This window comes from Clytia hemisphaerica, unplaced genomic scaffold (assembly GCF_902728285.1).
Source record: "Clytia hemisphaerica strain Z4C2 unplaced genomic scaffold, Clytia hemisphaerica genome assembly, whole genome shotgun sequence".
Taxonomy (NCBI): domain Eukaryota; kingdom Metazoa; phylum Cnidaria; class Hydrozoa; order Leptothecata; family Clytiidae; genus Clytia; species Clytia hemisphaerica.
In genome coordinates this window covers 1,962,784-2,106,962 of record NW_027104297.1, presented here as the reverse complement: position 1 = coordinate 2,106,962, position 144,179 = coordinate 1,962,784, and the positions used below count along the sequence as shown (strand labels likewise).

General features: G+C 35.8%; 8 protein-coding genes and 3 long non-coding RNA genes across 13 annotated transcripts in view; 6 read left to right on the top strand and 5 right to left on the bottom strand.

Moving 5' to 3' along the window:
• Window positions 1-31,186, bottom strand: part of LOC136817395 (uncharacterized) — a 33,884-nt gene extending 2,698 nt beyond the window's left edge. Inside the window, exons 1-3 of one of the 2 annotated variants that reach the window (XR_010848078.1) lie at window positions 30,918-31,186; window positions 29,908-30,013; window positions 1,987-2,056 (exon numbers count right to left, since the gene is read on the bottom strand). This is a non-coding gene — a long non-coding RNA (uncharacterized lncRNA). Of the gene's footprint in view, window positions 1-1,233; window positions 2,057-29,907; window positions 30,014-30,917 lie in introns of those variants that run through there. The other variant, XR_010848077.1, reaches the window with a different exon arrangement.
• LOC136817394 (uncharacterized) lies at window positions 20,683-26,850 on the top strand. The gene is made up of 2 exons (XR_010848076.1): window positions 20,683-21,498; window positions 25,553-26,850. It is a non-coding gene; the product is annotated as an uncharacterized lncRNA (long non-coding RNA).
• A 634-nt stretch (window positions 31,187-31,820) lies between the features above and the next one.
• On the bottom strand, window positions 31,821-44,867 carry LOC136817391 (syntaxin-18-like). Its single transcript, XM_067073736.1, has 11 exons — window positions 44,682-44,867; window positions 44,428-44,495; window positions 43,387-43,499; window positions 37,182-37,259; window positions 36,893-36,959; window positions 36,489-36,586; window positions 36,249-36,367; window positions 35,647-35,705; window positions 35,301-35,370; window positions 33,397-33,477; window positions 31,821-32,467 (listed from the first exon to the last, which is right to left on the bottom strand). The coding sequence occupies exons 1-11, from the start codon at window positions 44,820-44,822 to the stop codon at window positions 32,372-32,374; spliced, it is 990 nt and encodes a 329-aa protein (XP_066929837.1). The 5' UTR covers window positions 44,823-44,867; the 3' UTR covers window positions 31,821-32,371.
• Window positions 44,868-61,226: 16,359 nt separating this feature from the next.
• LOC136817388 (uncharacterized protein KIAA2013 homolog) lies at window positions 61,227-65,284 on the top strand. The gene is made up of 4 exons (XM_067073731.1): window positions 61,227-61,576; window positions 61,797-61,990; window positions 62,355-62,879; window positions 63,223-65,284. The coding sequence occupies exons 1-4, from the start codon at window positions 61,504-61,506 to the stop codon at window positions 64,054-64,056; spliced, it is 1,626 nt and encodes a 541-aa protein (XP_066929832.1). The 5' UTR covers window positions 61,227-61,503; the 3' UTR covers window positions 64,057-65,284.
• A 271-nt stretch (window positions 65,285-65,555) lies between these two features.
• On the bottom strand, window positions 65,556-70,340 carry LOC136817393 (uncharacterized). Its single transcript, XM_067073739.1, has 4 exons — window positions 70,137-70,340; window positions 68,897-69,289; window positions 67,993-68,295; window positions 65,556-65,893 (listed from the first exon to the last, which is right to left on the bottom strand). The coding sequence occupies exons 1-4, from the start codon at window positions 70,228-70,230 to the stop codon at window positions 65,775-65,777; spliced, it is 909 nt and encodes a 302-aa protein (XP_066929840.1). The 5' UTR covers window positions 70,231-70,340; the 3' UTR covers window positions 65,556-65,774.
• Window positions 68,342-88,866, top strand: LOC136817389 (uncharacterized). Of its 2 annotated transcripts, XM_067073732.1 has the most exons (4): window positions 68,342-68,418; window positions 69,353-69,446; window positions 87,447-88,375; window positions 88,632-88,866. In XM_067073732.1, exons 1-4 carry the CDS (start codon window positions 68,381-68,383, stop codon window positions 88,855-88,857), a joined length of 1,287 nt encoding a protein of 428 aa, XP_066929833.1. In that variant the 5' UTR covers window positions 68,342-68,380; the 3' UTR covers window positions 88,858-88,866. The 2 variants fall into 2 exon arrangements, with proteins under 2 accessions (XP_066929833.1, XP_066929834.1); XM_067073733.1 differs by lacking the exons at window positions 68,342-68,418; window positions 69,353-69,446 and adding an exon at window positions 79,563-79,687.
• Window positions 76,199-78,660, top strand: LOC136817218 (uncharacterized). The gene is made up of 3 exons (XM_067073557.1): window positions 76,199-76,525; window positions 76,785-77,704; window positions 77,927-78,660. The coding sequence occupies exons 1-3, from the start codon at window positions 76,508-76,510 to the stop codon at window positions 78,150-78,152; spliced, it is 1,164 nt and encodes a 387-aa protein (XP_066929658.1). The 5' UTR covers window positions 76,199-76,507; the 3' UTR covers window positions 78,153-78,660.
• Window positions 88,867-92,968: 4,102 nt separating the features above from the next.
• On the top strand, window positions 92,969-96,149 carry LOC136817384 (uncharacterized). The gene is made up of 3 exons (XM_067073724.1): window positions 92,969-93,067; window positions 94,560-95,452; window positions 95,706-96,149. The coding sequence occupies exons 1-3, from the start codon at window positions 93,050-93,052 to the stop codon at window positions 95,929-95,931; spliced, it is 1,137 nt and encodes a 378-aa protein (XP_066929825.1). The 5' UTR covers window positions 92,969-93,049; the 3' UTR covers window positions 95,932-96,149.
• Window positions 96,150-97,794: 1,645 nt separating this feature from the next.
• Window positions 97,795-101,107, top strand: LOC136817383 (uncharacterized). Its single transcript, XM_067073723.1, has 3 exons — window positions 97,795-98,534; window positions 99,709-100,631; window positions 100,868-101,107. Exons 1-3 carry the CDS (start codon window positions 98,517-98,519, stop codon window positions 101,091-101,093), a joined length of 1,167 nt encoding a protein of 388 aa, XP_066929824.1. The 5' UTR covers window positions 97,795-98,516; the 3' UTR covers window positions 101,094-101,107.
• A 2,445-nt stretch (window positions 101,108-103,552) lies between these two features.
• On the bottom strand, window positions 103,553-112,885 carry LOC136817377 (uncharacterized). The gene is made up of 4 exons (XR_010848075.1): window positions 112,726-112,885; window positions 112,389-112,439; window positions 111,770-111,917; window positions 103,553-104,386 (listed from the first exon to the last, which is right to left on the bottom strand). It is a non-coding gene; the product is annotated as an uncharacterized lncRNA (long non-coding RNA).
• Window positions 112,886-114,633: 1,748 nt separating this feature from the next.
• LOC136817376 (cilia- and flagella-associated protein 46-like) lies at window positions 114,634-141,357 on the bottom strand. The gene is made up of 38 exons (XM_067073717.1): window positions 141,173-141,357; window positions 140,586-140,717; window positions 138,362-138,426; window positions 137,917-138,081; window positions 137,463-137,586; window positions 137,073-137,167; window positions 136,625-136,771; window positions 135,072-135,171; window positions 134,622-134,720; window positions 133,888-133,965; window positions 133,563-133,675; window positions 133,290-133,386; window positions 132,840-132,971; window positions 132,261-132,505; window positions 131,630-131,903; window positions 130,725-131,262; window positions 129,925-130,241; window positions 129,506-129,681; window positions 128,808-128,945; window positions 128,381-128,549; window positions 127,742-128,074; window positions 126,845-127,241; window positions 126,214-126,398; window positions 125,315-125,618; window positions 124,903-125,083; window positions 123,485-124,535; window positions 120,983-121,216; window positions 120,539-120,793; window positions 120,243-120,401; window positions 119,728-119,890; window positions 119,223-119,392; window positions 118,646-118,925; window positions 117,830-117,948; window positions 117,132-117,201; window positions 116,827-116,859; window positions 116,321-116,618; window positions 115,450-115,586; window positions 114,634-115,210 (listed from the first exon to the last, which is right to left on the bottom strand). Exons 1-38 carry the CDS (start codon window positions 141,338-141,340, stop codon window positions 114,852-114,854), a joined length of 8,100 nt encoding a protein of 2,699 aa, XP_066929818.1. The 5' UTR covers window positions 141,341-141,357; the 3' UTR covers window positions 114,634-114,851.
• Between the last annotated feature and the right edge of the window lie 2,822 nt (window positions 141,358-144,179).

Sequence of the window (144,179 nt, the reverse complement as noted above, 5' to 3'; positions counted from 1 at the left end):
TATCCGATACACCCTACTATGATTTTGAAATTTTTCAAAATTCAAGCAAAAGAGTTGCGATTTAAGGCTATGTATGTTGAGAGGGGATCCGTATGCTGCCACGTGTTGTGTGTTAAAATTGAATGGCAAAAATTGAATCGATTTTAATTACCCTTAAATCCAATAAAAAAGGTCTCACATTTCTTCGGAAACTCGCTGATCGCAAATCGCTAACAAATCTGCTAGATTGTCAGGAGCCTCGAGCCTTGTATTATTTTAACGTCCTCTCAAACAAATACTTGAGATAATGAATAACATTATATCATTCAAATCGCTCATCTAATACCTAACAAACTCTTCAAATGACCTAAAATGAACGTCATATGGACGAAGAAAAGCTGGAACCGTTAATTTCTATTTCAAGATATTTCTAGAGTACTTAAACAACGGATATTATATTAAACTATTGTTAAGGGTCAATCCTTGAACTTTTATTCCGAACCATGCCAAAACTCCTTGAGATCAACGATGATACGTCGAATATTATTGGCTGAGACCGTGAGAGAAATTCCATTGCCCTTTGATTGGGTGGTTAAATGCTTTCTTTATAAGGACCAGTGAATTTTTCTTATTTTTTTTTCAAAATTTTCAGGCTATGTCATTTTAAAGTTGTTTCTAGTTAGGTTAGTTAGGTTCCTTTTAATAAAAGGTTTGAGAAGGCTTACAACCAGTGACAATGAAAATTTTATCAATTACAAGAAACAGGGTTAAACTCCGTGAACCTTCATCGATAAGGTTGAAACAAAACGACAAAATATCAGTTTTTGAAGGAATCAAGAAAGTCATGACACAGCCATTAATATAAATATCTTCTAATGGAATTTTGTTTCTTTTGTTTCTTTTACCAGTATTCGGGGAAATCAACGGGACATTTGTTAGCAAATAAGTTAGGCTCCTGTCCCGGATGTTTGCGAGAAGGCGAGTCACTGCGACTTCAAATAATATGTTTTGAATACCAGACTACTGCCAAGAATGTTGGAAATCTGTAAATTTCAAATAATTTAGAAACCGTTCGTTCATGATTATTGTAACAGTGGAGTCACTATAACTCTAACAAGAACAAGAATGTGTTGGGGTTGAGAAAGTTTAGAGATAAGGAGTAAGCTTTTCAAGACATTGCTATCTGAAGGGACTAGAAGAGGTTCGACTTAAAGAGACTTCACTGTATAAAAGAAATTCCACTTAATTTACGCAAAAAAATTGACATCATAATAAAAATTCAGGTTTTGATAAAATCGAATTCTTTTGTATCTTTTAGAAGTGATTGACAATAAGGTTTGGATCGAGTTCGTCACACTGTGCTTGTAAAATTTCTATAACAATTCATGGTAACGGAATGCTAAAAAAGTGGATCTTCTTTCAAGAAGTTGTCGACAAAACATCAACACATTGTCAACACATGCAAGTTAATGACATGAATGTTTGAAAGATCTGACCGTTATCTTTCGCGTCCAACCTCTAACTTGTTGAACTATAAGGTAATAGATATTCTTTTTCTCAAGGTTGAATAAGTCAGCAACGAAAGTATTTTGAACACGTGATAACATTGATGACGTCATCATTCTTATTAATTTAGTGCAATTTGCAAAATTTCAATGATTATTTCATTTACCCGTAGATATAGCAACATTTTCAATAACACTACCACCCCTGTCTCACAGACCCGGTGTGATTCCTTCCCAAGACAGTAGGGATAAAGATTTCTATCGAAATCCCGATGGGGATAGAGACTCCTGTTCTCAGGTCAAAAAATCCAGTGGGAATGGATTAGGAGAGTAAATTTTTCTATAGAATTTTGAATAGGAACGAAAACAAAGTCAATTTTCCAGGGGGCTGAAATAGTAGGGTATTGTTCCAATCGGGGCGAAATTTAACCAAATATTATAGTGAGCCGGGGAGTCCCAAAAGGTCTGTGACACAGGGGTGTAAGAACATATCCTTTTTTACCTCGCTTCCTTCAGGTTTTCTATCTACTTCTTCAGCATAATTTGTCATCATCTTTTGAAAAGGGCATCAACTGAAATGTTAAGAAAAAGCGGTTTAAGTGAAAATGAAAGCCAGTGAAAGTAATTCGAAAATCTGTAAAACAGATAAACCGCCGGTCAGTCTTCTCGTGTTAAATGATTAATAAATGGACATATATTCAATTTTGAAATCGTTGTAAAGGCTGAAATTATACATAAAGAGTCATCGATTAGTTAGGACTCGATTACCAAGAGTGAATATTGGTCGGTACCAATAACTTAACTGTGGTTTGCAAAAAGACATTGACAAAAGTACAAAATTTACAAATTATACATGAAGGAAAAATAGATTAAAAATTCAGTTTCACTTTCGAATTCGACATATCTTGACCATGACTGAGACTTTTGACCGTATGAAATCTAGTTTCCATTCCTGTTTTAAGACGAGTTAGAAATTACATTTTTGAAAAAATCTCAATCTCCAAAAATAGTTTGGTCAAAACCTAATATTGTTAAACTGAAGTATGATTTTCCTGAATAGTTGTTATAATAGACGATATCAGCTTTCCGAATTCTCCCCGAATGATTACCCATGATGCATTGCGCAAAAAAATTCACGGACGATATTGACTTTCCGTGATTTTTTTGCGCAATGCATCATGGTTAATCATTCGGGGAGAATTCGGAAAGCCGATATCGTCTATTGAGAGAAATTGCAAGAATATTTGGAGCCCCTCCATAAACTGACGAAGTACTTTTGGATCAATGATGAGAAAACAGATTCTGAATGCGAAATACAGAATTGATGTCATCCACTCATCATTTCATAATTGGAAAGAACCCAATAAAGAAATCACTGCACACAACTTAATAATTTACTCATAACCCTTTTTTAGCTCTTTAGGATTTTCATAAGGAATATTAAAGAAAATTCTATTAAACACACAAAACCAATACCTAGTCTGAATCGCAGACCTCTACAAAACCACAGGTAGTATAGGTCTGCTTAATGATCTACCAACCGCTTTCCGGTTCGCAAAGGAAATCTTGGCGAGTAATTTGATTGACATTGATGTGCGCGCAAAAACGATCGTTTCGAACGTTTTCAATGGAATGTTTACATTTGAAATTCGAATCCCAGACCAGAAAAACAAAACAGAAAAAAGATAAAAAAAACAATCTGATGCGCGCATTCTGTACAGTCTGTAGATTTATTTTTGACTTTTGCTTTTATAAGATATCTGGTCTGTAAATTTATCAAAACTTTTCAATCAGCTCTTCGGTCGAAGCTCAAAAAAATACAAATATGAACACAAAAGTGAAAGAAAACAACCAGAAACACTCCAATCTCTTCAAAGAATTGAAGCTAAGTACCTGAAAAGATACAAAGGCCACACAGTATTAAAAGTGAAATGCCAAAGCTGAAGAAAACTTCTTTGTTTGTTTTAACATTTAAAGGCCCTTGTTGAAGGAACAACAACACTCCCTTTTGTAGAATCATAAAGAAGTAATGTCAGAATATTCAATATGACTCCCAAAATGTACTGTATATACATAACTAGAATACCTTGAAATAATCTGCAACATATCTGTAGAACTGACAAAACAATTATCTGGAGCCAAAGTGATCAACGAATCCAGTGTGGTAAAAAAATTATACACTCATGCAAGTCCAAATTAAAGCATCAAAATGTAGTTTTATGAAGAAAAATTTTGTTGGTGCACACAGAAGATACATCAGGGCTTAAGTTCAATAAATCTAATTTCTCATCTTTTACAAAATCTCCACATTAAACAAGAAAGGAGGAAGAAAAACAAGCAAACTTCCTTCCGCCTACTTTTTTTTCAAAATCCAAATATATTTTCCAATCTATGATTTGGTGCCTCACAGAAAATTTAAACATTACGTAATGTTATATTTGTAGACACTCGCCAGCCAAAAATGTCTTTAGCCGTATATCGGCTAAAGGCGGCAAATCTCTGGACAAAGGAAATATAGCTTATTAAGCATCCTCTATAAGGAGCACGAATCCGTTAGTGGATGCCAGCAGCCTAACCAATACCGGGCCACACTTTACCATACAATACCATGGGGGAAATGATTTGAATTTAACTTAGTGGTGAAAAATTTTGTTCAAGATTTACAGTCCCCATCCCGCTCAAACTGAGCTAGCGCGGGCAAATCATTTAGTCACTCTACCCCTGACTTTTTTCCACCAATAAGGATTCTATATTTTCCCATATTGCTATTGGCGTTTTTTTTGTGATAGTGCTCTAGCGTAATAAGGACCAGTAGTCTTGACTTAAGAAAAGTGTGGACAAAAGTGTCTAAAATTAGGATCCAAAAAGGTAAGGCAAACTACAGCAATGGAATGGTAAGCCCTAGTAATAACGGTATCAACTAGAAATAAAGTGGAAGTGTCGTATTGAGAAAATCCACATGGTCCTTAACATACGCTCGAAACAGAAAATGACCTCCGCAATGTTCTCTGGATCAGCATATATTCAAAAAAAGAGAAATGACTTCACAAAAGAGTGAGGTAATTTTTACAACTCCGCTACTGGTTTGATTGTAAGTAATTAGTGACGTCATGCAGTAACGTAGGAAGCTTTACAGTATAATGATTGACATTAATTTAGTAATTTGTGGCTCATCTTGCTGTCATAATAACGAACAATTTGGCGTTCTATTGGCGGTTTTAGCGTTTCCCGTACAAATAAAAGGACAGCAAAATGATTCCTGTTCAAAGTGCTTTTTTGTGTTCTTTTTGTATGCTGTTTTAGAAGAACGGAGATGTTTTTTTTTCACGAGTATCTTTCTTTTTCACAGTGAAGAAGCTCATCGTTGAAATTAGAAAGAAGAATTCAATATATTTGAGAATGTACCAGTTTTTTTTTTAGTTTTTCGTCGGTATTTGTTTGAGATACATCTGTAACATTTGGATCATAAAGATCAGTATTCAGGTTCAGGATGGGAGTTCTCAATAACTTGCATGTTGTTTCGCTTGATGTTCCTTCCATCGTCGATAGTCTTCATTTTGTACAGTAAATGACTTTAGGTAATATCGCATAATATCCCATGTTATCATTTAACATAACTAACGCGCTTTTTTTTAAACATCAAAAGTTTTTGAAGCCTTTCGATGTTCTTAACTTTTGAGCTTTAAGCCTGAAAATGTTTGCAAAATGTTCTTAATTTCACCATTTTGTTAGTATTTTTGAGCAATTTCTTATAAGAAATTTGGTGTTTTAGAGTCCATAGAGCCTTAAAATGGTTTGTTCTTTCAAAAAAATTAGTTGTCTTCACTATCTGACTATGTACAGTAAGCGACTTAAGGCAACATCACAACGCCGGATTTTTATTTTGATAAGGGTTTGTTTAATAGATAAAGAAGAGTCAAACAAACCTGTCCTGCAGTGCAAGATTGGAGAGATTTAAAGAGGTTTAGAATAAGAGTATTAATTTTCAAGAGAGATTGATATTGAATTGAGAGGATAGATGAGATGCAAAAGCAAAAAATTGGAAAGTTTAAGGTTACTAAACTTTGAAAGTTTGTTTCACTAAATAAACAGAAAGGAAAACTGTAACTCCGCCCCTTCGTTGCTTTTGCACTTGCAGCCAGCCACAAGAAGGGTCTTTCAGAATTACAAATGTTAAAATTGGTGTATTAGTTTTAACAAATACCCCTAATAAATTGTCTCAGTTTTGAAATCATTTAAGCTTCTTACTGAATAGCGTAAATCGGTCTATTGGACATAACTTTCACAATTTAAGCTACGTATAGATACGCTAACAGAGCTTTCTATGTTGCTTTCCTGACATCGTTTTAGGTATGAGGATATAACATTCAAATATGAAAAATTCCTTGCCATAACAACACCTTAGTGATACAAACTTCAGGCACATTATAAAAAGAAACATATTCTGTATGAGGAAATACCACTAAATCCTACATTCTGATTGCAAATCTGTCAAAAAGAGTTGAGAAATGGCTTTTTGTGACAAGGAAGACAGACATCTTCATGTCTAAGCTGAGACCTTGAAAACATTGTCTGATCTGAGGGGGCAGACTTGCTATGTCTTGGCATGACCAACCTTAAAGTTACACAGTCCCGATATCTTGTTCTGCTAATTTTCACGAGCCCAGAACCGAATCAACTTATTATTTATATGACATGGCATTTGTTAGTTTTCTTATAAAAAAAACGATTGGTTCAGTGGCAAATTTTTCAAACTTTTCAACTTCCCTTAGACTGAAAAGACTTCATATTTTTGATGAGAAGCTCTTAATGAGTGAAAGGAGAGAAAAGGAAAGATCTTGGTTAGCATTCAAATAGTAAATTTTAATCAACTATTTGTCATGGTACAGTAAACATAACTGCATAACTATTGATCATTTCAATGGTTTACTTGGTTTATAAATGACAAAGTTATAACTGGGGAGTATAGAATCTTCATACTTTTACAGAGTTGCTGATGACTATGGACATTTGACTATGGTATGGTATTTTTAGATTTTATTTGAGAGAATAATTTTTCATAAGTTAGTCTCTGGAGTTATGTAGAGATTGAGTGGACGTGACCTATTGAAAAATAAATATTGAAAAGTGAATTTGTATTAGATAAGTATTATAATGTCCAAAGGTTGCCATTTGTTTGGTTATCACTAAACATGGTTGAATCAATATCGAAAAACCTCCATAAAAAGTAAAAGCGTGTTGACTCATTTTGAATTTTATTTATTTTCGTTTTGTTCAAGTATGAGTAAAACATATTGACGTTTGAGCGATTGAATATATGGAAAACAGGATATTTTTCGTGCGAAATTTTGAGAATAACAGAAAGTTACAAAAGAAGGATGACCTGACCAGAAATATGAAGGGACGTCATTTTTGAAATATGCAAAAACAATATTTTGTAGAGGAAGATGAAAAGCCACTGCATCATCAAAAACAAGTTCTGACAGGACAAGATGACGATGACCTCAAATATAACGTTTCAAAGATATTAAGAATTTAAAGCTTACTTTAAAGCTTACACCTTTTCAACCGTAGCCGCCAATTGCCGCACGGGCATTTTTTTGTCCGCTTTATCCCCCTAAAACCACGTCAGTCCTTTTTTCACCCCTTTTGACAATAGAAAAATGTGGCAAAAAAGGATTGGATCGAGTTTAGGGGGGGGGGGTAATCAAATAATAAAGTGGCACGCGCCTGACCGCGCGACTACGGTCGAAAAGGTATATAGGCGGCCTGCTTCCATAGCGTAACGCTACGAACGGAAAAAAAAGTATTCTAAGTGCTATAGCGGGGTGTCCTTTAGTTGAGCACTTCGCTGTCATTACAGTTGGTCAGAACAAGCAAGGATGAAAATGTTTAGATATAAAAACAGGTGTTTGACTGTGACGATAATTTGGCTTAAAGTATTTAAAAAACATGTTTGTTTGATGTGAATTTCAGCAAAGGTATGAACAAGGCATATCACATGGTCAAAGAAGGAAAATATCTTGGCAATGGAAACCTTTTCTCTGAGGTTCTGAATGAGTATAAATAGGAAGAAGACGATTTGGAATTAATACAAAGAATTCAATGTATCGTTGTTTTGTTACTATTGCATATTATGGTTGTTTTATTGATTGAACTATTGGTAAAATTTCTGACTGTAGCCCAGTATGAAACAGTAAAGGAGCCGTTGTGAATGATATCCATAGTTAGCTTGTGACCAGCTTTTGTTAAAGACTTTAAGCATAGCAAGCAGGAAGATTTCCAACCTTATAAGATGATTCATGTAATAAATACAAGACTCTCAGACACATGTGGCCAATAAATGAAAACTCTTTTGATTGATTTAGAATAATGTCTGTCTGAGTTTCTTGGATTTAGTTATTTGATATCAAGATTAAGAAGGTGACATCACTGTTAGCAGAAGACCAAGGCACATTAAAACTGAGTAGTTTGCTCAAATCCAATTAAATCAATGGGGTTTAGGTTGATGACAAATAGAGCGAAAAGAAAAGATAAGATACACCATCAGTAATAACAGGTTGGATTTGGAGAGCACCGAATTTCGCAACAAAACCAAATCTAATTCTCAATAATTTCAAAGTGAAGAAGACGACTTAAAGTCGAAAATTTCGCCTAAAGTTTAAACTGCATGGGAAAAAACAAGAAGTAGAGATGAAAGCTAATCTGAAGTCTACTTTACATCGAGCCTTGATGAAACAATTTGATATGAACAACGAGGCTCAAAATCGCTAAAAAGATAAGATCAATTTACGAACAATGGTTGTTTAATTCTTAAGAACTAATAACTGAAGGGCATATCACCATCTATAAAGAGTTATTAATTTGATTCTTATAGAAAAAAAACCTTATCAGGGAAAACTTCGTCGGGGAAAAGTGACGAAGTTTTGGCCAAGTGACGAATATTTTTCCCCGACGAGAATTTAGCCCGGCCTTAACGCCTTTACCAACTACCAGCAAGTGACGAATAATTATTGATTTGATTCTTACAAAGTATATGCTTATAAGAAAAATCAATATGCTCATATTGCATGCCATCTCTTGTTTACTTTGTAAGAACTAATTACCGAAAGGTATATCACCGTTTATCAAGAGTTATTGATTTGATTCTTATCAAGTATATGCTTATAAGAAAAATAAATATGCTTATATTGTGCGCCATCCCTTGTTTACTTTGTAAGAACTAATTACCGAAGGGTATATCACCATCTATCAAGAGTTGTTGATTTGATTCTTATAAAGTATATACTTATAAGAAAAATAAATATGATCATAGTGTGCGCCATCCCTTATTTACTTTGTAAGAACTAATTACCGAAAGGTATATCACAGTCTATCAAGAGTTGTTGATTTGATTCTTATAAAGTATATGCTTATAAGAAAGATAAATATGATCATATTGTGCGCCATCCCTTATTTACTTTGTAAGAACTAATTACCGAAAGGTATATCACAGTCTATCAAGAGCTATTGATTTGATTCTTATAAAGTGTATGCTTATAAGAAAAATAAATATGCTCATATTGTGTGCCATCCCTTGTTTACTTTGTAAGAACTAATTACCGAAAGGTATATCACAGTCTATCAAGAGTTGTTGATTTGATTCTTATAAAGTACATGCTTATAAGAAAAATAAATATGATCATATTGTGCGCCATCCCTTATTTACTTTGTAAGAACTAATTACCGAAAGGTATATCACAGTCTATCAAGAGTTATTGATTTGATTCTTATAAAGTGTATGCTTATAAGAAAAATAAATATGCTCATATTGTGTGCCATCCCTTGTTTACTTTGTAAGAACTAATTACCGAAAGGTATATCACAGTCTATCAAGAGTTATTGATTTGATTCTTATAAAGTGTATGCTTATAAGAAAAATAAATAGCTCATATTGTGTGCCATCCCTTGTTTACTTTGTAAGAACTAATTACCGAAAGGTATATTATCGTTTATCAAGAGTTATTGATTTGATTCTTATAAAGTGTATGCTTATAAGAAAATAAAGAAAAAATCCAAACTTTGAAGCTTAAGGACACAAAGATATATGACGTAATCCAAAGAAAACCCGCGAAAATCGTCCGTGGTTATACGAGCGTATAATTTGTAAATTAAATTTAGTGAGTTCGTCCACCGTATCGAGTACTTTCGTTTTCTAATTTTTTTTCCGACGACACCGCCGCGAAAGATGATTGTAATACTTTCGCTATAGACCAGCGGCCGAGGCAGTGGATTGTGTCACTTCGTAGGGAACCCCTTAGATCAGGGCAAACTTTTGATATTATTCTCCTAATAGGGTGTAGAATTGACAAAAAAAATTTGCCCTTCGAATCTCCTGCAGTTTTCGAGTGAATCGATTTTTAGTTAATCGATAGAACTTATCAAGGGTCCCCCCTTTACTAACGGTTTTTTCGAAGTCTGAAAATCAAATATCTGAGACTACCAACGGATTCAGCGTGAAAAGTAGATAAAGAAAATGGGGTTATTCGTTAAGTTTCGACCACCTGGTGCCGAGAAATGGCATTTTTAAGGCGAAAAATCGAAGTTTTTGGCGTTTTCCGATGACGTCAGCATTTTCCTAGGAGCATTTTCAGAAAAAATCATTCCCATAGCTGGAAAGCCCTGAATTAGTAGTATCCAAAAATGGTATGGTTTGTCAACTTTCAATGTATAGATCTCGAAATAATTCATTTTTAAGGTGGATAAATATGCTGAAAAACTGCTGACTCAGCAAAAAATATCGATAATTTTCAATATTTAAACCAAAATATCTCGAGATTTAGACATCGAAAGTTAACAAACCATACAATTTTTGGATACTACTAATTCAGGGCTATCCAGTTGTGAGAAGGATTTTTTCTGAAAATGCTCCTAGGAAAATGCTGACGTCATCGGAAAACGCCAAAAACTTCGATTTTTCGCCTTAAAAATGCCATTTCTCGGCACCAGGTGGTCGAAACTTAACGAATAACCCCATTTTCTTTATCTACTTTTCACGCTGAATCCGTTGGTAGTCTCAGATATTTGATTTTCAGACTTCGAAAAAACCGTTAGTAAAGGGGGGACCCTTGATAAGTTCTATCGATTAACTAAAAATCGATTCACTCGAAAACTGCAGGAGATTCGAAGGGCAAATTTTTTTTGTCAATTCTACACCCTATTAGGAGCATAATATCAAAAATTTGCCCTGATCTAAGGGGTGCCCTACGAAAACCATTTTTAAGGCCTTTTTTGAATCTCGGACGCTGGTCTACTAGGCGAAATTAATAAATATGACATGATGCCCAAAATTTCTGAAAACTTGTGATTTTCTAGTGGGCGGAAAAAAGTCTTTGAAAGTCAATTTCATGAATCTTTCATTTATTAACAAATAGCTGCAAAATAATCGGTAGCTTTCGTGCGTGTTTCTTTGTATCATTTTTTTGCAGTACGCGCTGAGATTTCGCATGGATGAAATTAGGAGTAAATTTGATTGATCATTACAAAAGTCAGTAGTAGTATTAGTTGTCAGTATAGAAAATAAGAACAAAAGAGATACTATTTTTAGGTCTTACAGTTGACTTTCACAGTGTGTAAAGGTGAAAAGGGGTGGACATATAATAGGGGTATGAGGGTTAAATATAGCTTGCACGAAAATTTCCGTTACAACTTATGGCTGTGAAGTCTGTTATGAAAGCAGGAAGGGGCTAGGGTATCAAAGAAAAGTGATATGGCTATGTTAAGAGGGTTCCGCCCACCAGGTGTTTTTATAAGACTAGAATAATTTCATTCGTTAAATAAATTTAGTGGGTATCTATTTTTTTAAATAGATTCCAATGGAAAGAGAAGAGACCATTTTAAGTTCTGAATTGATACAATGTGTAATTTTGTTCGGAATTGCATAATCTTTCAAATAAAATTAAATATTTCCGTCTTCCTGTTTGTGCCAGACACGCTGTACTGTAGTTCTTATCTCAAAAAATGGAAATGGGCTCTTCCAAAAAATTTCCATACAGGGGGTGGACGAACCTTTTCAAGTCAAAACTAATTTCTAGAAAATATGTGGAAAATTTGCAAAAAAGACCCTGGAAAAATTATTTTCATGTCTTAAAGTAAGGTTGGACAAACTAATATCAGTCGTTTACCCCCTGGAAGTTTAACAATAGCTTTTTATCCCCTAGAAAAAAATACTTCTCTAGACCTCCTGGAAATTCTTCTCGGATTACCCCCTGGAAAAGTTTGTCCACCCGCCTGTCTGGTAATCAAATGGAATAGCCCGATGTAAAACACAAGTAGTAGTAGTGGATCTTAGAATACCTAAATGTTTTTTAAATAGGATGTGTAATATGCCTTGCCTTGCTTTGATTTCTGTTGACACGAGTGTTAAGATCTCTATAGTAACGACGTTGACGTTGCAGGACTTTGATCAAATGGTTGCGGTGTACAGGACTTTTTGAATTAATATCTACATGACGTATCAAGTCGATATGTTTTGTTGTGTTGACTGTTAAGGCATATAGAGCGACACTCCGAGAAACTCTCTAATTAAATTGATGAACGAAAAAAGGAACCTTTAGAGCTCTTTAGGTTGTTTCTGCAAATCAATTTTGATTTACATGTACCATTTATATAGTGACGTATGACGCCTAGTAGGCCTATAGTCCTTACCATTTCTTTGCTATGGGAATAAAGAAAAAACAAGAAAATCGTTTGAAAAGTGGCTTTAAACCGAAAGCTTTGCCTGATGTGCGTGTTAGTGTAAAGGGGAGGAGTATAAAACATAGGAAATGCCTTTTAAGGTTAAAGATTGTATCTCTTCGCAGGTTCTTGACAAAACCGATTTTTACAAATATCAGTGTGGTGATTATACTTCAGTGGTGTAGCAGTAAAAGATAAGACGTCGAAGGAATATTAAAACGTGATATCTCGTTTAATGGTGAAATGTTTTATAAGCGCTTATAATAGGCGTGGTTATTGGACCATCTTAAGGTGTGGCTTGGTGTCGGACATATGTAAAAAGCACTTCACATTTCTGACATTTATGTTCGTTGAAACATGAGTAATAATGGGAGGATTTCAATTTCCAGAGCCATACCGAGATATGCCTGTAGATTTTATCAAGTCATTTGAATGGTTTTGTTTTCATCTTTCAAAGCTTTTACGAAAGAGCGGGATGGGGGCAAACGACCAGCAGCACGTTTCAAAGTACGTCAGGCAGATAGATAAAATGTAGAAATCGGTCTAATCTTGTACCCTACTAGTAGGTTTACTAAGGGAAAACAATATTTTTAGGAAAGGAATGCCTTTGAATGTTGGGATGACGTGACGCTTATCTCGAGACAGTCATAGAGACAGAGAGACACGAGCGAGACATATAAAAAACATAGTTGGGTTACATCAAGTATTTTTATGAAAGAATTTTCCATTATTGGGGTAGAAGGAAAAAATGGGTTTTGATAAAATAAACAGAATTCCTCCCCCATTCGCGAGTGACAAGTACCACGCCTCCTAGCTTAAGGGGAGGAGATAAGAAGCTTTAATAGAGCTTGATACATTTTAAGCGTCTTTTCTGAAATGTTATGATAAAGTGTCTTGAATAGTCTTATAAAGTTACACAATAAAAATGACAAATTTCACTTCCATCTTTCGCTTCTCAATGGCATCCTTAACCCTTTTGACTTAAGGCAGTAAAAAATGACATTTCTGTCAATGATTGACGTCACGAACACTCAGTATCGAATAGTAAAGTAGTTAGACCTCCTAAAAACTGGTCTTTCTAGACCTGTCGACTTAAAAGTGCCATAGTATTCGGTGCCAAGGGCTGCCATGCTGTCATTCAGCTAAAGTCATCAAGTTGGAATTTAGAATAAGTCTGAATAAACCTTCTCTCCCAAGCAAGATCTGATACAAAGTGTTTTTAGGTGAAGAAAGCTCAAATGCGAAAAAAGATACCTCTTTTCTGCGCATGAAAAAGCGATGTTTACAAAAGTCTTTGGTAAAAGGAGAAGAGAGACAGGAAAGAAGGAAAACCAAATAAAACGTCAATTTGACGTATGAAAAAGTGTGAAAGTGTTTAGCTATGTTTAAAATGTGCCTTGACTCGTGATCAAATGCAAAACATATACACAAACAAGGAAATAACTTTTCGCTTCCTTTATACTGAGAACCCAACAATTTTAGTGACGCTGTTGTTTGAAGCATCGACGTAGAAAATACATGAAGATCAAACAAAACATCACTTCAATGTTGTATTTTGCTTGGATTAGGGTAACCCTAAGTGTGATACAATAGTAGAATGCTAAATAGTTAAATTAGCAAATCAACAATATCACGTACACTGAGGGTCTCGGTTTAGGTTCATATTTAAGGAATTTTAGGCCCTGGGTTCATTAGTAACCTTCCGTGTTACGTCATGACTCTTTTAAATGATCAAAACAGGGCGATGAAAACAGTTATCTTGATTTCAAATCTTTGTTAGATTTTTTCATCACAAAATCGGGAACATTCAACAAGCTTAAGAAAAATATTTATTTATTTATGTCAATCTATGACGTCACAAAATACGGAAGAAGGGTTCTGAGCTAAGAAAAAAGGGGTTGATGTTGTGTGCATGCGGATATTCCAATATGGAACCAAGTTAAAAGACAAAATTAGAAGTTTTTATCAGAAGTGCCTCGTTTTGAAAGTAATCAATGTCTTTCCTCAGTGAAAATTTAAAGGGAAGACCAAGAGTTTATCAAAGTTGAACCATATCTAGTGTGATTGTAGCTATTGGATGCAGGAAAGAATAAACTTTGTTAGATCCTTTAATAATTATAAAACAACATCTTTTCTTTGTTGATTGGCCGTGATAGTGGAAAATGGTGGATATTGAGCTTCTTCTCAATATATATATCCGTCATAATAAGTTCTGAAGGACAGGGAAGTAAAAAAGGCTTCTATGTTGTTTCACACCATTAGCAACAAACGCGAATGTTGACCTAACTGAATCTTAATATACACCTTTCAATTCATGATGAATGAGATTGAGCACAAGTTTATCAGGTCAAATGACGTAAGATGTGCGAGGTCATTGCAATGGCATATGCTTGCAGATATAGAAATTTGCCAATTCGACCTTACTCTTCGTGGATTTAGGGTTGATAGTTTGAAAACATAGTTGTTTGTAGTCAATCGTATACCTTTCTGAGGCCAATATAAATGATTAGGTGTAACCAGGCATATAATATTTTGAAATACAAACAGGAAAGATTGGTTTGATAATAGTTTAGATCATATACAAGGTACTCTCTCTCTCTCTTCCGGAAAACATCTTGAAATTCTTTGATGAATCTGTCAGCAAAAATGACCCATAATATTCCCACACTAGCCCATTGGCACTTTCAACTTGAAACAAAATAATTGAACCTATAGAAAAGCTTTCATTATGCGATACTTAAGCTGTGCTGACGAAATTTCAACACACAAAAACAATCTGTCTAGAGAAATTTTCAATAACTGTTATGAAAACAAATATCCGGCTTCGTCCAAATTTTCTCAAAGATAATGCCAATTTTTTTTATTTGGTACTTTATCAATATGCTGTATGATGATGCGAGTTTATGAAATTGTTTATTACAATGATGAAAATAAAAAAACTGAAGAGCGAAAAACGTTTCAAAAAGAAGACTATGTGTGACATAGTTCTGTTTTATTTTCTGTTTTGTGTCAAATAGTTAACAATAAATTCAATAGGTTATTCTATTTTTATTAATTGTTACTTAAATATCCGATGAAGAATATAAAACAAAAAGTGTTATGTTAAATCTTCTTTTTTCAACCTTGCAATATCTTTTGTGGGAAATTTTCATAATTAGAGGAGTATTCTTAAGCTTTAAACTTAAAACTTGTGGGGGAGTCTGAGAAAATTGTGTTTTATGGGAAGTTAGCAAAGAAACTACACGCAGTGGTCCCTCCCACATTAGTAGCGAGAGAATTGAGATGACCTCAAAACATAGAATGCAAGCAGGGCTAAATCAATGGCTGTATATAATCAGTTCAATTTGTAAACTAAACATCTAAGGAAGTTTTTAATGCAATTTGTTGTTTTGCTAATTAAAACAGGAACTAGTCGTATAATAATTTATCACTCTGCTCAGTTTAGATTTGTATTATTGCATTCATTGATTTGTTTGTGATTGATGCTGCAGAGTGCTCAATGAAATCAGAGCCAATTTAAATTTTAAATTATTATTGTTAATTATTTGTTAATTATTATTATTATTGCATTCATTCAAAATACGCCCTGGTATATTTATGTCACGAATGATGCTGAATTGCATCAACTAAGCGGTTTCTATTGCAGCTAAATTTACTGATGGGATATCGAAATAAAGCTTATTGATTTACGGTCGAGATAGGGCAGGAATTGAGGGCTGGATGTTTATTTAAGGTCGTTTACTAGCTTTCTTATCTTTACATTTTTTCTTTTAAATAGCATTGTGGAAAAGTGTTAAGAGGGAAAATGGGTTCAAGTTTCAAGGAGAGAAAGAATAGCAAAATGGAAGGAAAAGGAAGAGTAGGAACGTGTGCCGTACGAGACCGAACTCTCTTCAACTGATCGCTCGCACTCAATCCAGTTGATTGTTCCTTCCTATCTCATTCTCTTCAAATGTCGAGAAGTAAACAAAAAATCTCAGCATAAAATAACATCCCGACTTTTTGAAAAAATCATTTATAAAGTGCACTCGAAGAGCTTGGAGTTTGATAAAAACAAGGAGGGACTGAACCTTAATGTTTGAGCCGCACTCAGATCTTTGAATTTCGTTGAAGAAATGTGGATGTTGTATGCGCACGCATTTTAGTATACGCATGTACTTTTTCTTTCTGGGTTATTAAATTCCGTCATGTCAGTGTGGTTTTTCTGGAATCTCTATTTGGAAAAAATTTCATTGACGACTACAATAATTGAATTTCATTGAGAAAAAGGTGAATTTGTTGATGAAGGAGTAAACGAGCTAGCTCAATGAAAGAAGAAAAATTCTAAGACGGCCAAAGTCGACCGCATATTATTGAGAGCTTAAGATTGACGATGGTGTAGAGAAAAATAATCAAGAAAATATTTCGATTTTCATTCATTTATGCCAGAATGTTGTTTTGATTTGTAGATTTTTCTTTACTCGTCATTGATATAAATAAGTATCATTATAATTTGGGATGATGAAAAGAATGAAAAGAATTTTTAACACACTTAAGATGTCTGCCTAATTAACGTATATAAAGAATGCCGCAAATGATATAAAAAGAGGCGTGACAGTGTGATAATTCGCTACTATATAAAAGGAGAACCGAAATCAAGGAGATGTGAGTATAGAGTCCCAAGGGGTTCACACCCAGAATTGACTGTTCATATAAGGGTGAATGAAATGAGAGCTTGACGCATTTTGTGGCTTGGTTGACTCAAGCTGGTGTGGGTGACCAACAAAGAGATGACTGATTGTCATACGTAAAATAAGGAAAAGCTGATTAGTACCTTTTTGGGATCTGTGAAACAAAAAGGGGCAAAAAGGCGGAAGAAATGCATCTTTGGTGACTCAAGCGTAGGTATCGGTATTTCTGCTTACGTTTGCAATTGTATGACATTCTGAACAAAGAGCGGTATTTGGTTTCAAAAAGTTTTGAAATATTCTTTTACTTTCGATAGACCTCACGTGATGCTGAAGGGGTTGATTTTTCTACATTTGTACTTAGTACTTTTTGAGTCATTATGTACCGTTGTTATGTTATTGGTTTAGTTATAGCAGATAGTGTATGTCGTGTTCATTTAGCATTATTGACACTTCACAAAACTTTGTGAAATTCACCAATAGACAGATAACGGACTAGTGGAATTTCTTACCAAATTCTAATAAAAATCTTACGTCCAAAAGGTTCGAGGGTCAATTTGAGTTGACTTTATACAGATTTAAGGGTGAGAGTGGAGATAATTTACATCAAAGCTTGATACTGTACAGTGATTTTATCAATAAGTCATACGCGAGTGAATTTCGGCTTGAAGCTTGTCACTAAGCGAGGGAACATCCAAGAAAAAAAATATATACAAAAGGGAAAGGAGAAATCAGGAATCCGCACACACCAAGACAAAAACAAGAAAAATTTTCTTTTCTTTGACAACTTCCCTCCCTTTTGTTGATAGCTGTCATAAAATGGATGGACAGTGGAAAACAACACATCTAAAAATGTCAGTCGAATATTCTGTGTGATGGATCTACAATTATCTCCACTGTGAATTCTGAGATTCTCTTCGTCGTCAAACTTTGAGCCGCAAAGGTGGTCTTTATGACTTGGGGGTTAGGACCTTCTTCTTATTCGCAGAGCCTCATTTCTTGACAGCACTACAAAGAGAATTTCCTATAGACGACACAGGTTTGATCCTACATTATTCCTGACAGGTTGTCCTAGATGGAATAGGAGAATTGTCGTTTAAGGAGTAATGAATATTGTATTATACACAATTTGATCAGAAGTTAAAGCTTGCGTAGGAATCTGTTCTTTCCTTTTTCCTCTTGAAGACATATCAAAACGGATGACGGTAAGCAACCGTAAGCCATCACGCCCTCGTAAGAGTTTATAGATTTAAATTGTTTGTGTTTTGCTTTTAAGATTTCAGCTTTTGCTCTTGCCTGTTAATCAAAAATGCTCTTAAAGTGTTAGTTTTCGTTGAGAAAAACGTATATGACAGCATACTGACAAATATCTTTGAACGTTGATCTGACAACAAGGAAGGTATTTCAAAGGTTTAGAAAGGCTAAGTAATGACAAGTTGCTCCTCTAAGCTCATCTTCTTTGAATATATTAAAATACCGTAAAACGTACACTGAGAACATGCCATTTCGTCAGATGAGAAATTTTAAGTAATGGTGTAGAGTCGTTTGGAAGTGCATTGATGCAACAACGTGTCAAAATGCCAAGAAAGCATCTTAATGAAGCAACCGTTTCCTTCCATCTAGCCGACACACGTGCAATTCTTAGGTAACAAGCCATTTGTCATTGCTTAGATATTTCTAATTATGGTACAGATAAATTTGGGCTTAAATCTATGGTTTTGGGGTTTGGTGTTTGATTCAGTCAGTTAAGAAGAATACCTCATCAATCACTAAAGTGCAATACATTTAATAGGAGTGCAGGAGTGTCTCTGTTTGTGGTTGGCGTAAGTAAATCGAAGAATATTGGAAATTAAAGGGAAGAAAGCTTGAGTATGATGAGTAGGGTGGGTACATTGGCATTCCAATAATTACTTGATCTGATGGTATTTCTTTTGTTTCATCTGTCTAATTGTATAATTGGCTTTTAATGAAGAAATTGCTCGTTTTTTGATTTAGCATATCAATAAAGACAAACAATAGCAATTGCCTTTAGTGTCATACTTTGATACGAATGTAGATTATAATTTAAATAACATTTTAATGGTCATTCTGTATATATTTTTCGTGTAAACAATATTTCGACCTGCTTGGTGCAGGTCTTCGTCAGGTCTAAACAATACAAACGGTTGAAGGCGCTACCTTGACTTTTTTTGACGTCAAAAAAGTCAATGTAGTGTCTTCTCCCTAATGTGCGAGAGCATTGGCTTCCAAAACCTAGATGTCACATACTGACCATCGTCTAAATTAAGACCATGGTCACTATGTGGCGCCGTCTGACGGAATTGGATTTCCAATGCCTCTCGCACTTTTCTATCAAATTTGTTCTCTTCAGTCTTTAAAAGCCTAGCTTCGTTCCAATTAAGTCCTTGGGTACAGTCTTTAGCATGGTTAGTTATACCCGAAATGTCCCATTTTTCATCTTCAACGTTCTTTTTGTGTTGGCTGACACGTGTGGATATCTTTAACCCGGTCTCGCCAACATATCTTTTACCACATTCGCATTCTATCATATACACACCAGGGTGACTGTTAGGTGGTAGTCGGCTTTTGAAAAAAACCGGGTTAAAGATATCCACACGTGTCAGCCAACACAAAAAGAACGTTGAAGATGAAAAATGGGACATTTCGGGTATAACTAACCATGCTAAAGACTGTACCCAAGGACTTAATTGGAACGAAGCTAGGCTTTTAAAGACTGAAGAGAACAAATTTGATAGAAAAGTGCGAGAGGCATTGGAAATCCAATTCCGTCAGACGGCGCCACATAGTGACCATGGTCTTAATTTAGACGATGGTCAGTATGTGACATCTAGGTTTTGGAAGCCAATGCTCTCGCACATTAGGGAGAAGACACTACATTGACTTTTTTGACGTCAAAAAAAGTCAAGGTAGCGCCTTCAACCGTTTGTATTGTTTAGACCTGACGAAGACCTGCACCAAGCAGGTCGAAATATTGTTTACACGAAAAAATATATACAGAATGACCATTAAAATGTTATTTAAAAAACAATAGCAATCGATTATATAATGAGTGTGGTGTTTGGTGGAAACCATCAGCCTATAAATTGCGACGAAGAAAAAACTCTGTCTTCATTCCATGTCTAGTGGTCTTTCATTAAAGATCAATTAAAGTTTGGTTAAAATTGTGTCAGTATAGTATAGTTTGTACTGATATTATATTGATTAAATGGGCGTTATCCTTGGTAAACTGCATGTTGGCTTTAAACAAAGATCCTCAACCTATAGTATCATAGCTTGGATAAGAAGCATTTTATAAGAATCCATTTTTTGCTGACTTTTTTTTCTTTTGAATTGCTGTATTGTGCTTATAACAAGCATGTAAAAGTTGAGGAATATCAGTTAGTCAAGTAATATAATTCAAGCTATTGTTGTGCTTGTTCGTATTACAAATTTTGTCATAATAGCAAAACATAGCATTAATTATTTTTAAAACAATATATTTCAAAAAACAAAACTTAAGCTGCATTTTCTTTTAATCTGCTCTCCAGTGAACCTCGTTTTATTTTGTTGTTTTACTGTTTTAAATTAGAAATTTTGATTGTATACACACAAAAACGCTTGAATGGCGTGACGTCATATCTCTTCAGGGTGAGTGTACTTTGAGATTGCGATATAAAAATGGCGTGCTTAGCAAGCATCTTTTCATTTTATCCACAAGTACCGTAGAGTGAGGTGCTCGCTGAGAAAGATTATATAGAGTCATAAAATGGTAATAGAGTAATACGGGTTATGAGTATTATATGGATGGAAGGTTATATTAATGTATAGTTGATAAAATCGTTCGTTTAAAACGGCGATAGATGTTTTGACTGGTAATATGCTTATTGAATTATTGTTCTGAGAGTTTAAAGAACTTTTGGAAAGTGGGAGGAGTAATTCCTTTCGTTATGTTTACAAGGTATTGATGTTATATAGTGTGAAGTAGTATGTATGTATCAATACGACTTTCAGTCTATATTGGGGTAGCTTGGAAGAGCGCGCGAGTGAGCGTGTGAGTGTGTGAGACACGCTATATTGGTTTACTGTGGCTTACGAAAGTTTATTAAAGACCGCCTTTACAATGAGATGGAGAGGAAGGAATATAAAACGACATCAATCAGGAAAAGGTCCTCTCATTTCACTACTTGAGAGTTGAAGTACTGACTGAATGAACTATCATTGTCTTGTACGCATGCGCTGTTTACAAGACAATAATGTGACATAAACAGACAACCACTTCATTCGACGTGCTTTGGGTGAAAGGGCACTTTTTTGAAAGGTTGTGAGTGTAGTATCATGAGGCTAAATGTTTTTATTTTTCTTCCATAGTGAACAAACAAAAAACACGAATAAAAATATTACATCAAAAAGAGGCTACAAAATGAATTTCAGCGCAGTCATCACACTTTTTACCGTGTGTGTTCTTCAACAAATTGGAAACCTGAAATCGATGCCGACCGAAATGGAACCCGAATCAACCGATGTAGCTACTCATGTTCGCCCGATTCAATTATATTCAAAGCAAGGTCAATATGTAGCGATATCTGAAGACGGACAAGTTTACGCAACCCGGAACCGATCAAATGAAGATGGTAAGTTTCCCCGATTTTGATCCGTTTTTTTTTATCATAAGATACGAATACATTAATCCTAAGATTTCCCCGATCATCATATCTTAAAACTGATGAATTTACGAACTTTGATGACATAAAAATTTTGGGTGAGTTTCTCGGATCGAAAATTTTGATGATACTGTATAAAAACGATAAAATAAAGTCGAAAAGTTTATCAATGAATACGCAGAGAAAAAGATAAAGATTGATAAATATCACTTAAGACGTTTCAATTACGAATTTCTTTGTAACAATCTAAAGCACAGCGTAATGAGTATAGAATGGTAAGAATCTCTATAAGGGAAAATCTTAAATATGAATGAATTACCAAAAAAAGAAAATTTAAAAAAGAGTTGCCATGTCGAAAAGGAAATACATAGTTAATATATTAAAAGATGTCATTCTTGATGGAGACGTGCTTTATATAATTTCGTGTGTATGGCAGCAACATTAAAGTAAAAAATGTTACATTTTCTTGAACAAATTACATTCAAGTAATAAAGCAAGCATTACATATCACAACATTATTGTACATATGTTGGTTTAATGAATTTCAATCATGTTGTCATTATTGAAAAATGCTCTTTTTTGACATTTTGTAAAGTAAAGTAAAAAACCGCACACGCAAAATACTGAATAGTTATTGCGTAAAAAGCACATTAATGGAACACCAACAAAATTATTAAAACAGGTGCATGAGAATTTATGGTTAATTTGAAATGAGGAAAACCTATCCAAAAATTGACCTTTTCAGCCTTCTATCAGAAAGAGTGAATATTCGAGAATCATCTTTTTCCACCGATAATTTCTGTAGCTTTTCAAATGAAGGCTCGATGGCGAGTCGATTGTTACTAAGTGTTTAGACCTGGTAATATATTAAGGGACACCAGCGGAAGAAAACAGGAAGCTGAAGAGGAGAGCGAATAAATAAATAACTTTTTATGGTATTTGCATTTCAGCTTAGCATTGATTGTAAATCAACCATATAAAGACAAAAGGGTGATATAAAAACCCAGCGTTTGTGCATTTCCACAAACAATTTTAATGACAAGAAAGCAAAAGCGATTTAGAACCCTAAAAAACAAAAGACTTAGAGTTATAAAAAAATCAGTCGCATCAATGCTATAGAGAAAAAGGGGTCAGTTTGTTTTTGAACTCAACAGGAAGCTTGGAGTACATTTTTGAAATTTATTCAACATAAGCCTTTTTGATTGAAAAGTCATACGACCGGAAACTCACCCAAAGATCTTATTTATTATTATTAACATCTCTTTTATCACCAAGAAAATCAATGGTATATAAATATCTAAAACTAAGTATAAAGCTCTTTCCTTTTATGTACATTTAAAAATTTTCTGTTTTCGGAACAAAATATATACTATGTTTACTGAAAAATGAAGACTGTAAGGCCGCCCAAACGGTAAGGAGATAAAGAGAGTAAGATAACAGTCTAGCATGGGAATCATCAAAGTGTCAAAATAAGAGGCCGGCTGAGATCATCAGCGAGGGAATCGCCAAGCAACTCGAAAAAAAAAAAAGCCAGAACAAGAAATTACGGGGAATCAGAGTCTGCAAAATGTATGAACGATGGAATCAAAACAACAACAGAAAATCTAGACTGGGCTGCCCGTTCTAAAAAGATATCATTTCAAGAGAAAAGGTGGAAGAGAGAATATTGTATGTTGTAGATATAAGAGCAAGGCAGTGAGAAAATCTACGACCACACAATATTTTCTTCCAGCTTAGCTCTGAATGAAAGTCTATTTTCAAAAATATGCCAATTTTTTATATAATAAATGCATTCCTCAACTTCATCAGAAATTTCAATAACTTCAGTTTTAAAAGTATAACTTTTATTCAACAGCAATGTGTAAATGTTCAAATTTTCTCGATTTATAATTCTGTTAGTAGAGTGTACGTAGCTGAAGTCTATGTTCATATTCGTAGTTAGTAGATGAAAGATGTATGGAGCAACTGATTTGTTGTGAATGATTTGGCTGAGTAGCCTAAGTCTTCTGCTATCTATGAGGGTGGTAATGTCAGCTAGGTTGTATAGTTTGTTCAGTAAGTTCCTTGATCGTTTAGATACACCGAAAAGTGACTTAAGACACATTCTTGCTTGGGTATTAAGATGTTCAGCTTCTGATTTTGTAAGAGTCACAAGTTCTAGACCGTATAGAAGTTTGGGTACAACAATGCTATTGAAAAGTGTAACAATCTGATTGGGATGACACAGTCGAATTCCAGCTGTGATAAGTGAAGTTGCAACGGACCACATGCTAGCTATTCGGTCAGTCTTATGTCGGTCGAGAGAGATAATGTTATTTTTCAGTTGCCAGTGAAATCCAAGGTGTTTCAGTTCATTTTGTCTATAAATAATGGTGTCATTGATACGTATATAAGGATTTTGTAGGTAGTTTCCAGAAACAGTGAATTGAGTTTTGCTTTGGTTATATTTAAGACAGTTGCTGATGCCATGGTTGATACATTGGTCGATCATTGTTTGGAGATGTGAAAGGGTTGGACTCAATAGGATAATGTCATCTGCGTAAGCTATGATGGCGGTATGAAGATTGTTCGGAAGGTATGTGCCAATTTCGAGAGACCTGATGTGTTGAAGCAGATCTTCTGTATAAATGTTATAAAGAAATGGAGAAAGAATGCCACCTTGACGAACACCCTGGGTTAGTGTGAAGGGCTTTGGTGATTGATGAGAAGCGTAATGGACCACTGCTGTCCCATTCAGATATAACTTGACAAGCAGGGCAACAATTTCATTTGGAATGTTCTTTTTTGCCAGTTTCGAGAAGAGGGTATTCCAGTTACAGCAGTCAAATGCTTTCTCAGCGTCTAAGCTGCAAATGTAAACTGGACTACCCCTACTGTTGTAATGTTTAATGGTGTCTGAGATGAGAAGTTCTGCGTGGAGGGTTGACGAACCCGGAACAAAACCAAATTGTGAGAGTGCATGGTCTCCAATTTCAGGACATTTCACCAGTACAACAAGTTCTAATAATTTAGTAAGTATCGGGATTAGACTGATACCACGGTAATTGTTTGCATCGTTCATGGATTTCTTATATGATTTTACCAAAGGTATGAGAATTGATGTTGATAGATGATGAGGTAGCTTTGGTGATATAAATAGCTTGTTGACAAGTCCTGTGAGATAGGTGATGAAAGTGGTATTCTTGGCACAAAGGAAATGCTCTGCATTGATTTGGAATGGGTCCCTGGATTTGCCAAATTTGAGTTTATCGAGCGCTTTGGTTAGTTCTGATTCAGACACGTTGAAATTGTTTGAAAATTTACTTTCAATTTGTGCTAGTAGTTCTCTGAGTTTCATATTGCTTTCATCATTGTCTATATGAGCAATACGAGGCGTATTGAGGAGGTTATCAAAGTGGTTGTGAAATTCGTTTGTAATGTCAGTTTTCTTTGTTTTCCCATTTATAGTGAACAGTTTTTGATCTTTATTTTTCAAGAGTCGAAGATTTTTCCAGTATGATTGTGGTTTTATATTCTTGAGTTTATCTGTGTTGATATAATGTTCTACTGTGGCATTGTTTTTTGCTCTCCTGACGTGATAGCGAAATATCTTCCGTGCAAATCTATACCGATGAAATGATGTACTAGATTGGTGCTTCGGGAAACCTTCATCTCTCCAGTAGTTAAACATGTGACGAAGATTGTTATGGGCCTTGCGGATTTCATCGTTCCACCAAGGTTTGGACTGAAAAGTGTATGTAGACTGTCTGAAATCAATACAAGCTTCACTTGCACAGGTGCGAAGAGCGGAATGAAGTTCGTCGATTGCATTATTTGAATTGAATTATGTCATCATCAAAAAGCATATTAAAACCTTTATAAACCACTGCAATATACGTTCTCAATTAATAACTGCCCATTTTAAAAGGCATCGTGTAATACTACTTGCAAAAATAAATGCGCACAACTCTGTCCGAAAACACTGACGTCAGCATAATATCATAAATTTAGATTAGTAACCAACTTTTATCCTTCTCTTTTACAGCTATTCTGGAAATGCACTCATACAGTGTGAAAGAGAAAAGTATCAGGCGTAGAGGAAAAGGACGAAGTTGGTGGTTGAGTATTAACAAGAACGGTCATATTAGAACCCGCCGTAAGAATAAATCCGACACCCGATTTCTTGAACACGACGACGGATTATGGCTTTGGTACCAAAACAAAAGACATCAATTTGTCTTAGCTTTCCGTAAGAATCTTCAACCAAAACATAAAATGGACGTGGCAGTCGCTGTTAAAAACACGAAGAACAAATCCACAAGGTTCCTGATCTTTAAAGTGCCACAAAATATGCAGACTTTTCAACCAGGCCCTTATGCTGGTCGAAAGAGGTGAATAAAAGTCATGGGTGGAGGCAACACAGTGTCAGAGACGTAGCTGAAGGTGTATAAGTATGGCATCAATCGTAGATGGAAATAGCGTATGACCATCAGACTGAGCTCATCAAAGGGGATTTACAATTCCGTATGTAAGCCAATCAGATCACTTGGTGAATAGTCATAACGTCGTCCCTAAAGCCACGCGACTGGAGGTAACCATCAAATCAAGAACACATTATCCAAAGGAAAAAATGCCATTTCAGTCAAGGGCGATTGGCCATTTTGATTTATTAGATTCGTGTATCAACAAAACATTGGGAACATTCTAAAAATACGAACTTTTGTTTTATGTATTCATTAGAGAGTAATTATTTACCAGAAAAAAACTAAAAAGTGAAAGCCCTTATTAAGATTATTATTTTTTTCAATCGAAAGAAAGTTGTAAAATATTTTTTATTACAAGAAAATTATAATGTATTTAGTTGTGGTGTCCCATAGAAGATTTAATTATTACCCTACACAATATAATTAAAATAATATATAGATTTTCTTGTGTTAATAAATCATTAATTTTTGTAAAAGTGTAAATAGGACAGCCCCGTTAATTTTAAGTTTTTTGGGTTCCTTCAATGCAGAAATAAATGAATGTCGAATAAAACACTTTCAACTTGTCCAATCCAAAGAAAATTCATTTGATATTTTTTATATAAAAACTTATTTGCTTTAAATTATTTTATTATCTAATACATCCCCTTATAAATATTATTGTGAAAAGAATATCGCCCTTGTAATTATATTTTTTGTATTTTAGTTTTATCATATTTTATTAATTAGTACTACAAGCGAGTATTGTAGATGCTAAGCCCCAAATCCCTAAAAGAGTATAATTATTGCATAACTTTATTAAAAGAACTATGAAATTATTACTAGTGAACATAAAAGAAATATAAGTTATGAAAATTAATTGAACTTTGTTGCTTTTTTATGACCAGAAAACATATATTAGATCCCACATGCAAAATTTAAGATAAGATTTATTTAATTTATAAAAATTTACATAAATCCTTTCAAAGTGACTCGTTGGCAATTATTTTGAACAAAAAATTCAAATCAAAATCACCCCAGATATCAACAGGGGTTTGCATCGTTAAGCCACGCAAAATAAGGTTGAGAAGTTCTTTTAAAGAAAGATTTTCATTTAGAGACTGAAGCTGACAATTTAGTTGTGTTGAGTATTGAAACTGACGATCGAAGGTCGAATGAAGTTTTACACATTTAGTAGAAAAACTGTTTAAGATGACAGAATCAAGATCTGTTCTTTTTCTTCTTAAAAACATATTAGGGAGAGGATATTTGGAACGGATGAGGGGGTCTATCAACATCAAAGACACAAAAACCGACATCTAAACTATTTTAGATGAACCCTCTGTGTGTGAGTGGTGTGTGTGCGTGGTGGAGTAAGAGTGTGTGAGTAAATCAAACGTAGAGATTCTCATTGAGAAATCTCGACCATTACATATCCGCCGCATTGTTTTGAGGAGTAAGTAATCACACACAATGAAAGGGTAATAAACCTTTCAAGAAAAATACTGTGGTAAAGTATTGGCAAATGTTGTAAAGAGTATGTACGTGACGAGTAAGGGGAAAAGAGGCAAAAAAGAGATTTTCTCACAACTTGTTTCAGCCCAAAAGAAAATTATCTTGAAAGAATTCAAAAAAGGCAAAAGTAAGTTTTTCTACCTGTCTTTTTCAGTCACAAGGTCAGGGCACACCAAAGATATCGTACTAAGTAAACAAATCGTACTAATGCTTAGCAATCAAAGGAAGGATCGAGGGTAAGTGGAGCAATCCAGGGTGAAGGAGTGGCGCCCTCCCCTACCTTCGAGTAGATAGCTATCGGGTCGCCTCCGACTGCACTCACAGACTTACTTTTCAGCTATAGGAGAAAATTACTTTACAAGATTTTTGACGAAAGTTCAAGTTTTGAATACTAGACGACAAAATGCAAAAGGAAGTACGATATGGCCAAGGAAACCGAAAGTAGCAATACCGAAAAAATCATCGCAACACTATGCAACTCTAGTCTAAAGTAAATGTTAAAAACGGCGCAACCTCAAAATAAGTATTCAAGGAAAAGTAGGACCTAGCACTCTCGATTGATTACCGCCACTATTGATTAGTGCTACCATCTGGGTACCTCTTTCATAAAAACTTCAATCAAGATTTTTTGTTCGCCGGAATCGAGGTTGAAAGTTGCAAAAACAAAGAAAGCGGAAGGTTCAATCCGTTATTCTATAGGCGGCGCAAATCCTAAAGCTTCACTATTTCTTGATTGAGTTGAGAAAGGTTGAAGATTCCTCTCTAACCCTTCAGGCTTTTAAATAAAATGGTTAGTCCTCAATACATTGCAGAATTCACAGCGAATATTCACGACTGTGAAAGAAAACTTCAAGCTGTAAATAGACAAGGCTTAAACTGCTGACAAAGTGTCATGAACTGCAAGGAATAATGTGCAACGTATTTCAATCATGAATTGAATGAACCTTAAAGCAGCTTTGAGCTACCTAAATTTAAATGACCTTTGATTGTAAATTTTCTTAAAAAAGGAAAAAAATACTTCAAAAATTGATGAAGGGATCTGTTCTTTTCTGGATGAATAACGCGAATGAACGCGTAAATAGATTTACAGCGACTTCGATTGATTGTAATCACTCAAAAACAGATACTTGTCAATAGATTAAATTACGACATAACAGCCCATCAGATTCCTTTGACTGGCATGTGAGATCCCACTTTGAAAGAAATGTCACTTGAGATTCAAAATCCAGAAAGGGGATGAGGGGACTGCGGTGCAAAAAATCAACCAGTTTGATGGACCAGATCTTTTCCTTCTATGGTCAACACTATATTTTAAGTCCGATTAAAGACAGTTATAGTAAACAGTTTGAGATTTAAAACCGTTAATCACACAAAAGTTGAGATTTACACTGAAAAAAAACTAAAAGCAACAGAGAGTCAGGTAGATGTAACCGTTATCTGACTTATCTGGCAGTTGAAGAAAAACATCGAGTTACATGCAGTAAATTTGCCAATAATCCGCAGTATAAAGTAAACAAAGATTTACTCTATATCAGAGATATAATTCTTTCTACGATCCTCCAAAAGCAGATTTCAAATTTCAATAGATAGAAAATGCTAGATTGATGCTTTTGAAAAGAAATTTAAGATCATGACGACATAGTGATAACCGTCGTTTGGTGCAAACCAAACCCTGCTCAGCTGTTTTCAGAAGAAACTTTGTTAAGACAAATCAAATCAATAAATTGAATGAATGCGAAAAGCAGGGACACTGGATGAAATGAATAAATGCAAAAAGCAGAGAGTTTGACGAATTTACATCGAAATTGGTACACCCAACGGCAAAGGCTACAACGCGCTATAAATCATTTGAACCGAGAATTAGAAAATGCCAGAATAATAGAAAGTTGACATTTGCGAATTTGTGCATTTTTCCTTTCCCTTTGATGAGACTGCATTCCACACAAACAGGTCAATCGATAAAAATGCCGGAAATTAGGCTTGACTCTCAGTGCTTGACCTTTTTTACGTCACAAAGATTAAGTTTTCGCCAAAATAGTAATCCGAATAAATAAAATGTTCGATGTGAGCCAAGTTTATGTTGTACTTTTAAGGTTTCAGAGCTAAAGTTTGGGTAGAGGTCTTTCCTGTTTTCATGTTCAATCTATTTACTATATGGTAATATAAACTTACCAAAATTGCAGTTAAGTTTAAAATGCAGTGAAGAATATTCTAGGAACTCTAGACTTCAGGCGATCATTAAAATTGACAGAGGGTAATAGTCAATATCTTTAAAACTCATTTTTAATGAATCAAAATGAATATGGGGGGAAAGAACTCCAAATATGGACTGATGTGATACTGTAGTCGATATCGTGTCAAATCTTAATTTGTTAATTTTGAAGACCAAAATCCAAATAAGAATCTGAGGAAAGTAAAATACCTTTAACTTGGCGGATCTTCTTTTGAGCATTAGTATTTTAATAGAGAGTTAGTAGGCGTTCTTCACACGGGGTTTTGAGACCATAAGGTAATCCAAATTTCAAATTCTGTAGAAAAAAGAAAGTAAAAATTGATTATATTAAGAAAAGCGATCAATAAATAAAACACAAACAAAGGCAAACAAATTATGGAAGGAAAATTCTATGTTGTGCAATATTAGGATTATTGGGAGTATGTGATCAACTGTTGTTTTAAATTTCATTGATTTTTTGCAAACAAACTGTCAAACGAAGGAAAAATGTATTGATTTTGTTTGACTATGGGACAGGTTTCAGTTGGTTAAAATATTTTGCATGTAGACGCAACATTTGAATCTGTGCCTGATGTCTAAGAATCTGAAGTCGATGAAAATGCGAAATTGTCGAAACGCAGTATACGCCGATTAGCGAAAAGTTTAAGATCATTTTACTTTCCTTCCTTCCTTGTCCGGAACTCCGGAACACCTAACAACTTTTGGAGCCATTCCCATTTTACATAGTAATTAAATTGCCATAAAATGTTACATAGACAGCTTCTTGTCTAATTGACCAAATTTTAAGTTTATTATAACTCGTTCAAAGGCAAAAGGAAGTAAAGCCAAGAAAACTTTCATCAAAGAAGGCCTTTTGTGCCTATGCATTTCAAATTCGAGTTTTCAATTTTCATTCAAAGGAGCTTAGAAAAATAACCCTGATAAAGTTTCATCGGGATAATAGTAACAAATTTCAAAAGAAAATGAACTGAATAAAGTTTTGAGTCAAGCAAACAAAATTGGGAAAATCATGGGAGAGCTAAAAAGTTATTGATCATCAGTGCGAACTTCCTATCTTGACGCCATGTCTGTTGGCAAAGTTTCTAAAAGGCGGCTCATTAAACAGTATCCAGCCGTTTGTATTTCATTTCTTTAAATCTATACAAAGTAGCAAGAAAAAAAATTCACCAGATACTTTTTCTATTACCAAAGTTACTCACTATAACTACCCCTTTTTGCTAAGGAATTTGAAGAATTCTGCACGACAGGGTCCATCTATTTGGATGGTTAGTTTTCCACAAGTGCTGGATTAAAGCCAAGATTAACCTGAAAATAGAAGCAAAAACATAGCTGGGTGTTTTTTCTTTAGCTTCAGATAAAGGAGACCGCTTAAAGTGCCATTTCAAGAGTTGATATGTATGGGGTACCAAAAATATTATTCTGACTTATGACTGGTAATTGACCACTTCTTTCTTTTTTGTCAAATGAGTAATTTAATTGACAACGAGATTTCAAATAAATATGATATTAAAAATTGAAAGTAGGTGGTTATGAAAACATAAGAATATTAAAGATCGAAAGTATATCGGAATATTACAGTAGTTTACTTTATACTTACAGTAGATATTCTTAACCTTTAACATACGTAAAACTAGCTAGGAAACCAGTGACGCCTCTAAAGTAGCATCTTAAATTCTGTGGAAAATCAAAATAAGTCTGATCACTATTATGGATAATCTGTATAGTTAAATACTTCATCTAAATAAACCTAGTACCAAAAAAAAGGATTAAAGTGTGCGAGTTTACTAGACGTCAGTTGCGAGCTCATCGATGCAATGAATTCAAATACTTAAGGTAATTCGGGCCAAAGTAAAGTAGTACCATTCTAGATTCTTGCAGCTCTTTGCAAAATGGAGAGAACTTCTTCAAGGCGGCGATAAAAGAAGTTTTATGGAAATGTTTGTTTTAATGGTTGTCCGATTTTCGAAATTCAAGAAATTTCTAAATAATGAAAAGGGAACGGAATGAAATAGGCTATTAAAGATTATTGCCATAAATAAGTTAATTATTCTTATAGATTGTTATTTAAAAAAAATTACAAATTCAAATTTCAAAAACTAAATAATCTTTATCTAGTAATGTATCTAAAAAACTAAACGAGCAAACTCGCAGAGGAGGCTTTTCAGTGAAACTTTATCTACATTTTTTTCAGAAATTCAATGAATGGACGATAGTAAAAAAACATGCTTATTAATGCAAAAATATCTAATACACAGCCTCTCGTACAAGGAATTTTAGGCATATAACGATGCGATGAGATGGTACTTGAATTGTGTTTTGCTTAAGGTAATGGTGACAAATGATCCTCTCATAAGGATTAAAAAAGGGAGAAAAAAATGATAGATCGAACATTGTGAAATCTTTAATGATGAATGAGGGCTTATGGAATTTTTACGAAGTACACCACGGGAAAATAGTATGTTAAGTTTTGCATGACGAAATTTTGTTCTCAAGATAAATAGGGTCCACCAACAAACACCTCTCCCGACAACTGTCAAGACAACAGTCTCATTATACTCAGCCAAAGGCTTTTTTATAGGTGCAATTTTTTCTCCTTTTACACACAATTCTGTATTTATGGTTGAGAAATAACCTGCTTAAATTGAAGAGCTTCTCAAGGGTTATACCAATCCAAGAACAGTAGTGAAAAGGTACACATTACCAGAAAGAATAACACCCAGACACGAAAAGTTGCACTATTTTTGATTGCCTGTAAAGAAAAGTTAAAGAATTATTGTAGTAAGAATTCAAGAGTCAAGGAACAATTTTTTTGATCAGTTTCAATTAGCCTGCATACTACATCATTTGCTTTGTACAAATAATATCTTATTTTGATGTAGGTTAGCCATTTTTGATCAGTGTAAAACTTAAGGGAATTGGAATCGAGGAAAATACATTCGAATGACGTTAAAATCTTTCTTAAACTGTAAATTAAACCGTCGAAAATTTGTGACGTCAGTCGAACCTAGTCAGTTATAAAGATAACTTATCTTTTCATCTTCTTTTGGACAAGAGTTGGTAAGGTGTAAGGAATGTGATTGGAAGTGAAGCAAAGAAAATAGGAAAATGGTGAGCAGAATCGGATGATAGGTCAAGACACAATAATGGTAAAACTAATCACTTCCAAACTCATCCGCAAAAATTTTGAATTGGGAAACCGCAATCCCACTCAAAAAAAGTTGAAGTTTCGTTTTTTAGAAATATGAGTATTTTGTTTTGAACTTGCATTTATCCCTCTCGTATTTTACCAAATATACACAAAGGTGTCGATTCCCATGGTTTTGAAGAGGTATTTAATGAGGTAATTTCAAGTAGTGGGTTTCGAAGAATGCTTTATATTTAGAATCCAAAAACCATTTATTGGAAACTAAATGTTCAAAGCTGAGACAATTATGCATAAGAATAAGAATATGATCTCTCGCAGAGCCAAAGTTACCACTTTTATATTATATCGAGAAAAGTATAGGGTATTTTCATTAAACTTGATTATGTGAGACGACTGTCACCCCTGCTGGTAAAATTATAAAGTTTTCTTCCAAAAATGATTTTTTCGAATTGGGGAACATTTGAATAATCAGTAAAACTATAAAAAGCATTGTATCGAATTATTATAATTATAATAAAGGATTTGTGTCATACCTCTCGTATTTGTTCATTACCATCGTTGACATTTTCCGTGGTAGATATGGCTGTATTGTGGATGGTGTCGATCTGCTCAGACTGTAGAAATTGATAGGAGGTCATTATGATCTTTTTGGTGATAAAGGTAATGAAAATCAAGATACTATTAGTAACACGGTTGCTCAGCAAGCCTCACCACCAATAGCAATACGGTTTTTACTGACCCTGCATATCTCGTATCCCACCTCGAGACGACCGTGCAACAGATTTATCCCGTTGAAGTCCATTTGCATGTTTTTTTAAGTACGAGAATTTTAAAGACTATCCAAGTAGACACTTATATTAAGGAGAAAACTTTAATAGTGGGATCTGTGAAAGTGACATTTTATAGAATCCCGATTGAAAGTCTTTCTCAATCCATATATACTCAAGAAAATTAAAAATTAAAATGATTTTCTGATGCGGGATGATGATGAAAATTGCCCCCCCCATCCTGTTCTCTCGGCCTTTTGGATGACATTTCTAATTTATATAGACTGATATTTTCTGCTTATTTCGACAATTTCTTTTTCGATTTCATATTGAATGCAAGAGGAAGAGGGAGAATGCTGATAATTTTTCCTTTCAACAAAAATAACCTGAAATAGTGTTTACTTCGTGAATTCTAAACGGTGATAGCGAAATTGCAAATTGAAAATTAGTCAAAAGGTTCGAACGCTTAGCAGCTAAGTAGTGTGAATTAATAAAGTTTTTTTGCAGACGTGAATGTTCTACAAAGGCTTTAGCTCTCTACTGAAAGCTTGGTATGGTAATATCTCCCATTCACAGACGTCAATCCTACCAGCTGACCGGAAAACCAAAAGGTCATAAAGCTTATATCCGGACACTTGAAAAGAATGAAAATAAACGCAATGAATGTTAGTTTTACTATCCATCAAACATATGTCGCATGAAAGAGAAATTTACGAGGAGGGAAATAATGTCCCACCGCATTTTCCCCCCACTTTTCTGTTTTGAAGCTCTCACTGAAAGTGGACAGTGTGAAAGAAAAAAAGCCACAATAAATCAAGACCAGTGCCAAATGTTGATGTACACGGATGCCAATCAAAATAAGTCACTTATAAACAAGACAGTGCTCTACATTTTGAAATTTACCCAAAATTTTCCTCTTTATTTCTTTGCGGCTGAATCCGAGACAAAAAACTTAATACAAAATAAAAAGAAATTAGGAAAGTTTTTACGGCGATGCAAAAGAGAACTTGAATCTTGTGACTTTACAAGAAATTCACGTTTTTTTCAACCCACGTTTAACGTGATACAATGCTCTATTTAAAGAACTGATTTTAACGTGACTCAAAAGTAAAATTCGATTTTTAAAAATGATATTGTTGTTTTTATCTATGTTTTGGCAAGTGCTCCACCAGAAGACCGAATTTAGAACAAACTACGTACTAAGAGTAACTTCCGAACGCCTTTATTTTGGTTTGCTTTAAAAAGCATTCTGTTTTTGTTCATTTTTTGTGGGCTTAAAAATGAGACTGTTCCAAGATACATTTTGCATCGACTATTCACACAGGATATAGTTTAGGAAAAAACAAACTCTTTTTTAAATCACCAAGTCAGCTTGTTACACCCTGTTAGTCTTGTAACAAATAAGGATTACGTAATAGAATTAGGACTGAATTTCAAACATTGTTGATTAAAGTGTACACAATGTGGTAAAAAATTTTTATCGAGACTTCCGAAATATTACATCAAACCGATGTTCTTTCGATTTCTTTATATTCAAGGCATATGATCGAAAATGGGCGAACTCAAAACACAGTAAGTACGATCAGTATGAGTAAATAACCAGATCAAAGAGCGATCAAAGGCAGTAGGAAAGCCTGTGTCAAGAAAGATTCTCAATATGAGACAGCTACCTGAGATAACACCTTCTCATGAAAAATTGCTTGTAGTTGCCCAATCTCCATCACTCTACCTTCAATATCTCTGTGAAAACAAAATTAAAATTGTGTTACACTACAACAAAACGAAGAACACTTTCTCGACAACAGTATTAAAAGAATGAGTTTTGACCTAGGTAGAATAAAAAGGTGTTTGAAAATCAGGCTTAAGAAAAACATGCACAGATCTATAATGCTCCTGGACGTTCAAAGAACCCATACCTAGGAATCAATCTGAATTTTGTGATTTCTTCTGTGAGTAAAACTGAATTCAATATCCTACTTTACAGTAATTACATAAATTTCGTTTTTTTCAAATTACCTTATCTCTTTAACCAAACTGTTCATCTGATTGTACAGAGCGTCATTCTCCTCCTCAAACTTAAAAAGAATTTTACCTTAATTACAAGCGAAGCCTGAGTTGGCAAATCAAGTTCTGTAGGTTTTTTCCAATCAATACAGTCAATACGCTACGCAAGTACAATGGGCATAACTTTGGGCTAGGAACTACACCTGTTGCTAAAAGACAATTTGGGGTTTTCACTAGTAGTTTTGTTTTGTGACTGGAAAAGGATGCTGAATTCAAATGCTACTAAGGACAAAAGGCTAAATTTCGTGAAAATGCAGCAAACTAATTCAAACAAAATACCAAATAGCATTTTTTGGTGTTTAAAATCCTTTGAAATTTTATAGAAATTTTAATGAAAATGATTACAATCGTGGAATTCCTAGCAAACAAGTTTTTCCTGGAAAGATTTCTGCAGAAATTCAAATCTCTTTATAGCCGAAAATCTTTTCTACATTGATTAGAATTGCTGACTTAAAGCTATAATAGTTTTCTCCAAATGACTTTAGAGAATGTCATTTTTTAACGACGTTATGAATTTCTTTTTCAATATCACTCAAGATTAGAATCTATCTTACGATTTGTGTTTCTTCAGCAGTGAAATGAAATTCTTCCCTGTTGCTCGTTTTCTTTTCCTCTATCAGCAGCAAGTCTGTTTCCCCTCCATCCTCTTTCTTGGGGGGAGAGGTCAAACTTTCTGAAAAATATAATAATGTGAGTAGACTCTTTTAACAGAATTATGTTGGAAAATTGTAAAGCATCTCAAAATTACAATTATGAAAACATGGTAGAAAAGAGCTTCTTCTGGCATAGTAAACCTTTATTTGTAGAATTTCCAGGTTTTTGTGTTGTTTTTTCTGGAGATTCTTCTGTTTTATTGGCAGCCTTCCTCCTATTATGTGGTTTGAGTTTTGACCTAGAAAAAAAAAGAATAAAAGGTGTTTGAAAATCAGGCTTAAGAAAAACATGCACAGATCTATAATGCTCCTGGACATCCAAATAACCAATACCTAGGAAAACATCTGACATTTGTGATTGCTTCTATGAATAAATGTTAACATATTAACAGTTGGTACACAATTTAGTGAAACTGAACCAAACTTAATTATTACAAAAGACTCTCTAAGATTTGTAAAAGAATTTACTATATCCAGTCCCTTGGAGTTTAATAAAAAAGATTTCATTTGACCTGTACACATGTTATTTCTAGTCAATCACTTACAGCCTTTTTACGTCAATAGCTTGCTTTACACGATAAGCCTTCAGTTGACTGTAAAATTTGCTGATTCCTGAGAAAAGTACAATTACAACAATTGCAATTACATTTATAATACAAATTCAATCCATTTAGATTAAGCAAGAAAAGTGCAGGATTAAAACGAAAATGCTCCATAACAATCAAAAATAATTTCAAAAAAGTCTGAAGATAGAAACCACCAATATTTGAAACTATTGAAAAACTATTGGTGAATGGAAAGGTTATGAAAAGTTTAGTGCTTTGGTTTACATACCAACATGGTAAGATTCGATGAGTTCCAAGACAGCGAGACGGTGATCGATCTCATCTTTACTCAAGCTTGATTGATTTACTGCAAAAAGAACAAAATAGAACTATTATATCAATTAGGAAGTCGTCTTTTGGTGTCATTAACCTTTGAGCTTAAAAACACACGCTCTCGAATTCTATAATCTACTATTCGATGCACTCCATTATTCAATGACATTGAAAGTCAACATCAACAAGAAACTCTCATTAACGGGGTTCTACTATTCGACTAAGGGAGCGTCTTTTATTCAATATGAAAATCCAAATCCCCTTGAAAATCGAATTGGAGAGCACTAACTGTAAAAGCAAGAAAGTACGAGAGGTATAATTATCTACTAAAAGATGCCACCATTGCCACCACAACTTGTTTTCAAAAAAACAACTATGCTACCTGGATTCATCCCCGCTCGAAAATGAAGCATCAGATCGACCACTTTATTACCAAGAAAGAGAACTTCAAACATGTAATGGATGCAGGTGTTACCTTACCACTTATCGATTCAGACCACACTGCGATTAAGTGTATATTACGTTTCATTGTTCGACTAAAGAAGAAATCTTCACCGAGAGAACGTTTAGTTAAGGCCGGCGCAAATGAAGCCAACATTTGATCCAACATTTGAAATTTTCAATGTTGGATCAAATGTTGGCTTCATTTGCGCGCATTGAAAAAACCCAACTTTTTAAGAAATTTTGAGAATTCTAATGTTGGATGATGTTGGGTGAAGTTTGCTCGCGATCAAACTTTTCTTGCAACATTTTTGACAAAATGTTGCCGATAACTAATGTTGGGTCCATTTGCGCGAGTTTTGACCCAACATTTGATTAAAACCTCCGTGATGAGTGCAAAACAACGACGGAGGGATTTATTCGAACGTTCGAATGTTCGAAATCGAACGTTTATGACAGTTTTCGAACGTTCGAATTTGCGAGAATATTTTGGGTGTGTCATCAAAAATGTTTCAAATCATTTCAAAACAAAAAGAGAGAGTTTACAAGAAAAAGCAGCGATGAGTTTGACTGGAGAGCAACCTGCTGAAATAAATGATGCTGATGGACCTAAGAGAGAGAGTCTGGAGAAAAAGAAGAAGAAAGCTCTCAAGGAGAAAGAGTGGAGTGATGAAGAAGTAACACTGTTAATAGAGGCGTTTGAAGCCAACCCTTGTTTGTGGGATATGGAGCATGCAACATACAGTAAACGAGATGTAAAAGAACTGGCTTGGTCCAATATCTCAATGACTTTAAAGACACCCGTCTCGTCAATCAAGTCTAAAATGAACACTCTGAGAGCCCAGCTCTCTCGAGAAATAACGAAAGAGAGAGCAAGTTCAAGTGGGCAGTCGGCCGATGAATTGTATTACAGTACATGGATTCACTACGACAAAATGAAATTTCTAGTCCCCATGTTGAAAGTTTCCAAGAGTAGGGATACCATGAAGAGGAAGGCAGCTGATTGTGAATCATCAGACGTGGAATCTGATTCGTGTCCACCAACGAAGAAACAAAGTATTGCCGAAAAAAAACTTGAACTTTTGACTAAATGTACGGATGCTTTGGCATCAAAGTCTCGACCTTCAGAAACCTCGTTAACTCCTAAGGTTTCGAATTTTGCACTTTATGTAGATGAACGATTGAATCAAATGAATAGTAGATTGAGAAAATTGACCGAAAAACGAATTAATGACGCAATATTTGATGCAGAAATGACTGAATATCAACCCCCCGAACAAGCTTTTCCAAGATCATTTCCTGTTCCACCTACTTCTTTGTTCCCGCCCACTTCATTTATGGAATTTCTACAGGGATCATCAGGTCAAGTAGTTCCAAATAATAATCAATGAACAAAAATCTCATGAACGTTATCGTTTAATTTATATTTGAAAACGTAAATATGTTTGTTTTTTATAAGAAAGTACTTGATGATTTTACTTTACATTAACAATATTTCCATTGCCATTCTACAGCTCCTTCATTGATAAAATAGTCCATGAATTTCTCTCTAACTGATTTTGCCGTAATCGAAGAATTATGGCCAGTACGAGGGACTTCTAAGGGATAAAGCGAATCTGCAGGCTCTTCAAGTGAACGCCATTCCCCTTCTGAAATTTCTCCATTATCCAAACAACCATCGACTAAACTGGGTGGACGGTATGCATTAGAAGATTTAGAGCTTTTCATCAACATGTTATGAAGTACAAGTGTAGCAAGAATTATATCTTCGACATAATCGGGTTCAAAATTTATGACAGTGAAGAAAACTCTCCATCGGCTTGCTAAGATGCCAAAAAGATTTTCTGAGATTCGACGGCCTCTACTGTGTCTGTAATTGTAAATTCGTTTTTCTTCGTTCAACCCTTGCTGGGGAAAAGGCTTCATCACAAATGGCCTTAGTGCAAATGCATCGTCTCCCAAAAAAACGTGCGGGACACTTTCCCCTGAAGAGCCTAATTTTTCTCCATTAGGAAGATCGACTGTTCCATCTTGAATCCCTTTCATTAGCGAAGTCCGATTCCAAATACCCGAATCATTTGCTCTCCCCGGGGTTCCTACATCTGCATAAAGACATTCGTAATTGGGACCAGCAACAGCCAAAAGAATAATAGAATGGGTATGCTTATAATTATAATACCGCGATCCTTTATTTTTTGGTTTTATAATTCGAATGTGTTTCCCGTCCACGGCGCCTAGAGCATGGGGATAGTTCCATCTTTCTTCAAAACATTTTGCAATCTTGGACCATTGGTCTTTGTTTTCAGGAGGCATCAGGAACTCGGGCTCTAATCGTTCTACGATAGCATTACAGCAGCCCTTGATGATATATGAAACGGCAGTTGCACAGATTCTGAATTGAAAGCTCAGAGACTCTAAGCTTTCTCCCCGGGGGGGGCACTCAAGGTAAATGACCTACCAGACGTTCGGCCCTTAAGGGTAGGTTTTTCATAGTTCAGCTAGTGCACTGTAAGGGTAGGAAATTACAAAACTGCACTGAACTGCACTGTAAGGGTAGGAAATTGTGATAAAAGGCCAATTTTTTGGTAAAATTGGCACAAAATTGGTCAGTTTTGGAGGAAAAATTCCACATTTTCTTGGACAATTGAAAAAATTTTCGCCCTTACGGGCGAAAAATTTGGAAAAACTGCACTGTAAGGGTATGATTTTTCATGGAAATTCACTGCACTGTAAGGGTCCGATTTTAGAAGCCAAATTTTGGGCCGAACGTATGGTCGTTTTCAGATCGAGTGCCCCCCCCGGGGCTTTCTCCAGTGGCCAAATATCGTAGGGTCAAAGAAAGTCGTTCATCAGCGTTGATAGGTCTTGTTCCACCAGATCTTTCTGTGGGTGAAATAAGATCCGAGATCTTACTGAGAACGAACTGAAAGTCACGTACGTCCATCCTAAACATATCTCTGAACCCTCTATGATCCTCCAAAATGAGCTCTTGAACAATGTTAGTAAAATAGCCCTTTTCCTTGCGCCGTTTCAACCATTGTCTTGTTTTCCCTCTTCTTGGCTTCTCATCATCAGAGTCAACCAGCTCACTCAAGAGCACAACTGCCGTGAAGTCTTTCACCGTTGCCGCCATTATGGCAAAGAAAATCAAAATGAAAATGTTGGACGTTCACCTCAAATGACTTTTCATGCAACATTCCAAAGTTTGTGACGTCATTCGTTCTTGCAACATTCAAACCAACATTTAACAAAAAATGTTGGTTTGAATGTTGGCTTCATTTGCGCCGGCCTTTAAACTCGATTATACCAGACTCAAAATCGTCTCCGAAAGAAATCGTTTTTGTGCCAAGGTTAAAAACTTATATGATGAGAACACTTCTATTGATAATTCCTACAGCAAGGCTGCTGACGCAATCATGAAAGTATCGCATGAAATGCTACCCAGAGCCAAAAAACCCTCCCCTGGCTGGTTTCAAGCCGCACAAAATAAACTTTTACCTCTTATCGAACAAAGAAATAAGGCTTTGATGAGAAAAATCAACCGACCTCTTCGTTCAACTACTCAAAGATTACACACTGCACGCAAAAGCCTCAAAAACGCAGTCTCAAAAGCAAAGAATGAATGGATCGTATCTCACTGCAACGAATTGAATAACGTCAATAAAGGAGGTACGAAACGTTTTTGGGACACTGTAAATAAACTAAAATCTGGTTTGACTAAAGTTAAAACTAGTAATGAACGAGCTATGAAAAAACCAAATGGACAGTTATGTACAACGCCTGAAGAAAATGCCACTGTTTTCCAAAGTCATTTTCAACAACTTTATGAGCGGCAACCTGATTTTGACGCCTCAGTATTGAGTTCACTTGTTTCTAAAAAAACTGTTGAAAATCTTGATTATCACCCAGATGGTGATGAGATACGAAAAGCTGTCCGTAACCTAAAGGAACGTGCTCCTGGTGATTCTGGTATCACTCCTCAAGTGTGGAAAGCACTGGTCGAAAATGAATCTACTTTTAAAATATTACAAACAATAGTCATTGACTTTTGGGACTCTGAAAAGCCCCCATCTGAATGGGATACTGGTCTCCTGAAAATCCTTTCAAAAAAAGGAGACCTCAGCCTACCAGGCAATTACCGTGGCATCACGCTTCTTGAGTCAGCCTATAAAATCATTGCGATCATACTTCATAACAGGCTCAGCCCGATTGTCGAGTCACTCGATCATGAACCCCAATGTGGATTCCGTCCAGGCCGAGGGTGTTTCGATGGCATCTTTACAGTTAAGATGGCCATGAAGAAAAGAAGGGAACACGGCTTGGAAACCTGGATCCTCTTTCTCGATCTTGTCAAGGCCTTCGACCGAGTGCCACGCGAGCTACTCTGGGAAGTTTTGGACATCTTTGGTGTACCTGCAAAGTTAATTCGGCTTTTGAAAGCTCTCCATACCAATGTTGAAGTAAAGTTTGTCGTTAACGATATTACCAAAAGAATCGATAGTATCATCGGTGTTAAGCAGGGTGACATATTGGGGCCACTTCTTTTTATCTTCTACCTCGCTGCTGTTATGATAACGTGGCGAACCACTCACCCAAGGGAAGTTTCCATCTTTTGTACCAAAATGGATGACACTCTAACTGGTCGAAACCCTTCAACTAAAAATTGTGAACAGTTTGCTTTACCTGATTCAGAGTACGCCGATGACACTGGAGTCCTATTCACCTCCAGAGAATCTGTCGAAATATATTTACCGTTATTGATTCGACACTTCTTGAAATTTGGTCTTGAAGTACACGTTGGTACTCAGGAAAAGAGTTCAAAATCAGAAATCTTATTTGTCGCTGCTCCTAATCGTGTTTACGCCGACCCAGCATCGTTCGATAATTCTGACTTAACCGATGTTAGAATTAGTGATGAAACATTCATACCAATTGTTAAAAGTTTTTGTTATTTGGGTTCCATGCTCACTACCGATTGTAGAGATATGTTAGATGTTGAATCGAGAATCAAGGTTGCTAGTAGTGCATTTGGTGCATTGAAAAATTGTATATTTACCTCAACAAGTATTTCGTTTGGTGTCAAAAAGTCAGTCTATGAATCTCTTATACTGGCAATCTTATTGTATGGAGCTGAGCATTGGTGTTTGACCGAAGCTACTTTTCGAAAGTTACGTGGATTTCATGCGAGATGTGTTCGTACCATGTGTCGTTTGAATTTGAAACATACGAGAATCCATAGGATATCCACTACAGATCTCTTAAATCGAACTGGATTACTCGCTATTGACATTTATGTCATACGCCGGCAACTTCGTTGGCTAGGGCATGTTGCTCGAATGTCTTCTGACCGTCTTCCTCGTAAAATGTTAACGTGTTGGGTTAATGAAAAGCGCCCTCGCGGAGCGCCTGATTTTACCTATGGTCGTGGTATTTACAAAAGTTTAAAGAAAGTCGATGTTTTGAAATGTGAATGGTATGGGAAAGCTCTTGATCGTGTTGAATGGAGAAAAATTATTTATAATTTTAAATAGGCTATATTATTTTGCACTTAATGTTTTCGTTTTTACTATACTTTTTTATTTGTCATAGCGCTGTGAACCCTAAGTTAAGTTAGGGCCTATTCCCTGTGCTAAGGGAAGGTTCACCTCCTCCTCCTCCTAAAAGGTTGAAAGAATTATAGTTTCACTCAGTGAATCATATCACCATTGGTGGAAAGATACCTGAGGGTTTGAGTTTGTGTATCGCTGTTGAACAAGATTTGATGAAATTCTGTGCATCTTCATCAATCTGATCACGTTCTTCGTCTTGCATTGAACTGCTGAATGAAAGGTGGCTGAAAAACAGGAAAATAAATGTTTAATCGTGTTGTTTAGTCCTTATTTTACTTGAAGAACAGAAAGTTGTTTACTATGTTTCTTAAGGAGAACAAAATTTCAGTTGAGTTTTTCAATCCAAAATCAATCCAAAATAGCAATATGTTTTCTAGCAAAATTTAACTTTTTCTTGTTTACAAGCAAAAAATAACTAATATCAATCTAAAGTAACAATAAAGTGGTCCCAGCTCAAAGTACTTAGAAAAATCCCTGCCGCAAATCTTAAGAGTAAATTCTAAATCCTCAAAACTAACATTGCATTTTAGATAAAATTCCTGATCCAATAAGGATATATTTTTTTATATATTTTTTGAAGCCCAAGTTTTCGTTCTCTAAACATTAGATATTTTGAGGTCATTTAAAAATTTGAAGCTACTGCAGTAACAAGAAAATAGAATTTGTGGCAAAAAACTTGGAGGACATCTTTTTTTGAAAATCATAAAAAAAACAGCAATATTTCCGCTTATTTGGTTTTTGGTGAGGGATTCACTATTTATAGTCAAGGGTACCAAATACCCCCCAAAAATTGCAATTGATTACATGGAAAAGAAATTTACAATTTAGTATATGATTGCCACTGCCTGCCACTGCAACAATTTCTTCTCAAAAAACTAATTCTCACATTTTCCCTCACTGCTCGAACACATTCATTTTAGATAATTTCTTTTCAAATCAGCTATCTGTAGTTTTTTGATTAGCATTATATTCTTACAGCCAAGGCTACCATTTTATTCGAAAAAAAAGATTGTTTTAGTCAGTTCGTTTAGTAAGATTAATTAATCAAGAATTAATTTATGATAAAATAATTTGTTGTGTAAACTTTGTGTTAGAGCTACAAATTTTCGGTTGTTATTTCGAACTTAATTGTGTGCTATGCTTCTGCCTTACCTGAACTCATCTAGATAATCAGACTGACAATCAACCAAGAATGTTTTAAATTTTGTTATTCCGCCAACCTGAAATACGGCAGAGAATAGATCATTATTTAATATATAATTACACTTATTCATTACATAGTCTCAACTTTTCATAACCCAGTTTCATTAGTTTGCCTATGATGTGGGCTGGTTGGAATAGAAAGAGACAACAGGAAAACTTAATAAAGGTTGCGGCCTACAAATTATCAACTATTAAAACAGTACCACTTCAATGGCCTTTGAGTTGAATGAGACTTCGTCAGACTTTTTCTTTTTACTTCTTGGTAGTATATCACTTGTGGTGTCAACTTTATTCCTTGTTTTAGCTGCTTTCACACAAGCTTTGAACACTTTTGTTATCTCCATGTATATCTTAAAAGTTTTAGATATCTAAAAAAATAGTTAAATCAAAGTTATAATATGGATTCTTTTTAGTCAACAAAATTATTTTTTGAATCTGAAAGAACAGAATGAACTTTGGTAAGGGTTGTTCCTGGTTGATCTCCAAGATAAGAGAGCCAGAAGAGATTGGCAAAAGTCAACATCATACCCAACAAAGAAGTGTCGCCAACAACACTAATTTTGAAATGTATCAACCAATCTATGAACAGGAATAAGAGAATTCAATGGATATAACACAGCTTGCACACATCAGTGTGCAACCCTGTCATTTTTGATTTTTTAACTAGAAGGCAAATAAACAAATTAAACATCCTGCAGAGTGTGTAGGTTTAAGCCAAGTAACGCCCGTGATTCCCTCAGTTTATAAATTTCTTTGGGATTTTACAAGTTGTTTTGAAAGAAAGAGGTATTTATTTTTAATCAAGAAAGTGAATGTGAACCTTGTTTTGTCGTTCATACTTAAGTACAATGTCCTTGTAAAAATGGTTCAAAAATTAATTTGAATAGTACAAAAATGATGTATAAATTGATAAATAGCCACTGAGAGATTCATTAACTTTACTCCCCCAATTTTTTTCAAAGAGTGACATTGATGGAAATTGTGAAAAAAAAACTCTGGTTTACCCACCCCATCCTTGCTGAAAAAATGAAAATTGAACAATTTAAGCCCATAGCGAATCCAAGCTCAGACCCCAAATATGTAAAATCCTTGAAAAAGAATCCTCTAACCAGGGCATATCAATCGAACTGTTCGACTACCAAGTTTAAGTTTAAGTTTAAGTTCTCTTTCGCTTTTTGTAGTACTATTTACAGTGAATAAAAACCTGAGAGTGAAAAGAGCTCATAAATGGGAGCTTTCTACGCCACTCATCAGTATAAAATCCTTTAAAAATATTACAGGAAAGCCAAACTAATCGAACTTGATCAAACTTAATATAATAGAACGATTGGTGCTCGATTACCAAACCAAATCGAACAGTAATCAAACCAAGAAATTTCGATGACTATTTGATTGATGTTCAATCCCGATTCAATTATAGTTTGGCAAGTTCGATCATAGGTTCGATAGGTTCGATTGCTTTGTGTATATATTGAGGCAACTTAAAAAGGGGAAGGAAAGATGTGAGAGTTTCCCAAAGAAATATTATTTATCAGATGTGATCCCTGTCTCATGCGAGTGGTATTTTAACTCTCCCGTCTCCCTGTATCCCAACAAAGGAAATACATATTACACCCCTGTCTCACGCAAGTGGTATTGTAGCCCTCCTGCGTCCCTGCCTCACAACATAGGGAATACACATTACATCTATCTCTGTCTCGTGTCTGAGTGGGATTTTTTACTTTCAGTCTTTGTCAATGACAGGAAATAGATGCAGATATTACATTCCTAGACTAAGAGTCCATTTGCCACTTTTAAACAGAAAGATACCGGGTGCGCCACAAAAAAGTTTCTCTCTTTGAAACTAATTTTCTCGAAATCTAAAAATTTTAAAAGAACCGTTCCTATTTCATTGGCAAGAAGAAAGATAGACTTAAATTTTGATGGGTCATTTATTAAATTTGATTCATTAGATCAAAAGTTATGCTCAATTGAATAGAAAAGTTACTTTCAGAAAGTGCTGAAAAACGTTAAAAATCGACCTAAAAAGACGAAGCCTGAATTTGTTGTCATCTCTGGAATAGCAGAGGAGGACATCAAGAAGGAGGTATTCGGTATTCCTGACCTTGACGAAAAATTTCTAAACGACACAGTAGCCACAATTGAGAATAAGGAGATGGAAACTCAAGCCATCTCTACACCGCACACTCATCTTCAAGCCAGTTGCTCAAAATGACCTCTAAGGACATGCAAAATAAACTGTAAAAAAAAACGAACTGTAAATCATGCAATGCATGGAAATGGTACAGAGCAAGGTGTTAAAGGAGTTTCAGCTATGTAGCAATGTTGGAAGAAAAACGTTCCACCAAAATTCAAGGACACAACAGGTGCCTTCTTCAATTCCATCTCAACCATTGACATGTTAACAAACAATAAATCCTTGCCAAAACCATTGACAATCCATCAAAATTTCACTATGTCTTTGATGGCAGCTATAGTTAGATGGTCGCTGAATCAAAACCACAACCCAGTATCAAATTCAAGATTCGTACTGATAAGTCAGACTATATGATAACTTGAACATTTCGTACAGGCATGTTAAATCAACCAGTGTCGCTGCAATTACTGACACTGGTGCAGACCTTCTCCACTTTCGCTTTTATTGCAGATTTCAATGGAACGTTTGTACCTGTCAGTTACATCAATATGCCAAAAACATTTTGTTCAACCACCTTCACTTCAAGATAGGCCACCATAGAATGAACTTACTTTTATAGAATGAACCATATTCATGTGGCTTTCAACCTTGCACTCCATTGCAGAGGCTAATCAATTTTAATGACTTTTTTGACTAATGACCAAGTTAACATTTTTTAATTTTTTTATATTTGAGTATTAAAAAAGCAAACGTGGGTTTGGTTTGGGAACGCGAAACACGAACGCCAACTACCCATGTCTAAACTTTTCAATGTATCTCCAGAGTAACAGGTCCAAGTTCCTGAATAGTTTTACTATGTTCTGTGAAAAAATCATAACCATCAGCCAAATACTTGTTCATCTATTTAAGATTGAAGACAAAGAATTGCGCGCACCTTGAGCACACCTTAAAATCAACCAGAATTTACAACCTTTTGTCCAAAGCAAAAGAAGTGCTTTTCTTGCTGCCATCTTGTTTTAGAATGAGAATTCCAGAGAATTCCATTCGGTTCCAGTGCAAAAGGTCTTTTTTTCATCCAATCAGATTGCGCGATTTCACTTTCACTTTCTCTAGTCCAATAAGACTGCGGGGATTGAGTCATGTGACATCTCTATTAAAAAACCCGCGCCGATTAAAATATAAATACAGGGGGTCACACTACTGGCTACAGGAATTGAAAGCAAGCAATTACGGCCAATATTTTTGGTTTTTCTGAAGGACAAAAGGTATATAATATAGGAAGCTTTACTGAAGGAGGGATAAGGCTGGGACTATCTATTTAAAAGATGTGGACAAAAAAAGGCACTTTTTTGGGTGATAATTAAGATTTTACTTAGAAACTTTAATTCTCTTACCCCCGTCTCGGGCCTCCCTGATATGAGCAAGAGAACCATGTTGGCCACCCCGCCCTACTGAAAATTTCAGATCAAAACAAACAAGGAATTAATTCCTGTAACTCAAAGAAAATTGGAAAAAGCTGGTTTTTGACTGTTTCTGATCCTAAAGTGCTATTTTTTGGTAAAAGCTATGCAATTTATGTTTGGATTTCTAGAAAGCTTACCCATTCATTGTCAATAATATATTTTTTATTTGACAGTAATCTCTTCATGGAATAAAAAGATATAGTCAAATCTTGTAGGGTCAATTTCCAAAAAAATTTTGCCAAAATCGATTTTCGCATTTCGCCATTTTACCCTACACGCAAACGGTCGCAAACGCCACATAGGCATGCATTCAAATATATAATAACAGGTTTAAAATTTTTCTCTGGGCTAGTTAGTAAAATATCTCAAATAGGCTCTTTGATGGAGTGCAAGACTGAAAGCCACATGGATATGGTTCATCCTATGAAAGGAAGTTCATTCTATGGTGGCCTATATCTTGAAGTGAAGGTGGTGGTTGAACAAAATGTTTTTGACATATTGATGGAACTGCCAGTGTAGACCTAACTCTTCACACAAAAATTACGGGAAACGCATGTTTGGACTTTGTACCCTATGCTGCACACAAGCACTTAAACTTTACCACGCCGAAGCCGTAAATTTACGTTTTAAGCTATAGCCGAAGCCGTAAATATACGTTTTTCGTGCGGTTTTAAGAAAAGCCGCCCTACCGCCTTAAAGACGCCTTTAAATCCTGGGAAATGTCTTATATGACGGAGAGAAAATGTAAACAAACTATTTTCAATAGTTTGAAACCACCTACTTTCGATTTTAACTGTCAAAACAAACTGGAAAATCAGGCAAAATATTCTTTTGGAAATTATGAGCTCATTGACTGCTGTAACTAACTTTTTATGTTTATTTAGTGGAAAATGGTTTGTTTTATTGGTTGGAAATGTTATGTATTGCTTGTATGTAGTTTAGTCAGTGTTTGAGGTAAGTTTCTGCCTCCTTATTCTTTAGTATGACGGTACATTAAGGGTGAGGACTGGAGGCTTGTCGGCCGTCATCGACCGTCACCGAAACCCAAGTTAAGGCTTCTGATAAGGCTGCAAAGAGTTTCAAAGTGTATATACTATGTTATTTCTATTGCTTTCATGCTGGTTGATGATAGGAAAGTCATTTTTAGCTGTTTTTAGTGATATTTCGCATAAAAATTACCTCAAGGGGCCTCTGCCTTACGTGCCTCTGATTTACATGGAAATTTTCTCGAAAACCAAGGTTTTCTAAAAATGAATTCTGCCTTTTCTAGTAAAGGTATGATTGTGATTTTTTGGCTAGCAGTTGTAGTTATAATGGTGGAAACAATGAGCCAGAAAATTATGGTATCGCAAATGTTCTCCCCACTTTTTTTTTAACCGGAACTTAAAATTTTGAAAAATATGACAAATTGCGTTTTGACACTACTGTGTCACCATTGATAAAGGAAAATCCTTTATTTTAACATTTTTGGAAAGCAGAATAGTTGGGCTTTCCAGAATGGGCTCATTTTTTTTGAATCAGTTTAGTAGATCAAAAGTTATGACGGAAAGTGTAAAACTGTCATTTTTCCCAAAAAGACAAGGCGTGCACGGGGTAAAGTTCCCAAAGAGAAGGCGTGGTAAAGGTTAAGCCCAAGTCCCGCAAAGGCGGGACAAAAATCAGATTTTGAAGTTTGCAAAAAAACGCCACATAGAAGATCTTTCAAATTCAGTATGTGAATAGAGCAGTAAAAAATACAACTTTTCTATTTTTCCTTTTTTTTGCAAAAGTTCTAGGAATGAAAATAAAGGGATAATGATAATTGAATACTATCCATTGATGACCCGCGGCACTATCGTAAAGCTAGAATCACTTTGCGTACTCTTCGCTTGAGAAGTTGATTGACAGATTGAAGTTTTTCACCCGCGCAGGAGTTCGCGGAGCGTTCTCAGCTCAATCCTCGGACCACGCTAAAAATGGTAGACTGAGCTGTGATAGATCATTTCGATGGAAGTTGTTGGAATGTTGTTTACAAGGCTCTTGACAGAAAATCGTTTGTTTTATTGTCAATGATGACAGTGCGGTTATTAATTTTGTTAGATCTGACAAATTGATGTTTGTAAGTGCACTTTATAGTTTTGATTCCCATTGAAGAATATTCTGGTTTTCATGTTATTAGATGCTGTTTTAGAGCTTTAGGTCTACACTGACTGCCTGTTGATAGACGTGATAGACCCATGTGACGTGCCTGCGAGACCGAATTGAAATGATACAAAGGAAATCTGATGATGCACAACATCATTCACAGAGCAGTTGCAATTCCTGAGTCCATATTTTCAAACAGGGTTAGAGTACCCTGCCCAGTTGGCGACCGAAATTTTTTGATTCAAATTTTTCACTTACTTTTTACTTTTTTGAAAATCCTTCTGACCAACGGTTAGACAACTTTTAACATGCTCAGTCAGGCACATCCTGGAAAATGAACGGGGTGAGCATTTGCATGGGGTATTCGTCACCCAGTGTAAGTGAGATAGGACGTCTCAGGCTAAAAGCGTAAAAATGAATAAAAATGAACTTCAAACTGAAAAAGGGAAAAAAGGTAGAAAACTGGGAACTTTATTTTTTCGTTAAAAGTTTCTTCAATCTTCGAAGACAAAATTGACCCATGGAAAAAAAATTTCATCTATGCAGTTCTTTGAAATGAAGCAAAATATTTCCAACCCGGTTCAATTAAACTGGGTATTCGGCTCTATTACGTCACTTTCGTTTTCAACCTCGTTCATTTGCCAATGGTCACAAGTGAAAAATACCCCGTTCATTTGCCAGGATGTGCCTGACTGATGCTCTTTGTGTTTGTTTTGATCTTTTATTTGAGGCGATCTTCTTAGAATAAAAAACTTTCGAAGCGAGCGGTACTAGTGCCCAGTTCCCGACCGACGTACCAGTCTGCGACCGATCGCAAGAAAGAAAAAATCAGTGCTCTACTTACAGGTAAGGTCATATGAATTGATCAGGATGATAAAAAAACTCATAAGCTTTCCCGTATTACATTTATTTACACTCGTTCTTTTGTTTTAAAATAGCTCACTTACATTTCCCTTCGGCATGTTTTTTCAGAATTTTTCTTCAAGTCGCCACTTTTTTTTAAAGTTTGTTTTTGTTTTGTTTTGAAAGTGGCGGTCTATGGAGAGTCTTCATTTGATAAAAACGCGGGAATTTTTTATGTCTGTTTTTTTCTCTTCGCGTCTGGAATGTTTTGATATCGCAATGTAGAGTATTCTTTTTCATTTTTTGAGTTTGGTCGGTCGCAGACTGGACGTCAAATTTCAAAGCTGATTGCATCAACTTTTTTATCAATATTTCAAACGAAGGAAACTGTATCGAGCTGATTTTTACAGAAATGCTTTCTATAAACGTATTCATCGTTTTGGACAAGTATTTTTTGGAGTGGGAGTTGAAGCGTTTTTTCTTACGAAGCTTTTTTGTCCACAGGTAGCCATTTTTTATTTTTTTCGAGAAAGATCCGGGTTTTTCATGTGCTTCCGTGCAAAGTTGGATCTTTCGGATTCTACTCGTTCTTTTCTAGAACTTTTTTTACACAGTACGGGAAATAGGTCAAGGCAGATTACTACCAAAAGAAATTCTCCAGAGGTTTGTTTTTGCATGACTTTTCTGGGTTCAAAGACGTTCGGTCGCCAACTAGACCGGTCGCCAACTGGGCAGGGGACTCATGGTTTCAGCCCCCCCTTAAAATAAGGGGGGACTTAAATTTTTGAAAAAAGCTTTAAGGGGTCAAATTTTTGGAAAATCTGAAGTAAGGGGGGGCTAGGGCTTAAGGGCACCAAAGAAACAAATAAATATTATCTGAGGGGGGAGTAATTTTTGACAGTTGAGAAGAATTTCCTATTCTTATTTCAGACTCAATTCTTTTCTCAAGAATCTGTATTTCAGCCAAATGCATTAAAATTTGATTTTTTTTCAAATTCGAATGTTTCTAAAATCTAATCGAATATCTTGTAAAATCGAATGTTTTCTAAAATTGAATGTTTTCTAAAATTGAAACATTTAAAATTTAAGGGGGGACATTAAAATATTGGAGTAAAAATTAAGGGGGAGTACCTTTTAAGGGGCAGCTTTAATAAATTTTGGAAGATAAGGGGGGGAAAATGGATAAGGGGTAAATTTCTGTTTTAAGGGGGGACTGAAATCATGGATGAAACCATGGGACTCTATTATGTTTAAGGGGCGACGTCCATATTCAATCTTGCCACACGTAACGGGAAAAGACCGTTAGTTTTCAAACATACCTACCCACCACCTTAACGGTCTTCATGATTTGACCAAAATTTTACCGAAGCTTTCATTCCCGCTAAAATCAAAACAAACGGCCCGCTACAAAGGTCGCCATTTTCAGAGGTTTACAACGGCCAAATTCCATCACAATTTTTAAACGGCCTTTGTTTTTAAAACTCCCAAAGCAAGAATGTTATACTCTGAAACCACCCCTAAATTGCTCAGGGAAAGGATTTTGGATAGATGGCTAAAGGAAAAAGCGAAGAAGTGAGCGCTACGATAAGCGATTTGTGATTTTTTCCTTGGAATTTTTAGTGGAGTTTCATTTTGGTCATCAATGCCACAGCTAACTCTCAACATTCCGATATACCTACCCACTAACGGTCTTTTCCCGTTACGCGTGGCGACTTTGAATATGGACGTGCGTCGCCCCTAATTGTGTATTCGATTCAAACAAATGAAGTGCTTGCCTACAAAAGCTCATTTGCTCCATCAACAGCTAAACTCTGAAATGATCTCCCTGGTGGATTTACGACGATTAAAGACATTCATCTTTCAAAAAAAATGACATACTCATCAACTTTGCCAAATCCACAAGTTCAATGTCAAAAGATCATAAATCTTCATGGCAAATTTGTACATCGCTAGGCCGCCATTATGATTTCCGTTTTGTGATGCTTCGTCAGCAGTTTTCTGTTGGCGTTTGACATTTACGCCCTGTTTGCCGTCTAAGGCGCCATAAATTACCGTATTGCCAAATCGGATTAAAAAGGTTTCATAGAGGACAAAACGGATTAACGAATTTCATTAAAAATTTCAAATTATTTTGTGATTTTGGTGGCATTTTTTGATCTAAACTTTCTTTATTAATCCACTGTACAGTAACAAGAGAAATTTCTCTTATTGATAAAAAGTTGAGGTTTGGCTAGTTTAGCTTTCTTTTTTTTCTTCAAAATCTGCTGAATTGGGCAGTTCCAGAAAAAAGCCATTTTACTGCACTGAATGTGAATGATGAATTTCAAGGATTTTTTCGATGGCCATGGCAGAATTTTGGTTTTTGTTCTCTGTTGTTCTTTTTCAGACAGTTTGACGCAATTCAGGGAAAAAAATTGGTGGAATAGTGGAATTGGGCAGCTACCCCCTAAACTATGGCGCGCCAAAGCGGAAATAAATACTATCTCTTTAAAACAATACTATCTTCGTTTAAAACATACTATCTTTTTAAAAAAATACTATTTTCGATTAAAACATACTATTTTCGTTGAAAAAATACTATTTTTCGTTGAAAAAATTACTATTTCGTTTGAAAAAATACTATTCTCTTAAAATACTATCTCGTTTAAAACATAATATCTTTTGTATGATACCTTTTTTTAAACAATACTATCTATTTAAAACGATACTATATTTTTTAAAACTACTATCTTTTCGACACACAGTCTGGAAACGGTTGGCAGTCTTGCCTCGCTCATTTTAAAAGTTTGCCATGATGACCCCGCGCATGTGGGACGGCGGAACATGCTTGCTGGATGGTCCAATAAGATCAGCAATTTTTCCATTTGAACCCTATTGTTTTTATGCAAGGACTTGGTCTTCGTTGATACTTTCAATGGTCTGCCACGTGTAGCCATTACTGTCATCAGGTCAGATCTTGTAGGGAGCCGGACGCCATCTTGTTATGTTGGTCCCGGGGGGGGGGTACTACCTTGTCGACCAACGGGGTGTTTCCGCGACGTTCGAAAAATGGACCCTACGGGGACTCGAAATTTGCGAAAAAGTGACCCTGAATGGGACTGAAATTCCAAAATTTTCTCAAATTTTCTACTTTTTCCAACGCCCATTACACGCCCCTCAAAATGAAAATTACACAAATTTGAATAATCGAGGCAACCTATTCGAAAAAAAAGAGTATTTTTTAAAAGATAGTATTTTTTAACGAAGATAGTATGTTACAACAAAGAATTGTTTAAAGATAGTATGCCGATAGTACCCAATCGTATTTTTTTTCCGCTCTCTGTTTTGAATGTTTTTTAAGCTATGTTTTCATCTGTTTAACGAAGCTAGGTTTTTTAAAACGTTGCGAACGTATTGTTTCACCAGTATGTTTTCGTCTATGTTTTTCGCTCGCTGTTTAAACACAGATCGTCTGTTTAAACGAAGCTCGTAATGTTTTCAAAAAGATAGTATGTTTTAAACGAAGATAGTCGTTTGTAAAAAAGTTTTTTCCGCTTTGCGCGCCCTCCCCCCCCTGCCCTTGCGCGCAGTGCTCCTGAAAATAACTTTTTGTCCGGCGGGGATGTCCGAAATTTCGCTTGTCGACCCATCCCTCGAACCCTCGAACTTGATCGGACAATCGAACCCAATCGAATATTTACATTTTTTTCTCGGTTGATTGGTTTCGATTCACTTCGATCAAGTTCGATTGATTCAATTACGACATTCAATTGAGTTTGATTGGTTTCGATTGAGTTGATTGGTTTCGATTGAGTTCGATTGGTTTCGATTGAGTTCGATTGGTTTCGATTGAATCGGATTGCCTTCGATTAAGTTTCCTTTTTGTGCTTGAGGATTAAAGTCCGAACAAGAACGCTGTGATCGTCTCCTTTCTTCCCTTATCGGCTCCCTTTACGTCAGCTCTTATTGGCGTTATTTTTTTGTCCCTGGCGTAATAAGGGCCAGCAATAAAGGGGCCGGCGTAAAAAGGGCGGACGAGGTAAATAGTCTTCTATTCCTTCTACGCGAAAGCCTAGATGTAAGTCTGTCTAAGCCAATCGGAAACGATTGATCGAATCAATTGAGCCCGATCAAACTCAATTGAAGTAATCGATCGGACAATCGAACCCAATCAAAATTTTACATTTTTTCCGACTTTGATTGATTTCGATTGTCCGTACGATCACTTCGATTGGGTTCGATCAATTCGATCAATCATTTCGATTGAGTTCGCTTGAGTTCGATTGATTCGATTGACAATCAAATTCGATTGTGTTCGATTGACATCCCCTGGTTTTATTAGCAGAATACCCAGCACATTGGTACTGTACTGTACACTGTATAATACCTCTAGTAATACCAAGGGAAATAAATCTTTTGGGTGTCTACCGCAAAAATTAATTCTGCGAAATGTAATTTTTACTAAAAAAGAGCCCCTAGAGGATTATGAAAGAATTTTGGCAAAATACGGGTGTTAAACGTGAACGTAAAATGCTCCATTAGTCAGGGGATGTCAATCGAAGCGATCGAAGCAATCGAAATCAATCAAAGTCAATCAAAGTGATTGGTCGAATCAATCGAAGCCAATCGAAGTGATTGTCGAATCGATCGAAGTCGATCAAACCTTTAAAAAAATGTAAATCTTCAATCGATTTCGATTGACTCAGATCGCGCATGTGGAGACCAACCTAATAGTCGCGCGGCTGAGGTCGAAAAAAGTGGCTAGAAAATGATTTTCGTGATACACCTCTCAGATTCCACTTTTTTCGATGGAAACTCTCGAATTAGTATATGGAGATTCCAAAATAAAAAAGTTTCCACAATATTATCGTGCAAGTAACGAGTAAATGGTGATTTTTTGCGTTTCCAGGCAAAATTGCAAGGCCTGGAAATTTATGATTTTTGGGTGGTCTTCAAATTAAAAAAAGACCTATATCACACGATAGAGCTCTTCAAACTGAGCAAAAAAGTGTATTACACCAAAGTCCCAACTTCTCTAGATCAAAAGTTATGGGCCTATTTGTGGTCAAAAAGGTGTTTAATTTTGCATAAATTAATGCAGATTGTGGGGAAATTCCCTATTTTCCGTCAGTTTTTCACCACAAATAGGCCAATAAATTTTGATCTAGGGAAGTTGGGACTTTGGTGTAATACACTTTTTTGCTCAGTTTGAAGAGCTCTATCATGTAATATAGGTTTTTTTTTAATTTGAAGACCCCCCAAAAATCATGAATTTCCAGGCCTTGTAATTTTGCCTGGAAACGCAAAAAATCGCCATTTACTTGTTACTTGCACGATAATATTGTGGAAACTTTTTTGATTTGTAATCTACACATACTAATTCGCGAGTTTCCGTTGTTTTTTTTGGAATCTAAAAGATGTATCACGAAATGAAAGGTTTTTCGACCTCAGCCGCGCGGTTAGTGTAAAACGCAGGTCACAGGTCACAGGTCGCAGGTCGCAGGTCACAGGTCAACAAAGTACAGACCGGAAAAAAAAGAGATCATAACATATACATAACATAACATAACATCAATACATAGCGCATTAAATTACAAAAAAGTAATACATGCTATTTAGATATTATAAATTACAAAAAAGTAATACATGCTATTTAGATATTATAAAATGACAATTGAATAGAATAACAACCTATTTTGACATAGTGACACTTACTTACAAAAATAATGACAAAATCATAAAATATGATGCCTAACAAGACAAAAGCACGAAAAATATTTATAATACAAAATGTGATGTAGATAGTGTGAATGGATATAAAACGGCACCAATCAGAAGCTTGTGAGGTCCCTAAAAGAGTGGTTTTAAAAGGATGAAACTAATTAATTATTCAATTGTTATTTTAATGACTTAATGACAATTTTTGACAAAAATATTGACAGAATTACAAAATATCATGTCTTACAAGAAAAAAGCACCAAAAATATTTAGCATGCCGAATGTGATGATAACAATATGGCTGGATATAAAATTACACCAATCAGAAGCTCGTGAGTTCTCTGAGAAGGTAGTTTTAGAGCGATTTGTTTTATTATATGTAACCATCATATAACATTACAATATGTAATATACCTGTTATACGTATAAGATGGTTTCAAATATTTTCTGGTCTGCGTTATACACGGCGCAAACTGCGAAAGATCGATAAAAGCACATGGTTAAATTTTGATGTTTGAAATGGTTTTATATGGATGAAATTGCTTGAGAATTATGTTTTGATAACTCTTTGTGTTTTCCAAACATTTTCCTCTGCAATGACATTGATTAGAGTTAACCTGTCATCACTGACCTGTGACCTGTGACCTGCGACCTGTGACCTGTGACCTGCGTTTTACACTAACCGTCAGCCGCGCGACTATAAGGCACAAAGGAGACACAAGGTGGGTGAAATTATTTGCCGCAAGCAAGTTACGACAGGTTACGACGGTTATCGCAGTCAATCAAAGTCGATCATAAGGGAGCAAAAAAATGTAAATCTTCGATCGACTTCGATTGATTCGACAATCACTTCGATTGACTTCGATTGACTTCAAACTTTTCGATTGACATTCCCTGGATTAGTACATCCTCGCACTGCAAAAATTTAAGTTACAGTACGTGAAAATTACATCTCTTACATAACAATCAGCGTATAGCCACCCCATTTATGGTGGAGTTTTTAATTACATCCAACATACATAACATTGTGCGTGCTAGCTAGCTAGCAAAAGGTCTATTTAGTATTATGGCCTATTATGGCTGTGTCTTCAATTTAGCAAGTCTAGCATCAAGTCTTCCCAACAGTTTAGACTTAAACTTCTAAATCAAGATTACAGGATTTTGAGTACGGGTCGGTTTCACTTTCGTTTTCAGTGGTTTCATTTTCGATTTCAAGCCAACATCTTAGTCTCACCCATAGTTATAGGGGTTTGCACAAAAAAACAAAATACAAAAATTTTTCCAAATCTTCCATTTCGATTGAGCTGAGATCAAAACTAACTTGTGTTTGCGTCATTTTTGGCTCCAAAATATGGGTCGTTGGTCGGTCGGCAATAAAAATGTCGGAAAAATACACTCTGGCCATAGGCTTGTTCAGGTGGCAAGAATCATCTAGAGCGCGGTCTGCAGTATGTTTATTGTTACATGTGAAGCGGCATAATCAGTTATACGTAGCGCTCTAAAACGCAAAAGATCTTTGAAAAATTGTGAGTAGAAATTGTTTTAAACGCTTGATGATTAAAAACTAACTAGCGCTAAATCTGCAAATGTTCTTTGGAAAATATCACCTAAAAATTTGACAGATTCCCCGACTTTCCGACTAAAAACACTCAGATTTTTCAGATCAAAAGTGAGTCGGTCAAACAACGCGAACACAAGTTATTTGTGATCACGGCCTTAATGCACTGAAATTAATGAAACTTTTCTATGTTTCACTTTTTTGTAAGTCTGGCATTTTTAAGCCGAAACCCGTAAGGCTGCCGTGCGTATTTACGGCACTTTGTTGACAATCTAACTCTTGCATCAAATTCCCGTTTTCTTCAGTATAGTAAATTGAAGATGAGAAAAAACTTAAGCCTTAGGATGACGGATTGAAACAAATATATGAAGGGTGGGATTTTACAGCCGTACGTCGTGCAAGGCACTGAGAGGCCATGGGTGCCAAAAAGAAGGGCCAGTTGAAATACTTTTTTCAAAAAATTGGAAAAGCGAGGAAATTTTTTTCAAATATCAAAAATGCGTGAGAAATCAAACTTTTGAAGAGTTGCAAGAGTCTCACGTCCAGTGTGTGAGAGTTGGCACCTCTGGACTAACCTAGTTTTTAATCCTGATAAGGAGTTTAAGTCTAGACTGCATGATAGTACAAGGACTGTCAGGCTGTCAGGCAGCTCTGATGGGTATATCAACACACAGACATGTAGACTCATCCTTGCCTCTCAACACACCTTCCATCTGGCATGATGCATAAAAATATTACAAAATATCTTCCAAAATCTCCTCATAAAAGGCTTACCGTAATTTTTTCCCTCTTCTAATTTCCACACCCTTCTTTAGGGATAGGAATAATAGGAAGGTCAGAATTGCTGATGGAAACTATTTTTCTTTCCTCTTGGTGATCAAGTGGAAAAAAAACTTTTTTTTCTATTAGTGATCCGACCTTACTAATATTCCTATCCCTAAAAAAGGATGTCAAAATTAGAAGAGGGATGTTGACATTGACCAACTTACAGTAGTTAGCTTTTTTAAGATATGTATGGCAAATACTTTTTTATTTATTGGTTTACGGATCGGCTAAACGTTATTTTTGCCAAAAAAATAAAAAATAGAGATTTCAAAAACTTTTATTTACTTTTTCCTCTCCAAAGAAAAAAAAACCTTAAACAGGAAAACAGAAGAGAAAAAGAGAGAAAGAAACAATGCTTCTGCCAATAAAGATACTTTGATCCTTTCCTTAATGTCAGGGAACTTCCCCATGGAATTTCCCTATCCCCAAAAAACAACTTCAAGAGTAAATTTTTTCTGCACAATGCTAAGAAGAAGATTGTTGAAGAGCGACTTTTTAAAAAATCGATACTTTTTCGAAATTTCATAAAATTTTATTTAATTATCTCCTCCTATTTCCGATTAAAAAAAAATTAAATTAAAAAAATTTCATTTTTATTTTTTTCCATCCTCCTGTCCAAAACTTTTCCTCATAATGTCCGTAAACCAGAAAATGAAAAAGTAATTGCCTCATAAGTTTTAAAATAAAATATATAAACCTGATTAAAATAACAGCCGGAAATGAAATATATCCAATCTTCATCTTTAATTAGGATTTGAAGACACTCCTGTTAACAAAACAAAACAAAAATGGTAGTGTCATCTCTTAAAGAACTGGACCAGAGTCTGGTGTGGTGCTGTTTTCCAGTGTCAAAAAGTGTTCTCCAAAATATACCAAACATAACATCTTATAGGTGTCCTGCACCACTACAAATTTTTTTATTAACAACCAGGTTACTAAAAGCTGGAGCCCTGAAATTAGCCAAGTTTTTTCACTATCTTGTAAGGTAAGAACTTTTTTAGATAATCTAAGCATGGCAAACAATAGCCCACAATAGCCCACAATATTACCTTGTTTTATATCTGCGCTGTGATGAAACCTACTGTGCTCCTTGCAACATAACTTTATGAGGGCTTCCTGATTGTGTTGGAACTTCTGTATGGATGGTTTACACAGATTTTTCAATTTTAAACAAGATAATTTCACGGTGAAATTGCTTCTTTTTGTGGAATATCTTAAAATTTGAAGCTTCAACTTTCAACTTTCACTGGCCATCGTACGCCTTCGCCAAAAATTCAGTCACTTTTCAACTTCCTAAGAGTTTTCCCAAACAAACAGAACAAATTGAGTGAATTATTCCCATTTAGGTTAGTGGTGGAGACTAGGAGACAATCTAAAGTTTGAACCAAAACTTTAATAAAAATGGCTCTTGAACTTTGTTAGACTTAGAGAGGAGACTCTGTCTTCTTATTTAAATTTGAGGTATCTTTAAGGGTCAGAGCTGTGAGTCAATTTTCAGACTCAACATCAAAATAGCTCATTTTATTGCTGAACTCACTTGCTGAATACAAAACTTTGGCACAAAGAAGTGTTTTGATTGGCAAATGTGTCCCTGCAAGCGATTTAGAGCACATTCAAGATCGGCTCGGATCGGCCAAGTAATTCTACGGCCCAAATTGGCCTAGATCGGCTAGGTCCGGTTCGGATCGACCAAGTCTTGTCTGGATCAGCTTATAACGGCCAGGTCCGGTTTTGTCAAGTTACAAACTTGATAAAACAAAAACAATGATGTAAGGCCGATATGGACCGGTCCAGAATGCTAAGATTGGCCAATATCGGCCAAATTCGGCCAGGAACGGTCCAGACCGGTCCATATCAACCAAAAGTTTGGCTTTTTAAGGGTCGGCACATTTTCAATGTGCTCCAAATTGCTTGCAGGGACACAAATTCTTATCAACGTTTTTTTTGGTGGTAAATTTGAAACTTTTAAATTACCAGTTCTGACCTATTCATTTCGTCATTTATCAGCATATTATGAATAAGAAATCATAGCATGGATCTCCAGGCTATGAACTAATTTGATTTCAAATTTTCTATAATCACTGGTGATTTTTCTTTTCAGTGTTAAAAAGTAACCAACAAACAAGAAAATTATGCAATAAGATGCAACCCAATGCTAATGTAAAAAGAGGTCTTGCATCTTTCAATACCTCATTGAAAACTGTGAAAAGCAGGAAAACTGTCATTGTTTTCATTCTTGTTGGTTGCTTCTTCCTGTACTTGGCTTCTTCTTATTTACTTCCTGCACACAAACATTTTCATCAAAGCCAGACCAAAGACTCTTCACAAGACAAAAAGAATCTTGTTTGGAGAACTATCTTGTGCAATGGACACAACTGATGGGCCTCAGTGATGCAATCATCAAGAAGATCCCAGCCTCGTCTACTGAAAATCGATTCTTCCCTTTTTCAGGTGATATGCTATGAATTGACCAAAATATTCGCTTGTTTAAAAACTCTCAGTGAAGTTATCAAATCGAACAATGATTGTATTTGTTATGGAAATCTAAAAAAATGCAAACTGAATTTCACTTTTTCCTGAGAAAATTACTCTACTTTAATAGAATAGATTTAAAAACTTGAACTCTTTAAGGAAACTGTCGTGTCGTAAAGTTATAGATTTTTTCTTTCAGGCAATGGAAAATTAGGCTTTGGCCTAGATAAAGACAAGAAGCAATTCTATTTGAAGACTGACACACACGGCTACATTCAGTCATTTGCACCCACTCTTGACCTCAAGATACAAGAGTCTCACATTGTGGAAGAAAAGGCTGTGATTATGAATTTGAAAGCTGGACTTGTTATTCTGGCTACAGTGTTTGATGTTGTAAGTAATCTTTGCATTTTCAAACACTCTTAATTTTCAGTCACTCTAAATTAGAGCAAGAGACACTCATATTCGTTAAAATTAATTTGACTGTTCATTAATGTCGAACATTTAGCTTTTGTCAAGTTTGACAATTTTAATTCTGTTAAAATCCCTGGAAAATTAGGACAGAGAAAACTAATTTTAAACATGATTTTATCTCTGCAAATATCTGCAGATTGTCTAATATAGGAAACGAAAAGTTTAAAGTTTCTACACACTATTTCATGAAAACACAGTTTTTTGAAACTGTCGGTAACTATTTGGCCAGAGACCCTAAAAAATTTATGCTCGAACAGCACTAATTCAAATTTCCATCCTCTAGGAGCAAAGCTGTGTCCTTGTCGAGGAAACATTTTTCGCACATCGCCTACACAGTGGTCTATTTCAACATGTCATCAAAGTGAAAAATTCTGGACCCTTCTCCATCGATCTTGAATTATCCACAGCAGACGTCAAGAAACTGAAAAAAATTGAAAAAATTCACACAGCACATCACACTAACGGTCACCTAGCAACCATCAGTGGTGAAATCAAAACAAAGCGAAACAAAGAGAACAAAGAGGGCTTGGTCAAGTTTACATCTGTTCTCTCCAGCGTTGATAACAGGGTCTTGAAAGTACCACAGAAAGGTGAAAAAAGTATGAAACTCTTGTCTTATACTGATTTCATCTTTCTGGAACAAGAGCCGCAAGAAGTTGTGCCACCCACCAACAAGACTAGGACTGGAAGAGACGTCAAAGATACAGACATCATCGCTTTGACTGAGAAATCCAACACCATGCTCAAATCTCTCTCTAAAGATCACGTTCAGGATCAACATGTCAAAGCATGGAGTGAAATTTGGACGGTAAGACGGTACTTTCATTTTTAATTTTCGAATTCTCCAAAGCTACAAAGCTACTCTAATTCATGGTTGAAATGAATGATGGGTAATCTGGTAGGATTGTGCTCTAATAACGGCTTTTTGTTGGTTTAAACGTAAAAATTTTAGACCAACTAAAGTTGTCATCAGGGCCTGGTGGTACTGATTACCCATGATTTCTTTCGAATGAACAGAAGCCTTTTTGTGCTTTAACTCCATCAAACTCCTCTTATACAAATCCTTAAAAAGATATTCTAGATACAATGGACTATTGTGCAGTCATACTCCAACATCCATTTAAAAATGTATTTCTTATTTTGTTTTATAGACTGGTATTTCAATTTCATCAGATTCTGACCCAAATTCGCCATCACCATTACACGTCAACTTGACTCAATACTACTTATATACCACACACAGTGGTAACTCAACCAAAAAATCAACCAAATCCGTCAATTGTTACACAGGGCCACCAACTTTACACTATCCAAAACATTGGGTGGTACCGACTAGTTTGAGCTCTTTAAGTTCATTGATGCAACTATGGGAGGATTTCTTCACACGAAATAATTGCCCTATATCTTCTCTCACTGCTTTTTCATTACCTCAATTAATGGTATTGACTATCGTAGGCCTACATTATCACAACAAGCAACTACAAATGGCTCTCAACCCTTTGAACTTGCGTACCAATATTTCATTACGACATGTATCCTTAGACTATTTCCATTCACAAGATCAATTTGATCTGAAAGTTTTAGTGACCAATATCAAAACAGAACCATATCAAATTTATGTTATGAATAATGGTAAACATTCGCCGAAGATTTTCGGTTGTGGTAGTGCGTGTGAGCACGTTGTAGAGTTGGGCAGCTCCAGACTAAAATTCGTGATTCACCCAACAGATCCGGTGACTCCTCTTTTTTACATCTCCAGCAACCGGACTCTTTTGGAGAAGATCCACCATTCAGACTTTATGCGAAAAGCAATACATTCTGCGAAGGAGATCAAAGCGACTGCTCACCATCATCAGCTTTCGCCTAAATTCTGGATCTCCGTTGTGGTGCTCATCGTTAGTTTTCATGTTATTGTTTTGAAAATGATATACAATGAGTGTCGGAAGGGCCGGGGAACGGTGCCACGCCGAGGTCCTTATAGTTAGAAGAGTGTCTCTTTTTATACGAGGTTTTTATACAAGTGAAATTTAAAATAACCAACATATATATTGGTGCATATATTTTTTGATGATTAATTATTGCTGTTGTTATTATCCTTGGAGCTCAGGTGAGTGTTATCGCATTTATTCATTAATTATCACAAGAATTTATTTATATAATTGACTGGAGCTGAATTTTAAGGTCTTACTTTACTAAACAAAATAATGATTTTACAATTTTTACCCTTATTAATATTTGCATGCGATATTTTTTTTACAAAGTGTTGGTTTAAATAAAATTATTTCGAATAAAGGAAGCAAACTAAGGCCATTCAACTAAGGCCATTCAACTGGGTATTCCAGAAAATTTACCCACCCTGTCGAGGAGGTCATATTTATGGCCCTGGGGATACCTTTAATTAAACCTGGATAACCCAAGGGTTTAAGTGGAATCTCTTGAAATGGGCAGACATTTTGAAAATTGGATAAGACTCCAACGGGTTCTACCTCAAAAATTGTCAAAAATCCAGGTTGTGTATTGAAATTCAATTCAAAGCAGTTTGGCGTCCTCAACTTTAAAGCTATCTATTTGCAGAGGGTAAATCCTTGGAACTGATTGTGTGCTGCATTGTGGGGCATCTTTAAATGACAAGTTGAATAAGTTCAAAATTGAAAAAACCTTTAACTGTGGGTTTTTGCTATAAAATTGGAATGGAAGTAGGGGAGTTGATACTAAAATCTAGGACATCAGGATGTTTAGTGACGTGGTGGTATACCCAAAAAACTTAAAAATCCTTTTAGTACAATTTGAACAATGGGTACTAAAATACCAAAAAGGTGGTATCCAGAATAAAATTTGAATTTTTTTTAGTAAATTGGTACTAAAATTAGTAATTTTCATGATTTTATTAATCTTTTTCACAAATTTTCGTGATGTTTTAGTACTTACGAGATTTTAGTACCACCCCCCACTGATTGAGGAGGGGGAAACCAGGGATACGTTTGATAACTAAGATGTTTTCACAGTTCGTTCGAGAGATAGTATTATGCGTTTTTTATTTTTCTAAAATATGATAAATTATGATAATGTGATTATAGCATGTATAATTGTTCTTTAGGGAGTTTTTTTTTCGAATTAGTCATTTTTACGTGAGGAAGGAAGGTATATATTACATGAGGATCATTTTTAAAGTGATCAAATTGAAGAAAATATTTTATATAATACTCTTACAAACCTAAAATACTTGGTTATTTCTACATCATTTTATGTACAAAACTATTTACAGTATTAAATATCTGAACTTAAATAATTTGAGCTACAGTAGGTCCCGTAGAAGGAGGAAAACTCAGTCGGGTAAATCTTTTCGTCCGGGGAGACTTTTGTCGGGGGAAGACTTCGTCACTTTTTGCCGACTATTTTCTACGATGCCACACACGTACACGTCACTTAGAACAAAAGGGATTAATGAATTAGAAGAAATTAATGAATTAGAAGAAATGGTTTTTTTCTTGGATTCTGTGCAAATCCAATCATTATCTATAAGACTTTCTTAGTAAAAGCATGGTAGAGAATGGTTGATAGTTTAGAATATCACTAAAATCCCCTTCGATGGCTCATTTTTTATTATCTATATAAAAAATTATCGATGTACCTTGAAATTCAATGTTTGATTTTTTAAACTTCATTTTCCCTGATATAAAGGGAAATACTGAGTGTTTTATTCTCATACATCATGAGGGACGTCGTAATTTCGTCTACGATATTTGAAGTATACAAGCACACTGATGGCCACGATCAACAACAAAATTAATCCCACTACGATAAAAATCCAAACTTTCGTTCCTGAAATTAATCAATTTAAAAAATCAAGTTAAAGCTCAATGGTCTTTTTCTCAGTACTGGAGGTAGATACACATGTAGCCTCAGACAACTCTGTACTGATAGCGCTACCGCTACATATTTTTAACAAGATAAACCGTCTATAGTTTGAAATTCATAATCTAAATTATTTTTCTATTGTCTTTATATTTCAGAAAAATAAAATAAAAATGTATCGACCTTGGCAGTGTAATGACGTAATGTGAAATGTTGATGTTACAGTTGATCGATCGAGGTACTTTATCACTTATTAACTCTTATTAATAAAAATACCCTTCATGAGACTTTGAACCATGATTGTATGGTATTGAATTTTCCAGTTTTTTAAGAGATATGAGGTACACCTTTTTTTTATAAAAACCAATAAATTTTGGTTCAGACTGTACTGTTCTTAACATCCTGGCATAAATGTGCCATTCCATTTTATACCCATACAGGGGGGTGGACGAACATTTCCAGGGGGTAATCGGAGAAGAATTTACAGGGGGTATTTTTCATTTTCCAGTAGGTCAAAGGTTATTCTAAAAATTTCCAGGGGGTGATAGACTAATTTTTGTTCATCCACCCTTACTTTTAGGGAATGAAAATAATCTTTCCAAGGCTTCTTTTGCAAATTTTGCCATTTTCCAGGGGGTATTACCACATTTAAAGAAATATTTTTTTGCCTTAAAAAGGTATGTATGGAAATTTAATGGAACAGTTCTTACGATGTTCTTAATACGCTTAGTTGTATTACTTAAAAACTTAAAATGGGTTTAAAATCTGTTAAAATCAGTACTTTCTAAGTAATTTTTCTGAAATCTTAGGCTTAGGATTGTTCTTAATTTGTTCTTAGGTTTTGGCCAATTTTCAGCCTTGTTTTCTTATATAATTACTCTTATAAAATAAGTGTTTATCACGGGACTTATTGTTGGACCTACCCCGGTGGAGGTCCTATAAATTAACCTGTGTTTGTTCGTCCGTTCGTCCGTTCGTCTGTTCGTCCGTCCGTTCGTCTGTTACCAACTTTTCTCAGGATTGAATCATAGGAATCTTTTGATTTTTGGTACAAAGGTGCAAAATGGTGTTGGCCAAAATGTGACGGAGCCCGATTTTCGAAAAAAAAAATCTTTGGGCTAATTTGGGCCAGAAAACGGCTAAAAAACGGGTTTTTTAGACACTGTGAAAAATTGGGTCATTAATTTTTTCTGATTTTTTGTATGAAAGTAGGGTACCATGATAGGTAAAAGATGGCTAAGCAGATTTTTGCAAAAAAAATTTGTTGGCTCAAAAAACGCATGTTTATCTATAAGAATCACTATTAATAAGCATACATCAATGTTCTTAGTCGAATTACTCAATTTTTTTACGAGATAGATGTTTTTTTTTATCATGAGGGCTTACTTTTAGAGAGTATGTGTGTTTAGACATGAAATTTTGGTTGCTTGGCGTGTTTTTATAGAAAAACTGGCCGAATTCGGTATTTTTTTATAAGCACATTATCAATTACTTAGGTATTAGCTTTTCTTGAGATTAGCTCTTTCATTCTTTATGATTTTTTGCACAAAGATGCATAACTTTAAACCCTTAAATGTGACGGAGCTCGATTTTCGAAAAAAAATGTTTTTGGGCAAATTTGGGCCAAAAAACGGCTAAAAAAAGGGTTTTTTGAAACATTGGATCATTGTTTTTTTCTGATTTTTTACATGAAAGTAAATAAAAGATGGCTCGAGCAGATTTTTGTAAAAAAAGAATTTTTCAGCTAAAAAAACGCATCTTTATTTATAAGAATCACTATTAATAAGCATACACCAATGTTCTTAGTCAAATTACTCAATTTTTTAATGAGAAAGATGTTTTTTTTTGCTCACAAAGTCTTGAATATGAAAGATTATTTCAAGAGCATGAACTTTTGGTTTCTAGACGTTTTTTTTATAAGAAACAAACGACTAATTTTAATAGATCGTCACTATTTCTGTTCTGAATGATTGTTTAACGGTCATGCTCACGTAGATATCAATTATATTTGTTAAATGCATAACCAGGTAGATCCATAAAAGTATCACTTGTTTTATTTTATTTACCTTCAGTCGACTTTTGTTCGTCCCTTGAAGCTTCTGGACCAGCGCATCGATAGTACGCTTGTTTCACCTTTTGGCTATCCAAACAATCACATCTATAATTCGGTCCTATCCCGGGGGTCGGTACACATTCTGTTGTTGCTTCATCGCAGTAATTTTGTCCAGCCTCACAGTAGTCTAGACATTGTTGACCCCCTGATTGTTTTGTGAATCCATCTCTGCATTGACATTCGAAATTGATTTGTGAAGCAGCGCAATAAGAAGTCGTCTTGTTGCATGGGTTGGCTTGACTTGCGCAGACGTCCTCTGTTGTAATAAAGAGTGGAACCTTATTTTCATTTTTCTTTTTCAGTTATTCAGATATAAAAACGACTGTTTGATTTTACCATGGATGAATCTCCTTTCCTCGAGAAACCAAATTCTTAATTGGTGAGTTTCGAATTCAACTCAATAGCATCTTTTTGAAAGTTTGAAAAGAAAGATCTTTCACTGTACTTTAATCATAGGGCTCCGTCCTTAAAGTGTATCTATCAGCACATTTAAGATGTTCTTCTTGCTCGGGGATAGGGGGGGGGGTACTAGGGTTGCGAGCTGAAGGGTACGTGCCGACGGACTTTCGACCCTCGTACCCTTAGCGGGACTAAAAAAGCGGAACAATTGGAAAATTTTGCGATTTTTACGACCCTTATTGGGACTAATTTGACCAAATTTTGATCTTTTAAGGAGTAAAAAGTTGGAATTTTCCTATTTTTCCGACCCTTAGTGGGACTGAAATTTAATTTTCTAGTTTTTCCAACCCTTACAGGCACCCTTAAGGGCGGCACATGCCCGTACCCTCCACTTGCCTAAGTCCCCCCCCCCTCTGGGTCTTTTTGAAAGCTACAAAATAAATTTAGAATACTCTTACCAAAGATATGGATTATGCCAGTATCTAAAGTTGTTCTTGGTGATTTCACGAATGAACATCTCAATTCATATTCTCTTGGAACTTGATGTCTCCTCAAAATGATCGCATTTTCAGGTGCTTTCGGCGTGACAGTCAAAACGTTCGTGAAAATAAACTCTTCCTCTGTTTCCTCAAAAGTTGTTCCACAGTCTAAAAATGAGGTCTGTGCAGTCACGTGTGTTTCATTTCGACCAATAGGACACGTAGAATTTTGTAACGTAATGACGTCATCAGGTGCTATTGCGATGTTGATCTGAAGGATGGTTAATAGTTTGTTGTCTTCGCAATATAAGTGCATCCCATTCTCAACCTCTATTTGACGGACGTTTCGCATTGCTTTGCGATGTATTTCAGCTAAATGCAAATAATATTTGAATTTGATACATGATATAAACTTTCAACATTTTTATATTAAAGCTTTCAAACATCCGTGGATAAAAGCTCGCAGCGACCAAAGACGAAATGTGATTCGGAAGAACTAAACTTCGTGGACCTCAATGGAGTCAATATCGTAAGTTTTCAATGATTTTTTCCTTTATGTAGGAACTGAAACTTATCCCTTTTACTTATGCATCCATCAAGCTCCCTTCAGAGTTATCTTCAGGTATTGTAAAATCAGCAAAAATTTAATTCTCTTAATCATAAATGCTGCATTTTCGAATCATGCCAGTTTAAAATCTGTGTGCTAGAAATCGCTAAAAGCTTGAACAAAGTTCTTTGTAATTTTTACTACTACCTTATCAGCTCTTTTTACACCGGCCCTCATTAGCATTATTTTTGGGCTTGTGGCGTAATAAGGGCCGGCGTTAAAAGGACCGGCGTAGAAAGGGCCAAGATTTTGCAATTTTAACTTAAAAGCGGCGTTAAATTTTTATCATTAGTTCTCATTTAAAGAATTTTAGGTTTGATTCGAAGACGAAAATTATCCATTGTTTTACTCCATATTTAAAACTTCAGTGAAATATTTAATATATTCAAAAATCAGTGATTTTCGATTGAATTTTCAACAGTTTACTACTGAAAATGACATTTTAATGTGAATTTTAGTCATTATTTACTAATTTGAAGCATAAGTAGCCATTTTTACAAATTTTGGCGTTATCAACGGCCCTAATTGGCGTAAGCCTAAAATTAGGCTGTTGCGTAATAAGGGCCGGCGTTAAATTAGTGCCGGCATAAAAAGGGCCAAGAAGGTACTTACCATCTGCTTTGACGACACCGACAAAATAATAAAACAATGCAACACCAAGTACACCCAATAATTTCTTGCTACATCTCTTCATCTTTCTGCTCATCAAAAACTCGCAATTTTCATTTCTTCTTGACCGTTCTCCTTTTCTTGTATAAGGGATAAACACCTCAGCATGTTCCTTCGTGCGTCAATTGACCTCTATGTAATGAATAACCTTCTATTTTACATGAAAACATAAAGAATACATCATTTCAAAAAATCAATACACGTAAAATTTTCAATCACAATTTTCAGACTTTGGCGGATACAAACAAGATATATTTCAGTAAAAATTAATATTTCCATTCAGAAAATACTATTGTACTATGTACCGGACAATCTGGAAACAAAATTTTTTCGAGAATATGAATGAAATTGTTAGAAGCTAGAAGTCGATAAACAGAATCCTCTAACGATCTTTTCACAATTAAATTTGAAATCCCTTGCCATATTCTAGCTATACACTGCTTTTTAAAATAATTTCTTCAGATGAACCTCTTTCTAACTGAATACAAAACTAATAACGCGAGGCGTGGTTCAAATATCACCAGATTGCAGCCTATACTTTATAAGAATCAAAATTCTGAAAATACTTTTGTTTTTATACCAAAGAATTCTTTTTCTCTTTATTTTTCTAACTAATAGTTTAATAACATTATACCCCGTTATCTCGCTGCAGGGCTCGTTTTCGTAGACTTAGAAATTACTGAAACTTTTTTGCTTCTCTTCTCCTGGCTAACTCATCCTGCTAGTTACCTCGACTGTTTCAACCAGCGGAGATCTAAATGAACATTTTCTTCTCTAAGCTTCTTGCAGACACTGAGAACCCGGAACTAGAAGGACACATACAGCCTAGCTAAATTTTTCAAATATTTTAACCAAACCACTTCCTTTTAATAGAGCAGTCTTTTTTCCTTAAAAAGAACTACTCGTATAGTGGACATTTCGGCCTCAAATTTCATAGGCTTTACTACAAATTAAGTGACCTATTCTACGATGAATGAACTCTGTTTCAAAAGCGCTTAAGATAAGACCTTTGTTATTCCTCAACCATTTAACTTGGATAATGTTGTTTGACAAGGCGGATTTATAAACGGTCTTTAAATGAAGCTTACGTTTCAAACTGAGAGCACTTGGTGAGATTTGTTCAATAAAAATGTCATTGAAGCCAGCAAGATCGCTTCTCATTATTTTTAACGGAATAAAAACAGTTACGCAAGACACATTTTCTTTTTAAGAACAGTCCATTTTTAAGAACAATTGCTCTATTATCCAATTGACAAAATTTAACAAAGAATACCAGAAAGATAGAATAGCAAAGGCAGAGAAAAAAAGATTTTCCCGAAATTAACAAAACCCGTCTAACATAAAATATGTTACAACGCTCACAGTCTCGAACAATACATTGCAATGGAACTTCGAAAATTTCCTATTTCATAGCCATACAAGTTTAGCGTAAGATCGAATTTCGCAACGACCATAGATCTCTTTTAATTAATTACCTCGTGTCCCTGTTTCTGACATTCAAACCTCAATAAAACTGTCAATGAAAATGTCATGGGTTTTCCATATTTCAAAACCCTCGATTTCTCTGTCACAAGCACACAAGCGTATTTAAACCCAATGGCTTGATTGTAACATATTTGATTTTTATAAGAGCTTTTTCTAAACTGTAAACTAAAGAGCTTCCCTCTCACTACCCCGTCGATAAGCACCCTACTTTCAAAACTTCATTAAAGAAGGACTCCCGGAGGTGTTAATAGGATTAAGGTGATATGTTTGCCCCTTCTTTTTCTCGTTTCCCCATTTCTATCCCTCAAGAAACATAAATTTTTATTATACATAGAACGAATAGCCATTGAGATATATAGAAGTGCCTGAAATACAATTAATGATAATAAAAATGAAACAAGACGACTTAAAGTCGAAAATTTCGCCTAGAATTTGAACTGCATGGGAAAAACAAGAAGTAGAGATCTACTTTACATATTGAGCCTTGATGAAACAATTCCACAAGAACAACGAGGCTTAAAATCACTAAAAAATAATACCAATTTAAAAACAAATTGTTGTTTAATTTTTAAGAACTCTTATAGAGTATATGCTTATAAAAAGTAAATATGCTCACATTGCACGCCATCCCTTGTTTACTTTGTAAGAACTAATTACCGAAAGGTATATCACCGTCTATCAAGAGTTACTGATTTGATTCTTATAAAGTATATGCTTATAAGAAAAATAAATATGCTCATAGTGTGCACCGTCCTTTGTTTACTTTGTAAGAACTAATTACCGAAAGGTATGTCGCCGTCTATCGAGAGCTATTGATTTAATTCTTATGAAGTATATGCTTATAAGAAAAATAAATATGTTCATATTATGCGTCATCCCTTGTTTACTTTGTAAGAACTAATTACCGAAAGGTATCACCGTCTATCGAGAGTTTTTGATTTGATTCTTATAAGCAAATGCTTATAAGAAAAATGAATATACTCATATTGAGCGCGGTCCCTTGTTTACTTTGTAAGAACTAATTACCGAAAGGTATGTCACCGTCTATCGAGAGCTATTGATTTGATTCTTATAAAGTATATGCTTATAAGAAAAAAAATATGCTCATAATGTGCACCGTCCTTTGTTTACTTTGTAAGAACTAATTATCGAAAGGTATATCACCATCTATCAAGAGTTATTGATTTGATTCTTACAAAGTAAATGCTTATAAGAAAAATAAACATGCTCATATTGTGCACCGTCCTTTGTTTACTTTGTAAGAACTAATTACCGAAAGGTATGTCACCGTCTATCAAGAGCTATTGATTTGATTCTTATAAAGTAAATGCTTATAAGAAAAATAAATATGCTCATAATGTGCACCGTCCTTTGTTTACTTTGTAAGAACTAATTACCGAAAGGTATATCACCATCTATCAAGAGTTATTGATTTGATTCTTACAAAGTATATGCTTATAAGAAAAATAAACATGCTCATATTGTGCACCGTCCTTTGTTTACTTTGTAAGAACTAATTACCAAAAGGTATGTCACCGTCTATCAAGAGCTATTGATTTGATTCTTATAAAGTAAATGCTTATAAGAAAAATAAATATGCTCATAATGTGCACCGTCCTTTGTTTACTTTGTAAGAACTAATTACCGAAAGGTATATCACCATCTATCAAGAGTTATTGATTTGATTCTTACAAAGTAAATGCTTATAAGAAAAATAAACATGCTCATATTGTGCACCGTCCTTTGTTTACTTTGTAAGAACTAATTACCGAAAGGTATGTCACCGTCTATCAAGAGCTATTGATTTGATTCTTATAAAGTAAATGCTTATAAGAAAAATAAACATGCTCATATTGTGCACCGTCCTTTGTTTATTTTGTAAGAACTAATTACCGAAAGGTATGTCACCGTCTATCAAGAGCTATTGATTTGATTCTTATATAGTATATGCTTATAAGAAAAATAAATATGCTCATAATGTGCACCGTCCTTTGTTTACTTTGTAAGAACTAATTACCGAAAGGTATATCACCGTTTTTCAAGAGTTATTGATTTGATTCTTATACAGTATATGCTTATAAGAAAAATAAATATGCTCATAATGTGCACCGTCCTTTGTTTACTTTGTAAGAACTAATTACCGAAAGGTATATCACCGTTTTTCAAGAGTTATTGATTTGATTCTTATACAGTATATGCTTATAAGAAAAATAAATATGCTCATATTGAGCGCTGTCCCTTGTTTACTTTGTAAGAACTAATTACCGAAAGGTATGTCACCGTCTATCGAGAGCTATTGATTTGATTCTTATAAAGTATATGCTTATAAGAAAATAAAGAAAAAACAAAAACTGTGAAGCTAAAGACACAAAGATATATGACGTAATCCAAAGAAAACCTACGAAAATCGTCCGTGGTTATGCGAGTGTGTAATTTGTAAATTAATTTTAGTGAGTTCGTCCACCGTATCAAGTACTTTCGTTTTCTAATTTTTTTTCCGACCCGCGACGACCCACGAAAGCTGATTGTAATACTTTCGCTAGGCGAAATTAAAAATAAACTCACTTTTCGGTCCATAAATGTCTCCTGATTGATATACTGAATCAATTTTCTGGGAAATTAATAAATGAAAGTAAGTAATGTAATAAATGAAAGATTTGTAAAACACGGTCAGATTTTTTCAACCAGTGAAATGTATTCAGGGTTTATTTTTATCAGGTTTCCCAAGATTTAAAAAAATTTCAGGTTTCAAAAATTCAAATTCAAAAATGGTAAGAGCAGAAATAAAAACAACTTTAGAGTCCTTCAGATTTTCATCTCATAAGTCTCAGGAATCGTAAAGGGACGCAATAAAAAGAACGAACATTGGTTTGTTCTTCTTTTTGATCAATTGCATAAAAACTTAAAGACCAACTCCAAGCTATCATTTCCATGAAGTAAAAAAAAGACACAAATCGACCTTAAATTATACCGGGAATTAAAAAAGAATACATCCAGTCTTACGGTCGGATGCCATTGGAAAAAAATTGAATTTTCGAACCTGAATTTGTTGAACAACCTGAACTATGTTGGCAAATTCCTTGGTTCTATCATGGAGAAAACCGAGACAGAGGTCTTATAAAGACTTTGAGAGCTTCAAAGAGGAAAAGGAGCAGAATGAGGGAGGCTTCATTAATGAATCACATGCAATAATCAAATATAATTGGGGAGCAAGCATTTTTGAACTGAAAAAATCTTCCCTTAGTTCAGTATCAGAAGTGTATCATCCAGGCCTGTATCAACCGGGAATGGGGCAGCAGGGGCTGTTGCCCCCCCCCCAATAATTTTTCAAATTTTTTTTTCATTGTTGTTTTTTTGTTTTGAAAAGATAATCGAAGTGTCTCTGAGACCACCGAATTGCACCTGGATCTCGATCAAATTACTAGATCGGTTGTCTTCTTTAGAGATTCTATACAAAATTGTTACAGTATATTTAAAACTAGCCATAACTGCCGTTAAAAGTGCCACCGCAACAGAACGAACACATAGTGTTGAATTTGCTTCCAAAAGGAATGTATTATAAATCACGTTTATTTAAAAAAACTCAAATTCTGCTGAGAAAAAAATTAAGTTACACCGAATACGGTATTCTACATCCAAATATGCGTCCAAAAAATGTATAGTTTGTTATGGTTTAGGGACTGGAACTGGGGCGGAAAAATTAATGCAATTCTGGGACATGCATTAAGTTACCCGAGAGCGTCTTTTTATCTAAAAATTCTAGAAAATTCGCCAGCTAACAAGGCTTTTCCCCTGTATCCCCCACCAGGACCAGCCCTAGACCCATTGAGGGGCTAAGCGCCCCCAAAACCCCAGCTTGAACAAAAACGCTTTACGGCGTTTAAGTTCGCCTTCGGGTTTTATGCCCCATTAATAATAAATTGCTTCCTATGGGCCTACAGATCATTAAAATTAATTATAGTCAATAATGTGCGATCAACAACAATTAGCTCAAACAATTTCCTGGATAATTTGCAGAAACTTAGAAATCAAGGTGCTCTACTTTTTTTTAATTGCCTAAAGCCTAAAGCTATGACTAAAAAAATGATCCTTTGTATTTTTTATTTGCTTTCAGTTTGTAGACCTTAGAAGTTTCGGACTTTTGAAAAAAATCGCTTTGGTCTTTGAAAGAGGAAGTTTTTTTCCCCGTTATACCTTCGGTTGGGAAATATTTTATCCCCAAAATTATTTGTATAGGAGTGGTTAGCCAATAAACAAATGCCAAAACTTAATACACTGGTTTCCCTTATCGTTCACCCACTTCTGGACTATCCGTTCTGCTCACAGCGTCTTTTTAAAGTAAAAAAGGAGTAAAAAATAGAAAGTTAGAGCGGAAGTTTTTTCCCCGTTGTGTGAAAGAGATGAAAAGGGGGATGGATTATGTTAGAATTGGTTTAATTACAGGTAATTGTCTCTTTATAATCCTCTATCTTTATTATGTTCAAGTTGTTAATGATGTTAACTCATCCTCGTCAGAGTTTATCTTCGGCATTATGGAGCAATACTCGTATGAATAGATCTGACCTGATCTGGTTTAGTAATGAGCAAAAGGTTTGTACTACAAATAATATCGACAGCAAGTAGAAGTGCCGGGATGTCCTGATTAGCAGTACAGCTGCGCCGAAAAAGATTAGAAGAAGAAGAACATGCAATTATTTGATAATTGATGGTTAATTTTCCTTGTATTTGAAAGCCATTCAGGAGATACTTTACCACACAGAAAGACACCTGATCGGTATAAATACTGCTACTATCAAAGAATAACCAACATTTCTGACTGTAGAGAAGCAATGCATTTGATTATCGCGGTAAGATAGAACTTTTAATTGGTTTTGTACCAGAAATGTTAGGAGGTATTTTCATTGTGGTATTTTTCAATAAAGCTGTTTTTGACAAACATTGTACTTATATGAGATATGAAAATTGCTTTCTCCACTTCAATGTCACTGAAAAACTATACTTTTCTGAGGAAGATTTCAAATTTGACCTGCATTCTTGGGCCAGTCACTGTAAATTGTACATGTTGTAGGAAGAAATATCACCAAGTTTTTTCAATTTGTATTTTAGATTTCGTGTGTTCTACTAGCGTTTATCCGTGGTTTCAATGCAGAGACAGAATTGGATGTTGAGCTCACCAAGAATGAAATGATCCAACTTTTGGGGACGTTGAACGGAGACCAAGCTTCATCGGTCCCAGACTTTCTGTTCTTCACACAAGAAGGGCAAATTGATTACATTCAAACTAAAGGTCCGCCTCGAACTGAAAAACCAACTCTGCCAGGAAGCAAACCCAAACCACCCAAAAGATCGGACGCCGAGATAACATTATCCAAAGCATTGAATAGGATTCAAAAAGGACACAATGTGCCGGTGATCGAAAAATGGGCGAAAGTATTGGACCTTCTGTTGTTCACAGACCTCACTGCTGCACAACGAGATTGTAGTATTGACCGGATAGTCAGGAATGCGGACACGTCAATTAATACGTGTAAGAACAGTGATGGGAGCTCCACCAGTGGCAAATCATCAACCAGTGGCGGTTCAAGCGGTAACAAAGGACAGAAGGGGAAACAAAGAAAAGACGAAGCAGCGATGGAAGAAAAATTTGAAAATGAGGCAAAGAGAATGGAAATAAGTTATCAAGATATCAAAGAAGAAGTGAAGGAATATTTGGAGGATTTGGAAAATACTGATGATGACGAAAATTACGGAGCCGAGAGTGAAAGCGAATCTTTTGATGAAATTGAAGACACAGAAGAACATTTTGCAAGACGTTTTCAAAGAGATTTGAAAAGAAGTTATCGACGAAATGTTTATCAGCCAGGAAATATAGTTCAAACATTGGACACACAGCGCATGCGTAGAGGCTTGACGTACAGGTATTCCAATTACGGACAATGTTTTACGGAAGGTTCGGAGGGAGCTACGTCAGACACAGTTCGACTTTGTCAAACGTGCTATCATACTATCGACTTTGGAGAGGATGTGTAAGTTTAATTACATTTTTTCAGCTTATAATATTTTGCAATGCATATTTCAAGGATGAAATTAAATCTTTGTTCTATATCCTTCATAGTATAAATCCATTTTACATAGGAAGTGGAAAGACGAGAGCAGCTGGAAAGTCGACCTTCATTTTAAACTATCGCCAGTTTCAGCAGCAATAATAAGATAACAAAATCGCTAATGTTTTAACATTCTTATTACAGTGTTCCGCAGTACGCGAATAGCGTTGAATGTTCAGATAGTGCGACCATGTGTATCAGTGGAGATGGAACATGCACGCAGAAAGTCATCTATTACTCCTTCAAGAAGCTGGTGAACGAACGTAACAACAAATGGGTCAGCTTCAACCAGCCACTGAATGTCAGCTGTGAATGTGAATGTATAACGAATTCAATGACTCACATGTATATGGTTGGTGAATCAAATTAAAAAAGATGAAAGCTCTGTGTATTACGTGAAGTAATTTGTGGTTGTACGGAATAAAACCCTCCGTAGTTGTCCCAGACTTTCATGCATTGCGTTATGTTACTTTTCTGGCGATATGAATTCATGTAAACAAAGATTTAGATGAAACCTTGTGGTTAAACAATGTTGAAACTAATTCAACCTTTCCTAATTTTCTTGGATACTTTGTTGAAGAATATGAGATTTAATTACTGATTCACTAATCACTCAGTAATCAACTAGAAGCTGTCGACAATAACAATGATGCTGTCAGGTTTTTTAGTTACCCGAAAATGCTTCACGAATAATGGTGATATAAATGTAAATTGTTCCTCTACTTGTAGAAAATTTTTAACGTTTTGACTTTGAAATCCTTCCTCTTTGAAACAGTAAACGTCTTTGAAACAAAATGATTACAGCAGTGTCTGGCAGTGTTCTCATTCAATTTAAATGATGGTACAAAAACGTTGAAAAAAGCGTTGATACTAAACATTATATCTGAAATCATAGCCTATTATCCCTAATTGTCTAATATGGGGCCTGATGTCCATTAACAGCGGATAATCAGGGGTAATTACTTATCATGGGAGGGAACTTTTATCATTAGTACTCTCACGCGTCGAGAGTCGTAGTCTTTTGTGACTATGTGACGTTTACTACTTAGTCTTATCAGAGAGATGTTACATCCTTTGGTGCCACAATATTATGATAACATATATATTAATCTTATCATTAGTCAAATACAGATTATTCTGACTTCGTCTCCCGCTTTCAATACACCTTTTCGACCGTAGCCGCGCGCGCGTGCCACTTTATTATTTAATTAACCACCCTAAACTCGATCCAAATCCTTTTTTTACACTTTTTTCTATTGTCTCTAGGTGCGAAAAAAAGACTAGGACGGTTTTAGGGTAGTAAAACGGACAAAAAATGCCCGCGCGGCAATTGGCGGCTACGGTCGAAAAGGTGTATAACGTGTTTACGGTTAACTAACCAAAAGTCCGCTTAGTAATCAAACGCTTTTCTGAGCACTGATTGGTTTAGTTGGCTCGATTACGTCATAATTTTGAGATTATAACCAATCAGATTGATTTGATTATTGAGTTTACTCTTGGATTGGGCAGTCCTATGCAAAGTACTTTCAACTAGCTCAGTAAAGCGGAACATAATTTCTCTTTTATCATTCTTTTTTGCATTCCCAAACCGGAGGCGTTGGATTAAAAAAAGTTTTTTATAACCAAGGGAATATTCAATTATTCAATTGTTAAAGAATATTAAGAAAGTCAATTCATATCTTTATGAAAGCATCATTAAATGATTATGCTGGCCCTATGTTGGAGTTACTAATTACTTAATTAGTTTATTATGTTCACAAAAAAGATGCTTTTATTTCCCGTGCCATGGCCGTGCGATTTCGCTCTTATTTGTTCCTTTTTACACTACTTTTTCATAACACAAGTTGTGTGGTTGACTGTAGAAGGTTGTATGTTTATAGAGAAGATATGAAGATTCGATCTTTGGTGAGAATGTTTTTTCGATAAAAACTTTTTGGTATTTATACAAAGGTTCTTACTTACTCTTGGGTACCTAATAGCCACCCCCCGCTAATTAATTTTCCACCCAGGACATTCTTGTTCCAACTCCCCGCTTATTAATTTTGGGGAAAATGTTTTTGAAAGCTCCCTTTTTTGTCCCAATTCTGCTGTATTAGCCTCCTTGTCAAAAAATTTCCACCCAGGACATTTTTATTCCAACCCCCCCCCCCCTCCCGCTTATTCCAACCCCCCAGCTATTAGGCAGTTACTCACACTAGGAAATTAAACTTAAGAAATTAAGAAAAAACAACATCAGTCATCTACAGGATGTATTTGCAACAACAAGGATGAGAGTTACCTGAATCAAGTTCAAGTTCCCAAGACAATTAATTAAAACTTGAAAACTTAAAATGAGAATAAGTGACCGATTGCGAACGTGCAACAGCCAGAATATCAACCAACCAAATTTTATCATTCATTCAATTCCCGAGACAGCGCTTCGATTTTAAGGCCTTGTTTATACGCTAAAGTAAAAATAATTCCGCACATGTAAATGGGTCAGTGTTTGAGGTCCGGCAAAATTTCCGGGAAATAGCCTATCCGGCGGTGCGCGGATCTAGGTGGGTTCCGTCTCCCCCGTAGATCTTATCTTGGGAAGTTGATCTTCAAATTAGTTTTCAAGGTTGGCTTGGCTGAAATCTTTTCATCTATGGCTCAAATTTTAGGCAATTTCTCATAGTTTTTGAAAATGTTAATTTCATTAAAAAGCGCCGGATTATTTTTCATGATTCACTTCAGAAGTTTTGCGGCGCATTTGTTTGCTTGCGAGTCAAGTAAATGATATAGCGCTTTTGTAGCATTAATCTTTGATACGCATTTTGGCGGGACGCTAGTGTGACTAACTGTTAGGTCAGGCTAGCTCTAAAGCTCTAAAACAGCATCTAATAACATGAAAACCAGAATATGATTCTTCAATGGGAATCAAAACTATAAAGTGTACTTACAAACATCAAAATGTCTGATCTAACAAAGTTTATAACGGCACTGTCATCATTGACAATAAAACAAACGATATTCTGTCAAGAGCCTTGTAAACATTCCAACAACTTCCATCGAAATGATCCATCATAGCTAGGTCTACCATTTTAAACGCGGTCTGAGGATTGAGCCGAAAATGCTCGCAGAACGCCTGCGGACACCCGCGAACGCCCGCGCGGGTGAAAAACTTAAATCTGTCAATCATTTTCTCAAGCGAAGAGTACGCAAAGCGATTCTAGCTTTACGATAGTGCCGCGGATCATCAATGGATAGTATTCAATTATCACTATACCTTTATTTCATTCCTAGAACTTTAGTAAAAAAAAGGAAAAATAGAAAAGTTGTATTTTTTACTGCTCTATTCACATACTGAATTTGAAAGATCTCCTATGTAGCGTTTTTTTGCAAACTTCAAAAACTGATTTTTGTCCCGCTTTTGCAGGACTTTAGCTTAAGTGCTTGCGTGCAGCATAGGGTACAAAGTCCAAATATATAATATGCGTTTCCCGTAATTTTTGTATGAACAGTTAGGTCTATACTGTAGGTACCCGAGAGTACCGGAAATATTTCTATCCTATCTGGATATTGAGATTTCGGAAGGTTTGAGTCAACCATGGAATTATTATAGACACTGGAAAAACAACGGGCTGAATTTTGCCAACTTCTCATGTACAAGCCTTGTCCGCAGTAACGACATTATTGTTCAACCTCCTTCCACTATTAGATAGTTTTTCGTAGCATTTTAATTGCATTTCTCATCAAAATACACTTATCCAATTCCCAAATGAGACTTTAAGTTCTCCTCCGAGATTCAAACTCATCTAGTTAATTACTAATTATACCTCGTTATGACGTTATTAAATTTCGAGAAAGATGCAAAAACATGCTATGTATAAAAAATTGAATATTGACACTACCTTAAGGGAACTTATTTTGGCGGGAACTAATTTTGGCGAATTTGGCAAATTTAGGCAAAATTCGCCAAAATCAGTTCCCGCCAAAATTAAATTTTTTGTTCCCTTGCTTAATAACCCCTGAAATTGCTCAAAATAAAGTCAAATATAACAGATTTACGCTGTCATTCGCCAAAATTAGTTCCCGCCAAAATTAAAAAAATTCACTATTCGCCAAAATAAGGTCCCGCCAAAATTAAAATATTTCAAGATTTTCGCCGCTCGCCAAAATTAGTTCCCGCCAAAATAAGTTCCCTTAAGGTAGATATTTTTAAATTTCAACCTCAAAAAAGCCACCGTGCCACCACGTGCCACCAAAAGATTTTCATACCACAGTGGGGCTCTGAGACTCACGCTAATATATATCAATCTCAGCTCTTCCAGGAGATATATTGGAAAGATATTCCCAATTCAAAATTTCGTGTCATTATAAGCATTTTGTTTGATTTTACTCGTCTGATGATGTTTTTCTCACTCCAGATTTCATAAATGTATTCGCTTGGTATTCTAGCATTTATTTTCAAACTTTTAGCCAGCAAAAGTACGATCAAAAAAGGTTAGAGAACTATTTTGAAATAAGAGTATTAATTATTATTTTTCAAAATCAGAGTCCTTCGAGCCGCCATGACAGTTGTCCTATGCGGACAAAGCCTGTACATCGATTGTTTTCTGAAACAATAGAAAGACAATACTCCGCTCTCCACCGTTTCATTCGATGTTTATCCAGAGTCTCTATAATAAATCCCCCCCCCCCCGCTAATTAATTTTTCGAAAATTTTCCACCCAGGACATTCTTATTCCAACACCCCCCCTCAGCTTATTGATTTTTGGGAAAATGTTTTTGAAAGTTCCCTTTTTTGTCCTAATTCAGCTGTATTAGCCTCCTTTTCAAAAATTTTCCACCCAGGACATTTTTATTCCAACCCCGCCGCTTATTCCAACCCCCCCGGCTATTAGGTACCCGAGAGTAACTAATGAATAATAGCATGAACTTGAAAACTTTTTGTCATAAATTGTTGATCAACTTTGAAAAGAATCAAGTCTACCTACCTTTTACAAGCAACATACCATACTACACAAACCAAGATAACGGTTGTAAAATATACTCAACAAAATAAACCAAACCAAGAAAAGCTCAAATCCAGCAAATTAACTTAAAATTCACCAAAAGAAAGGTTTCCATTGAGAGCAAATGAGATCGTGGTGATTTAGATTTGAAAACATTTTGACTTTGTAGCTGAAATCAGTTGGTGTGTTTTGTAAATATCAGACAAAATAAGACCTTAAGTTTTCCACTTAAAAACTGGTACCGTTTCCAAACATTACATAATTGACAAAAAATGATAAGTGTGAAAGAGTTTTTTAATTCGTATTAAACTAGTCATAGCTTTCACTAAATGCCCCCACAGAAAGGTCATGTCATGCACTTATAAAGCTTTTAATGCTTTAAAAATTAAAGCATACAAAATAATCAGGAATAATTGAAATTCAAGGAAAAGCTGGAAAAGCTTCTCAAAAAAATATTTCGAAAATCATGATGTCATTATCTTACTGACTTTCACATCTCCTTGTTTGTTTGTTAAATATTTCCTATCTATATAGGAAATATTTGTTAAAACGGTAACTTTTCTTCTCCTTCTTCTTCTTCTTCTTCTCCTCCAAGTCTAACGCTCGGTTTTGGTCAATTTCGTGAGTTTGTACATGAGTCTTTTTTTAAATCAAGCTCCGGCGGTATAAACAGTAGGATGTTCTTTTTTCGAGGCGGAAGACGTCATTTTTTCGAGAAACGTCTGTGGTAAATATCCGTACGGCGCTCTATTCTCCTTGTCGATCGGGCAAAGTCGGCCGTCTCAGAAGCGTATTGTTGATCGGACCATACTGCTTTGTTTCTAACTGTCAAAACAAAGATGGCAGAAAATAGACAACAACTTTTGCTACTTTTCTTTGCTTTGCCTTTGGTTTATATGCTTTGATGAGTTGAATTGGATCATGATTTTTGTACGATTGTCACAAGGAATGGTCGATAGTGAACTTTTCTTAATATTCCTTTCTGGATTTGATGTCTCGTTTATATTCTGTTGGTTTGGCTGGAATGAGCTGGAATGGAGATGATACAATCTCTTGGTCTTGGAAAAACAGGACATTTTATCAACTTTCACAACAAACTAACTTCAATTTTGTTTGTATATTTGCATAAATCATACGAAGGCAAGGAATGTTTGCACTCAACGAATGCAATGCCGACAATGCAACAATGGGAATGGTTTGATGAACTGATTTTAGCTAAAAATTTAAACATGGAGCAAAATTGACTGGTTAATGATTGAATTTCCCTTGGTTTTTTTATCTACAACAATGAATTAACTGCTGGGGTTAGTGACAGTTAGTGAAAACTCGTTGCGGTTATAAATTTCAAATTTTAAAGCTGATAACCGGATCCGGAACACCATGGCCCCAATATGGAAGAATGTTATGTTATAGAATGTTATGTTATACTGTACTTCTTAAAAGGTTTATTGCATTGAATATGGATGTAAATAATTTGAAATCACCTCACATGTACATTTAAAATTTTTCTTGAACTTGGATATTTTCTTACCCACGTGCATTTTAAAACTTGGAAAACTTTAGTTGTGAATTTAGAGATCTTTTGCAACTTGTGCTTGTGTTTTAAACATGGAAACTTTTGTCGTGAATTTGGAGATTTTCTTACCGTCAACTGCTCCAACTTGGGACTATCTGACAAAACATGGGACTGCAATTTGGCCACCATTTCACCGAACCTCCAAAGTCATTTGATTTGAGTTAATGAACGGCGTATTAAAAAATGGCAAAACGATTGAAAGTTTTACGTAACTTGCGGCAAGTTACACAGGCGTTATTTGTTAATCCCATCGGGCGATAGGCGGTTAGGCAGCGGGCGTTCTCTAATTCTCCAATCGGCGCTTATCAGTGAAAGTTATCGTGACATGTTATGAAAGGAAGTATGATTGATAAACTTGGTGGAGTTATCAAAACAAATTTGTTGTCAAAGAGATTTAACAAGTTAGTGAAAATACAGACCAGATATCAGATATGCACGGTATGTGCATTTAAAATGTGGAAACTTTTGTGATAAATTTGGAGATTTTCTTACACGTGCATTCAAAGCGTAGAAACTCTTGTCGTGAACTTGACATTTTCTTCCACATGCATTTAAAAAATGAAGAAAACTCAAGTGATTTCCTGGCATGACAATTTATTTTATTTTCTGACATTTTTTTGGAAATTTTGATTGTTTCCAAGTACAGTATGTGACATTTTTTGCTCTTGCAGCATGCTTTTGGAAATCGAAAAATGGCTTCTGTTAGGGGAATTTTTTCCTATCGACATTCTTTCAGATTATGAAATGTTTCCCAGTATATATATAAAAGTGAGATTTTTTTTTTTTTTGCATTCTGTCGGAAAATATGAAATTGTTTCCCTGTTTTGAAAGATTTTTACTTTTTAGCACGTACATTATTTCAAAAAACTCCAAAAGTTACTTTAAATTTTTACATTTTTTACAATATTTTATATATGAAAGTATAATGCAAAATATTTCATCTCATTTTGAAAATATATAAAATTTTCTTTGGTTTTCTTACTGTGAAATATTCTCCTTTTTGTCAGTCTTTCATTTTAAATATTTGCCCTTTTTGGCTATATAATATTTCTGGAAATCAGCGCTTAAAATAATAATTATATAATCAGGTCTTTTGATGTGTTCAACAACACTCTACTTGGCGGTGCGCACCTAACGAAAATTAAAGTTCCAGCCAATTTGATTACTACATTGTTGTTCTCAGTCGGGTTCAGCTTGGATATATTCCGTGATCCGTAGCTTTGAACCTACAGTCATGTTATGAATAATCCTGTAAATACTGGCAATAACATAAATGGAATTTTGAAATTCTTAGGGACTTGTGTTGCTTGATGTTATCTGAGATTTAAAGCACTTTGAAATCTTTTGAGGACATAAATTATTATTTTAACATTTGTAAAGGAAATATTTATCCGCATCTTTGCGGCTCTTGTTTTTTCTTACAACAATATATGTCATGATCATTCACTAAATAGACCTTTTCCGATAATGCTGCAGACATCTTAGATTGTAGGCAAAATATATAGCGGTGAATAAATCAACAAGGTAACCAATCAGAAATAGCTTGTTTATTTTTCATTGCCTGCTATATATTTCAACTATCCTCTTTGTTACTTTGCCTAATAAACAATAGTAAGATGATAAGATGATAAAATTTATCAAAAAGTTCTGCGCCATCTGAAATAGACCAATCCTAGTTAAGGCCCGGGCTCCACTTGCGTACGCTGTGATTGCAGTTAAAAGAAAAATAAAGGAATGTCATTGTGGTCCATTCAAACGTACAGTCGAAAAGTTGAAATGTGCCTAATTTTTTTTTCAAGTGCATAGTACTTTTTCATGATGTAATCTTTTCTCCAAGCTGAAAGGATTGAAGCCATTAAGATATGATTGCAGCGCAGACAATGAAGAGACGGGCCTTCAGGAAACTAGACTTTTTGAGTTTTTAGCTATCTACTCTCACTTTATGGTGTTCCTGTATGACTGTCTGTGTGCCTAGTCTAACCACTGTTAAATGCCTTAACTTGGAAAGCTAGAATTGGAGCTATTTCACCAAACCCTGGAGCGTAAGTTATTTAGGATATCACAACTGCATGAAAAAGTTGAACGTGCGCATGCAAAGTTAAAGGAATGTAAACAAACTTTTTTCAGGTTTTTAAAATAGATTTACCACACTGAACAAACAGTGAAAACACTCTAAGTGAGGTAAATCTATTTTGAAGACCAAAAAAAAAACATTGATTGACATTCAACACATTCAACCGCTTTTGGATTCAACTTTACTTATGTGTACGTACATTCAACTTTTTTGTACTTTGCCGGTATCTTGTTTAATTAAGAAGGACTTTCTCGAGTTACGACCATATGATGGTCTTTAAAGCTCAAGAAGCTCTATAAAAACAATAAAGCTAGTTATTAATAAAATAACAGACAAAGATAAAATTACAGTTTGAACAAAAATATCAACAAAAATGTACATTTGAAAACTTGAGCAAATTTCTTTAAAGATTCTGGAAAAAGAATTGAAATCATTGCTGAAATGAACTTCTGACTAAATTACAGTATTTGTATTTATTCAGTTATAAAGACAAGAAACAAAATTAGACATACAAAACAACACTTTTTCCAGTCAAAGACGAAAGAATCAGCTAATCATCATAACCAGTCTGCCATTTTGTTTGTTTTGATTTGCAAAAGTAATATTGTAATTCGTGTTATGGTGTAATTATATACTTTTTCTATAATTTGCATTTATAACACTCGCTTCAGCTTTACAATGCTAAATCAAAACTAATGAAATGTAATATATAATTAATGGTAATAGCATATAACGTAATATGAAAATGTGTATAACATTTACCGCTGTATAATTTACCGCCATATTTTTGCGGAACACTTAATTGGCCGGAAAGCCGATTACGACGCACAAACAATTCGCAAAAAATCGAGATTCCAGTCCAATATCTATGCGTGAAGCTATGAGTGCCTCCTCGTCGCTGCGCTCCTGCGGGGGCAAAAATGAAGGTTCGATTTGAAAGGGATTTCGCCTTTAACTGACTTTAAGTTTTATATGAAGAAAATATGCTGAGAAAATACTTTTGAAATATTTCTTTTTACTTTTACCTATATTCAGATATCGATCTGGCTGCTGTTGGTCCTTCAGGCTAAAGACACATCATCCAACACCTTGGACATCAAGTACAGCAAACAAGAACTTGTCAACCTTCTTGAATCACTAAGCGGTGGCGAAGACTCGTCAGTACCTGATTTCTTGTTCTTTAGTAAAGAAAGATTGGAAAACTATACTGACACAAAAGGGCCACCACGTAATCGAACTGAACTGCGTCGTGAAGATCGACCGAATCCTAAAAACCGAACGGATGCTGAAAGAACGCTGGCGAAAGCTCAAAACCATTTATCAAGAGGTAAAGACGTGCAAGTGATCACCAGATGGGCCAGAATATTGGACATGTTACTTTTCGAAGACTTAGATCCAGAAATCCAGGAATGCACGGCAATTAAAACGCTGGGTGGTATTAAACCAGAAGTGCAGCCCTGCGGAAAATCAAAAAAAATAATCATCCGCAAAGTTCGTAGACGAAAACAACAACAGAAAAAGAAGCGTGAAGAATTAGCGATACAGAGGAAGAAGAAAAGACAAGAAGCTTTGATGAAGAAGAGAAAGAGAGAAGAATTAATAAGAATCCAACCCTCGTTGGAGGAATTGGAAGATATCAAACATATTCTGGAAGATAATTTGGAAGATGAGAATGCAGAGGAAGAACAAGATGAAAATTTAGAGGAAGATGAAGATGAAGAAGGCGAGAATCGATTCAAGAGAAGTTCAAACCAACCACAAAACGACCAACCTAAAACCTCCAATCATCATCGCTCACGAAGAAGCCTCGTACAGAATTTAGACGTCGTGCGCATGCGTAGATCTTTGTCGTATACGTATTCTAATGAAGGGTCGTGTTTCGTTGAAGGTTCGGAAGGGAGTACGAGCGATACTATCCTGCTTTGTGAAACTTGCTACAAAACGGTGGATTTCGGAGAGAGTGTGTAAGTTTTCCTTCCTCATTCATCTTCTTTACCTTTGAAGATTAGACTTGGCATGCTTTGCTTTTATTTCTCTCTTCTTTTTTGTATGAATATTTGCCCTGGTGCGTCTCATTGATGCTTAACTGTATACCTTACACCATATCTACCTCGTTGGGGTAGGGGGACAAATAAGCACCCCCCTGCTAGAATTTAGAAGGTGAAGGTTATGACGACGATTGCTAGTTTTTGTCTTTCATGTAACTGTTTTCTTTTTTAGAGTTCCGCAGTACGCGAATAGCGTTGAATGTTCTGATAGCGCGACCATATGCATTAGTGGAGATGGAACATGCACGCAGAAGGTCATCTATTACTCCTTCAAGAAATTAGTGGATTCTGTTTCGAACACTTGGGAAAGCTACCAGCAACCACTGAATGTCAGCTGTGAATGTGAGTGTATTGCGAATTCGATGACTCACATGTATATGGTTGGTGACTCAAATTAAAAACTCAACTCGTGAAAAAAAAAAAAAAAAGATTTTACAAGAATTGCATAATAAATGCATGATGAACTATCCAATGAAGTGGTTAGCACTGTGAAAAGTTGAGAAAGCTCTTGAGTTTAATAATTTTTGCATCATTTGACTGATTAGCAATTATATTCAATAAAATATTTAATTTAATAATAATTTATATAATTATATTAATTTAAGCTGGAAAATTTATCGTAAAATATTCAAAGTTCTCTCACTCCTCATTTGCTTGTTTAACTACTCTAACAAATTCACCGTGGGCTTCCAAAACGGTTTACAGCTCACTGCATTCCCAAGGGTTGAGAGTGGGCTATCGATCTATGGGAATAAAGAGAAAACGTATTCCCTTTAAGAAAGAATCATCGTCACTTGGTGACGTAACGTTCGTTTAAGAGTATGCAGTCATTATTTGACATTGCATGCTCGTTTGGAATCTTGCGACTTTCCATTCTTATTGGTGTTCAGACAATTGCGTGCTTCTTGTGCCCTAGTGCGTCTCGTTCCTTTGTGGGTAGTTCATGGGACCGAAAAAAATGATGGTTGGTAGTTGGTTGGTCCGAGAAAGCAAAGATTTATTATACACTGGATAAACGACTCAAAAAACGAGGGATAGCGATCATTGTAATTTCATTGTTTCAGAAAACAATTGCTGTTCTAGCTTTGTCCGCAAAGGACAACTGTCATGGCGGCTCGAAGGTGTCTGATTTAAAAAAATGTTTATCAGTCTTATTTTTAAAAAGTTCTCTAGCTCTTTCTTTCTGTACATTTGCAGAAAAAAAAGTTTGAAAGTAAGTCGAGTATTCCAAGGCACATACATTTGTGAAATCTAATGTGAGAAAAACATCATTAGACAAGAAATTCAGCCAAAATGCTTATAGTGACACAAAGTTTTCAATCGGAAATATCTTTCCAAGACTGTCCTCGTAAGAGCTGAAATCAACATACATAAGACTTGAGTGTCTTGGCTCCACTGTGGTATGAAAATCCTTTGGAGGCACGTGGTGGCAAGGTGTTTTTTTTTAGGTTGAAGTTTGAAAATTTCCGGTGTCAACATTAAATTTCTTATATACAACACGTCTTTTGCATCTTTCTCACAGCTTGAAACGTCATAACGACTTATTATTATCAATTAAGTGGAAGAATCCGACTCTCACAGGAAAGTTTTAAATCTCTTTTGGGAATTGGATGAGTGATTTTCGATATGAAATGCAATAAAAATGCTTCGAAAAATCATTTAATGAGGGAAGGAGAGTGAACAATACTATCATTACTGCGGACATAGCTAGTACACGAGAAATCGGCAAAAATCTGTTACTTGTATATCCAGTGTATAATAAATCCTTGATCATATACTAAAAGGTTTTTTGCTTTCGGTAACTGAGATACAGGAGACTAAGTTCTGATGAGTTTAGAAGAGGAGACAAAGTGCCGGGTCCGCTGACAGCTAATAGATGAGTATCAAAAGTATAATCATTGTCCTTGCTACATATATGCTCCATTTAGAGAAGTCTGAATCATAGATAATATAGGACCTGGAGGGGAGGGCACTCAAGGTAAGAGACCTACCATAGAGTGCGACCCTTAAGGGTACGTTTTTACGCTTCCCAAAGTGCATTATAACATGTAAGTGTCAAAATTAGGAAAAGTGCAAGAAAATACCTTGCATGAGTATAAAAAGTGTGAAGAACAAAGCTTTTTGGGCAAAGTATTCCAAAATCTCACCATTATTTGCCCAATAATTTCTTTAAAGGTACAAAATTTCCAAGAAAATGCAGAGGCGACTTTTTGCCTGAATTTACTAAAATTTGGCTGAATTTTCTTTGTAGGGTCTGATTTTAAAGACCTAATTTTGGCCATACATACGGTAGTTTCCTGATCGAGTGCCCGAGGAGCACGAATCCATTACTCTCGGGTACCTAATAGCCGCCCCCCGCCCCCCGCTAATTAACTTTTGGGAAAATGTTTTTGAAAGTTTCCTCTTTTGTCCTAATTCTGCTGTATTAGCCTCCTTTTCAAAAATTTTCCACCCAGGACAGTTTTATTCCAACCCTCCCGCTTATTAAGTTTTGAGGTTTTTTCCATACCCCCCCCCCGCTTATTCCAAACCCACCGGCTATTAGGTACCCCAGAGTAATTAGTGTGGATGTCAGCATCCTCGTGTATGGTTGTTAACTTACCAGTGCCTACAACTTCATACCTCCACACTATCCACGCTTGTCCACATTAAGACCATAAAAATAAGACTTGAAAAAGTGTCACACTCCACTTATTGAAAAATCTAATTATTTTGATATTTTGCAAAAAACTTAAAGATACCCTTACATTTCCCAGGCCTTCAATAGGGTTTCCTACTACATTTATTTCACTCGATGTCTTCTTTGAAAAAATGTATTGTCTTTGGGAGAAAAACATTTCCTGGCTATTTGAAGAAACTTTTTCAGGTTCTATATTTTTGATGACGCATTAGCAAAGCATATTACTGGAAAGTGAAATCCACGTATCTATCACAGGAAAAAATTTTCAATTTCCAAGGTTGGAAATTTCAAGTTTTCTTAGTTGGAAAAAAGATAAAATCCAATGGAAAAATCCAATCTGGAAATGTGGGACATTTTCCAAGGTTGGAAATTTTGCATTTTCCATGGCTTGGAATTTTCAAAAATCTAGGTTGAAAAAAGCCTAAATCCAAAAAGTGATGGCAGAGATGTGGAAAAAATGATCTTAAACAAGGTTTTTGTTTTTGTGAACAGTAACTCGCTAGCCTAGGCTCGATGGCTCCCGGTCAATCTCTCGTTATTGTTCGCATAGATACGTGGTTGATCTTAGATCACTGTGCGAACTCACCGCGATTGACCGAGGCCGCTCCGAAGAGACGCCTCACCTGACGGAAACTTACAGCTTGACTGCTCACATATTAAGGCCGCTACCCACTCAGTATTTTATGGTCGGCGAACAAGGCGCACAGGCTCGGGCGCTTTGGTCGCTGAACGCTTTTCCCATTCCACACATTTTTTCTTTTTTCTATTGTTGATATTTTTTGCACACGGTACAAGAGAGTTAAATGTCTCTTCTGATTGGCTATTTAAAAAAGAACAATAGGGAAGCCGCACAGCCTAGCAAAAAAAGTTAAAAAGTTTCAACTCTTGTTGCGCTCAAAGCGAGAGCCCACGAAGGCTTGATTTATGTAATTTATGCAATAATTAAGCCGTGCGCCTTGTACGACCATAAAATTCCGAGTGGGTAGCGGCCTTTTATAGCCTAATATCTAGGTTAGCCATACATCAAAACAGTTTTGAACGAAAAATCGCTTGTGGTTTTCTCAAAGGACATGTGCAGAAAATGGTTACAAAAACGTAATTTCTACATGGGTTTTTAACGTTTTCCAAACTGTTTGGGAGAAACACAAATTTCCGACCCAAAAAGTCTAGTCTTTCAACCCGAGGTAGCAAATTTACAAAAATATGTATTTTCACATTGATTTTTGACCTTATTTTCGATTCCCAAACTGTTTGGAAAATAAAGATTTCCCACCCAAAAAGTCATGTTTTCCAACCAGCCTTGGAAAATTGTCATTTCTACATGGGTTTTTTTCACTTGATTTTTCAAGGGCATTGGTTTATTCTACAAAACCTATGGGTAATTTACGTTTTCCAAATCAGCTTAAGGTAATCGCTCAAATTTCCAACCCTCAATTATAAAACCAAAATTTCCAACCCAAAAATATTGAATTTCCAACCCTGGAAATCGAAAAGTTTTTCCTGTGATAATTTTGAGATTTTAACCAATCAGATTAGTCCTATGCCAGTACTTTTAACTAGCTCAGTAAAGCGGAAGTAATTTCTCTTTCATCATTTTTTTTTTTGCATTCCCAAACCGGAGGCGTTGGAAAGGTTTTTTATAACCAAGGGATTATTCAATTATTCAATCATTAAAGAATATTAAGAAAGTCGATTCATATTTTTTTGAAAGCATCATTAAATGATTATGTTGGCCCTATGTTGGAGTTGCTACTTATGTACTTAATTAGTTTATTATTTTAACAAAAAAAAATGCTTTTATTTCCCGTGCCATGGCCGTGCGATTTCACTCTTTTCTGTTAAATCGTTTTTTTTTCTATAACACAAATTGTGTGGTTGGCTGTAGAAGGTTGTATGTTTATAGAGAAGATATGAAGATTCGATCTTTGGTGAGAATATTTTTTCGATTAAAACTTTTTGGTATTTATACAGAGGTTCTTTCTTACCGGAAAGATTTCTATCCTATTTGAATATTGAGATCTCGGACAGTTTGTGTCAACGGAGCAGACTTAGTTTTGGCCTTTTTTATCCCCGGATGCCTAAGCTCAAAACTGAAAAAAAATATTACCCCATCCATGCGATTTTCAGTTATAAATTTGATTTAGATTCTTAAGTTTGCAATATATGTAGGGGGGGGTTTCAGGGGGTACCCGATTCCGCAATTCCGTCAATTTTTTCTCCAATTTCCGTCAAACCGTCTTAAATTGAACCAAAATTCCGTCACCCAAAATTCCTTTGAAATTCAATATTTTTGTCGAAAATTCCGCAAATTTTGAATATCTTTTACTAATTCCGAAATTCCGCAAATTTTTTTGCTAAATTCCGTTTTTCCGCACTAAAATTGTCTAATTTTCCGTCTCCGTCAGAGAACCCAATTTCCGTAATTCCGATTCCGCTCCTCCGCCAACCGTGAAAACCCCCCTATGTAGATTGCTTGAAAAAGAAAAGTTACTTGATTTGTTTCATGCAAATTATACACTTAATTGTATAAAAGAATAATTCGAGGCCTGTTTTCCCTAAAATCAAAATAAATCGATCTCGGAAGGTGGTACAATTACAATTACACCACACTACTCTATGCTTTCATTTTTGATTTTTCATCTCCGTATATTAACACACCCTGATGTGTCACAGACCGGCTGAAACCCCAATCCACTAGAATATGGCTAAATGTTTGCCCCCGCTAGGAAGAATATCCTACAAGCTCAGTCCCGCTGGGAAATCGACTTTGAATTCACTCCAAAACCATCCCCACTGGATTTTTTAAGCCTGGAGCAGTACAATTTTTATCCCCATCGGGATTTTGATAAGAACTTTTACCCCTGCTGTGGGATAAAGCTCCACCGAGGCTGTAGGACAGGGGTCTATTAAAACTTAGTATCACAAATTATACTTGGGTAAACTAAGTGGAAGTGACCTACCTCTATAACAACATGCCATAGAGCAACAACCAAGAGAACGGTTGTAAAATATACTCAACATAATAAACCAAACCAAGAAATCCAGCAAATTAACTTATAAATCACAAAAAGAAAAATTTCCATTGAGAGCAAATGAGATCGTGGTGAATTAGCTTTGAAAACATTTTAACTTTATAGCTGGAATCATTCGGTGTATTTTGTAAATATGAGACAAAATAAGAGCTTGAAAACTGATACCGCCCTTTCAAATAATAGAAAGTTGACAAAAAAATCATTTCATTTTATAGCAGGTGTTAATAAATTTTTTGGTTCGTATTATAAAATGAAGCAACAATAAAATAGAATAAAATGAAGGATAAATTTGAAAAAGTTTTTGCCTTTAACTGATTTGAAAGTTTTATATGAATAAGATATGATGAGAAAATACTTTTGACATATTTTTTTGCTTTTACCTATTCAGATATCGATCTGGCTGTTGATCCTCCTGACTAAAGACACATCATCCAACACCTTGAACATCAAGTACAGCAAACAAGAACTTATCAATCTTCTTGAATCACTAAGCGGTGGCGAAGACTCGTCAGTACCTGATTTCTTGTTCTTTAGTAAAGAAAGATTGGAAAACTACACTGATACAAAAGGGCCACCACGTAATCGAACTGAATTGCGTCGTAAAGATCGACCGAATCCTAAAAACCGAACGGACGCTGAAAGAACGCTGGCGAAAGCTCAACACCGTTTATCAAGAGGTAAAGACGTGCAGGTGATCACCAGATGGGCCAGAATATTGGACATGTTACTTTTCGAAGACTTAGATCCAGAAATCCAGGAATGCACGGCAATTAAAACGCTGGGCGGTATTAAACCGCCCTGCGGCAAATCAAACAAAACAATCATCCGTAAAGTTCGTAGACGAAAACAACAACAGAAAAAGAAGCGTGAAGAATTAGCGATACAGAAGAAGAAGAAAAGACAAGAAGCTTTGAGGAAGAAAAGAAAGAGAGAAGAATTAGGAAGAATCCCACCTTCTTTGGAGGAACTGGAAGATATCAAACATATTCTGGAAGATAATTTGGAAGATAAGAATGTAGAGGAAGATGAAGAAGAAGAAGGCGAGAATCGATTCAAGAGGAGTTCAAACCAACCACAAAACGATCAACCTGAAACCTCCAATCATCATCGCTCACGAAGAAGCCCCGTACAGAATTTAGACGTCGTGCGCATGCGTAGATCTTTATCGTATACGTATTCCAATGAAGGATCGTGTTTCCTTGAAGGTTCGGAAGGGAGTACGAGCGATACTATCCTGCTTTGTGAAACTTGCTACAAAACGGTGGATTTCGGAGAGAGTGTGTAAGTTTTCCTTCCTCATCTTCTTTACCTTTGAAGATTAGACTTGGCATGCTTTGCTTTTATTTTTTCTCTTCTTTTTTGTATGAATATTTGCCCTGGTGCGTCTCATTGATGCTTAGCTGTATACCTTACACCATACCTGCCTCGTTGGGGTAGGGGGACAATAAGCACCCTCTGCTAGAATTTAGAAGGGGAAGGTTATGGCGACGATTGCTAGTTTTTTTCTTTTATGTAACTGTTTTCTTTCTATTAGAGTTCCGCAGTACGCGAATAGCGTTGAATGTTCGGATAGCGCGACCATGTGTATCAGTGGAGATGGAACATGCACGCAGAAAGTCATATATTATTCCTTCAAGAAATTAGTGGATTCCGTATCGAACACTTGGGAAAGCTACCAGCAACCACTGAATGTCAGCTGTGAATGTGAATGTATCGCGAATTCAATGACTCACATGTATATGGTTGGTGACTCAAATTAAAAACTCAACTCGTGAAAAAAAAAGACTAACCAAACAAAAGATTTTACAAGAATTGCATAATAAATGCATGATGAACTATCCAATTAAGTGGATAGCACTGTGAGAAGTTGAGAAAGCTCTTGAGTTTAATAATATTTGCATCATTTGACTGATTAGAAATTATATTCAATAAAATATTTATTAATTTAAGCTGGAAAATTTATCGTAAAATATTCAAAGTTTTCTCACTCCTCATTTGCTTGTTTAACTACTCTGATAAATTCACCGTGGGCTTCAAAACGGTTTACAGCCCACTGCATTCTCAAGGGATGAGAGTAATGAGACTGGGCTATCGATCTATGGGAATAAAGAGAAAATGTATCCCCTTTAAGAAAGAATCATCGTCACTTGGTGACGTAACGTTCGTTTAAGAGTATGCAGTCATTATTTGACATTGCATGCTCGTTTGGAATCTTGCGACCTTCCATTCTTATTGGTGTTGAGACAATTGCGTGCTTCTTGTGCCCTACAGTATATGGCCCCCAAAACGGAGAGGGCCCCCAAAACGGAGGTTTTCATTAAAATGAAGATTCTGACTTGTAGATTTATCGGAATTAAACGATTTTTGTTTATTTTGAAAGAATGATGGTTATACTTAAAAATGAGCATGTTTTTGCTGGTTTGAGACGGATTCAAAATAACATATTCGCGTCTAAAGGAAATATTTTAACACCAAAATTAGATAAAAATTGCATAAAACTCACTCTAGCTCCTTGGATATTGAAAATAAGTTATGAAAACGGGGTATAGGAAACTTTCTACACCTAATGTCGTTCAGAAAATGCAAATACATCTGTGACTTAGAGGCTGGGTAAAAGATATAGCATCTTGAAGGTCAAACAGTATTTTGGAGCCCTAGAATCAGCATTGAAAAAACCGAAAATTCTAAATATGAGATAAATCAAAAAATCTTGGAATTCTATTCCTATCACCTTGAGTTAATAGTTTATAACAAAAAATTAACATGATATATAAAATTTTTCGCTGAATCAGCAAAAACAGCAAATTCTGTCATTTTTTGCAAAATATAGGAGAAAAATATCTTTAAAGCTTAATATTTTCAGTTTCAGTTAAACTTTTTTTCTAAAATTTTCACAGCTTATTCCATACATGAATGGAACTATTTTCAATATAGATTTGTTTTCAAAAACATGATTAAGACGTTGTTAAATCAAAATTGTCATTTTAAATATTTCTAAATTTTCAGTTTGGACTTTGCAATATCGAAAATCTTGAAATATTTCATAAAAATCATAAATTTTACATCCATCGGGTCGTAAATTTAGGGGAAAACACAAATATGTTCATAGTTTTCCCCCCTATTACCACTGGGCTTAATAATTTGATTTTAACTACACCTCCGTTTTGGGGGCCCCAAACCTGCATTTTGACAACCAGGGGTATACTGTAAAAATTTTATCAAATAAATTTATGCCCAAACCCCTCTAAATCATATTTCAAAACTATGGTCAAAATTTTTTATTCATATCTTAAAGATATCTCGAGAAATCGCTAAAATTTCAAACCTCCGTTTTGGGGGCCATTAAGCGATTGAAAAATATTGTTGAAATTGAAAATTTTGAAAAAGAACTTCCAGGAAATAAAGTAGAGGTGTTAAAGGTTTTCATGCAGCAAAAATCTTTGTAAAATCTCTTTTCATATAGATTTGAGAGAAGTTTCAAATTTGATCGCCGTTTTGGGGGCCACATACTGTAGTGCGTCTCGTACCTTTATGGGTAGTTCATGGGTCCGAAAAAATGATGGTTGGTAGTTGGTTGGTCCGAGAAAGCGAGAAAAATCACGCATGAAAGAAGCACTTAATTCATCACACTAAAAAATTTTTTGCTTTGGGTAACTGAGATACAGGAGACTAAGTTCTGATGAGTTTAGAAGAGGAGACAAAGTGCCGGGTCCGCTGACAGCTAATAGATGAGTATCAAAAGTATAATCATTGTCCTTGCTACATATATGCTCCATTTAGAGAAGTCTGAATCATAAGATAATATAGGACCCGGAGGGGAGGGCACTCGAGGTAAGAGACCTACCGTAGGGTGCGACCCTTCAGGGTACATTTTTACGCTTCTCAAAGTGCATTGTAACATGTAAGTGTCAAAATTAGGAAAAGTGCAAGAAAATACCTTGCAAGAGTATAAAAACCAATCAGATTAGTCCTATGCCAGTACTTTAAACTAGCTCAGTAAAGCGGAAGTAATTTCTCTTTCATCATTTTTTTTTTTTTGCATTCCCAAACCGGAGGCGTTGGAAAGGTTTTTTATAACCAAGGGATTATTCAATTATTCAATAATTAAAGAATATTAAGAAAGTCGATTCATATTTTTATGAAAGCATCTTTAAATGATTATGTTGGCCCTATGTTGGAGTTGCTTCTTATGTACTTAATTAGTTTATTATTTTCACAAAAAAAGATGCTTTTATTTCCCGTGCCATGGCCGTGCGATTTCACTCTTTTCTGTTAAACCGTTTTTTTTTTCTTTAACACAAATTGTGTGGTTGGCTGTAGAAGGTTGTGTGTTTATTGAGAAGATATGAAGATTCGATCTTTGGTGAGAATATTTTTCGATAAAAACTTTTTGGTATTTATACAGAGGTTTTTACTTACGGGGAAGATTTCTATCCTATTTTAATGTTGAGATCTCGGAAGGTTTGAGTCAACGGAGCAGACTTAGTTTTTGCCTTTCCTGTCCCCAGATGCCCAATCTCAAAACTGAAAAAAAAATATTACCCCATCCATGCGATTTTCAGTTATAAATTTGATTTAGATTCTTAAGTTTGCAATATATGTAGATTGCGTGAAAAAGAAAAGGTACTTGATTTGTTTCATGCAAATTACACTTAATTGTATAAAAGAATAATTCGAGGCCTGTTTTCCCTAAAATCAAAATAAATCGATCTCGGAAGGTGGTACACTTACTCGATGCTTTCATTTTTGATTTTTCATCTCCGTATATTAACACACCCTGATGTGTCACAGACCGGCTGAAACCCCAATCCACTAGAATCTGGCTAAATTTTTGTCCCCGCTAGGAAGAACATCCTACAATCTCAGTCCCGCTGGGAAATTGACTTTGATTTCATTCCAAAACCATCCCCACTGGATTTTTCAAGCCTGAAGCAGTATAATTTTCATCCTTATTGGTATTTCGATATAAATTTTTACCCCCGCTGTGGGAAAAAGCTCCACCGAGGCTGTAAGACAAGGGTTTATTAAAACTTAGTAGCACAAATTATACTTGGGTAAACTAAGTGGAAGTCACCTACCTCTACAACAACATGCATAGAGCAACAACCAAGAGAACGGTTGTAGAATATACTCAACATAATAAACCAAACCAAGAAATCCAGCAAATTAACTTAAAAATCACAAAAAGAAAGGTTTCCATTGAGAGCTAATGAGATCGTGGTGAATTAGCTTTGAAAACATTTTAACTTTGTAGCTGGAATCATTCGGTGTATTTTGTAAATATGAGACAAAATAAGAGCTTGAAAACTGATACCGCCCTTTCAAATAATAGAAAGTTGACAAAAAAATCATTTCATTTTATAGCAGGTGTTAATAATTTTTTTGCTTCGTATTATAAAATGAAGCAACAATAAAATAGAATAAAATGAAGGATGAATTTGAAAAAGTTTTTGCCTTTAACTGACTTGAAGTTCTATATGAATAAGATATGATGAGAAAATACTTTTGAAATATTTCTTTTGCTTTTACCTATTCAGATATCGATCTGGCTGTTGGTCCTCCTGACTAAAGACACATCATCCAACACCTTGGACATCAAGTACAGCAAACAAGAACTTGTCAACCTTCTTGAATCACTAAGCGGTGGCGAAGACTCGTCAGTACCTGATTTCTTGTTCTTTAGTAAAGAAAGATTGGAAAACTACACTGATACAAAAGGGCCACCACGTAATCGAACTGAATTGCGTCGTAAAAATCGACCGAATGCTAAAAACCGAACAGACGCTGAAAGAACGCTGGCGAAAGCTCAACACCGTTTATCTAGAGGTAAAGACGTGCAAGTGATCACCAGATGGGCCAGAATATTGGACATGTTACTTTTCGAAGATTTGGATCCTGAAATCCAGGAATGCACGGCAATTAAAACGCTGGGCGGTATTAAACCGTCCTGCGGAAAATCAAACAAAACAATCATCCGTAAAGTTCGTAGACAAAAACAACAACAACAGAAAAAGAAGCGTGAAGAATTAACGATACAGAAGAGGAAGAAGAAAAGACAAGAAGCTTTGAGGAAGAAAAGAAAGAGAGAAGAATTAGGAAGAATCCAACCTTCGTTGGAGGAACTGGAAGATATCAAACATATTCTGGAAGATAATTTGGAAGATGAGAATGTAGAGGAGGAAGAAGATGAAAATATAGAGGAAGATGAAGAAGAAGAAGGCGAGAATCGATTTAAGAGGAGTTCAAACCAACCACAAAATGACCAACCTAAAACATCCAATCATTATCGCTCACGAAGAAGCTCCCTACAGAATTTAGAAGTCGTGCGCATGCGTAGATCTTTATCGTATACATATTCTAATGAAGGGTCGTGTTCCGTTGAAGGTTCGGAAGGGAGTACGAGCGATACTATCCTGCTTTGTAAAACTTGCTACAAAACGGTTGATTTCGGAGAGAGTGTGTAAGTTTTCCTTCCTCATCTTCCTTACCTTTGAAGATTAGACTTTGGCATGTTTTGGTTTTGTTTAGTTTCAAAGTTTCCTCTTTTTCACTCCTATATTTGCACTGGTGCATCTCATTGATCTTAGCTGTATACCTTACACCCTATCTGCCCCGTGGAGGACTAGAATGTTATGGCTACGATTGCAAATTTTTGCCTTTTAAGTAGTCTTTCATGTAAATTTTTCTTTCTATTAGAGTTCCGCAGTACGCGAATAGCGTTGAATGTTCAGATAGCGCGACCAAGTGTATCAGTGGAGATGGAACATGCACGCAGAAAGTCATATATTACTCCTTCAAGAAATTAGTGGATTCTGTATCGAACACTTGGGAAAGCTACCAGCAACCACTGAATGTCAGCTGTGAATGTGAGTGTATTGCGAATTCAATGACTCACATGTATATGGTTGGTGACTCAAATTAAAAACTCAACTATTGAAGAAAAAAGACTAACCAAACAAAAGATTTTAAGAATTGCACAAATGCATGATGAACTTTTTTATACTTTTGAAAATCACCACTGTTTCCAAATGATGCTAAATTGTAATTTTGGATAGCACTGTGAGAAGTTGAGAAAGCACTTGAGTTAAATAATTTTTGCATATATTCAATAAAATATTTATTAAATTAGGCTGGAATATTTATTGTAAAATATTCAAAGTTCTCTCACTCCTCACTTGCTTGCTTGTCTGTTGGTCCGAGAAAGGTCGCGCATGAAAGGTACACACGACCTGAAACAAGCATGTAATTAATCACTAAAAGATTTTTTGCTCTTGGGTAACTAAGATACAGGAGACTAAGACTATGTTCTGATGAGTTTAGAAGAGATGACAAAGTGCCGGGTCCGCTGACAGCTAATAGATGAGTATCAAAAGTATAATTATTATCCTAGAAGTACTAAATATATGTTCCATTTAGAGAAGTCTGAGTCGTAGATACTATAGAACCCGGTGGGGAGGGGAGGGTATTTTATAAGCTTCCCAAAGTACGCTGTAAGGATCAAAGTCAGGGAAAGTGCAAGAAAATACCTTGCAAGGGTGCAAAAAGTGAGAAGAACGAAGCTTTTTGAGCAAAACTATGGAAAATGTTTCTATTATTTGCCTTCAAAGGGACTAATGCAGATTTTTTGCTTAAGTTTACTAAAATTGTACTGTAAGGGTCCGATTTTACAGACCTAATTTTGTCCATAAATACGGTAGTTTTCAGATCGAGTGTCAGAGCAAAACGAATCCGTTAGTGGTTGGTTGTATGGTATGGTTGTTAACTTACCATTGCATACAGCGCACAACTTCATATTTTAAACACTATCCAGACTTGTCCACATTAAGACCATAAAAATAAGACTTAAAAAAATTTCACACTCCACTTATTGAAAAATCTAATTATTTTGATATTTTTCTAAAAACTTAAAGATAACCTTAAATTTCCCAGGCCTTCAATAGTGTTTCCTCCTACATTTATTTCACTCGATGTCTTCTTTGGAAAATGTATTGTCTTGGGGAGAAAAACATTTCCTGGCTATTCGAAGAAACTTTTTCAGGTTCTATATTTTTGATGACGTACTCTCAGGTGCCAAATAAACGGGGGGGGGGGGGGGGGGGGGGGGTTCGAATAACGGGGGGGGGGGGGGGAGGGGGTTGGAAAACTTTCGAAATTTTAATAAACGGGGGGACCTAATTGCCGGGGGGTTGGAAATTGTACTTCTGAAAACCCCAAAAATAAGGTTAATATAGGCTAAAATCAGGCTTTTTGGAGCAAAATAAGGGGACTTCTTTTTGCCAACTGACAATATTCTCAAAATTAATAAACGGGGGGGGGGTCCTAATAAGGTCCGGGGGGGTTGGAAAATTTTCGAAAAATTAACAAGTGGGGGGGGGAGGGGGCCGTTTATTTGGCACCTAAGAGTATTAGCAAAGCATATTACTGGAAAGTGAAATCCACGTATCTAAAACATGGGTAAAAAATAGAGGAAGGATTTTTGGGATGTTTTAATTTTCTTTTTTGAAATTTGCGTAAAGTTTAAAAATATAAATGTCATTTATAAATAATAACCCTAGCTTAAATCACTGGACTGATTCCTTATGATACCTTTTTAGCACATCAGAAACGGTAACTTGTTACTAAGCTGGGGGAACACGATGAGCAAAAGCGAGCTCTTATAAACTTCGAGTTTATGATAAAACAAAATTAATATCCAGCAGGGAAAATTCTGAAAACTCATAAACTCGCTAGGGTAGTCATTTGAGGAACAGTAGTGTGGTCGTGTTACAAAAGTACAGGCTGTTTGTAGGAAAAAAATAATATCTAGTTTAAATTTTCTCCAGACCTTCTCTATAGGATGGTTATGTCTCAGGAAAGAATCCCCTAAAATCCCACCGGTGGAACATCCCTTTTTTGGGCTATTTCTTTTTTCCCCAGGCATATACCATTCGAAAGCTCTCAAAAAACTATATAGAAGACTTTTAAACGGGTATAGCCGATTTCATTACCTAACTCGAGAAAATTCACGCAGAAGATGCAATTTATGGTCAATTTTAAGACTAAAATTTGGCGAAAAGTGGAACTTGGGCATGGAATAGGTAATGAAATCGGCTATACCCGTTTAAAAGTCTTCTATATAGTTTTTTGAGAGCTTTCGAATGGTATGCATGATATTGTCTGAAAATGAGTTTGAAATTTTCAAAAAAATTCGCCCTTAGGGTTTTGCCTGGGGAAAAAAAGAAATAGCCCAAAAAAGAGATGTTCCACCAGTGGGATTTTAGGGGATTTTTTCCTGAGACATAAGCATCCTATAGAGAAGGTCTGGAGAAAGTTTCAGCTATATATTATTTTTTTCCCGTAAATTATGCTAAACGACCCCACTACAGTGAAAAGTTGAGAAAATAATCAAGAAAACATTTCGCAATATTTTCGGCTGTTTTACAATAACAAAATTTTTCTACCCAAGAGCTTCTTCCAAGGTTTATCTGGTGTCTGAGCCAGTCATTAAAGGCTAGTTGGAAGGATCAGAATAAATCCTTCTTTATTTTCTCATTGGTCACCGTAACATTGAATGTTTCTCGTTTCTCAAATCAACTTTATATTCTTTCACAATTAAACGGCTGTAGAAAGTATGGTACTTTGACCAACGCGGCATCTTCTCTTCGCAACATACTTTGTATCCATGGTAACGTATGTTTTCGTGTACCGAGCATCACGAATCCTGACATTGCGTTGAGGAGAATCATCAAGTACCAACGGAACTTTTTTCTTTCCCTTGCTCATATATTCCCTTTTCAAGAGTGTTCGTGGATGAATTTAGTTTTCGAATTTTATCGTGTTCGGCATTTTCAATACTATTTGGTATTTTACATAACGTGTCCGATTGTTCTTTGAAAGTAGTGGTCACACGTTTTAAATTATTGACCGTGGTCATAAGGTTTTTATAAAAACATAACGGCTCTTTATCTTCACGTTTCAAAAGTTCAAGCTCCGTTTGTAACCATGACAATGCATTGTTGACGTAATCGATTTGGTCCCCAGCCGCCATTTTGTTTTTACGGGGTGCTTGTGGCGGTCGATTTTCTATCTTGACAGGTGTATGTTTGATAACGCCCATGGATGGAAAGGGTTCAACGATAACATTATATTCAAATTTCTCAACGACGTCTTCGTTTTCGAAGATGGGTTGAAGGTCGGGACCCGCTGATATTTTTCTCTTGTTTGTTAACATTGTTGCTGAAATGAGAAAAAAATGGAAAAATAATAAATAAATGCTAAGTGCAACGAAACATTGTCAGTGTAGCAAATTCAGTAAAAAGATTTAGATTTAGCGAAACAGGAGGCAAAACCACGAATCAAAAACTCTCTCGATACTGCTCCATTCAACGATTTCTTTTATAGCAACACTTGACAGTATCCAGAAAATTCTCCTTATAAAGGATCTGTCTGTATGTGAACGGAAAGAATTAAAGGGAAGTTTCAGACATTCATTAAACAAAACTGTCATGCAAGAATCCTTCATCTGTGGTTTATTTTAACAACCTCCTGTTGGCCTCCGCTCCAAGGCTTCCTCGTTTCAACTCATTTCTCAATTTTCTCTTTTCTCTCCTACACACCAAAAGATTGCACAATAGGAGGATGACATTGGCGTGTTTGGAACGGGAACCTCTTTGTTAACGACTAAAAAAAAACATTTCAAGAATCTGCTGATAGATTTTCACTCCTCACTGAAAACCACTTTGCCAGCAAACCCCGGGGGGGGGGGGGTGGCACTGGGTTTGCGGACTGACGGTATGTGCGGGCCAAAAATTGGCTTTTAAAATTGCACCCTTACAGTGCAGCAAAAATCAGTGAAAATCATACCCTTAGAGTGCATTTTCCCCCAAATTTTCGATCCTTTTCGTGCAAAAAATGGTCAAAATTCTAGCATTTTTGGTCAAAATATCTAGATTTTTCAAGAATTTTCTGAAATTTCTACCCTTACAGTGCATCTCTAGTTTTTACGACCCTTACAGTGCATTTGAGGTGCCTTGAAAAAGACACCCTTAGTGCCCGCACATACCCGTCGGTCCTTTTGCCCAGCTGCCCCCCCCCCCGGGCAGCAAACAAACAAACAAACAAACAAACAAACAAACAAACAAACATTAAGTCAAAAATAATTTGAAAGTGAAATATGTAAACAGAGGAATAAAGTCCAATCCCGAACTCGTTTGCTTAGAGATCAAACGCACGTCAGAATTGTACGGATTATTTTAAAGCAACTGCTTCCTTCATTCTATCGCAGGAAATACTTTCTAAATTCAGAGGAAGGAAGAGAATAACCAAAGTATGAATCACCAGACTGAAAGTGAAAGAATTCAAGAAATTCTTGACCAAGTGATTCCAGTTCTGACCTATTGTCTCGAACCAACAATGAGGATTATGTCCGAAATTCCAATCTACTTTATAAGCTCCCAAAAAAGGTCTGGAGGCCAGATACTACTAGTTAAAAGCGATTCTTAGCTAAAAATTCTCTGGAAATAGGAAAAACACTATTGTCAGACAAATCATGAATAATACATGAAAATAAAGTCTAAAAGTCAGTTCATTATTTTTTCGGTTTTTACAATAAAGATAGCTCCCAAAAGCTTGTTTAATTCGAGGCTAAAAAACTGAGAAAGCGAGTACTTTTTCTTTTTTAACCGAAATTGAAATTTGGAATCAAAATTGGAAGATATTTTTAGAGATATTATTCACCGTCGATCTTATTCAAAAGGTCATCTTCCAAAAGAACAACCTGAAATTTGTTTACGGACTTTTTGCTATGGATGTGAAAAAACAAAATCGCCTCATCGATATTCTTAGTCAAGATCCTGGGTCAGACTTTAGCACACTCGAAAGTCCATCATAAGAGTTACGAAAACAAAAAGTCAAAATAGTCACCTCCAAACTCTCTCTAACGGTATGAAAACCACAAAAAAACAAAAACAGAGTCGCTAAATTCAAGAAATCTTCAGTCTCGCTGTTCTCCGATTTCGGTCGGCGCATATGCACGCAACCTTTTTTACCCAAGTACCCCTGGTAGTCACAAGTAGCTACTCCTAAGTTGATATCATAAATTGATAATCAAAATCAATGGAATTCATTGCAAACTTTGCAATGCAGGTAGAGAAGCAACGTTAATACGATAGCAGAAAGTAAAACAATTAGAAAAGCTAAAAAAAAGGCTCTACTCTTTGCTCTCTTCCAAAGCTGAGAGAACTTGTGTAACATTAGAGTACCTCCCCTTACAATAACAATCACGCAAATGAAATGCTTAAAAGTGTTTTCAACTTCATCTATAGTTTTATAACGAGGAGCCAGTAAGAGAGAAGTCACTCCAGTGTAATTTAAAGAATTTCCAAACCACAAACAACAAAATCTGATATCGAAATTTTTCAATCGATCCAAGAGCCAACGAGGTCATCCATCATATAATTACGTAATATGACGAAATAAAATTCATTAGAAAAAGGGATGAAAAGTTTTTCGTGTATTACAGAATACGGTATGTGAAAAGCTGAAAATTTTGGGTAAAAAATAGAGGAAAGAAATTTAGCATTTTGAGGGTAAAAATGGTGGTTAGTTACCCCCCCCCCGTTCGGGGATCAATAAAATGAAGAATGAAGATTACTTTCAGAAATTACAGGACATACACGAAGAACCCATGAAAATGAATATTTGAAGCTCAAAAGAATCGCATTATCACATTAACATTGAACATAACAATAACAACTTAAAAATATCTGAAATGCTTTCACTTAAGTTCATAACAAACTACTAGTTGAAAACTGAGACAAATTATTTTGTGCCACTCACAAGCATGATATGTCTTCTTTGTTACAAATATAGTTGACAGTAATAATTCGATCAATGTCAAACGTAGAGATATGCAACAAGGGAAGAAACCCGTCCAAAGAAGAGAAAAGAGCTGTATATAATCACGAGAAACTTTTCGAAAACCGATTTGTCCAGATTTATTTGGTAACATTGAATCAAAATAAGAAATATTTCATTCAATAAAAGTAAAAAAAACAAAAAAAACAGTTGTACTAGTAAATTTTCGTGACACCGTTATATGAGTATTATGAAAGAAGTTATGAATGATTTTCTATTAAAAGGACGGTTGGAATGTCGCCTGGAAACCACTGACGAAATTCCAGTTTCCTTTGAACGAAATATTTGTGATTTGTAATACCCCCTTTTGAAGGGGCGGAGTCAGTACCAGACTTCTGTGTAGAAAGAATTTGAAGCATTTTATTAACAAAATGATACAATGTGCATACACCTCCTCCTTCTTGCCTTTCTTCGTGCAACAAATATAAAATATCCGCTAACCGAATAATTATTATCCATATAGCGGTCATTAAAGTAAGCCATTAAAGATTCGAACGGCAGGCGGTATTGAAAGGTTCTATGACTCAAATAGTCATACCTGCGCTGAAAAAACTAAGGCGTCGCGCTTCAGAGGGCTGAAATATCATTAACAGCCCTGTTTATAGGGCGATAACGTCATTTGCGGCCCGCTCGGAACTTTATTGAAGTCGTTGCATTGAAGCGAAAAGACTAAACTAACGTCAGAAAAAAAAACCTTTTGGTCATTTGCGGCCCGCTCGCAAGGGTACTCAAAACTTGTTAAAGTCATTGCATTGAAGCGAAAAGACTTGGCTGACGCTAAAAAAAACTTTGTTTGAATGTCCGATATGGATAATAATAATAATAGCGTTAAGCTTCCGCTTCGCGTCGGGCCCAAATGACACTCTCGGGCTAATAATCAAACTGCGCGGGCAGAAAATAACAACAACGACCTCAAACTGAACGCTATTGTTATATTGTTAAGCAATATTTAAGAGCAGCTAAACGCTAACTAAAACTCGCGATTTTAAAAACGTGAATTTCCCTAAATTAGCACAAAGTATGCGATAACAACTAATCTGCCAGATCCTATAATATGAAATTGTTTGAAGGATAAATACAAACTTAAGTCCCCAAAAAATTCATTCATAACCGATGAACAAGCTTATCCTGGTTTCATTCATTTCAAAATAGAAGAAAGTTGACAAGTTCAGTTAGTCATTAAGCGGTGAGCTGGTCATTTAATTAACATCGTGTTTAGAAATGTTTATTATTTCAAAGTTTGCGCAAAAAATTGGCAATAGTTGTGAGAAATAAGGGTCTAATTACACAACACCAGAAGCGGATGAAATTAAAGACCCAATTAAGTATCAATGTTCAAAGTCCATAGATCAACTTGTGGAAATCATCATTAAGTGGTCATTATAAATTATTGAGATTAGTTGGATAATTGGGTAAGATGATTGAGGTATTTATGGATTAAAGTTTTTGGTTGATTTAAAGGGTGATAAGGCAGAAAAGCTGCTAAACCTCTAGACTAGAGTCTACTTTTGGCTGAACTTTGCTTTTTGACAATTTTTGATGACGCTGAGTCCAGTGAAGTAGACTAGGAGCGTTTGGCGAGGTCGACATTTTGAAAAAGAATGTTTAAAATCCAAATAACAAAAAAACTACTTGGAGTTGAAAGATGTAATCAAAAATGAGAAACAAACATCAATAACAGATTTGCAATCACTTATTCTCAAATAAAAACATTGCTTCGTACTGTTTTTACCTTCCAAAAAGAACTAAAATCTGGCGGACTGTTTTACAGTCCGCCTAAGCAAAAGCATATTACCATATACTACCGGGCCACTTAATCGCGCCATCCAGTCTATCAAAGAGCTTTAAATGGACCCCGGGCTGCTAAACCTCTTGAATCGAATAAGAATTTAATTTAAGTTTTACCCGAAATTGGCCACCCTCTAAACAAAACCTAACTACGGAACTTTTGCACAGAAACTGCGACTCATGAACAATCAGATTTTAAAGTCAATCTCAAAATGGATAAACGTTCAGAATTGAATCCGTCGAAATGCTGTGCAAATCTTAAGCTTCGTTTTTCTTGCTTGAGAAAGGTTGAAGATTTTTCACTAGCGTCTTCAAGGTTTTAACTCAATGATCTCAACTCAACCGTTCCTCATGCTGCTCCTTCGTAAATCACTTAAGTGTGTATTCATTACCGTAAGTCTAATACCAACACATTGGCTATGAAGTATTACCCTGTACAATACATTACAAAAGTCCATCATTCATGCCCAGAAACCGATATGTCAAAACTCCAATATGGCATCTCTTAAAGACAACGACGCCAAAAGAAAATGTTTTGAAAAACAAGAAATTATTTTGTCTTTTGAATGTTTGTAGCCATGAAAAAATGTGAAAATTGTGAAGAGAGCAATTAAGCAAGCCATCGTATTACAACATTGACGTATCCTCAGGAAAATGTACAACGAAGGAGAGCCACAGTGAAGAAAATTCAACACGGTGGAGCGCACACGTAGAGAAATTTGTTTCGATTGGAGGGTGACTTTATCTAACATTTTGCGGTAACAACAAAAAAAATTTGTTGAAACAAAAAAAAAATGTTAGCGATTTTTCATCATTTGTCATTTCCAGTTTTTCTGGTTTTCGCTCCAACACGTTTTTCAAGAGAGAAATCGAAGGGGAATCAATCGCACATGTCCATTAGACATCTTTTCAACATCCATAGGGAAACCACAACCTTCGCTAATTAACTCCTCTCTCAACCACACTTGGACATAACAAAACGATTTCGCACCTTCTCGAGTTTCGCGCGATGAAAGCTCACAGGAGCCAAATCATGATGTGTTGTTTTGATAACACACGCTAATGCATTTTTCTTTGCACGCTGCTGAGCTACTTTGTTGTCTTTCTGATGACGATTTCTTTGGTACAAACACTCCAAACTTACAATAATCGCACCAGCATTAAACAGCATTTCATACGAAGGAATCCTGTACATTCCTGAGCATTATATTTCTAGATGAGTTTCAGGGAAACAAATATAAAGGACTCGCAACCTAAACCTTAAGTCCGCAAAATAACAAATTACTGTCTGAATTTTTCAAACTACAAGACCAGACCAAACTTTTGCAGAATTCCAAATAAATATTTAAGAACTCATGCGCAATTTAAAAGAACAATTCTACCCTGGGTTGGAATGTGTACCCCAAGCAAAGTTAAATTTCGTAATCTCGTTTAAGGCTATTACATACATTTTTCAGACAATAGGTTTTATTGACAAGAGAAAACTTTAAGGGTTGAGCTAATGCTAAATTCTTTTCTAGAGGGGTTAACACAGCAGCACCCATAAAATTAAAAAGGGAGATAGTTCAAACTCAACGAAGGAGGGTGGGATTATTTGAAAGTTTATCTATTTCTTGATAGGATAAAACAGGATTTGACGATCAGACTAGAAACCCGGGTTGACTTTATAATAACATGCCAAAAGAAATGAATTTTCTCAAAGAAGATGGTATACTGATAATAAATAACTTATACGATTTAAAGTAAAAAGTATATTGAGGCGGAGAGAAAGCCTCTTAGCTGATGAAAGATAAATGGCTTCGTCTTTTTTGACGTCTGTTATGGAACTCTGAAGCTAATCAGTTCGAAGCTCGAGAGAATATTACATCACACTCTACCAACAAAGCCAAACAAAACTTAACAGAGGCTTTGCATAAAGAGCTCTTTAGACTCCAGACAACTCTCAGCAAACAAAATTATCGAAAAGCCGTTCCCACTTTAAAGTTATCAAGTTTGTATCATCAGACAACAAAGTTGGAAAATATTAAAAGGTTCTTTCCATCATTAGTCACTTTATAAGTGGATTATGACATCACCCAGAACCCATCATCATTTGATATGGGATTTGAAATGAGATTTGCTGGTCTCATGATGAGTAGTTCTGTAAAATGAAATCTGTCTGGGAAATGCTACAGGGGCGTACAAGGATACCACGTGGGCACTACTATTTAAAATAGGTTCATACATCTTTTTTAAATTTCTATAGAATAGGAAAAATGTTCTCAAAACCCGTAATATGAAAATAAACCTAGGCAATCCAATGCCTTTCAGTGATTACTTAACGATAGAAAAATTTAATTTATTTTAAAGATAATCAAAGGTGACGACCCACTACCAACTTTCAACTATTTTGAAAATATGAGAAAAAAATATGCATATTAGAAAGGTCCACACTAAACAGCAAAAATTTTGACGTTTTTATGAAAGACTTGTAGAATTCTTTTATAAAGGATACCCCCGCAATGAAAATACTTTAAATCCTTTAAATCCACAAAAATTGACCTTATTCTCGCAGGCTAACTCAAACACCAGTACCGTAGTTGCCATTCCTGGCAAACATTCATGGCGTATTTCCAGGTTCTTTCGGCTGTTTTTCGGACAAATCGAGTTTCTATTCAGTAATTCAAACTAAACCTTGGTCTCCGCAGCTGGAAATGAGTTTAACATGCTCTCTATAGTTTGAATCCTACTCTAATTCGAAGAAGTTAGTCCCTTGAAGATCGAATTAGAGAGAGACAACTGTACAGGCGTTATCATGGAAGTTGTTTTAAAGACTTACTCAGCTAGTGATTAAACTCTATAAAGCTTGCCAATCACAAAGGATACCAAATACTGTAGTGTGAATAAAGAAACTTAAATAAATGGAATGGTCCATACCTGCTCAGAATTCTTCTTCGAGGGCTGATTGAATGACTTTTCCTATAAAACGACACACTTTTTGGATTTTGTGACGGGTCTTTGTGGCTTCTTACAGCTTCGGTTGTCCTCCATAATTCGAATTTTGAAAATTGACAAGAATGAAAACCTAAGAAAACGAAAATGAACCTCAATTAACAATAATAAGCCTAAATTTTAGAGTTAATATACCAGAACCAAAATAATACCCCGTTATTCCGAATGGGCTGGTTAGTAGATCTACTATAATAGTTCAGAAAGCAAGGGTATTATAACAGATGGGAAATAGTTCGGGTATCTCCATATTGTGGATAGAGGTGACATCCAAGAGCACAATGATTTTGTGGGTGTAAAATTTAGGGAACTACTCTTGAGGAAGAAATTCAGAGGGTTTTTGGTCGAAAAGAGACGTGGTGTGGTGTCAGTGAAAATTCTTCGTCCAGTATCCGAAAAATGACCTCCTCAAAGTCTAAAATCCACCTTAGTTCCACCCCTTCTTTTAAGGAACTTATGTTACGAGAAAGCATGCTTGTTGTTAGGATTAGAGGTTGAAAAATGAGTTCAACCATCAAAGGATCTCCAGTAAAGAAATAATTCTTACCTTCTTTCTTCTGTCCAGTGATATTCCAAATGGAAATATTTTTTGGTGGTTCTGGTGGAAAAGAAAATATAAGAGATTTAAACAAAGGGAAAATGGGGGGCAAGGAATAACAAACACATGCAACAGACCACATCACAATAAAACAATGCTCTACATTCTTTGCACGTGCAATGAAAGAGAACTGTTTATGTCGTAGCGTTGATAAAATATAATTTGCATTGACGTTTCACATCATTTAAAGGGATTTCAAATCAATTTTTCGTGTATTCTTTCTCTGACAATTGATGATGATGACAATGTTAAAGTAATTAAATACCATGGAACAAACCTGACAAACCTGTTTCTCAAACCTCTGACCGTTCTTTTGTTTTCGTGTTTTGTTCGCATGAGACTACATGTTGTCAACACGTGCAGATTTTCAGTAAAAAGATTTGGATTTAATTTTTTGTAGCATTTTCTTTGTGTGCGTGCCCAGTCCAATATTTATCTTGAGATTTTTATCTAGAGATTTTTGTCTTGATCTGAAAAAGAACGGAATTAGAAGATTAGTTCGCAATCTCCTTTTGTTTATCCCTTTGACACACCTATGATGCACTGTAATTGTCTAATGACCCGAAGTCGAAACTTTTAGTGTCTTTAAGCCGTGTTCAATTCTACTTCACGTTTCTTATAAGAGCAAACTATATAAGAACATAAGGTTTCGATGACCATTTTTGAGTATTTTTGTCCATTTTCCTAATAAATTGAGTGTTCTAGGGTCTACAAAGCCTTAAAATGTTCTTAAATTGTTCTAACAATTTGGCCATCGAAGCCTTATGTCATGGTTTCTGCCTACTTTTTCAGCCCCCCCCCCTTAAAATGCAATTTTGCCCTTAAAGAAAACTCCCCCCTTAAATCGAACAAAAATTACCGGTACCCCTTGTTAGAATGTCCCCCCTTAAAATGAAAAAAAAAAGAGGAATCCCCCCTCAGATTTTTATTTTTAGACTTTGACAATAACAAAGTACAACGATTGGTTTGATATCAATGTCATCAACATTATAATAGGTACCTAATGATATCCAACTAAAAAAAATTCAATAAAAAGAAATCATTGAAAATAAACTGGATCCTATAATCAAATGATACAAATAAAACTTTTTATGAATAAAACCAAACAAAAGATGCAGTATCTGGTACAACAGTTGTGTTTTGTTCATATCTTAGGCCTTGTAAATTATCTTTATCATTAGATTTGAACTGGGAATGTTTTCTGATTGTAGTCCTAGTTTAAGTTAGGTCGAGTAAGTGGTCTTCCCAAGTAGAGATTTTAGGCAGTAAAACACAAGTAAGATTTCATGCTTATGACATTGATTTTTGATGTGACAGAGCTGAAAATGTCAAAGATCATTAATGTTAAAGATCATTGATGTCGACCAACTATTTCAAGAAAATCTTTGTACCCTTCAGCAAACAATATTTACAATAGAGAGAGAGGGAAGAGAGTATGCAGATTCATGGGACCCGGTGAGCCATTTGTATGGGGGAGGGGGCAAGATTTAGGAAAAAAAATGTCGAAAATTTTTCACTGAAGAAATGAAGATTTTTCACTTTTTACACCCTCAAAACAGCTTAAAACGTTATCTAATTGGGGAGAATAATAGTTTTTATGGTTTGATTTGGTCTGTTAAAGGTCATTCTAATGTAAATAACTTTCAATATAGTATGGTCTGCAAAATAGTGGGCATGAGATTGTGAGCACAAAAACGGGAAAGAAGATATTATTAGACAAAGAAAATTATTATCAATAAAACCAAATATTTTAGTCCCCCCTTTTTTCTTATTTTGATAGATTATTGCAGCCCTTGATAAAGAATCCCCCCTTATTTAAAAAAAATGATAAAAATCCCCCTTTTTTTAAAAGGCAAATTTTTTGACCCCCCCCTTATTTTAAGGGGGGGGGGCAGTAACCATGTTATGTTCTTATATAGTTTGTTCTTATAAAAAAACGTGTAAACCCAATTTCTTAAGAAATCCCACAAAAATACATACTCACATTTTTTGGCTGAAAAATCAAAAAGTTAAGAAGATCAAAAATTTCCCTGAATTATGGTACTTATAAAGTATTTATGTTAGAGCTAATACGTTTTTAGGTACTTTTGAAACACAATGTTCAAAAATCATTTGTATTCGTTACACTTTGATACACACTCCTGGAGGGAGAAAGATAATTCAAAATGGTACCTTCCTTATTGGAAGGATATGATTGGGTAGATTAATTTTTAATGTTTTAGAATTTTTTGCGAAAACATGTTAACAGAATGCTTTGGATGAAAAACCTCATGTACACAATCTCTCAATTGATTCGAACAAAAATAAACAACATCATAATATCAAAATATTTACACAGGAACTCAAAATAATTAAAAATAATTTAGCAACAATTACCACTCTACATACAGTATGCTCTGTTATAAAAATAAATTAATGGGAGATCAAATTTGGCAATCCATACAGGACCATGTTAAAATATTCAAATGACGAGTCCTTCGTCTTATCTATTGCTGACTCAGAACTTTCGCTTTCGGTTTCCACCACCTTTTCAACCTTCTTCTCCACGGTTGGCGGTGGGGCGACACTTTGGGCGCTCGGGGCGCGTGAATTAGAACCTGGGGTTCCACGGCTTTTATTCATGCTGCTATTGAGTTTGTTTTTGCCACCCTTAGCGGGTGTTTTCTCAGCGGGCGGTTCTTCTTCCTTTTTTTGAACTGGGGGCTTTTCAACTTTTGGTGATTGGAGGCAGCGTGCTGCTTGGCCATTGGTCAAACCATCTTCAAAATAATCTGGAATAACAAAAAAAATTGATTATGCAAGAAAAAGAGTATAACTCCAACCTCTATAACTTGAATGCCTTGTTTTCTTAACAGTGTTTCCTTCAGCTAAAAATCCTTATAAAACAACTTTTGATAAATCGAAATTAAATTTGCGTTCCCCGTTCGTGTGGAGTGGAAGAGTTCAATGTATAATTAAAATTTCAAGAATAGATTTTTAGTTTGTGCTAAAAAGTGAAAATCATTCTTACGAGTGAAAAATCTGGAAACGCGTTGTTTGTTCTCAGATTCGCTTGAGTACCATTGGTTGCTTAAGACTGATGACACACCACAAAGAGACAAAATCATTGCCGTGTAGACGGGTCTTTCTAAATCTAAGTCACTTGGGCTGGAAGAAAAAAATTAAAAACTATTTATATCAAAACAAAAACCATAACACCCAAAAACGCAATTCAGCTTCGTGGAGACGGCTCCTGAACCGTCTAAATCTTTTGGAGCAGGCAGAATAGAGTCGTTGATAATCCGTGTAATACAGTAATATGGGTGTTATATGATATTACGATAATCGTAACGGGGTAATATCAGTTTGAATCAATTTTTTCCGTCAATTATTTTTTGGTCATTTTCTACCTAGTTAGAATTAGTTTAGCATGCTAGATTACCATAAGATACCCCCAATAAAATTAGGTACCCCCAACGATTTAGGTACCCCCAAAGTTGTTTGGATTCCTAGGTAGCCCCCATGTTTGTTATGATAGAAACGCTTGGTCAGCAAAAATGCAATATCGTTTAATTTTAATCTCCTTCACTGGGGTTACTGTGAAATGTGAAAAATGATAAAAACAAAGGGTTTGGTTGAAAATTGAGAAATTGAGTAAAGTTAAGAAAAATATCTCACACAGAAAAAACAGCCCCCACTCTCACTGACGAGATTACAGGTACCCCCAACCATATCAGGTACACCCTGAAAGTGGGAATACTTCCAGGTACCTGGCTTTTTTTGGGATATTTTAGTTTTTAGGTCCCCCCACTTAAGTGGGGGTAAGGGGGGGGGGGGGGGTGGACACCATGATTACGGAGCATGTTACTACTTTTAACATTCATAACGCATATGTTCCAAACCTTTTCAATGTATCCAAGGAACCTTGTCTTGAATTGCTCTTCGCAGTATGCACATGGTCCACCAACAAAGCCATCATACAATCACTGAGATCCAATGGGAGCATTGAGAAAGCAGGTAACAGGGCTAGCAAACGTTCGTAACCGTGAAAAAGAAAGGCCGGGCTGATTTGTAATAATAATTGCATCTCTTTAGCATTAGTGACGTCTTCTGAGCCCTTAATTCCTGACCATTTGGAGACTTTTCCTTTGAATCGGCTCGTGAGTTCTTCTAATATTGTTTCTGCATGGTTTGGTGACCCTGAAGAAATTAAAGAGCACTGGCGAGTCAGAACAAGTGTTATTGAATCTCTGGAAATTCTGAATATTCTATTTCTCAGGTCAGTCCTCGGGTACTACACTATGTAGATTGAGTATTTCAAGCTAACAGAATAAGTAAAAGTAAAATGTATCGACACAAAACGAAAGGCATTACCAAAGATTGATGAAAATTCAATTTTATGCAATACCTTTAATGCCATCTTGCAGAGGATCCAGCAGATCTTTATACAAATGAAATGTCAAGGAAATTTCAAACATTAACCCAAACGCTAACCAATTCTTTTGAAACTGTCAGAAGCAGGCACGCAAATAAATACACTGTCCACTTTATAAAGTATCATAATCAAAGTATCAAGCCATCTTGTCCTATCCAAGTTCCAGTTGTTGTTGTTAGATTGTTCTGTAAATCGAATTTCTCAATCTAAAGCTGAACTTATATCTGAGAATTCGCTCAAACAAAGAAATCGAATAATAGTGTTGATGAAAAAGATACATTTGAGTTGTGAGATATCCACAACGATGTTCTCCTTGTCTATCGTAAACTCTTTTCCACCAGACGACGACTGAAAACACAAGATATGAGAGATGATTTTTCAACGATTTGCTAACAGAGCATACACTGAAAAACGTAGTGAACATAAGTAGAATCTCGGTCTTAAAAGGATAGTTTTCACTATTGATCACTACTTAAACCAACCCGATCACCTTTTAAACCAGCCCGATCACTTCTTAAACCGACTTAATCACTTTTCAAACCGACCCGATCACCTTTTAAACCGACCCGATCACCTTTTAAACCGACCCGATCACCTTTTAAACCGACCCGATCACCTTTTAAACCGACCCGATCACCTTTTAAACCAACCCGATCACCTTTTAAACCGAACCGATTGCCTTTTAAATCGACCCAGTCACTTGTAAACCACCGACCGTTATGTAAGCGCTGGACATTTTTGATACGGATACCGCTCCATAATAGAATTTCATGGTCGGTGAGCATTTGTCCTTGATAAGTAAGTCAGAGAGAGAGAGTAAACCACTTCTCTTTCGACAGCTGTCTACACGAAAATAGGGGAGGGAACAACTCTTTCTTCCCTGGATTGCCCCATTTACCTCTGATCATTATCTTTAATTGCTGAATTAGCTTATTTCGAACTATAATAAGCCATATGGAAGTTAATACTAACTCACTTTTTTCTCAACATGTTTAGCAGCATTCTTCCCACCAGCTTTGTCTTTACTTCCTTTGTCCGATTTAATCTTGACGGGTGTTGCTGACTTAGCGTGTTCGCCTCTTGGACAGGCGAAATCTAAAGGTACATAAATGAAGGATTAAATCTTCTCATGGTTTTGATATTATACAACACGATGGCGCGTCTGGCCAAATATTACCAATTCACTACAAATTGCATTAGTTTGAGGTCAGATCGGCCCTGTTAGCAGCACTAGAAATCGTTTTTGTTTTCTGACTCATCACGATACCAGCTCCTCGAAATACACCTTTCCCGCGACTCGGGAAAAAGTTCAGCACGCATATTTTTTCGATCTCCACTGTTTCGCTTGTGGAGATAAACAAACCTGCTATAGACTGCGTCACCTTAGATGAGTGGGTTTTTTTTCTAAACTTCTCTCGTATATAATCCTCGAAAATTTTAGTATGTTAATGTTATCACTGATCATAAAACATTACAACCCCGAAAATTTCATCTCAAATAAAGATTTCTGTCAAAAGTTAGAAGCCGCAAATCCGCTCCCCCTAAGCCCTTACAGGTAATGACGTGTTTGTTTACTTCCCCTACGATCTTAGACACAGCGGTGGAGCGCATCCTATACCCGGGCTAATTTTGAAAAGTTTGATCACTGACGATCCGTAATTTCCTGAAAAATCTTCTCGTTATAGCCACACCCCAAATAGCAACTTCGCATTATCTTTGCTACGGAAAAGATTTTTGAAAATGTTCAATAATTGAAATCTTGAAAGAGATCACTGAAAAAAAGAATTCTCACCAACTTCGCCTCGTTTGAAACGATGGTAGAAAAACTGTAGCGAGAAATCGCGTGAAACAGTCGTTATTTCCGATCTTCGAAACACACTTAAACATTCCAAAGGAAATTCCAGCAAGTCTTCATCAGCTAATATTACCACCGTTTGAGGGATAGGATCTATCGATAACGATTGGTGAATTTTGGTAAGTAATGGGCCCATGTATGCTTCCAGTGTTGTTATGAGTGCATCAAAATGATTCTTGATTTCTTCGAGTTCTGATTTAAGCTCGCAATCCTTTTCCTATGATTTTAGAAGCAAAATAGACGAAAGGTTATTCGAATCGAACAAGGAAAATTCACCAGAAATCTCAGAACGACAGTTCTGGTGGGAGTTGCATAGTCGGGAATGGTCATAGCCATGGCAGTTTAAATCTAATAAAACGCCATGCTCACAGCTCACAGCTCAAAAGTACTATGTCTTAAAACTTGTTCTCTTACCAAAAGATGCCTTTGTTACTGTTAAAAATATCTGTGACTGTCGCATATGGAACCTATTACAAACACAATTGAAGTGAGTATTAGAAAAACATGCACCTACCTCATATTTCTTATCGTTAAAGAAGCCATGACGTCTGGCAATTTGCGCTTGGATGTAGATCTCTCTGGAATGTTCACTTCTAACCATTGTCTTGAACTCTTCCATCATTGCCAACAAATCATCCAGTAGTTTCTGATTGGTCGAAATTCTTCCAATCACATCACGGTTTGCTGAGAAAAAGGAAAAGTGTTGATATTCAAAAAGGGGGAAGTATATAATACAGAGTTGATGTATCTGTGTTTTTCTGCGACGGAGACGGTAAGCTTCTAATTTATCTAATGTTTGTGATAAAACACCAATCCACCATCCATCTACAAAACTGGAGAAAATAGATGAGCGTAAAATACAAAAACCAGGGCTAAGGTCCAGGCCTCCCAAAATTCCGTAACCTTCCAGATGTTGAAAATTTATTTGTTTGAAAAACTGACATCCCTACAATACTAAACGACACTTGGACTCGTTTTCTCCGTGACTTTGTAATAAATTATTCTACATGGAGACAAACCTGATCTTTTCTTGTTGGCTGTGGACGATTGCTGTTTCTCCAGCACACCTCCATACAGAAAGTCTTTGCTAGGCGAATGTTGTAAAATGATGTACGTGATGTTGAAAGGGAGTTCTTTGATGATATCCAAATGTGTTTTGTGGATTGACATCCGCTTGTACCACTGAATGAAAGATTGGAAATAACAGAAGTATGTTACAGGTTGACACTTTTACAGTAAAAAACTTTCATACGCACATCTCTCGACCGAAGGACATTATTCCTACCACAGCCTGCCTGTCATAGCGAGAAGCTTGTTAGAAATATCTTTGCACAGAGGAGCTTATAAATTTAGCATGGCGGAGCTAAAGGAAAAGGTATTAAAGTCTGTTCCAAAAAAGCTGGCAGTCCGCACGTTTTGATACATAGTAATACTTCTTTGATAACATAATCTTAAACGGATGATTTTTTTTCGAAAAATTTCGAAAATGAAGATGAAAAATGAAGAAGAAAAATGTAGCCATAGTTATACCAACCTCATGTTCAGCGAGGGAAGAGTTGACATTATCCATTTGGCTTACACAAGCTTGAGATAGCGATAACTTCTGTTTGTACAATGAAGCAGATGCGGATGTGTTGGGGTCCAAGAAAACACGTTCCACGATTTGCTGACATCTCAATGAAGCGGTCGCACTCTGGAAAATGAAAATTAACCTTCATAAATACCTTTGCAATATATTGTACAAAATGCCTAACTAAAGTACAAAATAATGCGAGAAAAAAGATGTGATGATTTCAAGAGGACACAACAGAAAATCGAGATCACTATTACCTGAAACAGAGCTAACAGCTGAACACAAGAATGCGCATCGAATGATCCGACACAATCAAGTAACTGGTACGAAGCGTCCTTAACAACTGTTGTCAAGGAATGTTGAAGTCCTATCTGAAGTGCTTGAGTCATGTTATGAACAGATTGAATCTGTTGGTGTCTGAAGGCTTCGTATTCCAACATCAAATCGAGGGGTGTTGAAGCGATGGAAGTCTTTGAGTCACTTTCTTCTTCTCCGTCAACAAACTTCTTGATCTAATGAGTCAAAAATTTTCATTGGTAGCTCAGGAATCTAGCATCTTGTAGCATTTTCAGATTATGTTTTTATTGCTAGAATACAATATGTAGGAGTTCGATCAATTCTTTTTTCAAACTGGAAATTTCTCTTTTCTATGATAAATTTATGATTAAGAAAACCAGAAGAAAATCATTTGACCCTCTTACCATCGAAAGATCCCACGAATCGTAGCGACTTGCACTATTAAGCTGACTCAGCAATTTTAATACATAACCAATCTCCAGAGAAGCCTCTGCGCTGAACAGTGGGATACTTAAACCAAGTGTTTTGATGGAGTTTACCATCATGATAATCTTTTCGGCTGCCGTACTTAACGTCTTTTGCCATTCTTGTTGTGATGGACTCAACGTGGGTGTAATATCCACGTACTCATCAATGATCTGAAAAATTCAGAAATGTAAATCAATAAAGCTAATGATTTCTGCTGTGTCAGCATAAATTTACGCTAATATAGGCATGGGGAAGATGGGGAACAACCTCTGGAAAAGCTACTTCCAGAAAATAAGCCGAAAAATTACCTACATTAAAGGAAGAAATTTTGGCGGGAAGAAAATTTGGCAGATTTGATCAAAATGTGCCTAATTAAGTTCCCGCCAAATCTATTTTTTTACGTCATCCGCCAAATTAAATTCCCGCCAAATTTAAATTGTTCTATTTATTCCCACAAATGTGTGCTATTTCAGGTTTTAAATCAGGTTTTTCCTTTATAATAGCGTTTTTTGGACAAAAATGTCCTTCATCCGCTGAATTTTCAATACTTGAAAATGAACACAGAAAAGCTTACAAACAATATCAAACTCTTGACAGAAAGACTTCTTTCCGTCGAAAATAAAATTGAGAAGTTCACAAAAAACAATGATTTATCAACTAAGGAGGAAATCATCTTTGAAAATGCACACAAGGATAGTTTGGAGGACGGAACGGGTGGTTTGCACCCTACTGAAAAACGAGTCAAAGACATCAAAGATGGGCGTCTCGAATCAGCACTTGAGACGATTTCATTCGAGAAGAAAGAGCGCATCAAAGAGGAGAAACACGAAGAGGACATTGAACAAAAAATCAGTGCAGAGCGAAAGAACTATGCAGAAGGCCTGACCATTCATGGCGCCAATCGAATCGCTGCTGGAAAACCTCTCAACAGAGCTATCTGGTCCATTCTAGTCTTATCTTCATTCTTGGTGGCAGTTCTCATCTCAAAAGAACATTTCCAAACATACCTCAGTCACCAGAGTCGTACAAATACAAAGGTCGTCAACGAGCATGCCATTGACTACCCGGCAATAACCGTTTGTAATTACGAGAGTCTCAGAAGAGAGGCGCATTATTTTGGAACAGGAAAACCGGTTTTTCCAAAACCAAGATTGGTAAACGAATACAACATGGATGCATGTGGGAACAACCTCACTAGTTGCGGCTACAATGGGTCAACTCTGGTTAAGATCCTGTATTACACCAGCGATTACTACGAAAAACAGAATTTGAACAGCTATGCGACTTTTGATAACACCACTAACTGTTTTACTTTTAGTGGTCATGCGCAAACATTCCCTTCCTATATTGTGGCCATGAGAATTGTCGCTAATCAAACCAAAGAGCATTATTGGACTGAGGTGTACGTTAACCCGAAGGATGAAACATTTCAAGAGGCGGCCCCGACAGTTTACTGGGTAAGCAGTGGATTTTACAATGCCGCCATCAAGAAGAGGGTCATTACTAGACTTGGATTACCTTACCAAGACTGCGTGGAAGGGCGTGGAAGTTACACCCAAAACAAGTTTACCGGTAACTATACAATCATGAAATGTAAGAAAGGTTGTTTCTGGGAAAAAGTGTTTGAAAAGTGCGGTGCTATTCCTCAAATGTATAAGAAACATATGAGAGAACCACATCGATTTGAAAACAAGACATTAGTCAACGACACTTTCGGTCAAGCTTGTTTGCAAAAGATTCTAGATGACAAAACGGTGCTTTCTGAATGCAATGACTTGTGTCATACGCCCCCGTGTTACGAAGAAGATATAAGGGTCGATTTCAACCATCACACGGCAGGGACTCCCAACTCCTTGCATTTGGCCTTCACGCATAAAACTTTCTTGGTAGAAATGATAGAAGAAGTACCAGCGTACACATGGCAAAATTTGTTTTCCAATTTCGGTGGTTGTGTTGGTCTAATGACTGGAGCATCTATTCTCTCCCTTTTTGAACTTGGAATTTTCTTAGGATTGTTGATTTTTGATTATTTTGATATTTACACCAAAGTCGTTAAAAAGATTGTACCCAAGAAGAAATGATACTTTACTCAAAATGTCAAGTGGCGGGCGGAATTCCGACAACAGATTGGAAAAGTATAATTGTAAGATTTTGATTTGCATTCATTGTGTGTAAATGACGTTAAATTTGATTGTAATGTAAATCGACCCTTAAAATATGTGGGAAATCTAGGGACCCGGCTCGTGACAGCTGAGTAATAGGGGATTTAAAAAAGTTAGTTAAGAGTTCTTTATACATGCCCTGTTTCATTAATCTTGAACCCTCTAAATACTCGCTAAAAAGTACCATCTCCATATATATAAGGGGTCGACACCAAGATTGAACATGTAAATCAGAGCACAAATACTATAAAATATATATCATGTAAAAACTCTCACCCTTTCCATTGGTGCTTTCGCTTCTTCTATCAGCCTCAATTTCTTCTTCTCTTCGGTAGCGATAAGCAAAATGTCGTAAAGTACCGCTACACAAAGTTTACGCGCCATTATGACGTCATGTTGGATGGGTAAAAAAATATCCCTCATCTCTTCTTTGCTTGAGAGCGCGCTCATGTCGGCCGCCATGCTTGTCGCGCTCTGTTCACAGGTATTCGCCATAGTTAAAGTTTCAACAAGAGACATTTTCTTGGCTTCGAGATCGTCATTTAAGAGGGCTAACTCTCGTTGGATTTTCACTTTAAGAAGCAGAACTTCGACCGTGTCTTTCTTGTACTCGACCGCAATAAGGATTTCCAGACTTTCATCCAAACGCTTACAAGCCTCTTTGAGCAATGCAATCCTTTGTTTATCGTCGTCACGGTAACGTTTCTCTGTACTCTCAGTGTAAACAAGGCCTCCGAGTCGATAGAGTAACTTAGCCTTCATGTAAGGCCCTAGATACAATCCGTTTGTTCTCGTAGCACAAGCTTGTTGGATAGTGTAGACAGCGTTTTGTAGAATCTTTTTGGCTTTCTCGAACCCAGTATCATCGATATGATTTTGAAAGGAGATTTCTTGGATAGAAAAATTATGTATTGCATCGCATAAGAGGAGGATTTTCTTCAGCCAGAACTCTTGATTGTCTTGTTTCCACTTCAAACTGGTGATGGTTGACATGACTTTGCCCCAGTCCCTTTGTTGGAAAGATATCAAGGCGTAATTGAAGGTGATCATCTCTTTGATGGTTTCATCACTGAAAACATTGGCAGACGTACTGGCTTCTTCTAAATACACACGTGCGTTATCAAACTGGTATTTCCCTATCAGGTATTCCGCTACTTGAACCCAGACTTCCCTTTTGGTCCAACTGCTGACCAGAGGTTTGTGTTTTTGAAGGGTACCGATACTTTGGTGTGATTTGATGAAACCGAAAGTCTCGTTCTCTTGTCGTTGTTCTTCAAACAAGACTTGTCGCTCTCGTTCCCGCCATTTCTCAACTTCTTCACGTGACCTAAGAGAGAGAAACAGATAAAAAGACGATCAACTGAATATCAAGATAATTAAATGCTCCAAAGAAATTGTCGCTTATATAGTAATTATTCTCAGTTGTAATAGCTTTCGATGGACCATAATCCCGATATGATTGAAAAGCAGTTGATATGTGTGAGGTCTTTGGAGAATGTTTCCTAATCAAAGGATAAGCTGGAGTTTTTACAAGTTTCTTATTTGATTTGGTTGGTCGTCAACTTGTAATAATAATAGCAATTTTATTACTTTTTCTAAAGAACACGTCTATTACTTCAGATGGCCAATAAGCAAAGTATCTTATAAAAACTTCAGCTCATCTCTCCAAATGAAAAGATAAGAAAACAGCTCACGCTTCTTGCTCTTCCATCGTTAACTTCAAGCTGGAGAGTTTCGTATGGTAATGAGTGCAAGCGTTCACCATGTTTAACTGTTCACACAATGATGTCATCTTCAGATCAATTAACGTGGTTAGATCTTTCATCTCCAACACATCGTTCGCCAGGTATGACATCAACGATAGTACTGGGATCCCTGCAAGAACGAATGAATGAATGAATGAACGAGTAAATGAGTTGGGGAGATTATTCCCCTTGGAGAAGCAAATAACCGGGAGTCTACTGCATGTCATTTCATAATTCACAGTCTTATTATGAAAACACAGGAATGGATAAAAGAGTCCTTTGAAAGCTTAATTCACCGAAAAATTGTCTGAATGAGAGAAGGCTTGGTTGAAATTCCACATCATAATATGAATTAACCTACCTAGATGATGATAACCAATCAGGTTCAAATTCTTGCAAAGTTTCTCATAATAAAACATGGACAAAGTTGGTCGAGTGATGGACGTCTTATTGATGTAATAACCAGTCTTATCCATAACGAAATATTCGTTCAACTTTTCTGGGAGTGTAAACAACGCCCACTTTTCATATGATGTTGGTAAGGCGGAAGAGGATTTGGAACCAGGGCGTGTTTTGGAAGCTTTCTTCGTTTTGGGGGAGAGCGGGGCTTCCATACTAGGAGGGACACCATTTTTTATAGCTTTTTCCGCGTTGCCAATAGAGACCTGAAATCAATAGATAAACATTAGATGAAAACACGCAGATACAGCCATTTCGTTAAAGATTGATTTATTTATAAAGACTTTCACTCGGAAGAATGAAAACACTTTCTTTAGGGAGAGGGTCCACCACTTCGGCCTGCTTTATGTCTCCATGAGCAGAAATATGAAGACTCATGACTAAGTTGTTAACATTTTTCAGTTTGGTTAAACTAGACGGAAACAATTGAAACCTTCAGATGAAGCGTGAGATGCTGAACAAAACGTTTGTCTTTATGTTCAAACGCAAGCTCGGGACAATACACCTTCTTGACCGTAGCCGCCAATTGCCGCGCGGGCATTTTTTTGTCCGCTTTATCCCACTAAAACTGTCCCTATAGACAATAGAAAAATGTGCCAAAAAAGGATTGGATCGAGTTTAGGGGGATAATTAAATAATTAAGTGACACGCGCCTGACCGCGCGACTACGGTCGAAAAGGTGTATACTTTTTGACATCGGTCAATATTTCACAGTATTGCCATCATAGTATAGTTAGTATAGGGTTAATAATATTGATAAAAAAGAAAGAAGGGGACTAAACAAATAAAGATCCGGCCCACCTTCCATATCCGTTGAACAAGCGTTGCAGCAGCCAACACCAATCTCTCATACTCCTTCCCTTTCTGTTGTAACATATCGCTCAACATGACGTATAAACGTATCAACCAATCCATTTGCTTGATGTCAGTCACGTGACTAAGAAGTTTAATTTCATCTTCGTCTGTCAAAATGTTATTTGGCATTCCTGGACAATGAAAAATGTAAAAAGCACAAGGTAAGCTATGCATCAACCAAAAAAATTTTTCCGACATCCCGATTCGTCTTTCCAGCATTGACAAGACACACGTATCTTTATAAGTATAACTCTTATTAGCATCACCAGGCTCAAGTCTTTCAAAACCTTAAGAATTTCCTAAGCAAATACTAAGACCTCAATTAGGGAAATTTCAAAAAAGATTTTAGCCAAATGTACGAAATCAGATAAAATGAATTCGATTGTTTTGGATTAACTTTAGGTGAATTTGTTTAAAAAAGGTCAATGTTCAAAAAACCCGACATCAACATTCCTATTAAACTTTCTGTTGGTAAAAAAACCATAAACCAAAGCAAAAAGAAAGCAAAAACTGCAAAAACGCCATTCAGATCATAAAATGTCCTTAAATTTTGTAAAACTTGTATAGTTTAGTTTACCTGTTCCATACATCCCATTTAGAACCAAAGAAATCGCAAAATAAAACTGATCGGTCGCCTTGGAGACAGGATATTCGTGAACAAACAGCCATTCGCCAAACTCTGCAAGATAGTCCACTTTCTGGTAAAGATTTTCATCACTCGTCAAAGCTTCGATAGCATTGATGTAAGCTGAAAGTTGGTCGGGTTGTTTTTTGGAATGTTTAGCAACGCGACACCACATCTGCGCCAACATGTTTTCGTTTTCATAGCGAAATTTCCCCATATCAAATTGAGTAGGTTTGTTGAGTTTTGCTTCGGTGATAACTCGATGTTTGAATAAAACTAAACGATGGTGGGTTCGAGGCATGACTTTTATTGCTTCGTCCATAGTGACCAGTGCAACTTCGAAATCACCCTAAGATCAATCAGAAAAGGTGAAAACCTTCCATGCCATTTTTTGATTCATAAAAATAATAAAGTATAAAAGTCAATTAAATTAGAACTTTCGATGTCTATAGACCTGCACATATAAATTTAGAGGATGTTATCGTCCGTTACACTGATAGTAAAGGCGGGAAAAAATGGCGGTATGGCGTTATGGCGGTATACGGGAAAAAAATCGGCAACTGGCAACTCTACCGAATGTAAACTCTTTTCGGCAAAAAACCCGTTTACGAATTTTCTTCGGCTTTGGGCTTTTTTCTTAGATAGTGATTCGTCTTAAACTATAGCATAGTCTAATATAAATTGAGCAATTTTAACACTAATGTGATTCTGGCCTGTTCTGGCATGATTATGTACCGGCCCACACAGCATACATTTCGCGGCCATGAAAAGCAGCTTGCTCAACCCTTGCTGATGGAATTTTTCCACCCCTAAAAACCCGATAATCACAACCCCACTGAACAGACTCACTTTATCAGCAAACGTCTGAAACAAAACGCCGTAGAGTGCTGCTCTCAAGTTCAAGTCTTCATCCAGCTTAGTTTCTCGGCTCACTATTTCATTCGTGTTATCTTCGCTCTGTTGTGTCGGAGGTGCGTTGTAATAGGTTTCTTTATTGGTGTTGGCTACAGCTGGCTTGTTGTGCGCTTTGTGTTTGTGGTTTTTCGTAGGCGCTTTGATTGTGGGTGTTTTGACATTTTTGTTATTGTTTTTACCGCTTTTGGCTGTAGTGCTGCTTGTCATAGCTGTGTTCGCTTCCTTCTTTCTCTCTTTCGGTTTTGATGTGGACTCTTCTTCGCTGACCTATACGAGAAAAAGATATACAGTTCTTTTTATAAAATGATGACATATCTTCTTATGTGAATTCTTAAGATAGCTGTGTCCTTCGATAAGACGTTTTCGAATCTAATCATTTTGGTAACTCAAACCCACACCAATAGAGAATATTTATAAAGAGTTCAGGTAACGTGGTTATATTAAGAGGATTTGTCCCGAGGTTGATATTGAGAGTCCTACTGTAGACATGATTGAATCGGGCGCATCTCTTTTGTATCATTGATGAATTTAATTGGAAGCAACTCCTTAGTATCTTATACTAAGTATGCTTACATCTTCAAAAACTTCTTTCGAAACTTTATTGATACATGAGAGCAGAGATTTGATTGGTTCTTGTAGGAGCTGGCGTTCGATGGGTTTCGATAGAGATGTGCAGATGTTATTCCAGTAGTAACGCGCGGCGGAGAGTACCAAATCATAACTCTTGCATACGCTTGCGTATCTAGAAAAATATGAAGAAAAAACGAAGGTGGTCATTATGGTAGATCACCTGGATATTCCCGGTTGGTCTTTTAAATAAGATGAATAACATTGACAGAAAAATAAAGAATTATAGTTTATTGGTAATCATTAGATAAATTTGGCTAGAATAAGACTTTTGAAACGAAAAAGAAAATTAATTCAATTTTGAACGAAAATTCAATATTTTGTTTCGTTTAGACGAATGTGAAATTCCAGAAATTTCAGGAGGCAAGTGTACCTTGCTGCATCAATGAAACAATTTAATCCATTCATTTTGATTTCATTCCTTCCATTCATTGTCGCGACAAGAGATTTGCCTTTCATTAAACTTGCATAATGTAACATTTCCTGGAATATCACATAACGATGCTTCTCTCTAAAGATATAGGAAAAAAATCATCAGCAGTCGAATTTTCAGAGAAATTTCCAAAAAAATAGATAGCTTTTTGTCAAAATTGAAGGCCTCGAATTCGAAAACAAAAATTTTTAGAATGAATCTAATGCAAAGGTAGATGGAAATCTCCGTCCATTTTGCTCAGGAACAAATGCACTGCTCTGCAGTTGTTCTCGGTGAGCCAAGACGACATGTGCCATCCTAATGCAACCACTCCATAGCTAATAAACCGTCGTTAATGGGAATTGTTTAGTACAAAGATCATGGCCATTCATTTGAGTTTTAATCCCGATCGGCTGGCGGGGAGGAATTTTCAACCTATCTCAAGCAAGAAAAAAGGAAGCCGTAAGATTAGCGTTTTAGGAATAACGGATTGAATCCACCACTTTTCTTGTTTTCACGCGACATAACTTTCGAAATGTGGCAATGGATTTTACTTTCAAGCTGGCGTTTGTGTTAAACCAATGCGTGCCCCATAAAAAAAATTCAACTGGAGCCCCTTTAAACTCAATGCTTAAGTGGAAGGTGTACCAACTACCTACTTGTCATTGATTTTTGGGTTGATCTTAATTTTGCTTTCAAGTTTCAATGCTTTATCACAACAGGAGATACAAGTTCGAAAGTCTCCTTTATCTAACGTCAAAACAGCAATTCTTGACCACACTTGCAATTGTAAGAGATTGTCAGTCCATTTCGCATTCTCCACTCGCTGAATGATCTGATGGAAATGGAAACACAAAGAACTGGTTGAAAGAGAGACGACACAGGGGAAAATGAATTTTCAGTCAAACCAGGCAGAACTTTGACGCGCAGCGATTTAACAATACCATATTCATTGAAAAAGTGAAACTATAGGGCCATCGAAAAAAGGTTCCAAACTTTTTCACAGAAAACACATTCATTTCGGATAAACGTTCCAAAGAGACTAAGTTAGGAGCGTTGAAATGATCACAATACAAACCTCTTTTATAGATGGACAAGCTGAAAATTCCGCAATACTCTGTGTTTTGAGTGACAATGCTTCGAGTGCGAAAAGAGCTTTACACATAGGTCCTTGCGATTCCGGACTATCTGAATCATGACCAAGATTCTTTGGAAGATGGTGCTTCATTAGAGCTTTACACAAAACTTGAGTTTTGATCAGTTTATGTCTGACAGCTATGGGTACCATATTGGATTTATCGTTACCAGAAATTAAACCGAGGGTGTGTTCCAAAACATCCAGAGCGTGTTGAAGATCTTGTGTTGATTCGGCGTGTGTGGCGGATGGCGTTCCTTCTAATAAAAAATATTTGCCATACAACACAAGTGTACTTATCAATTTTCGAGCAATTGAAAGGTCCTATCCCAAAACCCCCTCAAAAGTCTACTCGCTTTAAGTGTGCACTGATGTGCACTGATTATTTTTCCATAGAATGGAAAAAAATTGAATATGAGGGGGGATGGAGGATATAACATTTTTTGGAAATTTACCCCCTGGACATTGTGAATTTTGACCCCCCCCCCCCGGACAACGGATCTCACCCCCGGACAAGCATCAGTTTAAAGTAACAAAATATCCAATATATCCTCCACCCCCCTTGTACAAAAATTTTCTAGAAGAGCCCAATACTCGCATTTCTATAGAATACTAATTATTAAGCAAAAAAAGAGTGAAGTATGAGGAGATGTCCTTTGCTCTTTAGAAATTGATAGCGAAACAGATGTCATCCTTTAATAAAGTAAAAACCTTGCGCCTGTGTAAGGTCAACAGAGACATACTAATTTTCAGTGATGATGGTTTTGCCGATTTCTTTCGCATCTGTGGTGAAAGACTCAGTGTTGGCGTTCCTGCCTTTTTGGTTCCTTTGGTGTCGTCAGGAGGTTGTGCGTTCGTTGATGGCATGTGATTCTCAATGTAACCCATGGCAAGTGCGTTGGTGAAATCACACAGAAAGATAGTCTCTGTTCCGTGCCCTGTTCGCCGAAGCAGATTGAACAAAGGCTGGTAATGTTTGGTTAGCTTAGTATACTGTTTCTTGTCCATCAAATGTTTAGTGTAATTCCAAACGTAGATTGCAGCGTTACAGACGATGATCGGATCTTCAAGATGAGAGCCGTGGTCACACGCTGTTGAGAATCTAGTGATGGCTTCTTGGCAAGTGGAATCGATCCAAGCAGTATATAGTTTCCATTCTTCCATCTCTTCAACCAGGATGGGATTGTTTTGATATTTCTTGGGACGTAGTTTAGTGTCTTTGGGTGGTATTGCTTGATTCAAAAGTTCGATTCCCTCTTGGTGCAGTAATTGAACCAAACTCTAAAGAAGAATGAAATGGCTTTTTTTGATTTTTCAGAGTTTCAGAGCTCGACTGGAAACTCAAAAACTTCTAAACTCTCAAAAGGAGCTAACTGGCTAACACAAGACAACAAGACAACTAGTCAAGAGTCAATCAATCAATCAATCAAGCAATCAATCAATCAATCAATCAATCAATCAATCAATCAATCAATCAATCAATCAATCAATCAATCAATCAATCAATCAATCAATCAATCAATCAATCGAATTTTCCAGAATTACAGAAAAACAAAATGATCGCATATATGTTTTTTGATATTAGAATGCGTATTATTAGCAAAGAGGGCTCTAACAGGATGCTGATATAGAGTAAGAAAAACTATACTTCAGCATAAATGAAATTGATTTCAGCGAAGATTCTTGTGATATCATCCTGCTCTGAGAATTGTGTCCTCCCTCTCATTTCCTCTTTCGTAATCACGCCCGCCTCCCCGCCTCCAGTGGGCGTAATTGATTTCCCAGAGTCGGGTGGTTGACCGACAGGGAAATCCAAGGAGCGCATATCTTCATAGAGCAAACAAAACTTGGAGGCGACACGCGTTACGGTCCAAACGTTTTGTTTACGAGCAACTTTGACGAGATCTGCCCACAATCGAATTCTAATGTTCAAAAAATAATATTTAGAGGAGATCATTAGCCTGGACAAAGATTTTTTTCGCGGGAAAAAGACCGCAAGATTTTTCAAAAATCAACCTTGGTAGGGGTAGGACAGGCTAGTGACCATTCGAGTAAGCTTTCTTCGAAAATAGGTGTGTGGGGTTTTCCTAAAACTTAACAGAAAATATCAAAATATTTTAGATCTTTAATTTTTGGTCATTCCATCAAGTCAAATAAGGTTTTTTAATTTGTGAAATTATGTCATATTTTCAATTTATTTTAACAGTAATTTGCATAAAGTCCATGAATACGTTAAATAGAAGTAACAGGTACCGAAACTGAAGACCTCCGTTGTTTACCTTTCATGACTATCGGTCCCTTCAACTCTTTTGACGTGACCTTCAATGATACCCATTCCATTCTGATACGCTTTGACACGTTTGGCGAGCGCTTCGACGCTACATTGACTAGCCGGTGTTCCTGAGGACAACTCCATTTCACCGTCTATAGCCAACATGAAAGTATCAGGGGCTAGCAGTGAACCAGCTTTCGACAAATAAACCTGCATTTTGCTGCTGTTATATGAATCGTTCCCGCCTTCCGCCTGAGAGAAAGAAATAAACGGATGTCTCCGTTCACAACCAAGAAAATTACCAAGCAATATTTTGTCAAAATAAATTCCCACCTGCATTATTCATTCATGATTAATCAAGGCTCTTGGCGGCTCAAAAAATCTAGAATCCAAATGGGATCTTGATTTCTCTATTTGATAGAGATAATTATGGAGAAGAATGTGCAGCTTTGACTTTTGTTGGATTTGTTGAAAACACCATATTTATATTTTCTAAAAAGCTTTTCATTCACGAAATAGCGAAAAAAGATCGGCTAATTTGCACCCTCGAGTTTTAACAACCTGGTTGCATATAATAAACGTGTACTTGTTCAATGATCATAGCAGCGTGATCTTCAGCTCGTTCAGGAACTTGATAAAGAAGTGCTTTCAATTTGATTCGATTCAATGAATTCTCGATACGAATTCTGTACAGATCTCCATCGTCAAACGTCATCGCCTAAAAATGATGAACAGATATGTGTTTTGAAGTGAAATTAAAATCATTGAAGAATAAAACGTAAGAATTTAGGATTCTTAATAAATGAGCATTTTCTCTTTCAAGATGGTATATATTTACTTTTTAATACGCAATGCATTTAGCCATTTGGTTAGGTAGAATTATGGATTTCAAACACTAATCACGTCTGAAACTCATTAAATAAAAATAGTAATAGCTAGACGCCGGAAATATGTTCAATCTTTACCATTCCCTAAAAATATATTCATCGAATTTATATTCAGGGGTGTAAATAAGATCACAAAATCAGCGACGTACTTTTGAGAGATGCGAAAGAGCAGATTGTAATTGATTGACATTTTCTTCACACTTTGCGACCTCGGTGTGAACTTGACATCGTAATAAATTCAACAAACTAAAAAATATAAACCAAAAAATGCCAAGCTTTATCAAGTTGATACCGTTAATAGTATTCACAGTTATGCCTGGATTTCAAAGGTTTTGAGAGTTGACACTTTTCGAAATAACTGCCTCCTTAGACATGATGCATTTTTGCGGAAAAGATAACTACAAAGATGTCTTCAGTCCTACCTGTCGATCTCTTCCAGAAATTCAGCGATTTGTATGAGATATTTTCTCACTTTGGATCGTAAATTGTTTTGTAGTAACGGTAAGCATAAATTCCACATTGTCACACACCCGACCTTAAAAAAGGAAGAAAATAGTTTGAATGGCTTAAAGTCATGAAATTCTGCAACTATCTGAATATCAACTATAAAATCTACCACCGCTCAGGTGAACAAACATCAGGGAAGAATTATCGGTCAGGGATACGTTTGTAAGGCAAAATCAGTCGGGATTCATCCGGCTACCTTGAATATTCACTGTACGAGACAGGGTTAAAAAATAAGATTACCTGAATCAGATTGTGTTCATTCATACGATGTGCTTGGCTTAAATGTTCGGAGAGAGTTTCGATTGCATTCAACCTGACCTGGAGCAGAGTAAAAAAAATCGAATCTGTAGTCTACCTACCATTCCGTTCTAGAAAGGAGTTGTTTTTACTAAAGAATGGTAACTCACTCGAAAAATGTCTACCATGACTTTCTAGAGTACCTTAAGCGTGATGCATAGGTTTCGTTTAGCTTTCTCTTATCTGATATTCCGACGGCGGATCGGTGACCGCCAACATTGAAGGAGCGGACCAATTTCTCATTGAAGGGAAATGATAGTCGGCCTTTGATGTGCCGCATTTCCATTCGGGTTCAACTACACTTGCGTGTAAACCTGAAAATATTTCGGTTGAACCCGCCAATACCCGAAAACGAGGTCCCAGCCCCAGCCCTCCCGCTGAAAAGTCTTTGATGCGGTCTTGCTAAATTACGTAATCTCAACCTTCCAGATGTCGAAAATTTCCCGGCCTTCAGAGCTTTATAAATTTAAACTCTACGGACGGACAGCTTTATCAAACATGTCTCGATGTCAACTATTCAACAAATCGTATCTCCAGAAAACATAGGAAACAAAGAATAATTATAAAAAATGAGTTTTCCAATCAAATGGAAAGATGTGATGTGCCCGGGGCAGTTTGGCTAGTGACATAATGACACGCTAATGACACTTTTTCATAATAAAGTCTTATAAGCATACCTCGATAGCAGACTTTGAGTAACTTTCTCTTTTATCACCAAGCCTCTCAACTTTGTATTGACAATTGAGAAATTCCACTTCACATGCAAACCGTTCGTCCTATACAGTTTGAAATGGAGAATATATTACCGGCTAAATCTTACCATTTCTGGTAAACAGAAACAGTTGCTGATGACCCCAAAATGATTGTAGGGAAATTATATTGGACACTACTCTATGATAAAATTAAGATGCAAGAGCAAAGAGAATTTTTAAAACATTTTTATGTATTTTACTGAAATATAACACTCTGACTTGATCTCTGAGTATTTTGAATAATAATGGGTATGCAGGGACCGGGCCTTTGATGACAGAGGCAGAGAGGTAGAGATTTAGCAACAGATTAACCCAAAAAAAATATAAGCAAGACCTAAACTTCTTTTTTTTCAAAACAATTTGATTAACTATTACAATATCTTCCAAATTGAGCAATTGTTTGATAGACTTTCCAGCCAATTCAATCTGCTTCACTTCACAACAAAGTTTTGCAAAATCCAACAATAAAGATTGCCTGAAAAAAGAAAGATATAATAATAATAATAATAATAATAATAATAACGATATATTTCACAGTATCTCCAAAGTTTTACAATTGGCTCTTCACCTGGAAATTGAGTATGATAAATATATATGTAGCGTATAAAAAATATGATGTTCATTAAAAATACTGAGACCGGTTGTAACTAGAGACTAGAAGGCTAAAAGTTGGTAAAGCCAAATACGTTCGATCAAATACCGTTGTAGAGTAATATGAGCTTGGCAAAAGTAGACTGAGTGAACGTAGTGCTAGTGGCTTGTGCAAGACCGGTGTAAAACCAAAGTTTGAATTTAGCTATAAAATACTAGGATCAAGTCCGGTTGGACTGGTCGCTGGTTGGATTCTTGACTAGTTTTTGAAACTGGTCAAGAATCCACCCGGGACTTATTTTACTGACCCGATTTCGTAAAATCTTACAAAAAACCTGGTCAAGAACCCACCCCTCAGCTGGTCAAGAATCAGACTTTCTGGTCAAGAATTTACCCGCGAACTGGTCAAGGACCTGCCCCCCAACTGGTCAATAATCCACCCGACCTGGTCAAGAACCGGCCCCCCAACTGGTCAAGAATCCACTCGAACTGGTCAAGAACCGGCCCCCCAACTAGTCAAGAATCCACCCAGCGACCAGTCCAACCGGACTTGATCCAAAATACTACAAAATTGATACAACTATTGATAACAACTAATAGAACTAATTCCTCCATGGACAGTAAAATAAAGTACGACCAGACCAGGACGCTAGGTAGGCTGTTAGATCTAGGAAATTAGTAGAGTAAATACGATTGACGAGGGATGTAAGAGTGACACAAGAGTATGACTTGGAATTGCAGAATGTCCAGGAGTAGTAAATATATAAAATGTCATTAGAATAACTCAAAACTAATTAAAATCAAATAATTAAACAAATAGGGGATAGTTGCTCTAAAGAATAATGACCGGAGTGTAACTACTGCTACTGGCTACGGAATAGGGATAAGTTAATCAATACGATGGAAAATGACTAAGAGATACAAGGCGTTAAAGGATTTGGAGTTAGATGTGGCAACGTCCCAGCTAAAATCGATAAGCAATATAAAAAAAATACTAAATAATGAAATATTTATTAAAAGTGAGAAAGTATGTTGTTATATAGTTGACGATCGTAAAGAATAGCAGAGTTGGTTATCACAAGGTTAAAACTCTCGCAAGTCTATTATGTTATCAAAAGGATAGTTATTGTTAAATTGGAATCAAGTCATGAGCAGAGTAAAATCCCATGTTATTGTTGCCATCCCCAAAACATTTTAATGTTATTGTACCTACGCCCTCTGTAATAGAGTTAGTAACGTAAAAGTCCCAAAAGACAGAAGAATAGTGTTAGAATATTTCCAGAGACTCGCATTAGTAATACTTAACTTCAAGGCGAAAGAAAAGAATAGAGACATACTTTTCAGTGGCGGTGAGCGGAAGATTCGGTCGTTTGTTACTGTTACTGCTGCTGGTTCGTCCGTCAGAAGTATCATCAATCTCCATGATGTGTTTGAATATGCGCTCCATTTCATTGATCTGATTCGCTGATAAATTCTCACCTTGGCTGTTGTGTGAAAGAAAACAACATTGTTCAGCTCTGAGAAAATAAATGACAAAGTGGCCTTACCAAAATTTCGCTCGTCTCCCTCGTTAACCATTGAAATTCAAGAGCCTATTACCGCCCTATATCAAACACAGGTGACTGAATGGCCAATCCTCCCGTCCATTTTATGAGACCAGGCAGAATTTTTAGGTTAATAGCTATTATGGTTGTTTCCGACATAAATCGTTAGACAGAGTGGAATCCAAGGAGCATGTTATTAATTCAGAGACGAGTGTGCAAGAATTTCAATGAGGAAACTTACATTTTGATTTTGTTCATTCTATAGATCAACGATAATTCAGGAGAACCTTTGATGATGGATTGAATTTTCGGTGGTTCCAGCAGTTTGTGTTGAAGCTGTCAAATTGTGAAGTCAAGTACAATTAAGGTCTGCTATTAAGCTGATACAAACCAAAAAAAAAAGAAGTTCTCACGCTTCACAGAAAATAGTATTCATAAAAAAGTGGGTTAACACAGAGAAATACTTACTTGAAGGATAAAACAGTGGGTTAACACAGAGAAATACTTACTTGAAGGATAGAAAAGTGGGTTAACACAGAGAAATACTTACTTGAAGGATAGAAAAGTGGGTTAACACAGAGAAATACTTACTTGAAGAATAAAAAGTGGGTTAACACAGAGAAATACTTACTTGAAGAATAAAAATTTCTTTGCACTTGTGAGGTATTTTCGATTTCATGAAACTGAGGGCGGCAAGACCGACATGCAGGGCGTCATCACGACACCCAGTATCGATGTGGCATTCCATTACACCCCTATCAAAGATGTGGTACAGATGTAATAATACTTTCTCGCCAGTGGCTGTGTGGTGTAGGAAGCCTAATTTTTCTGGCAGGAGCAAAAATCTCAAATCTCTCTATCCGAAAAAACTACCGTCTCAGACACAGAAAACAAAGAAAGCTATTTGTAGCGTTAATTGAGAGTAGGGTCAACTTTCTCGCATCTTTCTGTAGTCCGAACGAAAATTAGTTGGTCCCTTTAGCCCTTTAGCTATTCTCTGTAATTCGAACCTTCCTCTAATTCGAAGAAAATTTCTGCTCCATTGAAGATCGAATAATAAATATGTAAATAAAAAACAAACATACACCATGAGCTGAGCTCTCCATTCGTAATCTGGATCATTCGTTTCATCCAGTGCTTTGACCACCATATGAAAACTTTTGGTTAAATATTGTCGATAGTGTGGCCTCATGAAAGGTCGTACGAAAGCCCAATATAAAACTGATGCATTGTACACCAGAAAATGATACCTAAATTGAAGGAAAGGAGGACTGAAAAGTTAACATAAAAAATTAAAATCAGAGTACATTTTATCGCAAAAAATTCTTCTTTATAATTTATGGCAAATTTCGAGTAAGATAGTCAATATTGCATTTTGCACAACATAGCACATACAAACAATATCATAGATATATTAGTATAGTAGAAAATTAAACAAAAATCCACTGCCCAGCAACATCGTCAGTTTCGATATCATCGTTAGTTTGAACCGAAGATCTTAAGCGCAAAACGAACTCAGGTTTTACTAACCGTGCATTGCTTTTTGCAAAATTGATGGCTTTCATCAAATAACCGATACATATTTGCAATTTATCCTAAAACAGTAAAACAGTGACATATGTGATTTGTGTAAAATCCTTAAACAAAATTTTTTTCGGACATCATTTGCTGCTTGGTTTTAAAAAACCTGGCTGAAAGAGAATCGTACAGTTTATAATCTGGCCAAAATCTCAGACAATCTCAAACGTAAAACAGGTCTTCAAGTTGCCCTTCGAGCATTTTCCTAATTTTTTACTAGCGGTAGCATCTTAAGGGCCTTTAGCCCCCCTTAAAATCTCAAGATTGACAAGTGCTATGACCTTGAAATTTTGACCTGTGTTATGAATAATTGGAGGGTTGGTTGGTATTTAACAGACCAGACTTATCCAAAATCATGTATTGAATGATTGACTTTGATTGATTGACTTGTTCGATTTGACTGAAATTTGTTCCTGAAGGCTAATTTTCCAAATGAAATAGACTAATAACAGAACAAATTCGTTCCCATGAGTATTTGGTAGTTTGAAGACCGTTTTGTAAAATACAGGTTGCTGGAATTCAATAATAACTACTGAAATTTCTGACAAGGCAAAAAGGGACCCAAAATATGCTCGAAGGGTTAAAAAAATTAAGACATCTAGACTTGCTTGTGATCTGTAGAGAGAGGACGACGAGGATCTGACCTAGCTAGAAAGCTACATTCAGCACCTTGCTGCAAATAATATTCAACAACGTCACTTTAGTCTTATCTTATTTTAGTTTTTCTTGATATTCATTACTGAGCAAGCTAAAACCGTCGAGCGTGCTTTTCACAGTTTCATACAAATTAAGGACTGTCTTTACACCTGATGTATGGTGTTTGTTTTTTCGATATAACTTTTTTTCCTGAAATTTTTTCATGATAAAAGTATATATTTCCTGAAAGCCAATAAAATTATCTATTAAATGCAATCAATTAAGATTATTATGCACAAAGTGAGTAGAAATTACAAGGCTTTGAAAAATATAACGTTTGTTAACCTCAAAGAGTTCCACTTGCCCAACCACTTACTTTTTCAATATGATTTTTTAGCCTTCTGACTAAGCAAAAGTTGTTCTAAAAAAGGTTGCCTCATTTTTTTGAATTAGGTCCTAGATAAAAAATAAATAGCTAAAACGTATATTTTTAAAAAATTTGACAGACTTTTGTCTTTATTCCTCAATAAAAAGATAAATAGTACCTAAATTGAAAAAATGAGGCAACCTTTTTTAGATAAATCTTTTATCTATCATTTAAAAAAAACCGCGTTGAATTTGCTGTAACTTGTGGGAAGGAGGAAATTTTTGAAGGTAGGAAGGTACGCTCGAAAAAGTTATTGCAGAAAACAACTTTCAAGATTTTTCTCAAAACTGAGTTTTGTTTACAGAAGAGATTAAATATAAAAAGAAACAGATGTAAGTTCGACTTTAATAAAAGAAATTTTGATAAGGTTCAGTAAACACAAAGAGTGAGGCTTTTATATAAATGGAAATATCTCGAAAACCATAAACAAATTTATATTTCTGACTTCAGAATATGATGCAGAACCAAAATTTACAAACGAAAAAAACTTTTTTTGAGAAAAAACTGATTTTGAGTGTAAAGACAGTACGACAACTGGTATATCTTTAGTGGTTATAGATTTGAAAATTACAAAGCTAAAACCTATTTCAAAATAATCTGTAGCGGCTGTGATTTTGACATGTTGTCCTTTAACAAGCTTACTAGCCTGTTTAACCCTTTTAACTCATTGACTATTGCTATTGGTAACCTTAACGAGGTTGTGGAAAAAATGTCAAAGTTTAAAGCACACTAATTAATATTTCAAGGAAAGTGAAGTTTTAGCAATAGATACTGTAGATGGATAAACCTTCTTATTCCTCGCTAAACTTCCCTCGCTAAACTTTCCTTGTACTTTTCTGGGATCTTTCTTCTGCTTTCCCAGGGCATTCCAGCAAAAATGATTATTCACACAAATTCTTGGACAATAGACAACAGCCCTGGACTGACTATCCAGCAAATTCAAGCTACTTTACCTACCTACAGTCTCTGTCTTTTTTTGTTGTAAAGTGATGATAGGAAACCCGGGGAATGAGAAAGTTTGGCAAACCATCCCACCAGATCCTGTAGTAATCTTAATTTTTGAGTGGTTTCAGTAACCTGATTTTCGTGTTTGAATTACTGAAAATAGCTTACCTTTTCCTCAGCTGACTTTGGAGCATAAAGCTGTGCTTGACAAAGATAAGCTCTGCATAAGAACTGATTGGTTGGTGGTATCTTTTGAAAGAATAATTTCATGCAGCTTTGAACAATACCATCCTCTTGTAGCTAGATTGAAATGTAGGAGATTTGAATAATATGAATTTAGACCCAAACTGAAAAGAATGCAACAGATAAGATCAAGCTTTTCTAATCTAGATCCTTATAACCAAAATACCTCAAGTTGATAAAAATACAATAACTATGGTGCACCAAATTACTTTTTATTACCAACTTTTTTTTGACATCAATCAAAAAAAAAAGTGTGATATCGAAAAAAAAAGTTGGTGTCGAAAAAAAAAGTTGGTGTCGAAAAAAAAGTTGGTGTCGAAAAAAAAGTTGGTAAAAAAAAGTAATTCGGCGCGCAATAAATAACTGCCTCTAGTCAAAAAATAATCTAAAATAGATATTTCTAAAATAACTCAAATTGTCCTTATTGACAATTTTGTCAGATGGTTACAAGTTTTCTTCCAATTTTAATCTTGCTACTTGGATTCGAAACTCAGAAAGCAATAATATGTTACCTTTAAAGCAACCTCAGCACATATAACATACAAATCAGAATGAAATGGATCCGTTTGATCGTTAGTGTTGGTTCGAGCCCCTTTCAGTTTACCAAAAGCTTCATTCAAATACTGGCTTTTGTATTCTTGCTCTGCTTTCCCAAGCAATGATCTTATTGTTGAGTCCATTATAATAATTACTAAAACTTACTGTTGATTGGAAATTAAAATAGAAAGAAACAAATAAAAAAACTTCCATTCTTTGTGCAAATGAATGAGGAAATAATATACACATTTTGAGAAATTGTTTGATGGAAAACCCTTATGTATCTATCTATCTTTATTCCTATTTATTTTGTTCATTATCATTTTAGACTGAAACTCCTATGTCCAGATTAAGGGGTTTAGAGTACGGGCCGATTTTACTTTCATTTTCAGTGGTTACACTTTTTATTACACAGCAGCAGGAAACTCATGTAACTATGTAACTATGGGCAAACACCACGTTGAAAAAAATTCAAACATAGAAAATTTCTGAAACCCCTGATTTCAAACCAATTTGATTATAGTCTGAGTGGTTTTGAGGAGGTCAACAAACGACAATCCTATTTTTAACCGCCTCAGGTCTTAAGATTTTGACCCCCTCCCCCACCTTCTTAACGATAAAAAAATTCTTGACAAAAAATACCTCGCCCATGTTAGGGTGCGCACTCGTCGGGATTTTTGGCGCGGAACAAGGAAGAATTCACCAAAATGAACATCAATGCATTAGTACTTACCTTTAAATCATTCAAATCTTTTCATTCTTTTTTTAATTCAGAAATCAGAAATCATCAGGGAAACAAATAGAAAAAAACTGCATCTAAATATCTCTTTTCTTTCCAAAGATATTGATGTTTTTCTCCGTTAAGGTGAAAATACAACTTAGCGCTGATTTACGGCACCGGAAAACTCTTGACCCACATAAAAACAAATGGCTGTCACTAACGAGCTGGTTGATATTTGCAGTATTTTTAGTAAACCCAGGGTAAGATTAGGCTACAATCTATCACATGCTACTTTATTTGAAAATCTACAGGCTGTCTGGAATTTTGAAAAGTAGAAGAAATTGCGATTTTTCGACAAGATTGCGGACTTTTTCATGTAAAGCAGCATATATACCGTGAGATCGGGTAACTTGCATCAGTGGAGGTTAACATGCATAGCCCTCAAATGAATGACCTGTCTAGTCCTTAAAATACAAAGTTAAATCAAAACAAAAATGGTAGAGTAGAGCTGCGAGGGGAGCTGCGTAGTTCATTTGTTTTGAAATTTTGCTGCTTAGATTGGTCAGTCATTTGAGGGCTATGCATGTTAGCCTCCACTGCTGCAAGTTACCTGATCTCACGGTACACCATCTGAAAGCTGAGGTTTTTTAGCTCTTTCTAGTGCTAAAATTTTTTTTAGCTATCATTAGCTGTCACAGCTCATTAGTAGCGATAACCCAAAGTTTAACAGTCATCGGGCCAATTTTCAGACCGCACCTGCAAAACTCCACACACCCAGTCACGCAGAAGGCTAGATTTCATCCGCCATTTTTGGTGCTTTCGAAAAATTATGTCTTGCTGGCACGAGGTAAGCAGACAATTCTTTGGAAAGGTGATTTTTTGTGTTTTGAAAATGGAATAACTTTGGAAATAAATATTTAATCAATCTTAATAAATGACCCCTCATTTTTCTCACAAAGGTAAGGCAGTGTAGCTGGAACCTGGATATTCCTGGATTAGAAAAAGCTATACCTGTTATCTTTTTTCTTTAAAGAATCAACAAGCCATCAACATCAATAAATTCCACATATTTCCTCAGAAACTTTTAAAATCATCTGCCATTATGACTTTCTTGAAGCCGTTTCGAAATGAACCAATCGGGTTATGTATCGGAATTCCTATGGGAGTTCTTTTCCGAAATTTGTAAAATAGCTAAGTCGGCCAAAAAACTTTTCTCGGGGGTTTGAGGAAAAACAGAACTGATATCATTTGTTTCTTATTAAACCAGATATTTAAATTTGGGCTATAAATACTAAAATAAATAAGTTAATAATATTCAATATTGTATTTGTATCTCTTAGAAAATAAACACTTACAGAACGAAATTGTTTATCATTTGGAATACCCCCGTATTTGGACCATTCTATTGTGGGCGCAAAATAGGGAGGAAACTAAGTATAGCACCCTCAATGCAAGATTGCCGCCTCATCTTTATTCGCCTGCGCAAGAATGCGAGCTAATCATTTTTTTCTCGCGCGCTCAAGGGGAAAGGAAAGTGATCGATATTCTTTGAAGGAAAAACGTCAGAAACAAACCCAAAGACCAAAAGGTGTATTTTGTTGTTGAGAATCGATCCTGTGAAGATGAAAAAATTTTTGCTTTGCGTTTTTTTCGGAACACAGAAAAACTCTAATTTCGATCATCCTTTAAGGTAAAGAGGTCGCGAGATTTGGGTTAGCGAGGCAAAAATTGCTAAAAAGCTGGTAAAATCGTAATCCTCAAAAATCGAAGTTCTAGCCTCACTGTAAGGACTTTCAATTAAAATTAGTTTGGCTTTCAAAAATTGAGGGGAAAATTGTCAACCCTACCCAGTTCTTCCACATTCTTTTGCTTCGCTGACATTGAACATTGAAGCACTTTTTTCTTCACACAGGAAAAATGGGCCATTCCAGAATTTGTCTGTAACAGGGGGGGGGGGGAGCGAACAACACAGGATTTCTGAAGGGCAAAAGTTAACAGGGGGGCGGACAACTTACTTGGAATACTTGGAATACTTGGAAGTGCTTTCGATGGTCTTCCATCTAGGTGAACAATCCAATGTCCGCCTGCCGATTATTGATTTGATGTTTGATTGAGTTGGATGCAGCATTTGTTGTTGCACCTAGAACAGAAGGTTCATCCGGAACAAAAACAAGGAACTTGTCTAGCTTCTTTTTGAATTCTAGCACAGGGCATCCACTTAAATTCCTCAATTCTTTAGGGAGGGAGTTGAACAGGATTGG

Coding starts and splice junctions, on each gene's coding strand:
- LOC136817391 (XM_067073736.1), bottom strand. CDS start 44,822: ATGGAGATAACAAAAGTGTTCAAAGCTTGTGTGAAAGCAGCTAAAACA. Junction 43,500..44,427: donor GATTATCTAGATGAGTTCAG/GTAAGGCAGAAG, acceptor CCTGTTTTTCAG/CCACCTTTCATTCAGCAGTT. Junction 36,960..37,181: donor CATCGAATCTTACCATGTTG/GTATGTAAACCA, acceptor TACTTTTCTCAG/GAATCAGCAAATTTTACAGT.
- LOC136817388 (XM_067073731.1), top strand. CDS start 61,504: ATGGGCCTCAGTGATGCAATCATCAAGAAGATCCCAGCCTCGTCTACT. Junction 61,577..61,796: donor TCGATTCTTCCCTTTTTCAG/GTGATATGCTAT, acceptor TTTTTCTTTCAG/GCAATGGAAAATTAGGCTTT. Junction 62,880..63,222: donor CATGGAGTGAAATTTGGACG/GTAAGACGGTAC, acceptor TTTGTTTTATAG/ACTGGTATTTCAATTTCATC.
- LOC136817389 (XM_067073732.1), top strand. CDS start 68,381: ATGAATCTCCTTTCCTCGAGAAACCAAATTCTTAATTG. Junction 68,419..69,352: donor AGAAACCAAATTCTTAATTG/GTGAGTTTCGAA, acceptor TTTATATTAAAG/CTTTCAAACATCCGTGGATA. Junction 88,376..88,631: donor GTGGATTTCGGAGAGAGTGT/GTAAGTTTTCCT, acceptor TTTCTTTTTTAG/AGTTCCGCAGTACGCGAATA.
- LOC136817393 (XM_067073739.1), bottom strand. CDS start 70,230: ATGAGCAGAAAGATGAAGAGATGTAGCAAGAAATTATTGGGTGTACTT. Junction 69,290..70,136: donor CGGTGTCGTCAAAGCAGATG/GTAAGTACCTTC, acceptor ATTTGCATTTAG/CTGAAATACATCGCAAAGCA. Junction 68,296..68,896: donor TGGCATAATCCATATCTTTG/GTAAGAGTATTC, acceptor TTATTACAACAG/AGGACGTCTGCGCAAGTCAA.
- LOC136817218 (XM_067073557.1), top strand. Junction 77,705..77,926: donor ATCGACTTTGGAGAGGATGT/GTAAGTTTAATT, acceptor TTCTTATTACAG/TGTTCCGCAGTACGCGAATA.
- LOC136817384 (XM_067073724.1), top strand. Junction 95,453..95,705: donor GTGGATTTCGGAGAGAGTGT/GTAAGTTTTCCT, acceptor TCTTTCTATTAG/AGTTCCGCAGTACGCGAATA.
- LOC136817383 (XM_067073723.1), top strand. Junction 100,632..100,867: donor GTTGATTTCGGAGAGAGTGT/GTAAGTTTTCCT, acceptor TCTTTCTATTAG/AGTTCCGCAGTACGCGAATA.
- LOC136817376 (XM_067073717.1), bottom strand. CDS start 141,340: ATGGACTCAACAATAAGATCATTGCTTGGGAAAGCAGAGCAAGAATAC. Junction 137,587..137,916: donor TGGAGAGCTCAGCTCATGGT/GTATGTTTGTTT, acceptor CATCTTTGATAG/GGGTGTAATGGAATGCCACA. Junction 132,972..133,289: donor CTCTTTCGCATCTCTCAAAA/GTACGTCGCTGA, acceptor CATCATTTTTAG/GCGATGACGTTTGACGATGG.